Genomic DNA, 103,139 nt, shown 5'->3' with positions numbered 1-103,139 from the left:
GATGCGGGTCTCCCTTGCGATATCTAGTGGATGAAAAATCGTCTAAGCACTGAACCACAGGAGTTTTTTTTCTTTCTTTTTTCTGTTATGCTACCATACATAAATGACATGCTTTTAAAGGCAAAACAAAAGAATATAATAAAAATACTTCACAGCCATTGGCTCATTTAGCACACTTTAGGATATAAATAAACAACACACCACACAATCTATAACATTTTGTGCACAATTACAGGCCAATACTAAGCTTAACTTTGTTTGAGCAAATTATCCAGGCGCGGACTGGCCATCGGGTGTACAGGGAGAATTCCCGATGGCCTGTTTTTATTATTATTATTATTATTATTATTATATAATTGCCTGAATGTACTAAAGCGATTATTTCTGAATTCGCCATTCGATAAATCTCTAATAAATCATGAATTGGTTAGTCATGACAATGCTAAGCTTCGGCTCCGCTCCTCCGCCAAACGGGTTTCGAACAGAGCAGGGATGGGCAACTTTGACAATGACATGGGCCAGAAATTTTGGTCCTTTATACCAAGGGGCCAGATTACTAATTCACACTCACACATTTTACTTAGTCTTCCTCAATATCTTCTTTGTGTGTGTGTGTTTTTAAGAGATTTTAACTATAAAACTAGAGCAATTAGCAATTATGTTAATTCAAATGGTCAAATTCATTGACAAGCAAATGTAAATGTAAATCTCAATTGCACTGAATGTACAACAAACAAATGTACAAAGGTCCAAGCCAGAACATTTTCAACATAACTTGAAATAAACTGCTTAAAAAAACATGTTATTACCAAAATCCACATATTACTATTAAAGATATCCCTTACTGAATATAAGAATATAACCATTCAGTGCTAAATAATCATAGCATGCTACCCCCAAACACATGCATTTACCTTTCAGTTCAGAGAAAATTCACAGTTCACTCTATCAAATAGATCTCTCAGTGAGAAACGTGTGGCCTCTCCTGTTGGAGTGTTGGTGCACAATTGATTCAATATCAATCCCAAAGTTTGTACCGCCAATTTGCAGTAGCTGAAATAGAGAGTCATCTGTCAGCCTGTTTCTTTCTTTTCGATCTGATGTGCTTCATTGTTGAGAAACTACTTCCACATAGTGTTGCCAAACACTCACTAAGCATTGAAATGCATCAGATCATCCTCAAAATGATGATAAAGGGCTTATAATCAAATGCCATTTCATTACAACTCTATATCATGTCTGAAACCCAAATATGTTGAACATATGCTTTGATCATGATAATTTGTTCAGTATTACTAACTTTTGAATGGTTTATCACAAATGACTGAGTGAATCTCTTTCTCTTCCTTCCATTTCTTTAATTATGATGTCGATCAAACCTGTGTAAAATGCATCACGTTCACATTATAAAATAAAAAAATAAATGTTAAAATTGTACCCTGTTAAGAAAGTTGAAGCTCACATGACTAAACGATAACATGCTGATCTACGGTGATGGGAGGAGAAGTAGTCACACCCTGAACCAAAGACAATACCTAATTGGTCCAAACTCTACAAGGGACCAGAATAATCTGTTGAGTTAAAACCCAACACTCAAACTATGAAGCCAAGACTCTCAGACTCAAGCAGTCTTTTCCAGGTTAAGACCGGACAATATCAAACTATCCCATCTCACTCTATTTTCCTTTCTTCTTCTTAGTTTCTTTCTTTTCTTTTTATCGAAACTCCCGTTTAAGTTAAGTTTCGCCATGAAGATTCATACTGAACTGGTGCATAGACATGAATTCAATTACCCTGTCTAAGAAATGATAGAAAGGTTAAATTAATGATTGATGGTTCACTCAGTTAGATCTTACAAAACTTGGGATTTTCATCATTTCACTCTCAAACTCTTCCTTTCATCACTGTCTTACTTTCTGCAACTGTGAATGTGTGTGTGTGTGTGAGTGTGTGTGTGTGAGAGAGAGTGAGTGTGAGAGTGAGTGTGTGAGTGTGTGTGTGTGTGTGTGTGTGTGAGAGAGAGAGAGTGAGTGTGAGAGTGAGTGAGTGTGTGTGTGTGTGTGTGTGTGTGTGAGAGAGAGAGAGTGAGTGTGAGAGTGAGTGAGTGAGTGTGTGTGTGTGTGTGTGTGTGTGTGTGTGTGTGTGTGAGAGAGAGAGAGAGAGAGAGAGTGAGTGTGAGAGTGAGTGTGTGTGAGTGAGTGTGTGTGTGTGTGTGTGTGAGAGAGAGAGAGTGAGTGTGAGAGTGAGTGAGTGTGTGTGTGTGTGTGTGTGTGTGTGTGAGAGAGAGAGAGTGCGTGTGAGAGTGTGTGTGTGTGTGTGTGTGTTAGGTGTTAGTTTAGCCTGTGTTACAGGCTTTCCTGTAGCTCAAATAGTAGAGCATGGCGCTAGCAACGCCAAGATCGTGGGTTTGATTCCCAGGGAAAGCAAGAGCTGATAAAAAAATGGAAAAACTGTAACCTGAATGCAATGTAAGTCGCTTTGGATAAAAGCATCTGCTAAATGCGTAAATGTAGTTTCTCTGTTAGAATAGCGAAAAAGTCTCATTTGTATAAAAAAAAAAAAAAAAGTGGTCTATGTATATTTATCTATTTACTGCACTAAACTAGATCTTGTTACCTTGTTTAATATTGAGTGTTTCACAATATTTTGGATATTAATAAAGACAATTACTGCCCGTTCAATTGAGCACAGGACGATTCATTTGTTCAGTTGTAAAGAGTCGATTCTTTCAAAATTCCACTTAAAATTAATTAATAATTCCCTTTGAGCTACATTGAAGGGTTACCTCTACAGGGTAATCCTTTAATTTAGAAATTCGGATGCAGTCAGTCTAAATAGCCTTGTCATTAGTGAATTCATTGTACCAAGTATTCAGACAATAATGATAATACAGAATTACAGAGATGCTAGAGAAAACATTCCTTTGGTAAATTTGTACCATAGTCAGTGAAGCAGTAGTCTTCATTCCCCCGACAACTCACTGTGTGTCCTCCTCATCACAAGGGAAACATCTCTTTCCATTGTCATAAGAGTACAAATCTGAGAAGAAAATAAATCTTTCGTTTTTATTTTGCAAGTTTAAACTTGTAGTTAAATACTTGTAGTTAAGTGCATTGAAAGAAGTGACCCAATTTTAGTACAAAAACAGCCCACTTCGAGAATGTCCCAAAGAGCATCTTGTTTTAATGGAAGCAAGCAAATCTAGATGCCATACGCAGATGAAAACAATGCTGTGAGGGACAGACTTACAGTCTTTACAATGGCACACATTATATAAAGGTCCTAGTTTTTTTTCCTCCGGAATGATGTTTCGTGAGCCGAACAATCAGTTTGTTGTTAAACAACAGCTCAATCCACTGAATACACTGTACTTCAGTCCCTCAGCCTCGATTTCATTCCTGTCAGAAGTTAAATATGGTTAGCTCGTACAAAGTCAATTCATTAATGCCTAAACATCATTTTGAAATCTTTTCATGCTGTTGTCCTATATACATTACATTATGATAATCATGGTATATACTAGTCTAGTGATGCACAACAACATCTAAAGCAAGCACACACTATAGCATATTGTTTTAGTTCATGGTCAAATACAGGTAATACAGGACGATACCTGGAGCAGCTTGTTCATTGCACAAGTGTGTGTCGCAGCACTGCACAGAAACTGATTTGCTCCAGATGTCTGTTCTAAAGGACCAAGATTCATAGTCATCTGGCATTGCCCAACTTGTTGTCTCCTTGTTCCAGATACCTTAACACAAAAATATGAATCATTGAGCAGTGCATAAAATACACAATATACTGACAGTTAATGACAAATTAAATATATTTAATTCCTTTTCTTTGCTTTTTAATTTCCTTTTTCAATCTGACATATTTGTAACAGGATTGGTCTTATGCAATTCATTTAGAGATGCTAGATAAAAGCAACCTTACATCAAGATCAGGTCTCCTCAACACAAAAACAGCTTGATATTATGAAACAGCTGGGATGTTTCATATTTTGTTGTTCAAAATTATTATTATTGAATATGTAATGAGCCATAAATGCAGTCATCACTTACACAAGAATATTAGTATACTTCTGAAACCAAAGCAGTGTTGGATGAAGCAGCTCTTCCGTATCTCTTATATGAGTCAAAAGTTGTGAACTGGTTTGAGGAAGTCAGAGTTGTTTGTTACATCATGCCATTCCTTCAACAATGTCCATTGATATGCATCTACTACCAAAATTATACCTAGTTTTCCAATAAATTTATCTAAATTCTGCCAAGAAAAAAAGGCAACAATATCACTTGGTAAAAAAAAAATAAGAAAACGGTAAGATGCTTTGTGTCATGTGATAAGTTTTACTCTAGCTTTTACTTGCACACTTTCAACTATTCTTTTACTTGCACACTTGCTGTGTTCACTGTCACATGTCATCTGTTCTTCACAAGGACCTCCTAGTTGATTCTTGCAATTATAGCAGACCAGAGAGAATCTGACAAAGACACATTCAGTTATGTCTGTATTTACATCACAAAATATATTAAATATGCTGTATGTTTTCTGTACCTCCAGTGAGAAGAATGAAAAGAAGAATAATGGCGTCTCGCAGATGCATCTTGTGATGGAAAAAGAATGAACAGACAATGCTTCTTTTGCCTGTCTGCTCAAAAGTGGGAGGGTTTTGCACTCTTTACAACAAGTAGATCCTTGCATTTCAGCCCGAGCACCACGGGGCCCGACTTATTTACGCCCCTATAAGGCTGGGCTTTTGGCCAATTTTCACATCATCGATCACATGCGGGCCAAGCATTGGGCCTATTTTAGGCTTCTCCTTTTCTTTATATTTTAGACATTATTCAGTTAAGGTGATGGAATAGACACATTTTCATTGTGTTTTAGACCCCACTGTATTTTGTTCTTATATCATGGATTAAAAGATAGCCAAATGATCTCAGAAAAGGAAATCTTAAATTTTTTTTAATGCACAGAAATGTATTAAATTGTGGCTGATGTGGAGGGGCTTGACTGCTGGATTCAGTGCAGCAGGATGAAGGAGAGCCGAGAACAGCAGAGGGTTTTCACCAGGTAATAACCATATGGTGCATCATCACAGATGTGTTTAGAGGCACATCCTTTTACAGTCTGTGGTTGATATTGTTGTTCTAGTGAAAAGAAAGGAAACAAAAGTCATAAATAAAAACAAGCAGAGGTCTATACTCTAAATAGCCTTGTCATAAGTAAATTCATAAGTGAAGAACAGAGATGCACTGACAAGGAAAAATGTTGACTAAACTAAATATGCCATTAGTAAATTCTTACTATGCAGTGAAACAATAGTCTTCATTTCCCCAACGATTCACTGTGTGAGCATCCTCGTCACAAGTGAAACATCTCTTTCCATTGTCATAAGAGTACAAATCTGAGAAGAAAAAAATCTCCTAATAATTGCCCCCAATGTTGCAGCCATGATAAAATGTCATCTTCTAGCTAGCCACACTTATATTAGCATTGGTTGTTCATATATTGTTCATACAATTTTTTTTATTTTTTTTTTAATCAATAACCTAGAGATAAAATGTATGCAAGTTTAAATTTGCCGTCATTAAAAATTTATGACAGCAGAAGAAAAATACTGTGCATCCAAAAAGTAACTTCCATACCTCAAAATCAGCATTTTGTTAAAAACTTCTGCTGAGGTAAAATGATCATGCTTCCACAGGCAGAGAGAGAATCCTACTGAACATGTGCAGATTAAGGCCTGGTTTCATATAGTTCAATTAGGACATTTAAGTAATTTTTTATAAATGTGCCTTAGAAAACATTACTGGTGTGCATCTTGAGACAAAACAAAGGCACTGACATATTTGTTAGTCAGTACAAGTTTCTTTCAGTTGAAACAGCTCAGACTTACATTTTAGTCTGGGACTAGGCTTAAACCTTGTCTATGAAACCAGGGGTTAGTGTCATCACTCTAGCTTGTTACTGATCGGCGGAATTGAGTGTGTTACAATTGCCCCCGTTCTCCCCTACAGTATCAAAAGTGCTTCAACAGAAGCTTTTTCTTGTTTACATAAAAACATTTAAAAATTAAAAATGAACATTTAAATAGCAGAACATTTCAGAAGAATGAAAAATTACTTCAAGTAAAAAAGTGAAGCTAATCTCATATCAACAGTCATATGTTATACAATAGAGTGATGGAAAGCGTTTAAACAGCTTTTACTGACTGAGTAAGGGTTTCTGCAGGCAGTTTGAGAAGCTGCAGTCTTTACGTTCAGCAATTAGACAGCGGCAAGCAAAAGTCTAAATGCCAATGCTTATAAAAAATAAATAAACATAAATTAAATGCTAAAAAATGGTACTAAATAATAATTCTTCATGAAAAAAAAAAAGGTTTGGTTTCTTTGAAGTCAGTGGAAAGTCCCACTGTGGAAAAACAAACACCAGTGTATTTAAAAGCCAATATGGTTGTGTGAAAATTGCGCTGATCTGACCTACTTGTGCAGTCAAAAATGGCCTTTATTGTAGGTGTGTTTGCTACATTATGACGACAGCTGATTACTAAATCAAAATGTTTTGCATCTTTACATTTTTAGTAAAACTTGGTTTAGTATGTTTGTTTAGTCATTTGAATTAGGGGGCAGCTCTATACATAGGCAGTATATACTGAAGTGTGCCTATGTAAAGTTCTCACAATGTTAATGTGTGTCAGTGGTTTTGTGGGTTTCACTGAGTAAGAAAAACACACTTGGTTTCTTGTAAGTTCCTGCATAAGAGCATCTGCTAAACGTCTTAAATTACAGGATTATAGTCACGTTGTATTTCAAACATTTGAACAAATCACATATTTTTATTTAAAAACTACAAATTAAATATCTTCTTCACTCCAATAACTGTAATGTTTAATAGTGTCGCACAATCAATGTACAGTGACACATTAAACAAGTCTACCCCCCCAAGATTACTGTTATAAACATGAGCCGCATCCAAAAGGTAAAGGGGGAGGTGTTGCTACAGTTTATAGCAATATTTTCAGTATTTCTCAGAGGACGGGCTTCAAGTATAACTTGTTTGAAGTAATGGTGCTTCATAAAACATTATCCTGAGAAACAAGTTTTAATGATAAATCCCCTGTGATGTTTGTACCGGCTACTGTATACAGGCCACCAGGTCCCCATACAGACTTTATTAAAGAATTTGCTGATTTTCTATCCGAGTTAGTGCTGGCTGCAGATAAAGTCTTAATTGTTGGTGATTTTAATGTCTACGTTGATAATGAAAAAGATGCATTGGGATCAGTATTTATAGACTTTCTGAACTTTATCGGGGTTAAACAACATGTGTCAGGACCTACTCATTGTCAAAATCATACTCTAGATTTAATACTCTCACAGGGAATTGATGTTAATGGCGTTGAAATTCTGCAGCAAAGCGATGATATCTCAGATCATTATCTAGTCTTGTGTAAACTCTATATAGCTAAATCTGTAAATTCTACTCTTTGTTACAATTATGGTAGAACCATCACTTCTACCACTAAAGACTGCTTTGTAAGTAATCTTCTTGATTTATCTCAATTACTCAGCATATCCAATAGCTCAGAAACAATTTATGATGTAATAGAAACTATGGAACCTCTCTTTTCTAGTATTTTAGATATGGTTGCTCTTTCAAACTTAAGGAAGATTAAGAAAAACAGTCTGACACCGTGGTATAATGAGCCCTAAAGAGAGCAGCCTGGAAAATGGAGTAGCTGGAAGAAAACAAAACTAGAGGTATTTCGTATTGCATGGTGGGAAAGTACCCTATCCTACAGAAAAACATTAAAAACTGCTAGATCTGAAGAAAACAAACATAACCCCAGGTAATTATTCAATACAGTGGCTAAATTAACAAAAAATAAAGCATCAACAGGCATTGACATTTACCAACAGCACAGCAGTAATGACTTTTTAAACTACTTTACTTCCAAAATCGATATTATTAGAGATAAAGTTGTAACCATGCAGCCATCAGCTACAGTATCACATCAGATCTCCTGCGCTATAGATCTCCTGAGGAACAATTCCACTCATTCTCTACTATAGGAGAGGAAGAATTGTGTAAGCTTGTTAAATCATCTATACCAACAACATGTATGTTAGACCCTATTCCATCTAAGCTACTAAAAGAGGTGCTTCCAGAAGTCATAGATCCTCTTCTGACTATTATTAATTCATCATTGTCATTAGGATATATCCCCAAAACCTTCAAACTGGCTGTTAACTAGCCTCTCATTAAAAAAACACAACTTGACCCCAAAGATCTAGTTAATTACAGACAGATCTCGAAACACCCTTTTCAGTCAAAGATACTAGAAGAGGTAGTATCCTCACAATTATGTTCCTTCTTAGAAAAAAATGGTATCTGTGAGGATTTCCAGTCAGGATCATAGTACTGAGACTGCTCTTATTAGAGTTACAAATGACTTGCTTCTATCATCTAATCATGGTTGTATCTCCATGAGTGATACTGGATCTTAGCGCTGCGTTCGACACTATCAACCACAACATTATTTTTAATAGACTAGAAAACTTTGTTGGCATTAGTGGAAGTGCATTGGCATGGGTCAAATCGTACTTATCAGACCACCATCAATTCGTATCAGTGAAAGAAGAGGTATCATATCGATCACAAATGCAGTATGGAGTACCTCAGGGCTCAGAACTAGGGCCATTACTTTACATGCTTTACATGTTACCCTTGGGAGATATCATCAGGAAACACAGTGTTAGCTTTCACTGTTAAGCTGATGATACTCAGCTCTATATTTCTTTGCGGCCCAGCGAAACATACCCATTTGAAAAACTAACGGAATGCATAGTCAATATAAAAAACTGGATGACGAGTAATTTCTTACTGGTAAATTCTGGAAAAAACAGAGGTGTTAATTATTGGACCTAAAACCTCCACATGTAATCTCTGCTCTGTCAATTCTTCGTCATCAGTTAGGAACCTAGGTGTGCTATTTAATAGCAATCTTTCCTTTGAAAGACACATTTTTAGCATTTGTAAAACTGCATTTTTCCATCTCAAAAATATATCTAAATTAAGACCTATGCTCTCAATGTCAAATGCAGAAACGTTCATTTATGTGTTCATGACCTCAAGGTTAGATTATTGTAATGCTTTATTGGGTGGTTGTTCTGCACACTTAATAAACAAACTACAGATGGTCCAAAATGCAGCAGCTAGAGTTCTTACTAGAACCAGGAAGTATGACCACATTAGCCCCGGTTCTGTCAACATTGCACTGGCTCCCTGTTAAACATTGCATAGATTTTAAAATCTTGCTTATTACTTATAAAGCCCTGAATAGTTTTGCACCTCAGTACTTGAGTAAGCTCTTATTGCATTATAGTCCTTCACGTCTGATGTGTTCTCAAAACTCTGGCAATTTGATAATACTTAGATTAACAAAATCAACTGCGGGAGGCAGATCCTTTTCCTATTTAGCGCCCAAACGTTGGAATAATCTAACACTGTTCAGGAGGCAGACACACTCTGTCAGTTTAAATCTAGATTAAAGACCCATCTCTTTAACCTGGTTTACACATAACACACATACACATTTCTAATATTCAAATATGTTAAAGGATTGTTAGGCTGCATTAATTAGGTCAACTGGAACCAGAAACACTTCCCATAACACACAATGTACTTGATACATCGTAACAAGAATGGCATCTATGCTAATGTTAGTCTGTTTTATTATTATTCCGAGCCACCAGATCAAGTCTGTATCCAAATCAGATGGTCACTGCAGTCACCTGGATACAGTCTGTATTCAGACCAGACGGTGTATAGATGACCTCTACAGCCCTGAATCTCAGCGGAGATCAGATCAGCAGAAGCTGATTTATGGTCATGTATGACTGGTTTTTGTTCTTTCTTTGCATAATTATCATACCTAATAATTATTAAATATTTTGTTGTATATGTTTATTATTATATCAGTATGCATAGTGGGGTTCAAAATTTCATTTTCAAACTTGTTCAAAATATTTCAATAAAAAATGATCCTAATCTTCAATGTGTTTAGACCCAGTGTATTTTTCAGGTTTTTATTTCATGGCTTCAAAGATAACCAAATTATCTATTTTTTAATACACGGTTTTATTTTGGCTGATGTGGAGGGGTTTTGCGGCTGGATTCAGTGCAGCAGGATGAAGGAGAGCAGAGACCAGCAGAGGAACAGGAAGCTCTGAGTGACGCTCTCAGCACCGTTACACAGGTTCCCTGAACAACATGAGAGACTAAACCAATTTAGCGGATCATCACACATGTGTTTAGAGGCACATCCTTTTACAGTCTCTGACTGATATTGATTTCCTAGAGAAAAAAAAGAAAACAAAGTCATAAAAAAAAACTGTCTAAACTGACCTTGTCTTTAGGGAATTCATTGTATTCGGAAAGTAATAAATAAATTTACATCATGACTTTATGGTAATACAAAAGTGCATTGACATTTCTTTAATCTTCTTCTATTGCTGTTCTCACCCTTTGCAGTAAAGCAGTAGTCATCCCACCGACAATTCACTGTGTGTGAGCAGTCCTCCTCGTCACATTTGAAACATCTCATCTGATCACCATCATTTGTATATGTATAATCAACAGAATAATAGTACACACCTGAAAAGGGAACAATCTTTTATTTTTCTATTATAAAATGTAACATGTAATCAAAAAACATTTCTTCAGCTATTGTATTTAACAAAGTGCATCTGATTAAATTCAGAGATTTAAAGAATGTTCCAAAAAGCCTCTAGTTTTAATGAAAGCAAGAAAATCTGACCTATAAGCTATGTATAATCAATACAAAGATTATTTAAACAACACTTATTTGACTGATTACCTAGAAAGAGTGCCAAATCATCCCACCTCTCCCGAAAGGTCCAGGAGTCCCCCACATATTTAAAGCAGCTCCCTGACACCTAATAATATTCTGTACAATATCCCGAAATCGCACACTTCTTTTCCAAGATATTAAAGTTGATTTTTGGTGATTCAAACATTTGTTAGCCGAAATGCATTTACTTTTTCCGTCTGGTATATTCATGCATTTTGAATGGGTTTCATTCTTTATCACTTGATTCAGTTGTGTAGCCAGGAAAAAGAAACACAGATTTACTGCAATTTAATGAAACCATTACCATTCAAAATGGTCAATGAATGGAAGGATCGACTGCTAAATAGTGGTTTGACCGACCAGTCTTCATAAAAGAGCTTAATGAAACATTATGAAAAAAGCTTAGTTCATAAAAAAAGAATCTTGACAGAATTTTTGCCAAATTTTGGAGAATTCCTAATAGTCTAAGCGTAATTTTTAGCACGCGCTGTAGAATATACCTGGGGTTGGGTTTAAACCCGAGTCATCTTGTTCGTTGCACAAGTCAGTGTCACAGCACTGGACAGAAACTGATTTGTTAAAGTCGTCCGTGAAGGACCATGATTCACATTCATCTGGCATGGCACAACCTGTGGCAGTAGTCACTTCACCTTAATGATACAAAAATATGAATCAATGAGTAGCTAGTACATAATACACTGAGGTCCGTTAATGAAAAAAATGAAATCTATTTCAATAGCAACTTTCGTTTCTTTATTTAACCCAGTTAAAAATTAAAATCTCTTTTGCAAGAGTGACCTGGCCAAGAAAGCAGCAAAAAATAACATAGCATATACAAATTTACATCATAACACAAAACACAAAATCAAAGATCACAACAACAATTTACCAAAGGATAAAACACACAGCTTGTTAAAAGTAGCTTAAATTCATGTAATGATGGAAGCACGGTCAGCTTTAGAATGCTTTGTAAATTATTCCAAGCCAAAGATGCATTATATCCAAAACCCATTTTTCCTAGCTAGCATACCTTTGATTTAGAAAAGCTCAGAGACAAAAATGATGGAGTTAGACCACAAATAGGCTTATAAATAAAACAATACCAATTAAAACTTCTTCGAGTATACAACAATGATAACTCAGCCTTCTCATATAAAGTACAATGATGTGTTTGATAACTACAACCAGTAATAAAACGTAAGGCGCTATGAAAAACAGAATCAAGTTTTTTTAGATAATATCCTGGGGCATTCATATACAGCAGATCACCATAATCCAAGAGTGGTAAGAAGGTAGCAGATACCAAATATTTCCTTGTTTTTAAAGAAAATAAAGTTCTATTTCTGTAGTAAAACCGCAATTTGAGCTTAAGTTTTGAGAGTGATTTATCAATATGTAACTTAAAAGTTAACTGATTATCAAATAGGATGCCCAGGTACTTATAACTTACAACATATACTATTTTTGTTCCCTGGAAGGATATAATGTCAGGAAGATTACTTGAAACAAAAAAAATCATTAAACTAGTTTTATCTGTGTTTAAAACCAGCTTAAGTTGACATAAACGGAACTGAACAATATCAAACGCTAACTGTAAATAGTGAAGTGCTTGAGAGGCTGATGAAGCACAGCAGTAAATAGCAGTGTCGTCTGCATACAGATGGTACTTAGCATTTGGAATGTTATCGCATTATTTATATACAAGGAAAATAAAATAGGTTCCAGAACAGACGCCTGAGGGACACCTTTGGAAAGTGACAAAATAGATGAAGTACAATCTTTTAAACGCACACATTGTGTTCTCTCTGAAAGATAGTTGGCAAACCATTTAATGGCATTTTCTGAGAGACCAACAACGGAGAATCTATTTAAGAGTATGCCATGATCAACTGTGTCAAAAGCTTTTGATAAGTCAAGAAAAAGAACATTTGTTTTTTACAATCTAAGGCATCAATAATGTCACTAAACACTTTCATAGCGGCAGTGACAGCACTATGCTGTTCTCTGAATCCGGATTGAAAAGGCGAAAGAATATTATTTATTTCCAGGAAAGTTTTTCATTATTAATTTAATAATTTCTACAAAAGCTTGGATAAAACACATAGTTTAGATATTGGTCTATAATTGTTCAGCTGCAAAGACCCCCCCCCCCCCCCTTTAAAAAGAGAAACAAAAGCAGATTTCCAAATCTTAGGAATTGCACAGTTGGATATAGAAAGATTAAATAAATAAGTTAATGGTTCAGCAATAAAATCTGCTGCTAACTTTAAATAAAATGGTTCCAGCTTGTCAAGCCCTGCAGGCTTATATGGGTCCAAAAAACTCAAAGCTTTATGGACCTCAGAGACAGAGAGCTGGTTAAAATCAAATTAATTTACATGCAATATCAGTTGAAGGTCCAATAAGAGAATTTAACGTAGAACTATTATGTGACTGAGCTTCAAATAGAGATCCAGAAGATATAAAATGTTCATTTAAACTATCAGATCAAAACTTTCTTTTCAACAATCCTGGGCCTTTAATGCCAATTTTGATCTTGTTATAATACACTTTAGAGATGCTAAATAAAAAGCCAACCTTACATTAAGATCAAGTCTCCTCAACACAGAAATAGTTTGATATTGTGAAACAGTTGAACAAGGATGTTTCCTATTTTGTTGTTCAAACTTATTAATTATTATTTATTATTATGGATGAATGGACTGCAGTCATCACTTACAGAAGTATATTAATATACTTCTGAAATCAAAGCAGTGTTGGCACATTTGCAGATGAAGCTGCTCTTCCGTTTCTTTAAAATAAATCAGATGTGAACTAGTTTGAGGAACTAGTTTGAGGAACTAGTTTGAGGAACTGTTCAGTACATCATGCTACTCCTTCAACAACATCCATTGACATGCATCTAATACCAAAATTCTACCTAGTTTTTCAGGAAATTGGTATAAACTGTGCCAAGAAAAAAGGCAACAATTACTTAGCAAAAAGTAAATAAGAAAACAATAAGATGCTCAAGTGATAAGTTTCACTCTAGCAGTACCAGTAAATGAAACCAGTAAATCTGCACTTACCATATTCGGATCTTCCATATTCTAATATTCTTCTACTTGCACACTTGCTTTCATTGTCACATGTCATCAGTTCTTCACAACGACTTCCTTGTGGATCCTGGCAATTATAACAGACCAGAGAGAATCCTTAAATGACAAAGAGACGGAGAGAGAGATTCAGCGATATCTACATCACAAAATATATTACATATGCTGTATGTTTTCTGTACCTCCAGTGAGAAGAAGGAAAAGAAGAAAGATGGAGACTGACAGATGCATCTTGTGATGGAACAAAAGGAACAGACAATGTTTCATTTGTCTTTTACATCTGCTCAAAAATGGGAGGGATTTGCATACCAGCATCCCACATCAAAAACATTCAAGACACTGATGCTCAACCCCCTTCACACACACTCACCGCTACAAGTCTGACTTCTGCAGTGAGTAAATGCTGCATCGTAACCTTTTTTGAAGGGGACACAAATAATTCAGCCAAAATTGTACTTGGAAGGATAGATACATAGCATTGAGACCGTGTTTAAGTATGAGTTCGGTTCACAGGTTCACCACGGTTTATAGGTTGACCTATAAAGAACGTACGTGTAGGTATACAGGAAGAATATGTTATGTTTAGGTAACAAGGGGGTAACAATCAGATATGCAACCTGCAAAGAACTGCGTAAGTAAACTGAAGTTGCAGCGTAACGTTTTTGTAATTATAGTGTAGGTATAGGGGAATAATATGCAATGTTTGGGGAATAAAGGGGTAACAACCTGTCAAATTACAAATCATTTATACTGTAAGTATTTTCAAACTAAGGGGTACCTATTCTAATATTACGTGGTATGGCCTAAACCAGGGGTGGGGAACGTTAATCCTGGAGGGCCAAGGATTTTGTTTGGCCATCAAACAATTAAATTAAAACTAGTGCAATATTTTTCTCTGTAATTACTGTGCAAATATACACTTGTTCTGTGTTCAAGCCCAACTTGTTCCTCCCTTATTCCATGTAGTTACAGGGTAAATACAACATTTGCGGGCTGTAAATTAAAGTGGTGTTTGTTCCCACCTTATTCCATGTAGTTATAGGGTAAGTAGCTACAACAAATTGCTCTAAAATGATTGTTTATTCAGTAGGTCATACATTACATATCAGGTAATATATCAATAAACATGGTGACTTTTTTATTTTATATTATATTATATAATATTATTTGAAATTTGGCCTTTTAAATTTAAATCACACACAATATGACAACAGTAACAACACAGGCAACAGATAATAAAATATAAAAATGTATTACACCAGTTCAGAAAAAGCAAAGCAACTCCATACAGCTAAACCAAATTCTTTTGAAAAGTTTGTTTAAGAACAAAATTAAGATTTTGTTCAATTTGTTCATGTTTTTCACCCACTGACGAAGTTAAACTATTATGGCCAAACCATCACGTCAATAAACACAGTGATAAACACTGAAAGTCAATATTAAACTATGTATTATAACGAACTGACAGGATTTTACCGTCTTTGATTTTACTGTTGTGGTCCACGTCCTCAAGCACCACTTTGACTACTTCAGTTCCCGGCTTTACTGCTCAATGTTGTGAGAACATACTCGGACAAAACTCTCCAGTTTAAAAAAAAACACATTCCAGTCAGTTTAAAAAATCTCTCTCCTCTCCTCTCTCCGTGCTTAGATTATTTTTGTCCTATTTTCCACACGTTTCCATCTTCAGCACTGCACAATCAATGTATTGTGACACATTATTGCACAAGCAGAAGTTGATTCATGGTCATGTCTGGATATATACATATGTCTGATTTTCTGTTCTTTCTTTGCATAATTATCATACCTAATAATTATGGAATATTTTCGGCCAATTTCTGTCTTACCTTTCATTTCAAAGGTTTTGGAGAAAATTGTGCTGAATCAACTTCAATGTTTTCTGTCAAGTAATTGTATTTATGAGGTTTTTCAATCTGGTTTTAAGCCTGCTCACACACTGAGTCCGCCCTGTTGAGAGTGTTAAATGATATTTACCTCTCTACTGATTCCAGAGACTCTGTGGTTCTTATTCTTCTAGATTTATCGGCCGCTTTTGATACCGTAGACCACTCCTCACTATTATCTAGATTGGAGTCTTGGGTAGGTCTAAAAGCTAACGTCCTGAAATGGTTTCAGTCATACCTGTCTGACAGAAAGTTTTTAGTGAAGCTGGGTAATTTTACCTCTTCCCCTGCACCTCTGACCTGTGGCCTCCCACAAGGCTCTATTTTAGCTCCCTCTCTATTTTCTCTCTACATGCTACCTCTGGGCTCTATTCTGCGTAAACATGGCGTGTCTTTTCATTTCTACACAGATGATACTCAGTTCTATTTACCAATCAAAAGAAACAATTCCACTGCGATTACTTCTCTTCTGCAATGTCTAGAGGAGGTTAAATCATGGCTAGCCCAAAATTTCCTCTTCCTAAACGAAGACAAGACCGAAGTAATTGTTTTCGGTCCCAATGAGAACTCTCAGTGTATTAGCCCTGAGTTAGAAAGTTGATCTGTTTTTAGATCCTCACGGGTTCGGAACCTAGGAGTTGACCAGCATTTAAAATTTGATAAACATATCTCTTCTGTTATCGGATCCAGTTTTTATCAGCTTCGCTTACTGTCTAAAATGAAATATTTTCTCATTCCTAAAACTCTAGAAATGGCTGTTCACGCTTTTGTAACGTCTCGTCTAGATTACTGCAATTCTTTATACTGCGGTATATCGAAGTGTCAAATTGCACATCTTCAGCTTGTTCAAAATGCTGCGGCCAGACTTCTTTTAAAGTGTCGTAAACATGAACACATCACCCCAGTTCTTAAATCCTTACACTGGTTGCCGGTTTGTCAGAGAATAGACTTTAAAATTCTTCTCTTTGTATATAAATCCCTATACAACCTGTCTACCTCTCTGAACGTCTTCATCTCTACACTCCGTCCAGAAGCCTACGATCATCCCACCTCTCCCGGAAGGGCATGGAGTTATTACTCCAACTATAAGATTGCTGTAAATTATGAAGTGACTTTTCGGAGGCATTGCTTTCTACTTTTTCAGTAATTGGTCAATGTCTGGTCAATCCACGGATGTCTTTTTTTCTGGCATGTTCATGAGCATTGAGCTTTTAAATAAGAGAAATGTTTAAAAACAAATCAAACATTAAAAAAGTGCCTTTACAGCTCCTAAATTAGTAGGGTGTATGAATATTAATAAGGTCATCCAAACCTTGCATGGTAACCTTAGCATGTAACTTAAATATTTGTGTGACTAGATCATGACATTCAGACTTTAAATTAGTTGTCATGCCATAACACTTCATTAAAACATCACTTAATGTAATTAATATTGATTAGCAAATTCCCTTTGTGTATTTCAGTTTTTGTGTAAATTAAAATATGAACTTGAAAGTGCCAATCACATTAAATCACATTATCAACAAACTCTATATTACTATTTATCAAAATCAATTTACATTGGTATTACAATTGCATAAATAATGTTATGAAATGAAATTATTTTCTTATGTGAAACTAAAACCGGAAGCGATATATCTCAAGCAGAATAGAAACTTTCCTTCATTCCACTCGTTCAAACCAACTGATTCATATTTTTTATTTCTATTTTGGCCAGATTGTTAAAATTACACCACAAGCAAGACATCATTTTGGTTGTATAATTTATTAAATTTCAGTGTTCTTCTTTAAAATAAATATATGGTAAATAATAACAATAATAGGCTAATAAAGAAAAGTTAAAGCAAAGTTTTGTACAATCCAAACATATACAACAGAAAGCCCTGCTCACAGGAGTCCCTGGAGTGCATACATTCTTTACTAAACACACACACACACACACACACACACACACTCACACACACACACACACACTCAGTGGCAATGTGCTTCTATGACAATCTGATTCTTTAGTGAAGAATTAGGAAAGTACATTAATACTGTCAGCAGCCAGCGTGAATACATGAAGAAAAGGAAAGATGGATAATACAGAAGCATTTCATGATGAACCATGAAGAGGTCAATATCCACACACACACACACACACACACACACACACACTCAGATCTCATGTCACGTGTCCATTGCATTGCACTGCTAAAGTGAGTGTCATGTATAAACAGCAGCATATGGAGAGGTATGAGAAATGCAAAGAACCGGACATGCTCGTATACACATTCGCACGTGCCCGTGTAACGATAGCAACCATAATTCATAGTTCAAGTAGTGGGAGTGTCATTTTGTTCCCCGTATAAATTAATACTATGGTAAAATCAAACGGAAAAGTGTCACATGCAGATTCCTGCCTAAAAAAAACAACACTGAACGATGACGTAATCCTAAAACACATTCATTAACTCTGTCAATCAAACATCAAGCTCCACCCACTTCTGACTTCCTCAGCTCTGCTTGGGTAGCAGCGCAGTGGCCAATAGGAGCGCGGCAGCTGGTGAGCCAAAAGGAAAGCCAATAGAATATTAGGAGGCCTGCTCATTAGCAAAACGGCAGTTTAAGAGACTGGAATATAACCCAGTAGCCAATCAGAAAGCAGCGGTTGGATCCGATGAGCCAGTGGGAAGCGGGATCATTTTCTCTTTGACGTGCTCGGCCGCTTGGCCTGCCACAGGTAGCTGTGGATGGTGAGAGCGTCTACGCTGACCGACACGGACTTGGCAGGGATGACAGTGAACTGCTTGCGGTCGGAGCTGTATTTGTAGAGTCTGTCGATCATTTTGCGGCTGATGGCGCGTGGTCCCGTGCCTTTGAGCTTGACGATCTCCTCTGTTTCAGGGGAATATACGTACAGCGCCCTGAACTGACATCCACCGTCACGGAAAAGGATTATCAGGTGGTTGGATTCACACCGCTCGATTTCCTGTGGAATTATGGCAATGAGTTATTACATGCTCAAACATATACAGCTGTATATACAGATAAATATAAATGGAAGTAGGTGCTCAACAAATTTGTACATTTTTTACTTTGTTTGATATGCAATACTGCCTTGATAGTAAATTATCTATCTATCTATCTATCTATCTATCTATCTATCTATCTATCTATCTGTCTATCTATCTATCTATCTATCTATCTATCTATCTATCTATGCCAATAATACATTACATAGTAATGGTTAATACTGTATACAATTTTTTTCATCTAACAACATATTACATAGCAATGGTTCAGTGTATACTGCTTAAAAGTATGTAAAACATAAAAACAAAACAAATAATGCTATATAATAACAAATCGTGCAAATATACTATGCACAGTATACATAAAATGTATTGCATAAGTAGGGTCGTATGGTAGCATACAGGTTTGAACATCCTGAAAGTGTGCGGTCATAGAAACTGCACTCACCTCCAGAATAGCGTTCTTCTGGGCTTCATTGACTTTTCCCGCGAGACAGCAGTGAGCGATGGCATTCTGGATGATCGGTTTGTTGGACTTTGCACTAGGCTCCTTAAATAATCTGGGGCCTGTGGACAGAAAGGAAAAACACAAAGTGAGCTTGTTATTTTGGCTGAATAAATGCATAACAATTCAGTATTTACACATTCAAGAAGAGCTGTAAAATGTGTCTCACCACTGTATTCTGCTACAGATGTGACGGATGATGCCGTTGAGCCGTTGTCCCAGTCTCGTTCCATGTTCCTGCTCGCATTTCGGCTCAATATGGGAAAAGATTCCACAGATTCCCCCCTACAACACACACATTCATTAATTATGTGTTATTATAATCTGGTAAATGTAGATATGAGTTATGAGTTGCAGACAAATACATTAAAAAAAAATTAAACAAATATTATGAATTACAATACATTCAACAAAATACAGTATTTCATAAAAAAAAATTAAAAAATTAAAAAAACCTAAGTAAATTTAAAATTAACTAAGAAAAATACATAAAAAATAAATACACTAAAAATACATTAAAAATAAAATAATTTATAATAAATTGTTTTTAAAAAATAAATTAAAATACATAAAGTAGCTCTAAAGTAGCTAGTGTGTATCAGTCAACTCAAAGTGTGATGTGCTAAAATATAGAAATAATTGAAAAAAAGATTAAAAAAAATACAGTAAATATATTAATAAATAATTTAAAATTAAATAAAACAATGCATTAAATATCAATTAAAATAACGTACAAAATCAACATTTTGGCATAGACCTGTCCTGTTCCCACTCACCTGTGTGAACTGGCCCCTCCTGACGCCACACTGTCACCTTCAGTAGCAACAGAGGCCAATGAGAGAGAGGATCCAGAGGGAGCAGAACAGAGACTAACCGCTGGAGAGAGGAAGAGTGATGTTAAAATCAAATGCAGCATGTATAGCTGCACAAATTCAGGCTGGTCGAGTCAGAAATATGGCACATTAAAAGTAAAGCTTTCTCACGAGCAGAACAGGAAGATTCAGCACGATGCAGCGATTTAGGGCGGGCCCTCCTGTTACGTGGGCGTGGTTTGGTCCCACCCTGTTCCTCCAGAAGTTCTTGCTGCTTCCTGCGCAGGTACTCCTGTTTGATCAGCTCCCTACGAGACTTTTCTTCCTCTTTACGCACACGCTCTTCCTCAGCTTTTCGTCTGACACAAACACAAATGACATCAAATGTATCTGCAGCAGCCCTTCTACGGTATTTACTCACACAAAGACACACTGGATCCACAGTGACTGATACCTGGCTTCATCTCGCTTGAGCTCTGACTCCGCCTCCAGCTGCTGCTTACGTATTCGTGCCTCTTCGGCCTTACGCTGCTGTTTGAGGAGGAACGCCGCCCTCTTCTTAGCCAGCTCATCCTCTGCTTTCTGATCATCCTGCATACAGAAATGGAAAATTGAGACATTGGTTTTAATTTCAAATCATTAAAAAAAAAAACACAGCCAGGCAAGATGTGACAAGTAATAAGAGAAAATCATTTGCAATTCTGAAAAAAATCATTTACATTCACAGTTTTATACTGCAGTTTTTTTAATTAAAAAATTTATTTTACTATTGATGGTGCCTTTTAACATTATTATGGCAATAGCAAAATGGTAAAAGACATCAATATTCAATAAATAGTGTTTTATTTCTTAATAAAAATCAACAACCAAAAAAAACAGCAACAACTAAATAACCATAAATAACCCAAAAAAGAATAGAAATAAATCACATTAAACAACATTTCTAAGTATAATTAGAATACATTTCATAATGCAACACAATAACAAATAAATCATATTATAATAACAGATTTAAAAACTTTTGGTAACACTTTATTTTAGGGTTTCTTAACTAGTTGCTTATTAGCATGCATATTACTAGCATATTAGCCATTTATTAGTAGTAATTAAGCACATATTAATGCCTTATTCTACATCCCTAATCCTACCCAACACCTAAACTTAACAACTACCGCACTAACTATTAATAAGCAGCAAATTAGGAATTTATTGAGGGAAAAGTCGTAGTTAATAGTGAATAAGTGTTCCCTATTCTAAAGTGTTACCAAACTTTTAAATAATAATAGTAATAATAATAATAAAAATATATAATATTAACCCACTCTTCTTAGATATAATAATAATAATAATACATATAATAAAAATAAATCACATTAAAACATCTCTTCTTGGGGCTGAAACGCAATATATTAGAATAAATGTTTTTTTTACAATGCAATAAAAAACACACAGATATAATCATATTATAATATTAGATTTAAAAATATACAATAATAATAATAATAAATAATAATCATCATCTTTTGCGAAAATGCTCTGGTACCTTAAAGAAGAAGCCCAGTCCAGATTTCTGTTCCCCATCAGGTTCTGTGCTAGTTTCAGACGGTTCAGCCAGGTCAGATAGGTCCACTTCAATCAGCGGTGCTTTCGTTCTGTTTTCCTCGGACGAAACCGTAACATTTTCCTTTCCAGAGCCGCTGGACTCACTCCGCTCCCGGGTCGGATCGACAGGCGACGGTTCCACCAGGGGGAGTTCGGTTTGGGGCGAGTCGAGGCTGTCAGCGCGTCGGATTGCAGTGTCCTGCAGTTTGAACGTAGTATTGCGAATAATTCCTTTTGAGCCACGCCCACCCTCTTTAGCTCCGCCCTCTTCTTCATTCTCAGCCCGGGGGGCCCTGCCTCCCGGTGTCGGAGTGCTTGCTTTCGCTGCTGGGCGACTGTTTGCATCTTTGCTCAGTTTGAGGTCACTAGGTTTCGTCCGAGGCGTACGACTCGAGCTGAGCCTGGGAGGACGTTTGGTCATGGTGGAAAGGGTTTCCGTGAACTGCACAAAGAGGCCAGAATTAGTCTCAGGTTGCTCTGGCGGGTGTTCGTTTAAGGGCGGCACAGTGCTCGGTTTGGTTTCCTGCGGAGACTGGATGGTCTGTTTCATGAGCAAGTCCTGCTGGAGAGACAGTTGCATCATTTGCTGCTGTATCGCTCCTATTGCTTCGTTCAGGAGCTCAATGGAACGGCTACATTCGCCGAGATCTGGTTCTCCGCCCACATCATCCGAAGCCCTGCCCCCTCCTGTTACACTCAAACGATTGTCCTTATCCTCCTCTACCGGCGTTTCTTTACACTCCACGTCTTTTCCTTGGGCTTTCAGAACCTCAACGCATGAGTCATCCTTCGCAAGTGGTTTCTCTTTAAATGCTATTTCCGTTTTGAGTGGGTGTGGCAGTGTGTCGCTCCTCCCCTTTTTAACGACATGCAAGAACGCCGCTTTTCCCAGCTGCAGCCGTTGCCGAGCCGAAAGGTTCTCCATCTTCTTTTTGTGCATCTCAATAGTGCGCCGTTTCTCCTCCAGCTGCATGCGAAGGTGTACGAGTTCGGTAGCGAGACCAGGCCGGCCACCTGGCGTTCCCGGACTTGCATCCGAAGGGAATTGCACGCTTTCAGATCCATCAGGAGTGGTTGTCTGCGAGCTCCCGGTGCTGTAGCAACCATCGGGGAATCTGACTCTATGTCTACGGCGTTCTGCGAAACTCGTCATGCGGCCAGTGCCAGTCGACGTACTGCTGGCCTGCGACAACATGCTGGGGCAAGGACTCGCCCTTCCACTCGTGCCTTCCTTATCGTCCCGTTCGTGCAAGCAAACGTCCTCACGCAATTTCGCAGACTCCTCTTCCTCTCCGAGTCCCATGCATTTCCTCCCAGCATGCATCAGAACTGCTTTGGAAAGCTCTTGCTCTTGGACCTCTATATCATCATCTTCCTCAAACTCCGAATCCGAGGCGATGTCCTCCCAGGCTCCGAGCGGACTGTCCCGCACACACTCTGCGTCGTCGTGCAGGAAGAAGCTTCCGGGAGATTGTGATCGAGAGCTTGCTTGCTCTATGCTACCAATTGGTGTAAACGTCCGGTTAAGAGTGCATTCTGTGGGCGTATACACCCCCCGGCATCCCTGACTCCGCCCCTCTCCACTCTCCTCCCACTTACTAACCCCTGTTTTCTCCTTATTTGGTCGTAGAACCGCAGGTTGCAACGGTTCCATGAAGAAACTCTCGGGTCGGGTGTCTCTGGATGCAGATGCGCCCTCTGGGTTAACCATAGCCAGTAGCTCCTCCTCTTCCTCCTGGTTGTCATAGTGACGTGTCTGGGGGAGGGGCTGGCCGTTGATGCGGTGTCGTGGAGTGATGGAGATGACGTTGGAAGCTAAACTGTCCTTGCTTATGGATCGAGCCAAGCTGATATTATCGCCACATACACGTTCCCAATCCATCTCCATCTGAGAGATGGGCCTGAGAAAACAGAGATTTGAATGGGTTAGTTATTCATTCAAGGACAGGGCTATATAAATCGTAAACCTATAGGGATTTCACTATTTCCAAATAAAAGAAGAAAATTATATGAAATAAAGTAGCTTTTATTTGTATTTAATTTCCTACATTTACAAAAATAGACATTAAATAATTAAATAATTTTCATAGGATTTTATTTATATACTATTACACTATTTATTTTGAATGAGCAATTATTTTCATTTTAATTTCAGTTTAAGTTTTAGTAATTTTTGTATTGTGCTTTTTGTCATTTTTATTAGTTTTTTTCTATTTGGCTTCAATTTCAATTTCAAGGTTTAGATGGTATTTTTTTCTTTTCATCTTTCCTCTGTATAATGCATATTAAAGTTCATAAGTGCAGCTCTGCTTTGTTTACAGCGGAAACCAAGGAAACGTTTAAAGCGCCACCTGCTGGCAGAGAGTGAATCTGCGTCTCACTCAGCAGATATTTTTTATGTATACAGTAGTTTCACAAAACTGAAGTCAGACCATTCTGTTTTTGCTTAAAATTTTGAAATGATACAATCTAATTTAGATTAAAAACTGCTCATGTTGCATGTATGCAGAATCTTTGTTTGGATAATGATTAAAATGCAGTGGTTGCCTCTAATTTTAAATGGAAAGAACACAGACAAAGCCTTATTTTGTTTATATGAAGAGATTTATTTTATTTGTGTTACTTATTTTATTTGGAGCTTATTTTAAAATTTCAATTTAGTTTTGTTATTTACATTTACATTATATTTACATTTTGTTATTTGCCAGAGGCTTTTATCCAAAGCGACTTACAAATTAGGAGAATAGAAGCAATCAAAACCAACAAAAGAATATATTATTAGTATATTATTATAGTGTTATATTTCAATATTCACAAAGAAACGTGCTGCATTTTGACTTGAAAAGGACACATTTAATTTATAATTGGTCTTAAATCTCATTTTGTAAAAAATAAATAAATCGTGAATCGAATCGTGAGTGAATCGCTACATCCCTAGTTAAACTATAATTTTTTTTTTTAAAAGACGATTTTAATAGATTTAGTTAAAACATTTGACCTGACCCTAACCTTAGTTTCCGGTCTGTCCAGGCATACTGTGATCCAAGCATGAGTCCATCCATACGGGACAAAGAGTTTGACCTGTTCCTGAGCTCTGCTCACACAATGATAGAGAAAGATGAAAAATAGAGTGGCAACTGTTCAATTTAATAAATTTTATTGATTTAAATGCAATATGTGAATATTGCTGAAAGTTTGATTAGAAGATGTAGTGACCTGCATCCTCCTCCCCCTGAATGGGTTTCTGCGGTCTCTGCCGCAGTGGGAGGAGCGGGTGGGAGGGGCTTCTGTTTGTTCTGAAATGAAAAATCGTGTTTATAAAACGATCAATGTAATGCAAAATATGTACTGCAATGTGCAACAGATCATTAGGTACTTCAAACAGATTTACACAGACAAGGACTCCTCAGGGTGGAAGTAATACCGCATACAGCCATCAGGAGTGGCAGCTGTCGCCAGTGAGTCGGCTGAAGGAGAGGGAGTTAAGAAGCTTTGCTTGGTGGCATTGGATATGGGCACATGGGGGCGGGAACTCTTTGGCTGAAGAGACGCTCTCACTGTCAGATTGGAGCAATGGGTTGTCAATCACAACATTTTTAGATCGAAACAAAGTGTTCATCAGAAAAGCAGTGCGCTTTAAAGACTGGATTCTTACCATCTTTAATCTCTTGAAGGTCTCTTGGCTTTACGAAGTCCGGCTTCACTACTTCAAACCACCAAAAGAGCTCAGCAATGAAAACCATCACGTTATGCTGGAGGAACAAGAACAAGTCAAAGACTGTAATGCACAGAGATGTTTTAATTGTCCACTTTTTTGTAATTTCTATTATTCTCAAAGGTAATTAAATTTTTTTTTTACTATAATACAGTAAATATATACTGTACTAAAATAGAATTACTGTATTATTTAATTAAATTCTATTTTATTTGTTTTATCTGGGTAAATTAAAGACAGTACAACAAATATGACCATGATGTACAAATACTTTACAATTTAATTTGATTAATTAGATTAACAATCCATTTTATTTCATTTATTTATATACTATAACAGTATTGATATTTTGAATAAGCATTTATTTTATTTTCAGTTTTTGTTTTAGTTTAAATTTGAGTAAGTTTGGTATGTGCTTTTGCCCTTTTTTATTGTTTTATATTTCTATTTGGCTTTAATATGTTTTTATTTCAGTAATTTTAGTTTTACTTTTGGTTTATATGCAGAAAATATATACTAAAATAGAATCATTTTATTATTTAATTAAATGTTTATTTATTTTTATATCTTATTTATATTTGGCTTTAATTTATTAGTATTTCAGTTTTAGTACTTCAAATTCAATATTTATATTTGATTTTTTTTCAGCTTTGTTTCAATTAAAAAAAACAATTATTAATACTTTGTTTTAGATTATATACAGTAAATATATACTACAATACAATTCATTTATTTTTTAATGAAATCTTTCTTATTCTATTTTAATTAAAATATGCATATATTAAAGGCAGTACTACAAATATGATCATGATGTACAAATACTTTACATGGCAATTAGATTAATTGGATAAACAATTAAAAATATAAGTAATTTGTTTTTACTAAGCTTGGAGCAATGTATTATGGGACTGTTTTAGCTGAAGAATGCATGCAGTGCATTTGGTTTCTTAGAAGATAGCTATTTTATCTATACTTTTGTATTACTGGATGAAATATATTTCAGTACGAACCTTCAGCACAGGTGGGCCGTAGAGCAGATCTTCAGTATGCAGGTAAAAACACCTGTTCAGGTATTCGTTAGAAAACTCCCGGAGCAGATGGATGTTATACACACTGTCCGTCATAGACGGCACCTCCTTCAGACAAATATCTAACAGAAAAGACATTTATAATGTTACAAAGCATTTCTATTTCAAATGCATGCTACAAGAATCCTGATTTAAACTGTTGAGTTGAATTGATTGCAACATTTACATAAGAATGAATTGACATGTTTATTCTGCTCATTTGTGGCCCATTGTGTCTATATACCATCTAGCCTCATGTATTCAGGGCAGTAGAAGTGAATGACTGCTAGCAGAGCCACTCCATCACAAGCATCCTTCATCAGATCCTCCATCACAGCCAGGTGTGGGAACGGCCGGCCGGACAGGTGTTCTCTACGGTACCGTACCTGAGAGAGAGCAGGCAGGGACTTATAAAGAGTCTAACACAGATCAGACACACTCACACAGTCTCTCACATACTAAATCATACGCTCACTTTAAATATGACAGCTCACTCAAAAATGAAAATCCTGTCATCAATTAATCACCCTCATGTCACTCCACTTTTTGTTCATACTGTTCAAATAAAAAGACAAATCTTTTCCATACAATAAATGTGGATAGAATTTAAGACTACTGAGCTCCAAAAATGACAAAGAAGCATCGCAAAATAAGTCTATACAACTTAATAATAATAAACATTACTTAATCTTAAAGCACAATATTCCAAGTCTTCGGATGCCATATGATAAATGTGTGGAACAGACTGAAATGAAATTTGTTTTTGTGATTATTTACTGAACAATCTGCCCAAGCTCTTAATCATTTTTGCATGCTTACAATACATACAGATGACAGGACTTTCATTTCCAGAGGAACAAATGAAAATTAGTTTCATGCAAAATTACCTCCATATGTGTTCTTATGTGGCAAAGAATTTCTCTCAAAGTATGGTTAACATTTTGTGTGTGTGTGTGTATATATATATATATATATATATATATATATATATATATATATATATATATATATATATATATATATATCTATCTATCTACAGTGGATATAAAAAATCTACACACCCCTATTAAAATGCCAGGTTTCTGTGGTGTAAAAAAAATGAGACCAAGATAAATAATTTCAGAACATTTTCAACCTTTAATGTAAACTATAACCTATACAACTAAATTAAAAAACAAACTGAAATCTTTTAGGAAAGTTGGAGTAAAAATAAAAAACTAAAATAATGTGGTTGCATAAGTGTGCAAACCCTTAAACTAAAACTTTGTTGAAGCACCTTTTGATTTTATTACACTACTCAGTCTTTTTGGGTATGAGTCTATCAGCATGGCACATCTTGATTTTTAGCAATATTTGCCCACTCTTCTTTGCAAAAATGCTCCAAATCTGTCAGACTGCGAGGGCATCTCCTGTGTACAGCCCTCTTCAGATCACCCCACAGATTTTCAATCGGATTCAGATCTGGGCTCTGGCTGGGCCATTCCAAAACTTTATAATCTTCTGGTGAAGCCATTCTTTTGTTGATTTGGATGTATGCTTTGGGTTGTTATCGTGCTGAAAGATTAAGTTCCTCTTCATCTTCAGCTTTCTAGCAGAAGCCTGAAAGTTTTGTGCCAGTATTGACTGGTATTTGAAACTGTTCATAACTCCCTCCACCTTGACTAAGTCCCCAGTTCCAGCTGAAGACAAACAGCCCCAAAGCGTGATGCTGCCACCACCATGCTTCACTGTGGGTATGGTGATGTGCAGTGTTGTTTTTGTTCAACCTTGGTTTCATCAGACCATAACACATTTTCCCACATGCTTTTGGGAGACTTATAATGTGTTTTTGCAAAATCTTGGATGTTTTCTTGCCACCCTACCCCATAGCCTTCCTGTAGCTCAAATAGTAGAGCATGGCACTAGCAACGCCAAGGTCATGGGTTCGATTCCCAGGGAAAAGCAAGAGCTAATTTAAAAAAAAAAAAAACTGTAACTTGAGTGCAATGTAAGTCGCTTTGGATAAAAGCGTCTGCTAAATGCATAAATGTAAATGTAAATAGCCCACACACATGAAGAATATGGGAGATTGTTGTCATATGTACTACACAGCCAGTACTTGCCGGAAATTCCTGCAGCTCCTTTAATGTTGCTGTAGGCCTCTTGGCAGCCTCCCTGACCAGTTTTCTTCTCATCTTGTCATCAATTTTGGAGGGACATCCGGTGCTTGGAAATGTCACTGTTGCGCCATATTTTCTCCACTTGATGATGACTGTCTTCACTGTGTTCCACTGTATATCTGATGCCTTGGAAATTCTTTTGTACACTTCTCCTGACTGATACCTTTTAACAATGAGATCCCTCTGATGCTTTGGAAGCTCTCTGCGGACCATGGCTTTTGCTGTAAGATGCAAGTTGCAACTAAGAAAATGTCAGGAAAAACCCACTAGAACAGCTACATTTTATTTGGGTTTAATCAGAGGAACTTTGTTTAAATGATGGCAGGGCAAGTGTGAACCGCCTCTTATTTAACATGAGTTTGAATGTGATTGCATAATTCTGAACACAGCCACATCCTTAGTTATAAGAGGGTGTGCACACTTATGCAACCACATTATTTTATTTTTACTCCACCTTTCCTAAAAGATTTCAGTTTGTTTTTTAATTTAGTTTTACAGGTTATAGTTTACATTAAAGGTGGAAAAAGTTCTGAAATTATTTATCTTGGTCTCATTTCTTTTTTCAGCACAGAAACCTGGCATTTTAACAGGGGTGTGTAGACTTTTTTATATCCACTGTATGTATGTATGCATGTACACTGAACAAAATTATAAACGCAACACTTTAGTTTTTGCCCCCATATTTCATGAGCTGAACTCAAAGATCTAAGACATTTTCTATGTACACAAAAGGTCTATTTCTCTCAAATATTGTTCACAAATCTGTCTAAAGCACGATTCGGACAGTAATTGTTTCTCAGGGGGACGCAAGTGATTTTCACCATATACTGGGGGTAGTTGGTGATTTAATTGCCATCCGAATCCAGGACGTCTGTGTTTTTCTCTCACCACCCCCGTAAAAATCCCTGGCCGAATTACCTACTGTTTTTTGACAAACACCAAAGTCGTGTGGTAATTTAATTGCCGTCCGAATCCACATATCTGAGTTTACGAGAAGAAATCGACTCAAAATTCAGCGTTTAAATCCTTTTTGAACGCTCCCAAACACCGTATGGTAACTGTTGTACTTCTGTGTAATTTGCATAGCTATATATTTATTTTTTAAATGCTGGAAAGTATTTAAAAGAACAATACTTCATAACTGCTCCACCACAACGAGAGAGCAGAAAGAGAAGAAAAGCACGTAAAGACTTGAAGTGGGTCTTTATTATGGCAGCAGCAGCATTTTGCAGCAATTGTATGCAATACAATTTTAAATACAACTATAGCGCGTATTTTCCTATTTTTAAACAGGAAATTTAAATAAATCAAATAATAAATAGGATTATACATTATTAAATATGCTTGGAATAATAGGAATACATTTTACATAAGTATTTTTAAAATACATTTTACACAATAATAAGAATAAATTTGTAAATAAAATTTTATTTACAGCACACAATCATGTGACTGGCCACGTGAGCAGCACGTTCTCTGGTTCGCAGGATCACAGAACTCGCTCCTCCACTGTGAATAAATCGCCATCCGAATCCATGAGTTTTATCACTGAGGTGATATGTAAATTAATTTTTACAGACGTCCATATGAGAAACAATTACCGCCTGAATCGGGCTTAAATCTGTGTTAGTGAGCACTTCTCCTTTGCCGAGATAATCCATCCACCTCACAGGTGTGGCATATCAAGATGCTGATTAGACAGCATGATTATTGTACAGGTGTGCCTTAGACTGGCCACAATAAAAGGCCACTCTAAAATGTGCAGTTTTACTGTATTGGGGGGGGGTCGGAAAACCAGTCAGTATCTGGTGTGACCACTATTTTCCTCACGCAGTGCAACACATCTCCTTCTCATAGAGTTGATCAGGTTGTCCACTCCTCTTCAATGGCTGTGCGAAGTTGCTGGATATTGGCAGGAACTGGAACACGATGTCGTATACGCCAATCCAGAGCATCCCAAACATGCTCAATGGGTGACATGTCCAGTGAGTATGCTGGCCATGCAAGAACTGGGATGTTTTCAGCTTCCAGGAATTGTGTACAGATCCTTACAACATGGGGCTGTGCATTATCATGCTGCAACATGAGGTGATGGTCGTGGATGAATGGCACAACATTGGGCCTCAGGATCTCGTCACGGTATCTCTGTGCATTCAAAATGCCATCAATAAAATGCACGTGTGTTCGTTGTCCATAACATACGCCTGCCATAACCCCACCGCCATCATGGGCCACTCGATCCGCAACGTTGACATCAGCAAACCGCTCACCCACACGACGCCATACACGCTGTCTGCCATCTGCCCTGTACAGTGAAAACCGGGATTCATCCGTGAAGAGAACACCTCTCCAAAGTGCCAGGCACCATCGAATGTGAGCATTTGCCCATTCAAGTCGGTTACGACGACGAACTGCAGTCGAGACCCCGATGAGGACGAAGAGCATGTAGATGAGCTTCCCTGAGACGGTTTCTGACAGTTTGTGCAGAAATTCTTTGGTTATGCAAACCAATTGTTGCAGCAGCTGTCCGGGTGGCTGGTCTCAGGTGAACTTGGAGGTGAAGATGCTGGATGTGGAGGTCCTGGGCTGGTGTGGTTACATGTGGTCTGCGGTTGTGAGGCCGGTTGGATGTACTGCCAAATTCTCTGAAACGCCTTTGGAGATGGCTTATGGTAGAGAAATGAACATTCAATTCACGGGCAACAGCTCTGGTGGACATTCCTGCAGTCAGCAGGCCAATTGCACGCTCCCTCAAAACTTGCGACATCTGTGGTATTGTGCTGTGTGTGATAAAACTACACATTTTAGAGTGGCCTTTTATTGTGGCCAGCCTAAGGCACACCTGTGCAATAACCATGCTGTCTAATCAGCATCTTGATATGCCACACTTGTGAGGTGGATGGATTATTTCGGCAAAGGAGAAGTGCTCACTAACACAGATTTAGACAGATTTGTGAACAATATTTGAGAGAAATAGGCCTTTTGTGTACATAGAAAAAGTCTTAGATCTTTGGGTTCAGCTCATGAAAAATGGGGGCAAAAACAAAAGTGTTGCGTTTATTATTTTGTTCAGTGTATATTATATATATAAAAAATGACACACAAAAAATGTTAACCATTCACACACATATATACACACAAAACAGTTTTAGTTTAACTTCAGTTATACAGGTGCATCTCAAAAAATTATAATATCGTGAAAAAGTTCTTTTTTTTATTGTAACATTTCAAAAAGTGAAACTTTCATATATTCTAGATTCATTACATGTAAAGTAAAACATTTCAAAAGTTTTTTTGTTTTAATTTTGACGATTAGAGCTTACAGCTCATGAAAGTAAAAAATCTAGTATCTCAAAATATTCGATTATTTCCTAAGGTCAATCAAAAAAAAGGATTTGCAAAATAGAAAAGTTCAAGTTCTTTAAAGTATGTTCATTTATGCACTCAATGTGGCTCTGCTGAGGCACTATTGAGCCTTCAGCTCGTCTGTATTGTTGGATCAACTGTTTCTCATCTTTCTCTTGAAAATATCCCATAGATTCCATACGGGGTTCAGGTCAGGCATGACTGGCCAGTCAAGCACAGTAATATCACGGTCAACAAACCACTTGGAAGTGGTTTTGGCTCTGTGTGCAGGTGCTAAAGTCCTGCTGGAAAAGGAAATCAGCATCTCCATAAAGCTTGTTAGCAGATGGAAGCATAAAGTGCTCCAAAATCCCCTGGTAGACGGCTCAATTGACTTTGGACTTGATAAAACACAATGGGCCAACACCAGCAGACGTCACGGCAGCCCAAATCATCACTGACTTCGGAAACTTCACACTGGACTTCAAGCAGCTTGGATTCTGTGCCTCTCCAGTCTTCCTCCAGACTCCAGATCTTGATTTCCAAATGAAATGCAAAATGTACTTTTATCTGAAAAGAGGACATTGGACCAACTGAGCAACAGTCCAGTTCATTTTCTCCTTAGCCCAGGTAAGACGCTTCTGACGTTGTTTCTGGTTCAGAAGTGGCTTGGTAGCCCTTTTCCTGAAGACGTCTGAGCGTGGTGACTCTTGATGCACTGACTCCAGCTTAAGTCCACTCCTTGTGAAGCTCTCCCAAGTGTTTGAATCAGCTTTGCTTGACAGTATTCTCAAGCTTGCGGTCATCACTGTTGCTTGTGCACCTTTTCCTACCCAAATTCTTCCTTCCAGTCAACTTTGCATTTAATATGCTTTGATACAGCACTCTGTGAACTACCACCCCTTTCAGTAATGACCCTCTGTGACTTACCCTCTTTGTGGAGGGCGTCAATGTTCGTCTTCTGGATCATTGCCAAGTCAGCAGTGTTCCCCATTATTGTGGTTTCAAAGAACAAGAGATACCCAGAATTTATACTGTAGAGATGGTCATTAACTGAAACTCAAATGTAAATATTCTAATATTTTGAGATACTAGATTTTTGACTTTCATCAGCTGTAAGCTCTAATCATCAAAATTAAAAAAAAAAACTTTTGAAATTTTTTACTTTACATGTAATGAATCTAGAATATATGAAAGTTTCACTTTTTGAAACAAGTTACAATAAAAAAAAACTCACAATATTCAAATTTTTTGAGATGCAGCTGTATGTATATAAACTAAAACTGAAGTTAAACTAAAACCATGCCAAAAAAACTTTGTTTAAACATTAAAGGAAATAAAAAACACTTTAACTTGAAATAAAAATAACTACAACTAAAATAAAAACAGTAAAAACTACTTGCAGTACATATATAAAACAAATAAAAACTGCTATAAAATGACAACAAAATTGCTAAAATTTAAAAGAAAATATAAAAATAAAAACTGAATAATCATAAGTTATAACAGTATCTCACTTAACACAAATAATAATACAAATTTGTAAATTTAAATTAAATTTTTATAATCTACCATAATAAATTATATATAATTATATAAAAATTGAGTAAATATAAATTAGTTGATTTTATATTATAAAAATGTGAGTTCAAACATATACTGTATATGTCATTAAAATTAGTACTGTTAAAATGTGTATAATTATTACATATAAATGAAATCTTATAAATAAAATAAGGTAAATATATAAAATTGTATATAATAATATAGAATTTTAGAATGATTGGATGTGGGGATGCATGAAAAGACAGATGGATGCATGGAAGAGTGAAGTATTGAAGAGTGTGTGTTAGATGTCTGCTAGTCGATTTGAGACCTGAAAGGACTCCGATCTGCATCAGGTTTTTGTTTGTAATTACTAAAAAAAAAAAAAATAAAACACAGGGTTTGGGTCCGTATGCTTATGTGAGAGAGCACGAGTACTGTACCACACGAGAGAATTCCGCCGGCTCCAGCATGCAATGGGCCAAAGCGTTCATGAGATCAGGCTGAGACAGACAGAGACAAAACGAGAGAGAGAGAGAGAGAGAGAGAGAGAGAGAGAGATGGACAGACGGGTGAACGCATGAGATGCACAATGACACACTCACACAACATCTAATCACGCTTTTCCCGCAGCGTGACGTGACGGACGCAGGGGGCGCTGTGGCACTTACAGGCACGAGCTTCCAGTACCATTTTGAGGGAGACTATCCGACAGGAAGGGGCGGGATGAGAGAGACAAACAGGAAGATCATAAAGGTTAAACGTCGAGCAGAGAAAGAGGTGGAGGGAGAAGAGAACGATCAGATCTAAATGAATCCAATCTGATCAAGAACAGGGTTAAACCGTGTAGTAAAATACACAGCGAGTGATTCAGCCAATCGACAAGGAGAACACAGGCCTGCATGCTAACACTCTGGGTGCTGCTCTACTATCAGACGGTTTCGAGACTCGTGATTGGTCAGACCTTCTGATGGCACGGCGAATCCATCAGCGGCTGTTTCATCTTGAGTTCCTTCTCGGAGAGTTCTCTCGTCTTCAGAATCACCTGCAGCACACACACACACACACACACACACACACACACACACACACACACACACACACACACACAGAGAGATCAGCGTACTTTCAAACTCTAATAAAATTTGATATACTATGAAAAAACACTCAAAACACTGGAACTTTTGTTCAAACTGAACAGCAAAAATGATGATGATATGACGTGACCTATTAGATGTCTTACCAAAACAGTCCACTTTATTTGTGAGGATGAATCATTAAAAGATTAATTTTTGTCTTGTGACATAATTCAGAAGTTTTGGTTCAATTGATACTCTTATATAGTTAAACGTCCAATCTTTTAGTTTAAAGATATTAGTTGCTACTTACTGACACTTCCAATAAGTTTAAGGAATATATCTTCATTTTTTTATTTTATTTAGTTTGGTCATTTTTATCCACAAACAAATGTTTTTGGACTCACTTCCTACTCTTTCACATCTTTTGATTGAGGTAGGCCACTTCTCAAATCTCAAACAAATGTGAAACAATATTCAATACAACAATATAAATTATTTTTTACTCCTACAGAGTTTTTTTTATATCATTGAGATACTATTATAGTTTTTATTCATATTTTGAATCAGTTTTTTTTTTGTTTCATTTTAATTTTAGTTAAAATTTTAATAAATTCTTTTGTGTTTTTGACATGTTTTGTAGTTTCTGTTTTTTTATGTCTATTTCTTATACATTGTTATTTCTGTTAGGGGACATTAAATACATTTATAATGCTACAGATTTTTTATTTTGAATAAACTGTTCATTTGGACTTTCTATCCATCAAAATAATCATAATGCTTTTCACACCATTTTAACATTGAAACTTAAAAACACCTTTATAAATAATTTCTAAATCTTTAGTAGATGATCTTCACAAAGAGTTTGTACAGCATAATTTCTGTTTCTTTAATCTCTTAAAGGTACAGTAGCAAAATAACATTTATTTCTAAGGCTCAGAGAGAGGATGAAAATGACAGTGAAAAACAAAATTATAACATGCTCGGTGCAAGAAACCTTGACTAACATTATATTTGAATTTAAATGTCCTGATTAAAGGAATGAAACCTTGCTGACCTTGTTAATCCAGAACAGCATGGCGTCCTCTATGTCGAAGGGAAGCTCTTTAGAGGCGCAGAAGGTGGAGAAGCGCTTGACACTCGCCACGACTCTCTCTATAGCCATCATCTCCACCGTATACGCCATCATCAGAGCGTCTATCAGCGGGATATGCGAACTCTACACACACACAAACAATACAACTGAACACAGGATTCTGCATATGAATAACTATATTCACAATAATACCATACATCACAGTACATACTGTACACTGCCTACTATTAAACATAGTATGTGAAACAAGGCAGAATGCAATCATTTCAAACAGTAGCATGCTGGGAAGCAGTGTTGTTATATTGTTAACTAAAACTTTTATTAGTAATTGAAACAAAGCTAAAATAAGCTAAAATAAAAATATTAGATGTATAAAAATGTAAACCAAAAATTTAAATGGTGCCTTGGGAAATGACTAAAATAAATGTTTAATTTAAAGTATTAAAATTACTTAAAACTAAAACATAAATAAAAATGAAATTAGAAACAAATTATAAAAATAACAAAAGCACAAAATTATGAAAACAAACAAAAATAAAAAATATAACATATTATATAACAAATTTAACATATTAATAAATAATAGTATATAAATAATACTAAAATAATACTGCTGGGAAGTTACAAATCTGGAAGTCATAACTGTGTTGTAATGTGTGTTTCAGTGATTTTGATCAGAATAAATGTAAATAGAGTAAAATAAAAAATATATGCAATAAAAAAAAATGTAATACTATAACAATACTTATTTACAGTAGTTAATTATAACAGTATATTTTAATATATACATATTTTCTAACAATATTCAATATATTTTTTAAATAATTTATTACATTATATAAAAATATATTAACAATAGTTAATATTGCTAAACATTATAACATTTACCATTCCTGTTACTTTGACATCACATAACCTCACTACGTGTATCTTAAATCAGGGATTGGCATCTCATCAAATTTTTGTCAATCTGATCAAATGATGACACACATGGCTCTGAGTCACGCTGCAGGAACAGTGTGTGTGTCTGTCAGAGAACCAGCTGCTGTACACACAGTAGAAGAAAGGAAAGAAGAACAGAGTGCACTGCCTGCGCTTAATAATGGGAGACGAGTCTGTGTGTCTCATCCAGAAACACACTCTAATCAAGTACATAAACACAGACGGCGCCTCACTGTGGACCAAACAAACCTCCCTGCTCAAGAGGGTCATTTGATTGCTTTTGAGACATGTTTTTACTCAGTTAGCTGCCAACTTTCTCAGCAAAATCTGGAGTTAATAAAATGTCATATTTCTTTCTTAGTCCTAGAACTACAAGAGAGTAAATGATGTGCAGTCATGTGGTGATGTTCATGGCTGCTCATCTGAATGGAAACTAAGAGAGACTGTGTTTGGGTTAGGGATGCTCCAATCAGGATTTTTGCACCCGATACAGAGTACCGATTTCTTGTCATGGTGATTGGCTGATACAATGCCGATTCTGATGAAACCCAAGGCAGAGATGGGCAGACTTGACTTGACCTGAAATTACTCCAGACTTGACTCGAGGAAAAGGACTTGTGAATATTTTAAAAGCAACTTGAGTCTTTTATCCTTAAATACTTCTATAAGTGCATCCGCACCCCGGCATCCATACGGACCGCGAGTCGTAACAGCAGCACCATTTTAAGGGAGCACTTAAGTGAGTGGATCACATAACAAGCGCTCAGTGTCGTTTATGGTATATATATATATAGAGGCTAGGTTGGAATTTAAACTTTGAAACTTATCTTTCTTTTCTGCTCAAGATGAGAACGTTTTGATCAACCAATGTTAGAGAGAGGACTAAATAAATAGAAACATTTAAACTCCAATATGGAGAAGTCTGGTGTAACTCATAAGGTTTAATGCGGTCCAGTTTAAGACTGAAGAGGAAAAAAGAAATTGAAACATTTAAACTACTGAAAGAACAAAACGGTGTAGTTTGATCCCGGTTATTCACGGGCGCTGCGGATAATCTGCGGGTCGGGTAATAAAAAAATGCATTCTGATTATTTGCGGGTGGATAAAATAAATCATAAATTATGCAATATTAACTACATTTTTTTTTTTTCATTAGGCAGACGGATTTCATTTGTGTGTGTGTGCGCTCGCCTGATCGTTGCAGTGACAGAAACGGTGACATTCCAGATAAAGTTTAAAAGGAGTAAAGCCTCTGTTAATGCTATTGAGCAGGCTAATATGGCCAAAGATATTTTGTTTTACAAATAAATATTCATAGAGTGGCGCGATCAGCTCCTGTGCCCGTGGAGCCGTAAAGCCTGGGCTCCGCAGACGTGTGCAGTGATGCGCAGATCAGCTCTAAGGTCACTGTTAAAAAATTAACCATCCATTCATCATATCATCATGCAAAACATACACGACATATAACAAATTTTTCATTGTTTCTCGAAACATCATATCATTTCCACACCGGCGATGACTGCAGCATATGTCCCCACACATCATATACGTCGTCAAGCATTGACGTCATCAAATTGCGATCGGTTCTTGAGATCGGCCAAATGTATGAGTACCGATTGAGTCATAAAGTGTGATTATCGGCCGATATCAATCTCTGGCCGATCAATCGGAGCATCCCTAGTTTGGGTGCATGTTGGCCCATTAGAGAAACACTATGGATGTTTCCACTGGCCTACAAACACACACACACACACACACTTGTCTGGCTGCAGCGCCCCATCACCCCAGCAGGTTTTGAACAGATGGTCCTACAGTGCCTGAGTTCTGTCCTCAGATACACCTCTCCAAATCTCTCTCTCTCACACACACAAAACAGAGCGCAACAGTGACTGCTCACTTTCAGCAGCCTTGGTTTAGGAAGTATCTTTCTCATCAATTTTCTCTACAGAAATTGTTTTCTTAGTTTTAGGGTTTCTTTAAGCATGTCTATATAGCCTTTTTTAATATAAAATGTAATTTTAGTTAGACACACTGTAAGCTCGGCACGGTCTTCAGGTAAGAAGTCAAAGGTGGAAATCGCACCATCTTAATGGGGGTGGATGAGAGGTCGTCGTGGGAGACGGGCGTGTCGTCTGCTTCTTTGACATATATCCCACGGCGTACGAGCGTCTGGATGACGGCCTGATGGGAGCTGAGCGCAGACGCCTGGTCACCCTTCAGCAGCAGCCCGCACACCCTGCAGTACAGCTCCGAGGTCAGCAGCAGCGACAGCACCGGAGGCTTGATGTGCTCCACGCAGTACTGATCTGTGTAGAACGGGTCACGCAGGTCCACCGGGATGTGCTCTGACACACACAGAAAGAGAGAGTTATAAAAAACACAAAAACTACACACAAATACAGAATTAAAGTACAACAGCCTGATACAACTAGTATAACTCTACTGATTTGTTATACATGTATGTGTGTTTTTATATATATATATATATATATATATATATATATATATATATATATATATATATATATATATATATATATATATACACTCTGTCACGACACAGGCTGGGAGACACAAAGGTATGTGGTCAAACAAGGGAATTTATTTGAAAGAGACTGAGGAGTAACCAGGAGGAATGAGAGGTGAGTGAAGCACAACGTGACAAGGTCCTCATGGCTTAGCTTGCAGTGACTGACTGTGATCTCTTGCAGGAGTCCGGGGAGCGGTGGAGAACAGGAACGGTGGAGGTAAGGAAACACACAGGTAAGTACAAAGGGGTCAGGCTTGGTTCAGGTATATGAACGGTAGACCGGACTAGGAAGGAGTGTGGAGAGTGTGCATATATAGTGGAGCTTGATTAGCTGCAGCAGGTGCGGGGAATCAGAACGCAGGTGATTGTGATCTTGTAAACGTGGGTGCTGATGACTGTGGTGAATGAAACTCTCTGACATTACCCCCTCTCCCAGGGGCAGCTCCCGATGCCCTCACACGACGACGGGGACGGCCACGGCCTCTGGGTGCGGGACGATTGGGGTGGTTTCGATGGAACTCCTCCAGGAGTAAGGGGTCCAGGATATCGTCCCGGGCCACCCAGGAACTTTCCTCCGGTCCGTATCCCTCCCAGTCCACCAGGTACTCGAGCCGGGCACCCCGTCACCGTGAGTCCAGAATGTCACGGACCTGATAGACTGCGGCCTCTTCCAACACCTCTGGGGGAGGAGGTGTGTCCGGTACGGTGTGTCCTGTGGTGGAAGGGGAAAAGGGTTTCAGGAGTGACACATGGAAAGTGGGATGGATTCTGTACCTTGATGGGAGTTGGAGCTGGTACGTGACTTCGTTGACCTGCCCCTGTATTGGAAAGGGACCCATGTAGTGGGGACTCAGCTTCTTGCATGGCAGGCGGAGGCAGAGGTCCCGGGTCGATAGCCAGACCCAATCGCCTGGCTGGTATTAAGGGGGGTCTGACCGACGGACGTCTGCGAAGAACTTGTGCCTCCGCACTGCACGCTGGAGGTGGATGTGCGCCGAGTCCCATACCCTCTCGCTCTCTCGGAACCAGTAGTCCACAGCTGGAACCTCAGAGGGCTCTTCCATCCAGGGGAAGAGCGGGGGCTGGTAACCGAGTATGCATTGAAATGGAGTAAGGCCGGTGGTGGATTATTGGAGGGAGTTCTGGGCATACTCGGCCCAGGGGAGGAATCGGCTGACAGAAAGGTAACGACCGAGCTCCTGGATCTTACGCTCAGTCTGGCCATTTGTCTGGGGATGGTATCCGGAACATAAGCTGACTGTCACACCTAGGAGCTGAAAGAAGGCCTTCCATACCCGTGAAATGAACTGGGGACCCCGGTCTGACACAATGTCCTCGGGCAGACCGTAATTCCAGAACACATGGTGAAAGAGACTCTCTGCTGTCTCGAGTGCCGTGGGTAGGCCTTTTAGGGGGATTCATTAGCAGGCCTTGGAGAAACGGTCCACTACCACAAGCACGCATGTGTGTCCCTCATAATTGGGAAGGTCTGTGACAAAGTCTACCCCGATGTGTGACCAGGGTCTTTGGGGACCAGGCAGGGGAACCAGATTGCCAGCTGGAAGATGGCGGGGGGACTTAGATATGGCACAGACTGAGCAGCTGCGGACATACCTGATGACATCCTCGGCCATACTGGGCCACCAGTACCGAGCTTGTAGGAGCGAGAGGGTTCGCTGGCTGCCTGGATGGCCAGAGCCCGGTACTTCGTGAACTGAGCCCAGAAGGGTTACTCGCTGGGAAGATGGAACATAGGTCCTCCCTTCTGGGCCTCCCTGCGGAGCTGGCTCGGTGCGGGTGGCGTCACGAATGCGTTCGGTGACTTCCCATTGGATGGGGCTGACAATGAGGGCTGGAGGGAGAATGGGTTCAGATTCTAGGGGCTGATAGGGAGCATGAAATCGGGAGAGTGCATCGGCCTTAGGGTTTTGGCTTCTGGGACGGTAGGTGATGGAAAAAGGGAAACGTGTGAAGAACAGAGCCCAGTGGGCTTGACGGGGATTGAGGCGTTTTGCATCTCTGAAGAACTGAAGATTCTTGTGGTCGGTTATGACGGTGAACGAAGATGACTCTCCCTCCAGCCAGTGACGCCACTCCTGCAGAGCTAACTTGATGGCCAACAGTTCCCGGTTTCCGATGTCGTAGTTTTACTCCGCAGGGGTCAGTTTCCAAGAGAACAAAGCGCAAGGATGGAGGCGGGGAGGCTCACCATGGTACTGAGACAGCACGGCCCCGACGCCCATGGTCGAGGCATCCACCTCGACGACAAAGGGACCTGAGGATCAGGGTGATGAAGGATGAGATGCTGGAAGGCTTCGTGGGCCTCGGGGCTCCAGGACAGAGACTTGGGCTTGCCACGCAGCATGGAGGTGAGGGGCGCTGTGAGCTGACTGAATAGGTGGATGAACCGTCTATAGAAGTTGGCAAATCCTAGGAATCTCTGCAGTTCCTTCACTGACTGTGGAAGAGGCCACTCCTGGATGGCATTAACCTTCCCCTGGTCCATCTGGATCCCGTCGGGGCTGATGTTGTATCCGAGGAACTGCACTGTGGAGCGATGGAACTCACATTTCTCCAACTTCAGATATAGATGGTGAACTCTGAGCCGCTGAGGGACCTGCGTCACGTGGTGGCGATGTTCGGCCAAGTTCCGGGAGTATATAAGGATGTCGTCAATGTAGACAATCACAAACTGATGGAGGAACTCCCGGAACACCTCGTTCATGAAGCACTGGAAGACGGACGGGGAGTTGGAAAGGCCATACGGCAATGGCTTCCACTCATCGCCCGCCTGGATACGCACGAGGTTATACGCGCTCCGCAGGTCCAGCTTGGAGAAAATGCGGGCTCCACGGAGCTTCTCGAGGGCGGCTGACACCAGGGGAAGTGGATACGGCAGCTTCACTGTCTGTGAGTTCAGGGCTCGGTAATCAATACATGGCCTCAAGCCTCCGTCCTTTTTGTCCACAAAGACGAAGCTTGAGGCGGCGGGCGATGTAAACCCTGAATGGTTTCGACTTGGAGCTCCCGGGGCTGCCGCTTACGAGGTAGGTTGAGCCTGATTAGGAGGGCTTGAGATATGAAGTTCCCCGAGGAGCCTGAGTTGATGAGGGCGGAGACTGAAACAGAGGATTCTGGGGTGAGTAGTTGCACTGGCATTAAGGATAATGTGGAAACATCGGGTTCAAGTTGAAGTGTACTCACCGCTGGGCGTGGAGGTCTCACGGGGCACTTCCTGATGAAATGGAAGCATAGTACAGACACAGTCCGGCCGCGAGGTGGCGAGCACGCTCAGTGCGGGAAAGACGAGCGGAGTCCACTTGCATGGGTTCTGGTACTGGAAGCCCGCAGGCGGGTGAGGCTAGCTGGTGTGCGGCTGCGTCCTCGTCACAGGCAGTGAGGTGTTGCGAAATGCGGGAGGCGCGTTGCATGAAGCTTTCCAAGCCCACGTTGTCGTCGTAGATTGCCATCTGGGAGCGAAGATGGGAATTCAACCCCAGACGATATGCACTCAGCAGCGCGGCCTCATTCCATCCGCTGGTGCGAGCATGCGGAACTCCAGAGTGTAGACATCAATGGAGGACTCCTCTTGACGTAAATCGCAGGAGTCGGTCTTGCATGGATAGTCGTCCCGCAGCGACCCCAAAGACCTCCTTGAAATGGTTGGAGAAGGCTTCATAGGAATTAATAATAACACTCTGGGCATCCCAGATCGCCTTTGCCCACAGCAACGCCTTGCCATCTAGCAGGGAGATGAGAAAAGCTACCTTCGATCGCTCGGTGGTGAACTTCTGTGGCTGCATCTCAAAGCAGAAAGCCACCACACCCAGCTGCTTCACGCGTGTAGGAAGCGGGGATAGCCATGGGACTTACAGAGGCAGGTGCCGGAGCCGGAGCCGGCAGGAGTAAGGCTCGGAGGGTATTGACCAGCTAAGCGACGAGACAATGTTTATTTCACTTGTTGGTGTGTTTGACCTCGTGTGTTTGATTCAGACGTGAGAAGAGAGCGTGGTCAAGATGATAAGCAGCTTTAGGTAATGCTGACAGCACTGCAGGTGGAAAACAGTCAACGTTTATTATCAGTGCAAGTACAAAATGCCACTTTTTACTTTAAATTGTTTATTTCTCTTTCTTACAGGTAATTTTTTTTGCATTTTGGTATATTTGTCCACTCTGCCAAGGGTCAGTCTGAGGTTTCGTTAAATTAGGAGGTCAAAGCTCAACCAGTCCGATTAAAGCCTGAGGAAGATTAACAGTGTCCGACTGTCTAATAACCCCTGATGAGATATGTGTGTGTTTGTGCACGTATGCAAGTGTGCATTTGCCAAATCCTACATTTGACAACACTAAATAAATATAGCTCTGACATTTGAAAAATGGGAAATTGGTAATGTATGGGATTTATTTTGAGGTGGAAAGAGACAAATCTGTTTAAAATCAAGCTGGAAAATTAGACTTGTCACTCTGAAACTGTATCTGGTCAACAGATGCCTATATTCAACTACATTGCAGCAAAAGTTAAAATGTTAAATTCAGCTGTATGACAGAGCGTCACTTTCTTTGTGATTTCCCCTGTTTTTTTTTACTCTTTGCAAAACACTCTTCATGTTGAAATCAGTGAATTTGCACAGAGTGAACTCTAGTATCTCTAAATGTCTCAAATGTCCCATTCAGATTACCATGGTACCACTTTCTTTTAAGATACACGCTTAACCACAAACTTTTCATCTTTTTCCAATGAAGACATTTGCAGTGAAGATAACCCTTAAATATCCCAGAATATTTTTAAAAATATAATGTGTGACCCTGGACCACAAAACCAATCTTAAATCGCTGAGGAATATTTGAAGAAATAGCCAAAAATACATTGTATGGGTCAAAATGATTGATTTTTCTTTTATGCCAAAAATCATTAGGATATTAAGTAAAGATCAAGTTCCATGAAGATATTTTGTAAATTACCTACTGTAAATATATCAAAACTGAATTTTTGATAAGTAATTTGCATTGCAAAGAACTTAATTTGGCCAATTTTAAAAGCGATTTTCTAATTTTTTTTATTTTTTTTGCACCCTCAGATTCCAGAGTTTCAAATAGTTGTATTGCAACTAAATAATAGCTTTTAATCTTTTATATCTGCCTTATGTGTGTGTGCATACTACTTCTCATTAATAAATAAAGGCTGACAGTCAGAAATGGGTCACACACACAAGGGTTTCCCCTCACTATGACATCTGACCACACCTTCAACACTGCACAAAGAGCTTCAGAGCAAAACTCCACATAAACCCACAATATCACATCAAATAATCTTTATCTCTGCTCTAGCTGAGGAGGCAGCTTCAGGTTTCAGACCCTGAAAATCTCTGGGAAAGGACAGTCAAATACTATAACTCAACAATACTCTGAAAGTGCATGCATACAGCTGAGCATTACCTTCAGATGTGTTGATTTAAAAGGTAATTTACATAATGTAAAATGTTTTAGCAAGTGTGACAGTGTGCATGGGATTTCCAACATAGACAATGCATTGCACATATATTATGAATATAAAACATTATGCAAATGAGGGTGCTTAAATTAGATCCTGTTCCCTCATTCATATGCAAGGTCAAAGAAATCTTACAGATCAATATGGATCTATAAGAAATCATGACAAGGCTCATTTCAAATGATAATCAAAAATTCTAATTTCAAAGTTATCATAATCATCTATAAACAATCAGACAAACATTAAATATTTCCTGAAATATTACATTAGCGTCACAAAAATGTAAACTGTATTAACACACAGCTCTATAAAATAGGATTAATAATATATATCACAATTCATTTGCATGCATACAGTAAACTCACTTAGAAATGATATACTAAATCTCAACTGCTTGATTTTATTTTAATTGCAAAATGTAACAATATTATTGCTCAGCTCTTAAATTGCATTGCACATATATTATAAATATAAACCATTAGGTAAATGAGGATACTTCATTTCTTTCCAGTTGGATTAATATTAGACAGGCGATAGATGCTATTTACAAGAAGTGAAAATAGTATCTTTTCTTAGCGATAGCGGTTATTTACACTAAGTGCAAATAGCAATAGATTATATATACACTATGTTAAAATAGCAGGATTTTCTGCCATTTATAGTACTTTTTGCAAATAGTGGCAATTATCTGCACTTCAGTATTGTGTTACATTATAAAACAGTATCCACTGCTCCGGGTGTGTGTTCACGGTGTGTGTGTGTTCACTGCTGTGTGTGTGCACGTTGGATGGGTTAAATGCAGAGCACGAATTCCGAGTATGGGTCACCATACTTGGCTGAATGTCACTTCACTATCACTATCACAATAATAACCTATTGAGTGTAAATTATAATTTTTATTCAAATTATTAAATGGATGCCACCTTATTGGGACAATAAAGCCCTCCCTACATCTACCCTAACCCTACCCAATACTTTATTTTCAACTTTTTGTTATTTCCTTAATTTTTTTTTTTAATAAATGCCTTCACTATGTGATATTAAATTTGAAAAGGGAGAGAAAAAAAAAAAAAGTTCAAATCCGGGTCAATCGTGTCAAAAAGACCACAATACTTGATTTACCATCTGCGCCACTGGAGCTGATGAATCATAGGCGGTTTTTATAATGTTGACCATCCCAATCACACGTTGGTGGTGGAGTATAGCCTCTGCCAACAAGGCGGGCTATTTGCACTAAGTGTTACTAAGTTTCAGTTTAGTGCATCCCTATCCTTTAATATTATATCAAAATTTATTTGCATATATAGAGTAAACAAATGTAAAGCAATATGAATTAGCAAACTGTATAAAAAGATATTTACTGTATAGCAAATCTCAACCTCATGTCCCCCCCCCATCACAAAATGTAACTATTTTCGCTCCGCTCTTTATATAAAGTTGAATATGTTTATATATTACTGCCCAACTGTAATCTGCTAAATGCAACTAAAAGGTATGAAGATATTATAAACATCAACATTCTGTAAAGCTGCTTTGATGTATGTAAAATACATACTATATTTTAAAAAATTTATTATCACATAGGACTTTTCTATTTCAATACATCCATTAATTTTACCTTTCGTCTAAATGAGTTTTGTTCTGAAGAAATCACCTACAAAATTAATTTAGCCCTATTCAGGGTTACAAACATGACGTATGTTAGCAGAGGGCACTGCACGTTCACACACCGGTGCTTTCCCACAATCACACACAGATATTTCAGTCTGCAGGCTTTGTGATGTAACAGACGCTGTTATTTCTGTCCCCTGATTAGACTCAAGACGCTCTGTTAGAGGAAAACACACATGCACACCACCACCACCGCCTATCAAACACACATCCAGTAAGTTTCACTGGCACAAATGTTCATGCATCGATCACAATCATTTATTCCAATGGCTCTGCTCAACTCAAGAGCACTGAGAGAACGTCAGGTCCATTCCAAACCTCTCTTGTGGTCAGTATTGAGCTGTGGTCACTGTGGACTGTGAGAACTGCTGACTAAGAAGCTACACACACACAACTTCTGCCACTTCAGAACTATTTCTCCATGCAAGTCAACACATCTTACTGCCAGCATCCAAAGCAAGCAGTTCAACAGATGTCATAGACCATACAAGAGTGCATTCTGCACGGAACACAGTGTCCAGCAATAAGAAATAATAATACAAAAATAACATGTTTTATACAAATAAAATATATATATATATATATATATATATATATATATATATATATATATATATGACTGTACAGGAAGACTATGAGAACTTGTGACTATAATTTAATATTTTACTTATATTAATATAATATTTGTATATTATAATATTAAATATTATTATTTGTATAATTTGCCATATGGTGTTTTTTAAATAAAAATTGTGGCAATAATTAATGTTTTTCTGTAATAATATTCATATAAATTGCTGTATGGTGTTTTTTTCATCAAAATTGCATCTACAATTTGTTTGTTTTTTTATAATATTTGTATAAATTGCTATATAAATTATATAAATTGTTGTTTTTTAAATTGTAATTGATGTCCCAACTATTGATTTAATCTTTAAAATCATATATAGTATATAGATGAATGCATATTAAAAACATGAGACTACTAATTTTTCAATCTGAAAAGATATTAGTTACTAACACAAATTAAGAAATAAATACCAAAAGGTGTTGTTTTTTTTGTGGACATGGTACTTCTATGGTTTTGGGGAACCTTGGAGGAAATATCATGATACTGTAATTCAAAGGATGTCACTGTTTGCAAGAGAGGGATTGCAGAAAAGAGATGCACTTACCTTCCCCGTACGCTTTGGCAAACAACCAGCGGAGGTTTGCTTCTATCTTGGCTCTGGCCGAGTCGTACATCTCCAGCGGCACGATTTCAAGCCCACCTTCAACCAAATCCTCTCTTCTCGGGACACCGTCCCCACCTGCAAGCGCACCTACATCCATCCTAAACACACACAGATGTTCAAGAGTTACTGAAAACATCTTAAACAGTTAATCAAAAAGTAATTAATTTTGTAAACCTATCACATAGCTTCAGATGATTTTGAATACATATGGTCGACTTTTATGGTCCTTTTGGGTCCATTTGGAAACTTGACAGTCATCGCTAAGCAAAGTATTACACAAGTTTTGAATGACACGAGTCAACTATACCTTTAATAACCTGTTAAATCAAAACTGGAGTTTTGTTCCTTATAAAGATGCTTTGAAGTCATCATATGCTAAAATAAAAATAAATCTTTTTGAAATCACACATTTCAAATATCTCTACTAGGAAAACACACCCAAATATTGACAACTCATCAACTCACAAGCGTAAAAATCATTTTTATCCAATAAAATGCTTTCTAGAATGAAATATTAAAAATCTATACTATTCTGCCAGTGATAATTAAATATGAAGAACAATTTATGTTGACATGAATTGCTAAAAAGTAAGCTGGAAAAGTGAAAAACGGTCCTATGATGAGATGAAGAATAAAAATGATGCTTTTAAAGAGTTGAAATATTGACACGCCCTAACAATACGCCTAGATCATGACTAGAAGATATCAAAAATGATAGGAAGAAACAAATTTTTTAGATTTTCAATAGAATAGTCAGCTTCTACAAAAGACAACAAGCACTCTACTGCTACAGATTTGACAGATGAAACTTCTTTGACTGTGATGTACCATGGTAAATAGCATCAGTGTACCATGGTACCACCTCAGGATTCAGCACACCCTTCTAATAAAGACAGTTTGCAGTCATTGTAAAACCCAAACAGGCCCACACAGACAAACTGATCCAGAACAGACCAAACAATGAATGATCTTAATGATGAACACACAACAACAATCACATTAACCCAAGATAAGACAGCACAAAACAATTAAATATGATGTATATCAGCGAGAAATCCTCACTGCAGGGTCAGCAGACGAGAGATTATGAATGAATGGAGCCGCTTTACTATCACTATCACAGAAATATAATCTGTGTGCACCTGTCAGCGGCCAAAACCGAGCCAGAATTTACCTCAATCCACGCGTCAGATCCACAATCCAGCTTTAAACATGCGTGAATATTCCCGACGCGTTTAACGAACGCTCCCGCGGGCGTCTGTTCGTTCGCCTCTCCGCCCAGCGCGGCCTCCGCTACATGACGCGCCGCCAGATATTCAGCAGTTATCACGTAAACGGAGAACAGAACGCGTTTGGAAACCGTCCCGGTTCAAAACGACATCTTTGCTCGTGTCTCTTCTGCCATCCGGGCGCTCGTTCATTGTCTGGCTGCCGTTGTCATGGGAGACGCCGCTGTTATTGTCACTATGGATATATATGCAAGCTCATGGAAGCACAGTGCGCATGCGCGTCCTGCAATGATATGGACCACATGATCAGTAGATTTGACCTGTACTCTATGGCTTTACAAGAGGAACAGTTTTGGAATTAATTAATTTACTTGTACTGTTGATCAAATTTCACATTCATAAGTGTAAGTTTACTAATAAGAAACCCATTTTTATGGTTTTGTTGACTGAAATATATATATATATATAGCCTGGAAAACCAAAGACACATGCACCTGTTATTATTTCATATTTAATAGTGTAGTTTTAATTTTAGATGTATATTCTCAAGTGCACTTTCCCAGGCTGTTAATGGAGGGTCGCAGGTGAATCATGAGCCTCGTTCAGTCTTTAAATAGCAAAGGTGAAGAAGTGAAAAATTAATTCAGTGAATGTCATGAGTTCCTCTTGAATCTGGGAAAAGCATTTACACTCATCTATCCAGAGATGCTTTTTGGGTCAAATGCCTTTTTTTTAAATAACCACAAAAAATGCAACCTGTGAGTGAGTTGAAACATACTATGGCTATTTAATATATTAATACTGTATTTACTTAAAAATGCTTTATCGTTATTTCATATGTATTTTGACTGGAGTTTTTTTTTTGTTTTGTTGCGTGTTGTATGTGAAGCTTTTGAAATAAGAGGGGGAATATCAACTTGTATTGAGTGTTTTTTTACAATTAAATAATGCAAAAAAAAAAAAAACATAACTGTATAGAAAATGAGAAATGTTGTCTATAATTGCCTAAGGCCTAAATGTATTTTAATTTATACCCTGACTATTGATTTAATCTATAAATTTATACACTACTATTTACTTTTCATGTTTCTTGAGCAGCAAATCAGTATATTAGACTGATTTCTGAAGGATCATGTGACACTGAAGACTGGAGTAATGATGCTGAAAATACAGCTTTGATCACAGGAGTAAATTACATTTTAATATATATCACAATAGAAAACTTTATTAAATTTAATGATCATGATATTATTGTTTTTAATCAAATTAATAGACTTATTTCAAAAACATTTTAAACAATAGTTTAAGAAATAATAATAGTGATCCTTTTTTCCGTTCACATGAATATTTTGAAGGCAAATCAAGTTTGGCAACACAGAGTAAAAGTAATGTCACCAAACGGTGTCCTTTATTGTGTCATGAAAAGTTAATTTACAAAATCATTGAACAAAATATTTTTTTTTCAAACTACAAGTCAGTCTTTTCCATGTCACCATAAAAAACATTGATCTGCATTTATAAAAAATGTCTGGAAAGCAACAATCACACCTCATGTGCACCGATGATGTCATCACACTGTGACACACACACCTGTCTCCTCACACACACACACACACAAACTCATCTACATGTCATAATATATCCTACATGTCTACAGCAGGCAATAAATAACAGTCAATGCTATGCTACATACAAAAAGCTCCCAAAAACACCTGAAGCAAGGTACCATGGGAAAAAGATTTGAGTTTAAAATTAACTCAGAACAGTGTCTACAGACGATACTCAGTAACAGCATAAATCAGCCATAAACGACTCTCTTTTGTGTAAAAACAGAAACAAACATGTGCAGAGGCATGTCAGAGTGTATGTGTGCACATGTGTTATACATTAAATTCACAATATTAAGACTCTTTTCTACATTTTTGTTCACAGAAAACTAATCGTTTGGTAAAAAAGGACCATATAAAATCTAATTAATACTGAAATTTTAATTAAAAACAAAAAATTCTGGCAGCGTCACGTTTTTCAAAATTATTTTCAGAACAGTTAATGTTCAAAATAAAAATAAAATACAGTATAAATAAAAACAAAATCTTATATCTGTAGTCCAAAACGCATATAAATAAATACAAAAATTAATAAAAATGGTTCTTAGCATACAAAAATCATAAAAAGAGTTTTTATCATTAATATAATATTGTCTATTCAGTTTAGCTTCTCGATGCCAAAGCCCCGCCTACTTGAAGGCCTCTGGGATATGGTTCATGTGCATACTGGTGGGCGGGCTCGAGATGCCCTCTGACCAATCAGACAAGTTGGAATGTGGAGACGAGCTTGACCATTGGTCAGGAGATCCAGGGGAGGGCGTGAGAAACGGGTGGTCGGGAACCTGCGGCTGGTGACTGGGAGTGTTGTCCATAGGGTTGGAATAGCCATGTTGAGAAGGCGGAGTCAGAAACTGTGTGCTAGAAATGGGCGGGGCCATGCGCTGGCTCTCCTGCGGTAGGATGGTCTGGATGGTGGCGTGTCCTGAGCCGGACTGGAGATCCAGCCCGGTTAGGTCGCCTAGGAAGTGATGAGAGAGGGCGTGGCCAGAGGCGGCGCTGTTTTGGTGCTGCATAGGTGCCATATTCTGATGGGCGTGGTTGGGAATCATGTGTGACGGCACGCCGAGGTGGCTGCTTTGCATTGTGGGATAGCCCATGACCTGTGGCATATTGGTGGCAGAGAGCATTGTGGGTATCAGGGTTGTGAAGCCTGCCTGCTGTTGCTGCACCCTTTGCAGCCAATCACACGCCGCCGTTTGAGCTCCGCCTCCATTGTTAGCCACTGGCATATGGGATAAGCGAGGAGGGGCGGAGTCAAACTGCTTCCCTAAGCTCTGAAGAGCTCCGCCCATGTGGGTGTTGGCCAATCCTTGGAGCTGATTCAAAGTAATGGGCGGAGACTGTTGAAACGGTGAGGTCATTGTGGGCGGGGACGAGACATCTGATAGGTAACCGTGGGGCGACTCCAGTGAATCGACAGGCGAGAGGACGCCCACTTCCATAATGCCTCCGTTTTTGCCCTCTCCACCCTTTTTCTTTTTCATTCTTATGTCTTTTCCGCCATCCTTCCCTCCTACACCTTTACTGCCCGGTTTCCGCGCTTTCTTGGCCGTGTTGTTGTTGTTGGCGCCGCCCGGGCTGGGCTTGATGCCCAGGTAGGTGTTTGGAGAGCAGAGAGGGGGTGATAAGGGCAGCGCGGGACTCTGGACCAGGTTGTATTCCTCTAACAGACGGACGATGTCGTGGTGCATGCGCTCCTGCGCGATGTCGCGTGGAAGCTGGTCTAGGTGATCCGCGATCTCACGGTTCGCCAGGTGATCAAGCAGGACTTTAGCGGTTTCGTAACTTCCCTCACGAGCGGCCAGGAAAAGTGGCGTCTCCTCCTGCAAACCAAGGGTATTATGGTTAATATTTTTGTTACTTGAAAGCTGAAATAAAATAATTAGTAGATGAAAGTACTAAAATTACTAACAGCAAATAAATAAAATTAAATAAATAAAACAAATGAATCCTAAATATCATTACATTTGATTATTAAATTATATTATTATTATTACTACTACTGAGATAAAAATAGCTCAAAATTAAACAAAAGTTAAAAAGAAAATCTAAAAATGTAAACAAAAGCCAATTCAAAATATGAATAAAAACTATTAGAAGTAAATAAATAGTACTAAAATAACACGGCTACAAAAACACACAAGTTGTTGCTTTTTTAATGTGCATTGATAAATCATGCTTAATAGAGTTTTAATGCTTTAATATTTACTTTACTTTACTTTTGTCATTTAGCAGACGCTTTTGTCCAAAGCGACTTACAAATAAGAAAAAGTAACTAAAACTAAAAAGTTACAACTCTATAAATACTATCTACCCACATATTTAAGAAAATAAAGAAATTAAATAAAATTGACACATGCATATTTAATGTAATATATTAGATGAAAAACAAACTAAAACGAAAATCTGAATTTTTTGCCATGGCAACTAAATGAAAACCAAAATAAAATGAAAAAAATTTTAATAAAAAAAAATACAAAAATTAAAATAACTAACAAAAAATGGTATATAAAATAAATAAAAGCACATAAAATAACAAAAAGTTAAATTGAAAACTTAAAATAAGTTTAAGATGAAGCACTAAAATTACTAACTGGAAATAAATAAAAATTAAAACCGAAATTAAACAAATGTTGGTTAAAAAAAATGGGGGAGAAAAACTAATAAAAACACACAAGACAACTACAAAAATAAGTTCAAATGAAAACGTAAAAATAAAAGCAAATTCAAAATATTAATAAAAACTATACGGAATATATAAATAATACTAAAATAACACCGATACAAAAACACATTTTTTATTTGGAATGGTAAAAAATAACAGTTATCATTTTCAAGTATAAATTTATTGACACCGATGCACAAACTCACCTTGTTATTCTGTAGGTCTTTATTCGCTCCATTCTTCAGAAGAACGACAGCAGCGCACACATTATTAACTGCAGCCGCCCAGTGAAGAGCAGATTTACCTACAGAAACATAAAAACAGAGTAAGTTCTCTCAAAATAACAGCTAAGAAAGGTGTTTTGAGAGATTTGGTTGCACATATAATGCTTGCTTGTGTTCATACCAGAATCATCAACAGCATTGGGTTCTGCATGGCAGTTAATGAGCTCCTCCACCATTCCCTCGACAGCCAATCGGGTAGCCAGGATCAGCGGAGTCGTTCCGTCATGCATGCGGGCGTCCAGATCCGTCGCTCGGTTCCGAATAAGAATCTGTGGCAAAACACAAGGCAATGTTTTAACAATACTCAACAGCCAACAGCAGATAAAAACATCATGCATTATTAACATATACCACTACTACTATTACTAATAATATTAATAACATCTTTTATCACGTAGCTGTTGTTGCATTCACACAAATTAATTTAGACTCTCTTATTAATCTCTATAATCTCCATGTATTTTTGTCATTTACCTGGAAGACTCCCTGTGCGTCAGCAGCAACGGCGGCGTGGAGAGGCGTGCGGCCCATGTTGTCTTGAACGTTAGCGTCGGCACACGACTCCAGCAGGCGTTTGGCAGCATCCGAGCGGGCGTAGCGGGCAGCCAGGTGCAGTGCGGTCTCACCGGTCCGGTCCGTCTGATTGTGCAGGTTGGCGCCGTGGTAGATAAAGTCGGTGATGACGTCAGCGGAGGGATCGTCTTCTGCCTCACCGTTTTCGTTCTCCAGACCTCCGCCGCTGCATGACGCAATCATCAGCGGAGTGAAACCGTCTACAAGAGAAACCCGAGGACAGTTTTAAAGTGCCCCTAATTTTTTTTAAATTACCTTTCATGCAGTGTGCAACACAGCTCTAAGTGAATGAAAACATCCTGCAAAGTTTTAAATCTGAAAGTGCACTGTGTGTAAAGTTATTGTCTCTCCAAAAAAAAAAACAGTCAACTCTGAATCACTAAAAAGAGTTGTTTTTAAAATGAATCCCAAGCCGTTTCATGTTGACGTCCACATGAAACATTAGCATATTGCCCTCCCACTTGTTGCGCGTGCAGACCTGGGAAAACTTGGTCTGAATGAAAATGCAAATTCATTCTCTGCCACTAGGTGTTGCTTTTGGAACATAATATAGCGGTTTCCACGGTAACGGCTGTACATAAAGCAGCACTGAGCTCAGAAAGGCTGCTTTATCAGGCATTGCAGGCAAGATGAAATGAAAATGAGTCCAATCTGACCAATCACCACAGATTAGAGTCACGCAAAGGAGGGGTTTGGAAAAATGAATCGTTGAGCGAATCGTTTGGGAGTCGTTGAGCAAATAAAGGAAAAATAAATGCAAATTATAAAAAAATAAAGTGTTTTTTGAACTAGCATGCATGTCAACCTGTTGTTGGGGACTCCCAACACCAGAATATGAACCTTTCATAACCCATAATAGGGGCACTTTAAAGAAAACTCCAGAGCTGTCATCAGTAAGTGATGGTAAAGGTGCAAGCGCTCACCAGGGCCGCGGACGTTGACATCCATGCAGTCATTCTCGATCTCGCCCTGCGGTGGAGTCGGAGCCATAGAGTTCAGCCGCAGGTCGGCAGCGTCCAGGTGCTGCTGCGTCCACTGCCGGTGATCTAGCTGACCGCTCATGTCCAGAATGGACTGCTCCTCAAACTGCACATAAATACACACTGTTACACATCCATCCGGAGTCATGGAGTAGCTCTAACACACAGCGGACAAGGTTTCATCACTCACCCGGAATCGTTTAGCTGTGTCGTCTTCTGCCCATTCACTCAGTTGTTCATCCATCAGAGAGCTGTCTGAGTTTCTCAGAGGCCTGATGGGATGGGAAGTGGAATGTTATTATTAATGTGAGTGATAAAAGTGGAAAACAGTTACGTGCAACTACATGATGTCTGTTATTGTGAACCTTAGGAACAAAAATGCATTTTTATATGTTATTAAATATGTTACTTACACTAATATAAAATACATTCATTAGCAGATATTTCGATAACAAAAAAAGGAGAAAGAAAGAAAAAAAGCACAAAGGAAATGTACCAAAACATAAAAAAAAAATTAAAGAAAATATAAAAATTAAGTCAATTGAAAATAATATTATATGCTGTAAATATTACAAAAATAACACTGCACATAAGTTAAGGTGCAAAATATACAATTCTACAAAAATATCACTTGATCCATTTGTTATAAATTTTTATACATTTAATATATTACTAAATTGCATTATAAAACTCACACTTAGGTGAAAGACATTCATTAGCGAACAGATGTATTACATTATATTAGAGGATTTTATATTACATTATCTTTCACATGATCTTTTTATTATATAACACAATTTGTTTTATGAATTATGTGTGGCATTATTGTAGTATTATTTATATACTTTTATATTATTTATTAAAATTTTGAAGTAGCTTTTATTTTTGTATTTTCAGTTTTCATTTTAATTTAGTAATTTTGTAATGTGCTTTTGTCAAGTTTTTATTTTCTTAAAATATTTTAATTTAGCTTAAATTAAAAAAAAATTAATAGTAATTTTAGTACTTAAACTTATTTCATTTAGTTGCCAAGGCAACATTTTTAAATTTTCATTTAAGTTTTTTTAAATCTAATATTTATATATGACACTGTCTCTTTAAATCACACACTCACTTGAGTCCGACAGAATCCTCTCCAACCGGTTCCCTTCGTTTCTTTTTGGGTTCTGTGACTTTAAATCCCTCGGGGAACCAAAGCTGCCCATGTTCCCTCTTCCGCTTCCTGGAGACCACGACGCCCACAGCCGCCAGCGCCAGAACCGCCAGAGCCAGCAGCACCAGGAACATGGGGTACATCTCTCCTGTTGGAGGGGGGTCCTCACCTGCGCACAGACACAGTTAATAATGCAGGAGTGTGTGTTATAGTTAACCAAATCTAAATGTATAAATCATTTTTGTTAATTAAAATAAAGCAGAAATACAACACAATATAAATATTAGATGAAAAACATTCAAAAATGAGAAATGCTGCTTGGCAACTAACAGAAATAAAATTTGTTTAGTTTAAGTACAAAAATGAGAAACTAAAACTGAAATAATTTGAAGCTATACATAATTAAAAAACTAATCAAAAGAGCATAAAGTTACAAAAATTAAAACTGAAAATTAAAGCTAAAGCTAAATTATGAATATTAAATGAAGAACTTAAATGACAATTAGAAATGTTGCTTGGCAACTTACGGAAATAAAATGAGTTTAAAAAGTACTAAAATTACTAAAAGAAAAATAATTTAAAGCCATATACTGTACAATATATAAAAACTAATAAAAAGAACAAAAGCACATTACCAAATGATAAAAACAAAAATTAAAACGAAAACTGAAAATTAAAGCTAAAATAAAATGAATATTAGATTAAAAAAAATAATAATACAAAAAATACAAAAAAACAAATGTTGCTGGGCAACTGGAATAAAGTAAGTACTAAAATTACAAAAGTTTTAGCTGAAATAAAATAAAAAATATAAATATTAAATGAAAAACTAAATTTAGAAAATTTGAAACAAAAATATTAAAACTGAAAATAAAAACTGAAATAAAAATTATTTATTCCTAAATATAAATGTTTAAAAACCACTAACAAAATAAGTGCATAACAAAATGACTAAATCTTGAACTAAAATGTATTTTTTTTTTTATTATAATCTAATTTAAAATATTAATAAGTACCATAATAGTACATAAAAAAAAAACTAAAATACAAACAGTGATTTTGGCATAAATGTGGCACTCACTTGTGACGGCCTCGATGATGTAAGGAACATTGAGATTCCCGCTAGAGGCCAGCGCTCCGAGGAAAGCCGCCACATCCGTCGCGCTCTGGAAACACTCGTCAGACTGCTGGTAACACTGACGGTTGTCAATCTCTAGATAGACGATAGACCTGTAACACATAAACATGTAAATATCACAAATATAAAGCACCATTATATGATTACTTGCAAATAAATATTCAGATTTAACAGTGGTTTGCCTTCACTCACCCTTTGATCTCCATCTGATCGAGTTCTCGTCGTAGGCGGGGCTTCATGAAGGCTGTCAGGCTCCTCCTGGCGCGCTGCAGCAGCTGGGCCGGGTCCGTCCAATCAGAGCGCTTGTGCTTGCTCAGCTCATGCTCGTTTCCGTAGTACGGGAAAATGAGCAGCTCTCCGTTAATGTCGCGGCGGAACACCACATTAGTATGCAGCAGTCCGCTCAGCTCGCGGAGGAAAGACGAGGAGCGGTTGCGAAGCTCGTCCGGTGAGATGTGGACCACTAGAACCAGACTCCCCACGGCCAGTTTCTGAGGAACATCATCGGCGCAGTCCAGACCGTCCCATTCGCACTCGGCGTTATTACAGCCCTGATCGCAGTGACCGTCTGCATAGTGATCCCTACAGTACTGATCGTACAGCGGACTGAAGAGAGAGATTGAAGGAGAGGTTAAAAACTAAATTATTGGCCAATTTTCCACTGGTTTCTCTATTTGTAATTTTAGAACAATTTTATTATATGTAAATATTATTGTTATTAACAATATTCACTTGGATTTTTCCATTAGGATGCATTTTCTAAAGGTAATAAAAAGCTGCAAAATTTTAATTAAAACTAGTCCTTAATTATAAAATAAAAAAATGAATAACAAAATAAAACCAAACCATAAAATTACCAAAATCAAAACTGGAATGAAAATAAATATAACCTTATTGAAAATCTAAACACAATAAATAAAATAAAATAAAATTGACAAGTGTGCATAACAAGATGACTAAAACAAACTGAAATTATAGTGAAAATTGAAAAATATACTAATAAATAATATAGTAGTACATAAATAATACTAAAATAAAACTTGTGACAGCCTTGATGTTTCATTTCATTATTATGATTTTGTCCCCGGATTTTTCTTTATATATTTTTAAATTATTTTCCAAATTTATTAAAAGATTGTAAAAATTAAACGAAAATTAAAATCCTTAGTGATAAAGTGTATATATATATATATATATATATATATATATATATATATTTAATTACTTAATTTTATATTTTTATTTATCTGTATTCTTTATTTGTGTTACTGTTTTATTTTTTTATAAAAAAAAAATAATTTTTTTTTATTAACTTGTTTTAGTTTTGCTTATATATATATATAAGCAAAACTAAAACAAGTTAATAAAAAAAAAATATTTTTTTTTTATAAAAAAATAAAACAGTAACACAAATAAAGAATACAGATAAATAAAAATATAAAATTAAGTAATTAAATTGAATGAAAAATAAATACATTTCACTCACTTGCATTGCCCCTCCAGTCTTTGGCAGTCGAATCCGTCATACAGGCAGCCAGAGTTGGCGCACTGCTCATCGCATTTGCCATCGTTGAAGTACCTCCAGCACTGCAAGGCAGTGCTACAGTTCTGCCACGGGTCGTCGAAATTCAGAGAGCAGTCGCCTCCGTCCCATCCGCACTCGTGATTGTTACACTGGGTATCGCAGATGGCGTTTCCACCCCTGCCTTCGCACTGAGCGATTTCACATCGGATCTCCACCCCCGGCGGCGGGGCGATGTCTCGGCCCTGTCCTCCTTTGAAGGAGTAGTCAAGGATGTGGCAGAGGAGTCCGTTGAAGTTGGCTGGACAGGAGCAGCGGAAGAACGGAGCGTCATTGATGGGTTGGCAGGTGCCGCCGTTGTAGCAGGGGTTGTTGAGGCAGGGCGAGTCCATGCGTGTTTGGCACTCGTGTCCGCTGAAGCCTGGCGGGCAGAGACAGCGGGGACTCAGGTGTCCCGAGACGCAGGTAGCGCCGTTACGACAGCGGAGGGAGCCGCAGGACTGGGCGTCATATTCGCAGGAGGAGCCAGAGTAACCCTGAGAGAGAGCCAAAGGTTAGCAAATGCATTTAAAGGGATCTGATCCATGAGTTTATGTGATGTTCAAATCATAGCATCAGCTGTAAAGATGTGTTTTTACTCACCGGCTGACACTTGCAGATGTATCCGTGTTTGGTGTTGCTCGCTACAGCACACGTTCCTCCATTTCTGCATGGTGTGTCCTTGCAACCGTTGAACACAGTTTCACAGCGCTTGCCTATAAATATATAAAAAACATTTAAACAAAATTTTCACAATAAAACAAACAAACAAACAGATTTTTTAAATTATAAATGACATCCATCAAGTACTGTATACTTCATATACTTTGTACTAAATTTATAAACAAGTCAAGAAATTAAGGAAACGTTTAAATTGTAAATTATATCTGAATCACAAAACTTCACAAAAATCTGTTTTTGTTAATTTTTGCTAATAAGATAAATCAAATGTATTTAAATTGAAAATTATATTGGAAGTATACTTAGAAATATGTTTCTCAGATATAATCAATTAATCAAATAATTAAATAAAAATGTTTACATTTTAAATTATACCTGTGAAGTATAAATACATAATGAATTGTTATATAGTGAAATATAATTGTTATATAGTTATAATGTATCATAGGAAGCATACTTCAGACTAAATCAATCAGTCAATAAATCAATAAATACAGTTTTACAAAAATAAGAAATGTATTGTCTGCATTAAAGTAATAAGAATTTGCAAGGGAAATAAGCCTGAAAAAAGGTAAATTATCCTTAAAAGTTCATTTTTAAGCAAAATATAGCCTTAGCATTAAAAATTATTTTTTTCAAATTCACTAACACTAAATTATCTAGTGTTCACTGCAATCGTATTGGTTATATTCAACATTTATTTTCACTGCAAATGTGATCATTTGTGCTCATTCATGCACTGTCAGATGTGTGTTTGTACCGGTGTATCCTGTACGGCATTCGCAGTGGAAGTCGTTGATAAGCTGTACGCAGTTGTAGGATCCGTTGGGGTCACAGGGGTCAGACAGGCACTCGTTGACATCACCCTCGCAGCGCTCACCAACAAACCCAGCCAGACACATGCAGCCGTAACCTCCCACGCGGTCAACACAGTGGCCGCCGTTAAAACAGCGTGGCTCGCCGGTTAACGGATCCACGGCCGGGGAACAGTCATCGACGTCAATCTCACAGTGAACACCTGCAAACACAGCCAGAGAAAACAATTGATACAATTCACCTACTGAAGTATGAAGCGATGAATCCAGCATTTGTGAGCGTGTGAATGTGTCCGTACCTTGCGTTCCCCGCGGACAGGAGCATTTGTATGTGTTGATGAGGTCGATGCAGGTTCCTCCGTTCTGACAGGGTTGAGACAGACACTCGTTTATCTCTTTGCTGCAGTTGACTCCGTGATATCCAGGAACACACTGAAGGAGAGAAACAGACACTGATGATGTGCAGTGCTGGATAGTAACTGATTGCATGTAATCTGGATTATGTAATCAGATTCAAAAATTAAGTACTCTATGTTAGATTATATTACATTTTAATTATATTATCAATGTGATAACTGAGTTAGGTCACAAGTAATCCGATTATATTACCTAAAACGTGTCATTTTTGTCATGGAATCAGTAATGGACTATTTGTAAATAATCTGCTCAACACTGATAATGTACAGGTGTGTGTGTGTGTGTGTTCATACCTCACAGCTGTATCCTCCCAGGTAATCAGTGCAGGTGGCTCCGTTCTGGCAGGGGTTCGGCATGCACTCGTCCACCTGCTCCTGACAGTAGCTGCCCGTGTATCCGGCCTGACATCTGCACAGGTGTGTGTTACCCACATCAACACACTGACCCACGTTACGGCACAGAACCGCCACAGACACTCCTGAGAAAAAGTGCAGATTATACATCAACTTTTAATATGACATTTTAATGTGGCAAACATTTTGAAAAGACATTTCCAGTAGTAATTTATAGCTCCTTTGCGCAGGAGAAATATAGACTTTAACAGAAATGATAAATATTGCCAAAATTGATATATATCTCACCAAAAGTGTAATGATTTAAAATGTATTAAATAAATTAATACTAATCTTTAAAACGTTTTTTTTTATCTGTCATCTAAAACTTAATCCAATTCAAACCTTGCTGTCACTGAACCCCTATGACTTTAAATATTTTGATTGAAGAATCCCTCAAATTTAAAATTAATATTTCAGTAATTTAACACATTCGCATGTCCACAGTTTTCTGATGTTGGTTTTACATTTAGTTGTTTACAGTTATATATTTTGTTTTAAATTAATATTTTTATTTCCATTTATGTAATTTTTTTTTATTCATTTATTCATGGTCAGAAATTACAAATATTGCAAAAAAAAAAAAAAAAAAAAAGATTTAATAGTTTTGATAATATATTTAAATTTGGTAAATAAAATGTATTATATTTTAAAACTTAAATTTAATAATACAGTTGGTTAATGGTCAGATGACATGCAGGTAAACAAATAAAATATTGTTTTCCATTAATTTCCATTATATTACATTATTTAAATTTACAAATAAAAACTTCTTATGTTTATTTATTTGTTCATTTATGCGTATTAATTGCTTTTATTTTACAATTATTTAACCATTTTAATTTGACATTATTAGTTTTCCATCAACCTCCTGCAGTTTCTTCATGCAAAATATTTTGGGCCTAGTAAGATATAGGGAAAGGGAAGTGGTGTGTGGTGAAATATGGTGACCCATACTCGGAATTTGTGCTCTGCATTTAACCCATCTGGGTTGTATTGTGTGTACAACCCTGTGTACACACAGTAGTGAACATACACCCGGAGCAGTGGGCAGCCAATGCTGCGGCGCCCGGGGAGCAGTTGGGACCTGAGACCTGCCGGACCGGAGACTCGAACCCACGACCTTCAGGTTACAAGTCCAACTCTCTATCCATAAGGCCACGACTGCCCCATGGTTTGTTAGAAAAGTACTAGTCTATTTAGTAGTGATTGTTACCTTGCTGCTTGGCAGCGACCTCACAGCTGACACTGGGGACGTCACAGTAGATGCCCGTCCAGCCGCTGGCACACTGGCAGGTGAAAGACGCCCCCTGCTGCCAACAAGAGCCACCGTTCTTACAGGGGGAAGAGTCACACCAGCGTACCAGACTCTGAAACATACAAACATCAGGAAATAAAACATACACCAAATATATCTATATCATGAAAAAAAATAACAAAATAAAATATATTGTTTATAAAATAAAAAAATAAAAATATACACCACTTTATATATATATATATATAAAATAAGTAAAAATAAATAAAATATAAAAATATCAATATAACTATAGAAACTATTGAAATATATTTCTATAAATATATAAATTCATATATATTCCTGTAGACTCGTTTACAGATTTATGTTGTTTAGAGAGCAAAAATAGCGCATGTTTGTGTACCTGGCAGTTGAGTCCGGTGTATCCGTGTGAGCAGGTGCATTTATAGGTGCCATATCCATCCTGACAGGTGCCTCCGTTTTGACACGGCCGCGAGTCACACTCGTTAACGTCATGCTGGCAGTAATTCCCGGTGAATCCCGGCAAACACACGCATGAGAAAGAGTTTATACCGTCCACACAGGTTCCACCATTAAAACAAGAGCTGGAGAGGAGAAATAACACAGATTGAGATTGCAAGCGAAAAAGAAATCAAAGCATTTAAATTTTAAAATGCATTTTTTAATTTTAAATGCAAGTAAAAATAACAAATTTAAAATGCATTTGAAAACGTGGCATGTGCATACCTCTCAGTGCAGTCTGGTGTGTTGACCTCACAGTTGATGCCGCTGAATCCTACAGGACAGCTGCAGGTGTGGCTGTTGACGCAGTCAGTGCAGTTACCTCCGTTTCGGCAGGGGGCGCTCACACACTCGTCTATGTCCTCTGCACAGCGCTCACCACGGAAACCAGCCAAACACACACACACAAAGCCGTTCACACGGTCCTGACACACACCGCCGTTACTGCACGGATCTGAGAGACAGAAGAATTACCATCATTGCCATATTCAGTCTTTACTACTAACAAATCTTGTTTGTGGCCACAATCTTTTCTTTGTTAAATATTTGTTACATACTTTATTTAAAAAATTAAACTACATTATTTAATTATCTTTTTTTTATGTTTATTTATTTAAATTCATTTAATTTAATTTTTATTTTGCTTTATTGTACTTTAGTATTACTAGGTCCATCCAGAAAGCATTTACATTAATTTTACATTTTTAATCTAATTTTTACAATAATTGTATTTTTCCATTTGCACTTGTTATTTTGCTTTTTGCACATTTGTATTATTAAAACAGTGCAAATAAAGCACATTAAATACTACATTTTTAAATAACGATTTAATTTTAAGTTTTTTCATTCATTTATTCTTTCATTTTTTCATTTAATTTTCTATAAATTATTATAATTTTATTTTGTCATTTGCACTTATTTTGCTTTATTTGCACTACTTTAGTAACAAATGCACCATAAAACACATTAATTATAATTAACAATATTATTTAAAATTAAAAGCAACATTTTATTGAATTTTCTGTTTTATTTTTTTATTTAATTTGATTGACCTTTTTTACCTTATTTTATTTTACCATTTGCGCTCGTTATTTTGCTTCATTTGTACTGCTTTAGTAATACAAATGTACAATAAAGCACATTAAACTGAGAAAAACTAATTACAGAAGACAGCATAAAACATCACAGGGTGACTATAACATTTTCAAATTAGACAGCATTATAGGGATAACGAGCACCATCTAATGTTCTATGATGCCCAGAAATGCTGTCTAGGTTTGTGTGTGTTCTGCGTGTCTTACTTGGCGCGCAGTCGTCAATGTCGTTCTGACACAGATCTCCGCTGAATCCGGGGTTGCAGCGGCACTTAAATCCTCCACGCTGGTTCTCACACACTCCTCCGTTAGTGCAAGGATTCCACACACACTCGTTAATATCCACCTCACACGTCTGACCTGTAGTGAGACGACAGCGGTTATGATGAAGATCGCGACATGTAGAGAACATAAAAAGCACAAACTCAAACACACTCTTACCTTGCCATCCAGCAGGACAAGCGCAAGAGAAGCTCTGAAAATCCTCAGACTCGCGACAAACACCTCCGTTCTTACAAGGACGCAGAGCACAAGGAGCCAAAACGCTCTCACACACCTCGCCTGAAACACACATTGAGAACGTGTCAAAACTGATGCAAAAGTTACATATACAGTAGGCCAGGATTATTATCGTTAACAAAACCTAAATCCAACTAAAAAACATTTTTGTAGCTTGAAATAAAAATAAACATTCATAAAATAAAATAAAAAACTTATTTTATTACTAAATAATTATTAAATGTATTACTTATTACAGTGAAATTAAATAACGTTTATAAAACAAACACAAAATTATAAAATATAATTACTATAATTGAATATAATTGCTATAAGCATAAAATGAATATGCACAAAAAATTATATTAAAATAACTTTTTAATTATAAAATATAATTACTATAATTGAATATAATTGCTATAAGCATAAAATGAATAAAAACCACAAACAACTTTGTGTTATCATTTTAATTATTTTTTTATTTGTTTGTTAATGTTATTTTAGAATTAAATAGCATTTAATAATTGAATTCGTTTTTATTTTTATGGTTTTTATTCATTTTATGCTTATAGCAATTATATTCAATTATAGTAATTATATTTTATAATTAAAAAGTTATTTTAATATAATTTGAATTTTATTTGTACTATTTAAATTCAAATTATATTAAAATAACTTTTTTAAATTATTAAATGTTTAAAACAATACACGACAAAATTGTTAAAACTTTAAAAATAAAATTAAATATAAAAATAATGAAAAACTGAAAATATAACTAAAATATATAAATATACAAATATAAAAGTAAAATTCAAAAGATACTAAAATCATTTTTTTAAATAAATAAACTGAACAAAAATTAACTATAATAGTATATGCATGATACTAAAATAACACTGATACAGGGAGGAAAACACTACATAAGCATACTGTACATCCCCTGAGTGTTTATTAAATATTTCGGCTAATTTGAATATGTTTTCTGCTATTTTGACCATGTTTAAATCCACGCAGAATTCTGCAGGTTTTTCCTCAAAATCAATGCAGAAAATAAGCAAAAAGCCTGTCAAATCTTTCTTTATTTCTCTCGCTCTTCTATTGCCTCGTTTTTCCAGCTCGGTTCCTGCAGGCACTTCCTTATCTGTTTCCATGGTGACCAGATGAAGCAGGAAGTCACTTGGCGTTTCCTTCTATTGTCAATTCTTTGCCTCAACAGGAAACAAGAAGAGCCAAACAGGAAATGGACCTATTTGAGTAGCCACTCTCGACACAGTACTGTTATTTCACGTCCACTGACATTCTTACACACACCTCTGCCAAACCTGCCATTTCAAAACAAGAACCAGCTGTACAATAGCTGTTACGTGTGTGTTTGTACCTGTGTAAGGCAGCATGCAGTTGCACTTGAATCCGGCCACGTCGTCGATGCAGGTGCCCTGGTTTAGGCAGGGGTTGGACGCACACTCATTAATATTTGTCTGGCAGTTGGGACCTAAATGCAAATAAACACATACCATCAGATCACACAAAATGCAGAAATAAACAAAAGGGGAAATGCATGCTTTTGCAGTACCACAGCATTGTGACATACTATGTTTACTCTGTTGCACAATATAATTAGCTTACAATTACTATAATTTAGGTTTATGTTACATAGTCTTACAGTAAGAATTATTTTATTTTAATAATGCATTGAAAAAAATATTGCTGTAATATATTTTATTTTAGAATATTTTAGCCCAGGGATCCTCAAATCTGGCCCACGAGATCCACTTTCCTGCAGAGTTTAGCTGTAATCCTAATCAGTCGTCAGACTCGAACCCACGACCTTCAGGTTACAAGTCCACCAGGAAAATTAGTTAACCCTGGCAAAACTGTCGTACTATTTATCAAAGTCAAATCACTTTATATGCAAAATATATACATATACAGCAGCAAAAATACTTTTTCAAAAAAATAAGACTTATTTTATTCAATAATAAAGTATATTACTTTATTGTAATTTGTTATTTTTTTATTATTTTTTACCTTTTTAATATATTATATATTATTATATTATATATTTATTCCTTTATTTTGACTTTATTTTGAGTAAAGTTAAAAAATACTAACATTAACATTATACTAGCATTAAAAAGAAATGCATAAAATGTCATATAGCCTGTCGCTGTTTGCATGCGTATCTATATTAATCATCTTTAAAAAATGTATTGCTTAACTTTTTAAGTTCAAATTCATAAAACAGCTGTTTCGAGTTTGCATTTAATGCATTACTATTAGAAAAATTCATACAATTTAAGATGGTTGAATGTGAACCATCACAAACTCCTCCTCTTTATGTACTGCAAAGGATTGTGGACCAGAAAGCATGCATACTATGAAAAGCCATTAGGACTAATCTTCCGCACTATTTAGAAAGAATTGGGACGCAGCATCTTACCGCTGAAGCCAGCTCTGCATGTGCAAACGTAGCCACTGGTCATGTCCTTACAGGTGCCTCCGTTCACGCACGGGTTGGACAGACACTCGTTGATGTTGATGTCGCAGTTGCGTCCCGTCCAGCCGGCCTCACACATGCATCTGTAGCTGTTGATCTGGTCCAGGCAGTTGCCGTGGATACAGGGGTTGCTGGAGCACTCGTTGTGTTTGGAGAGGCAGGTGGCGTCACGGAAACCCTCCGGACAGAGGCAGGTGAAGCTGTTGACACCGTCGATACAGGTGCCGCCGTTGTGACACGGGTTTAACGCACAGTCGTCAATGTTGATGTTACACATCGAGCCTGTGAGGAAATACAATACGTGGAAAAATGTGTGGAAAAGACCAGTGAGAAATGCAACATATTTCTGTGTGCAACTGAATAATCAGTGGAAAATATTATAGGATGAACTTGATTTGATTCTAAAAGATGCTTTAAAAGTGTTTAATGCTCACCAAGGCTGCATTTATTTGATAAAAAATACAGTAAAACAGTAATATTGTCAAATATTATTAGAATTTAAAATAACTGTTTATTATGTGAATATATTTTCAAATATAATTTATTTCTGTGATCAAAGCTGAATTTTCAGCATCATTACTCGTCTTCAGTGTCACATGATCCTTCAGAAATCAGTTTAATATCCTGATTTGCTGCTCATGAAACATTTATTATTATCAGTGTTGAAAATAGTTGTGCTGCTTATTATTTTTGTAGAAACAGTGATACATTAAATTTTGATTTGGATTTTTTAATGAAAAGAAAGTTTAAAAGAATGTATTATTTCAAATAAATGGCAATAATACCATTTGGAATAATACATTTAAAAAAAAAGTAAATATAACATAATGTATAATATATATATTGCGATTAATCCCACCTAACAATAACGTTTTTAAATGTACAATGTACAAACAACAAAGACAGTATATATTTTATATTTCTTTTTATGACTGAAGGCCAGTATCACTGATATCAATACTACTGATGCCTCTATAAAATATTTTTTCCCCCTGAATATTTAACCATTGACTGTAGCCATTCAGCATTACAGTATAATTGAGAGCTATCAATTTTAACATTTATTAGACTTAACTTCTAATTTAAGTGAACTTAAAACAACCTTCACACGGACCCATTATAATAAATGACATATTTAACTACATGTGCCCTTCAGCAGAAATATACATAAAAGGAAGTTACCAAACACTAAATCCAATATAGATGAACCCCTTAAAGCCATAAAAGTTATTGAATTCCTCTTTTTTCTTTTATTCTTGATGAACAGACATCACAGCGGCTGGTTATTAGCTTATTTGCCTGCTATTGCTTTAAAAGCTGCTGCTGCTGAACGTGACGCGGATCTGACATGCATCTTATTATTTAACTCTCTTTACCTTTTCTGACCCACTTCAGGTCTAAAGTCTCTACTAATGAGCGGACGAGTTGAATCAGGTGTGTTAGATGAGGGAGATAGTGCTGGGGTGCCTCAGGACAGTTTTTAAAGCCATTTCAGAGACATGTCCTTAAATGTGAAGCATATAACATATTGCATACATGCACACAGTTTTAAGGAAGTTTTAATCGCCTTTTTGGTAACTTCATGCCTTAACTGACGGCATAACTAAGACATTGCATGCACGTAGTTTCTTTCGCTGTTTGATATGAAATGATACAGGCTACAGCGCGAGCCGGCACCTTTGTGCATGTGTTTGAAGAGCGCTCTTTTTGCAGTATCTTTTCCGCACTCGTTTGACTCGCGCCTGGTACGGAGGCGACGTTAGAGCGCGCGTCTGAAAAAATTAATCGCCTGCGTTAACGCGCTAATTTTGACACCACTAATATATATATATTTATATTAGGTACACCTTGCTAGTACTGGGTTGGACCCCCTTTTGCCTTCAGAACTGCCTTAATTCTTCATGGCATAGATTCAACAAGGTGTTGGAAACATTCCTCAGAGATTTTGGTCCATATTGACATGATAGCATCACACAGTTGATGCAGATTTGTCGGCTGCACATCCATGATGCAAATCTCCCGTTCCACCACATCCTAAAGGTGCTCTATTGGATTGAGATCTGGTCACTGTGGAGGCCATTTGAGTAAATTGAACTCATTGTCATGTTCAAGAAACCAGTCTGAGATGATTTGAGCTTTGTGACATGGTGCATTATCCTGCTGGAAGTAGCCATCAGAAGATGGGTACACTGTAGTCATAAAGGGATGGACATGGACAGCAACAATAATCAGGTAGGCAGTGGCGTTTAAACGATGCTCAATTGGTACTAAGGGGCCCAAAGTGTGCCAAGAAAATATCCCCCACACCATTACACCACCACCACCAGCCTGAACCGTTGAGACAAGGCAGGATGGATCCATGCTTTCATGTTCTTTATGCCAAATTCTGACTCTACCATCTGAATGCTGCAGCAGAAATCGAGACTCATCAGACCAGGCAACATTTTTCCAATCTTTTATTGTCCTATTTTGGTGAGCCTGTGCGAATTGTAGCCTCTGTTTCCTGTTCTTAGCTGACAGGAGCGGCACCCGGTGTGGTCTTCTGCTGCTGTAGCCCATCTGCTTCAGGGTTCGACGTGTTCAGAGATGGTATTCTGCATACCTTGGTTGTATCGAGTGGTTATTTGAGTTACTGTTGCCTTTCTATCATCTCTAACCAGTCTGCCCATTCTCCTCTGACATCAGCAAGGCATTTTCGTCCACACAATTGCCGCTCACTGGATATTTTCTCTTTTTCGGACCATTCTCTGTAAACCCTAGAGATGGTTGTGTGTGAAAATCCCAGTAGATTAGCAGTTTTTGAAATACTCAGACCAGCCCGTCTGGCACCAACAACCAGTCCACGTTCAAAGTCACTTAAATCCCCTTTCTTCCCCATTCTGATGCTCGGTTTGAACTTCAGCAAGTCGTCTTCACCACATCTAGATGCCTAAATGCATTGAGTTGCTGCCATGTGATTGGCTGATTAGCTATTTGTGTTACCAAGCAATTGAACAGGTGTACCTAATAAAGTGGCCGGTGAGTGTGTGTATATATATATATTATATAATTATAATAATATATAACAAAGTATAATCATTTTTAAGTGTTTTCATTTTTACATTTTAATAACTTTTATTTTTTACTTAAATTTCTTACATTTTAAAAGTTATATAATAATATTATATATATATATATATATATATATATATACACACACACACACACACGGAAAAGACAGATCAATGAATTGAGGAAACTTGAACAATATGACCAATTTTGACCTATTTAAGACAGTAAAGGAGGTTAAACAACTCAATATATTTATATCCATATATTTGATTCAGCCTGTCAATCATTTTCCTCACTGACCATCTGTAATTGTCATATATGATGCTTTCCAAAGTCTTACAGTGATCTAACCCGAAGTTTGAAACGTATAACTGTCAATAAGTGAAAATGCACAGTAAAGGAATGTTCCTTGGGACTCAGATGTGTGTTGACCTCTTGTTCTTTGTCTGCCTTTGTGTGTGTGTGTTTGTGTGTGGGCCCCATCCCAAATCTCCAGCCCTGCTCCGAATGCACAAAGGATTTCCTCCACTCTCTTGTGCTCTTTCATTCGTCCTTTCTCTCTGTCTTTCAGACCCACTCACACACCCCTCACACACTCGCCGGGGGGAGGGCAGGCCCTACAGAGGGCTGTTTGCAGATACAAAAGGACAGACCCTATTTCACACACCGCCGAACAACAATTACCTCCTCGACACACACACACACACACACATCCCTCCTCTGTAGGGTAATGGGTAACTGTTTGATTCTCTTACAACAATGGGACTTTATTGCATTTTCTCTCTCTCATACTACAATACCTATAGTACCACTCAAAAAGTGTTCAGGTCATGCTAACAAAAAAACACCTGTTCACTTGCAGCACCCATAGACTGTTTAACTATTATATACATTTTAGATACAGTTTTTTTAAATATCAAAAATGAAATTAAATAAAAAAATATTATAAAAAAAAAAATATATATATATATTATTTTTATTTTTTATTATATAGCAAACAAAAAAGGCATTTGAGGCCGTGCTAAATAATTTAAATGCAGCGAAAAAGCATGCTGGACTAGAATAAAATTGATGTTCAAAAATAATTTTCCTTCTCTTATGCGCACAAAGGATTGTGGGCAATATAAGCCCTTAATAAAATAAAGTTGCAATGACAATTTCTGTACTTGAAGATCAGGACATACTAGGCTAAGAAATAGTGGGGTTTTTTTTCATCTGCATGTTATTTGAATGCAAATATTAGTATCTAGTCAATTTAATTAGCTCAAAACATTTTATTACTTAACTCTTAAGTTAAAAAAGGCTGTTTCAACTTTGCATTCAGTGTTATTGTAGTAGAAAATGTTGTAAAATTGAGGCTGAAAAAGTAAACAGTCCTCCCCTTCTTACATAGCGCAAAGGATTATGGGCAACATCAGTCCTTAAAGCTGTATATAGCAAAAGTTACAAATAAGGCACTTGCATGACAAAAATACTCGATATACACAAAAAACATAAAAATTTTTAAAATAAATAGTGTTTTATGTTGTTTATGCTTGCCGTCTCCATGCAAGCATTAGCTAAATTAGTTAAAGTTCTTAAAATACTTGTGTGTTTAGGCATATAAAAACTACTTGTTCTGCTTTGTATTGAGCGCTATTTGAGTAGACATTTATGTTGAAAACGAAATAGGCAATATCAGCCCTAAGTAAAATAAAGTTTTGCTTTAAATTGTGTTCTTCTGTGTTTATTACAGTTATAAGAACAATCAGGCAGGCTGTGCTAAATTGTGAAAATCCTTCTGCTGCTGTCCTATTCACAGTACAACAGGGCTTATTGTACCTTTTCCTTAAATGCAACATACAAAGGGTCAGTCTTGTGATCATTCGTGCCGTAGCATTAATGTAAAGCACACCTGTGTGAGAGTGTGTCCCAGTTGGGAAAGGCAGTCTCTGTCCTAAGTCATATCTGTTATCTGATACACCAGCTCTGCACTTCGCTGGTCACCTGTTCTCACACACACACACACAGATGCTGCTCTGACTCACCTGTGTATCCGGGTTCACACAAACACTCGTAGCCGTTGATCTTGTCGATGCACTTTCCGTAGTCACATGGTTTACTTTTGCAGTCGTCAATGTTTATCTCGCAGTTCATTCCTGCAGACACAATCATGACATGATTAAGTCATCGTAAACACCATTATATTTTGCACAAGTTTTTTTATGAGCGTGCATGTGTTACCTGTGGTTCCTTTAGGACAGGTACAGGTGTATGCGTTCTCTCTGTCCTGGCAGGTGCCTCCGTTTCGGCAGGGTTGGCTCAAGCACTCGTTTATATTGGTCTCACACAGCCGGCCCGTGTATCCGGGGCGACAATCACAGGTGAAAGCGGCCTCGCCATCCCGACACACGCCGTAATGACAGGGGCTCGATGCGCACTCATTGATGTCCAGCTCACAGTGAGCACCAGCAAATCCTGCAGAAATACATTTCAAAAGCCATATTTAGAATGTTGGAAGTGACACTCATTTCATAGCCTTTCATATCATTATAGCAGGAATTTACATATGGATTTATTTATTGAGTGTGTCTCATTTCTGCATAGTTTTATTGGTTCAGTTTTTGGTGTGGAAAATAAATAAATAAAATTAAAAATAAGATGAAATAAAAAAAGGTTAAATAAAAAATAAAATACAACAAAAACAAGATAAAATAGATTGATTAAAAAAAGATAAAATAACAGAAAAAAGAATAGAATAACAATAAAATCATATGTTTTTATATGAAATAATATAAAATAAAATAAATGCTAGATCAAAAACCTAAACTGAAATCTTAAATCAAACTTAAATGAAAATTTTGCCTTGCCAACTAAGTGAAATAAAATAACTTGGAGTATTAAAATTACTATAAAATAAATTATTCTTAAATAAAAAATGTTGATAAAAAATTAATTTAATAATAATAATAAAGAAATACTTGAAACAAAATCTAATAAAGCACAAAAGCACATAAAATAAACCTAAAATGAAAACTGCAAAATATAAAAATAAAATTTAATACAAAATATTATTGAATATACTGCAAAAGTGCAGAATATGACTTAAAGATGTGTACCTGGAGTGCATTCGCAGGTGTATTTGTTGGGTCCATCTGTGCATTTAGCACCATTTTTACACGGTGTGCTGGCGCACTCGTCCACATCCACCTGACACAGATTCCCAGAGAACCCTGCAGGGAAAAATGCATGCCACATTTATTTTGATTGCTCACCCACAATGCATCCTCATTGCTAGTTTTTATGATCAGATCTCTAAAAATAATAATGCTGCCGTCACCTTCGGGACATTCGCAGTGGAAAGAATTGATCTTGTCGATGCATTTTCCATTGTTGAGGCAAGGTTGTGATGCACAGTCATCTGTGTTTATTTGACAAAACACACCCTCGTAGCCTGCACACCAAAGAAATCCATCAGAATAACAGTAATGATGTGCTTTTGATGCAGGTCAATGGTCAAAGACTCATACCTGGCATGCAGATGCAGTGGAATCCACCGATCTGGTCGAGGCAGGTGGCGTCGTTCTGGCAGGGGTTCGACTTGCACTCGTTGACGTCCATCTCACAGCGTGGACCTTCATAACCTTGGAGACACTTGCACTGGAAAGAGCCTTTAGTGTTGAGACACCGTCCGCCATGCTCACATGGGTTCGCACCTGAAATGCAAACAGTATTGTAATGTAAAATTGTATTGTGTTTAATGTTCTTTCTAATCGATCATGTGCTACTCTTACCGAGCGAGCACTCATCGATGTCTTGGTTGCAGGCTGATCCCGTGTACCCAGGCGGACAGGTGCAGATGGCTTTTCCACTCACCGGGTTCGTGTCGCAGTTTGAGCCCTTCTGACACGGATTACTGATGCAGGCATCGTCAAGATGACACAGAAGACCTGTGGGTATCAGTTTTGTTATTGTTAACGAAAATTAAAACTTAAAAATAGGTGTTGGTTACAGACATTAAGATGGAATAAAAATTTATATATAAAAGATATGGTTTTCATAGACAGAAATGAATTAAAATGCAATTTTAGTATAAATAATGGCTATAAAATTAAATAAACTGAATTATAATAAAATATTAACATATGCTAAGACAAAAACTATTGTTTTGTAGGTAGAATAAACATAAAACAAATTGAAATATAAACTGTGTCCACAAAATTGTCTAAAACAAAATCAAATAAAATGTAAAAAATATAAAAAATAAAAGCCTTAAATAAAAATGTATTTTGGTTATATAAACAGAAAGGAAACAACTGAAATATAAATAGTGCTCATAAAATAACCTAAACTGAACTAAAATAAAATAAAAAATAAAAAATATAATACAGGCATAAGAGAAAAACTAAAAATGAACTCAAATAAAATTAAAATAAAAGACACATTTAAATAAAATCTTGAAAAACTTAAACTCAGAAAATTTGAGAAATGTAGAAATGTTGCCTTGGCAAGTAAAATAAAATAAGAATAAGTTGAAATGAAAATGAAATAAAATAAGTACAGGTATGAAAATGACTCAAACTTAAACTGAAGTATAAAAAAAAGACGAAAGCCTATAATAACTTTACAAAAACTTGATATAAATAATACTACAATAACACTGGTGTATAAACAGTTTAAATTAGTAAGACAATGATGATGAAACTGCACAAACAGACGTGCCTGTGCGTCCGTGTGGACACTCGCAGAAGAAAGACGCGACTCTGTCGTGGCAGGTGGCACCCTGTGAACAGGCGGCGCTGGCACAGTCGTCGATGTTCTCGCTGCAGTCGTCGCCCGTCCAGCCGTTCACGCACACGCAGTGAAATCCGCCGATGGTGTTGTGACACGTCCCTCCGTTCTGACAAGCGTTAGGAGAGAGCTCGCACTCGTCCACGTCCTCCGTGCAGTACTGACCTGAAGGAGGAAGGGGTCAGAGGTCACATGTGAGGTGCATGCAAAATAGGTATTGCATTGTATGGTTATTATTATTAATGTGGAGTATAAAATGTAGTACCAGTCCAGTGTTTGTCGCAGTGGCAGTTGTAGGTGTTGACGCCGTCGATACACCTGCCTCCATTCTCACAGGCATGCTGGGTGCAGTCGTCAACGTTATGCTCACATGTCTGACCCGTGAACCCTGCGAGAGACAAATGATTCACGTTCAATACACATCAAAGAGTCTTGAGGCCGTACACAGATTATGTTTATGTGCTCGAGTGAGTAACTGAGACATCTAGGTCATTCATTGGGATTAAATATAAACTAAGACAAAAAAGCACCGCATCCAGACAAACTGCTAATGAATAACATGCAGAGTTATTAACGTATGCAAAGGCAAAAACTGTTGTTTCTGCAGGCAGGACTGAAATAAAACCAGTTTGAAGTATAAATAATGGTAATAAAACAAACTAAACTGAAATGTTTATTAAATTTGAAAATGTTACATTTTTATTGGTTCATTTATTATTATTTATTCATTCACTTATTTATGAAATGGATTCATTTATAAAGATTATTCATTACTTTATTAAAATGGTTAATTCTTTCATTTATATAATTGATTAATTCATTGATTCAATCAAATCAATCAATCATAAAAATTATTTATTAATTTATATAAATATTAGTTCAGTCATTTATAAAAAATTATACATTTATTCATGCATTTATATAAATCATTTATTAATTCATACATTCATTTACAAAAATAATTCATTCATTCAAAGTGTATAAAATGTACTCCTTCATTTATATATTCACTTATAAAATGTATTCTTTCATTCATAAAAATATTGATTTATTTTTATTTGATTTATTAATTATTTATAAAATGCATTGATTCATTTATTCATTCATAAAATGTATTTGCTTTTTTATAAAAAATCATTATTTATAAAATTGATTGATTCATTCATAAAATACTTTACTCATTTTATAAAATGTATTCATTCACAAAAGTATTTATTCATTCATAAAATATTATTTTTTTAAAAATGTATTCATTTATTTATTCATTCATTCATAAAATGTATTCATTTATAAATATTTTTAAAATATTTATAAAATTCTTTCATTTATTCATTTAGATTAAAAAATATTTATAATATATTTATCTATAAAACTCATTATTTTTATATTATTTTCAAGTTTTTTTGTATTTTTTATTATTATTCCTATTCAATAAAAAAATGTGTTTAATCAAATTTGAACTTAAACAGAAATACAAATAACACACTGACCTGGCAGACAAGTGCAGGCATAGGTGGTGTCACTGGTCTGTAAGCAGGTGCCTCCGTTCCTGCAGGGCGAGGGGTGGCACGGGTGGTAGAGGCGCTCGCAGTGTGTGCCAGCGTACTCAGGTGGGCAGCGGCACAGGTATGATCCCACCTCGTTTATACAGGTGCCTCCGTTCCGGCAGGGGGAGGGCGAGAGGGCGCACTCGTTCACGTCCTGCCGACACGTCTGTCCGTGGAAGTTAGGAGGGCAGGTGCAGATGTAGTGCGACTCGAACGCTGAACACTGCCCGCCGTTGGCACAGGGGTTCGATGCACACGGGTCGGCCTGTTGGCATGTTTTACCTGCAAAAAGACAGAGGTTAACTTATCATGCAACTAGGGGTGCAACAGATGATGCGTCCGGACCAGGCCCCACGGTTCGGCATGCATGTGATTCATGGATTAACTGATTATGATTAACCATCAGAGAGTGAAAGCTAATCATTTGCATGTTTTTGTCTTGCCAATTTACTCATTCAAGCAATCTTAAAACATTCATGTGAAAGAGAATTTGAATCTGGACTCTTGCGCTGTTTGTGCAATAGATTGATTCCTCTTTCAAATACACTCAAAGTTACATTAAAATACCCGTTTTGGCAAGTATTCTGGTAAACACAGTCGGTTATGTCTTAAAGTGCCCCTATTATGCCTTTTCGAATATTACCTTTCATGCAGTGTGTGAACATAAACTTTCTGCAAAGTTGTGAAGCCGAAAGTGCACGATATATAAAGTTATTGTCTATAAAAAAAAAAGAGTCGGCTCGCAATCGCCTAAACGAGATGTTAAAAATTCGAATCTTAATCTGTTACGGCTGTGCATCATGAAAAGTAACACATTTGCATAATGTCTGCCCATGGGCTGTCATTCGCGCTGTACGCGGTAGACCAATCACAAAGGACTGCGCCATCTGACCAATCACAGCAGCAAGGGCTCACGGAAAGGAGGGGTTTAGAGAGACTGATTCTTTGAACTGCTTCGCACGAGTCGTTTAGGAATCATTTAGAAATTAGGTCAAATTAACGCTATTTTTTTAGAAAACTAAAGTGTTTTTTGACCTTGGATGCATGTAAACCTGTTTTAGGAGACTCATAAAACAATGTTAGCAACCTTAAAAATGGCATAATAGGGGCACTTTAAATGAACATAACAGCTGAGAAAAAAACGGAGGTGTGTCAGCATTTGGTCTTAAAGAGACAGTAAATACCTGTCTGGTCGGCTAATCAAATAACACCACAACTGTATTTAAGATTAATCTGTATTTAACTTTTGCAGTGAGCAATATTGTGTTATTTTACACTTAATTATTACATTTCTGCACCTGCATACTACTGTTACTGACTGTATTTGTAACGGTGTTATGTTGTATATTCATCTATGCTTGTAATTTGTGTAGATGTTCTTGTTTTATTACTGACTTTATTAGTTAAGCTAGTAGTTTCTGCTGTGGTGTAGACGTAAGTTTTCAGTAATTTAAAATTTTATTGCTGATCCGAAAAATGATCCCATTTATAAACTCAAAATCCGTAATATGATCCGAACCGTGAGTTTTGTGATCTGTTGCACCACTACATGCAACCCATGAGGACGAGCATCAAGCACCAAGGGTGATTTATGCACATGCGTACCTGACCATCCAGGTGGGCAGCGGCAGGTAAAGGTCTCGAGCGTGAGCAGAGAGCACGTCCCACCGTTTCGGCACGGGGAGCCCATGCAGGCGTGATTGACGGGCGTCAGACAGAGCGGGCCGCTGTAGCCCAACACGCAGTCGCAGACTGGCTCCACGTCATTGCCCTTCATCCGTGTGCGACACACGCCTCCGTTACGACACTGTGACGGGCTGCAGGGGTTCGAGAACTGACACTGGGGGCCGACGAAGTCTGTGGGACACCTGAAGAAGCACAAAACATTGAACAATAATGTTATTATTATTTAACAATAGTTTAGAACAAAATGATCTCAGAAAGTAGATAAACATAACAAAACAGTCAAGTGAAAAATTTGGAAAAAATTTATTTTAAGGGTTATGGGCATGCTAATTATATTAATATATATTTGTTTATTTATATTTATTCACTAACTCATATGCATTTACAAAGTCTGCAAGAAAACTAAAGAAACACAAAAAACAGATTAATTAATTATATTAATATTATAATATTATATACACACAGATTATAATGTAATTACTTAATAGTTTGAGAACAAAATAGTTTCAAGAGAGTTAATCCAAGTAAAAAATTTGTTTTTTTTTTGTGTTTTTTTACACACATTATATAAAATATAATAAATATATATAAAGCATATATTTATATATAAAATTATATTTTTAGGACACCCTAAAAAACTGAGTATATTGTATTATAATACAATATAATAATAATAATATAATATATAGTTATATTTTACTTATATATAATAATTCAAATATAATAATATATTATACTTTTGTTAAGGGTTATAGTCATGGTAATTGGTTTTGTACATTTTATTTATATTTGCACACATTCATTAATTCATATTTATAAGTTTTTACTAAGTCTGCAGGACACCTCAAGAAACACAAAACACACAGAGATTATAATATAAATAATTAACAACAGGTTGACAACAAATTTGTCTTAAAATGAGCTAAATGAGACAAATATTGACTCAAATGTTTCTTTTAGGCTTGCGGTCATATTTAGACATTAATTAGTCATGAAATTAGTCATCAGTTGAAAACCTTCAAGTAAAAAAACATAACTTATTTTTTACATTTTAGAAATGCACGTTTCTTTTAGAGTTTTTATATAACAGAAGAAGTCTATGGTATGTTCTCACTCAGATGGCCAAGTAAACATATGTGTGGGTGTACATATAAAACAGTGTGTGAAAGAAAGACACTATTCAAACTCATCTAAATTCCTCAGGGCGATCAGGAGCCCACAGTGTCACATGCTCTCTCTCTCTCTCTCTCTCTCATGAACACATCAAATGACACAACTGAACACTTTCTTCAACAGCCACTAAAGATCATTTGAAAAAGTGAAGTTGACAGTAAGATATAGTAAATGCAGTGTGTTTTATTCATGCGAGTGTGTTTGTGAGCTGCAGCAGGTGTGTGCATAAATAAGAGCAGCTGTGCTTCAGGCCCCTCCCACTGCACTCTGCCCCTCCCCCAAAGCCTGTTGCCATGGCGAGTGGCATAAGGTCACTAAGGCAGCTCCCAAGAGACTCCGCCCCTCCCAAACTCCTGCTGCTGATATCTCACTTTTATCAGCACAGAATCTCCAATGGTATTTGATCTCATCCATATTCATCATTTTCATTTATTCGATCTTCTATGTGCTTATCGTAAGTCTGTATTAAACATATCACAACCTGGGCTGAACATATCAAAATCCTAGTGCTTAAAGTTTCTTTCTCAAATTTTAAATGTGAAATGAATTTCAAATGTTTAAATTGCAGAAGCTTGGATCTTAATATATATAATTTATTTACAAAATGTTGTGCATTGTGCTTTTATGAATTAATTGTTCTTAAAAAGTAAAGAAAACTTGAAAAACATTTTTACATTTTTGTATATTTATATAAAAATACAATTAAAACATTAAACAAAAATATATGTTTATTATATGCATAAGCACATACATTTATAAATCAATATAACAGGTTTTAAAGCGCAATACTGTATGTAGTTCAGTGCATTTTAATAAATTCAGTTGCTCTTTAAAAGGAAACAAAACAATATATATATATATATATATATATATATATATATATATATATATTAAAAAAATTATAATCAAATTATATTTAATGAAAAAATTATATATACAAAAAAAATATATATATAATAAAAAATAAATGTACAAAAATAAGTTTCACTCTTAATATATAGATTTTTTACAAACTGTAGTGCATTGTTTAAAATAATTTGTTCTTTAAAAGAAAAAGTAAATAATAAAATGTACTGTAAACAATATATATAAATTTATAAAATATATATTTTTTAAAGATATCAATATTGAGTGTGTGTGTAAACCTTAGCACAATACATTTGATTTGCTAATTGACATGCAGTAGTTTAATAATAAAGACATCTCATGGCAAACACCTGCACGCGCAGATGCGTGTGTGTGAGTTTACTTGAGGCATTAACACAGTCTCTCTCTCTCTCTTTGTCCCCAGAGAAAGAAGCAGAAGTCTTCTGCAGCCCGTCGTGGCAACAGGTCCGAGAGCAGGAGTGCGTGTGAGATTCGACTCTGAACAGATGCTGCAGTGACCCCTGAGCACATTTGTGACTGCAGGCTACAGACCCCCCATTCCAGTGGGCCGGTCTACCATCTGCTGCTGCCTTCTGTGTGTGTGTGTGTGTGTGTGTGTGTGTGTGTTCGTTCACACCACAGACTTCCTGCCCTCAGTGTGAATCAAAACAACAAACTTTCGTTTTCTGCGTCTAGCCCTCAGAGCCAGATTCTTATGCTTGACACCTTTACAAACACGAGACTTTGGGGCCAATTTGAATCAGGTGATGTTCTGATGATACAAATAAGGAACTGATTAAATATTAGGCTATGTATTTGTTCCTCATATTTGTTTAGATGGTTTCTGGCATTATAACAAACCACTTTTCTTCCATTTTAAAGAATAAATAAATTGATCTCATCAATGACTCGTTGATCTTGTCTTAGATTTGAGTCGCTCACTTCACTTATATAAAAAAAAATGTGCTTTTGCAATTTGAGTAATTTTATTACTTCAACTTAAACGTATTTTATTTCAGTTGTTGCCAAAGCAATATTTCTCTTTAAGTTCAGTTTTAAGTTTTTAAATGTAAAACCTTTCCATTTTTTAAAAGTTTCAGTTTTAATATTATTTATATTGCATTCACTAATATTTTTTTTATTTTAGTTTAGGTTTTAGTCATTTTATGTTGTACATTTATCTAACATTTCACTTTATTTCAATTAACAGAAAAATACAGTGCTTACATTGTGATTTTGAACTCTATTTATTGGTTTAGCTTCACACGCATATTTTCAGTTCTTGGGACGAGGACAAGCAGGACAGCACGTCGCTAACCATAAACTGTGCATGCCAAAACCACACTTTAAACTAAATGCATGACATGGAAGTTTATGAGAAATTCTTGAATGTGGAAGTTATGCAATAAACGTCATGCAACCGTTTCACACAGTTGTGGAGGAAAGACAAATTTAGAAACACATGGTCTGCACGTCTTTCTGGCTCACAAACATTGCGATTCATTCTACAAATAGCTCTCATAATGCACATCATCACCCCAAAATAAAACACATGCTTTTAGTATGTCGATGCATTCAAAATACACAAATATATTAGATTAGTCTCAAAATTATGACACCCATCCAAAAGCTGTCACCAGTCCAATCACAGCCAGTGATAGAAGATCATAAAACATTCCAGGATTCAAATGACAACTCTGGAATTCTGATTCCACCCTCCAACATTCCAGAAGTGATGTCAGGTGCCTTTAGAATGATCAGGAGTTATAGAACACTCAATCATGTTTGTAAATCTAAAACTAACTTTTATAAATTGCATTGTAACACATTTTGTAATTGCATTCACATACAACACTAAAACACCAAGCTCAAGAAAAATGGAGCCTAAAAATGTAGAAAATCAACTGTTTGGAGCTGTTGACTTTCTCCAGTCAGGAACATCTGGCATCTAGAATGACAAAGTGCACTAAATGATTTCAGAATTCTTGCCTTTAGAAGTTGTTGATTAATACAGGATTGAATTCAATAAACAAATGTTTTCCTCCAATAAGCACTGAACTACCATTACAGACATTACTACCATTAAGAACATGCCAAATGGATGTTTTACAAGACTGCACATCAGTGTTATTTTAGTATTTATCCAGTATTCATTAATATCTTGAATTAGCTTTTATTTTTATTTTAAGCTTTCAGTATTTTTTGTGCTTTTGTGATTGTTTTTATTATTTATTATTTCATTTTATATAATAAAATGTCATATTTTTTCAATAAATTATTTATTTTAATGAACTAAAGTGATCTGTGCAGCAGTGTTGTTATTGTTAACTAAAACTGCTATAAACAACCAACATGACATGGCTTAGCTTGTACATGACACCACCATAACTCTGACCACACCTAAAAATACTTGAATTGAGTGGTTTTAATATGGCATCACCCAAAAAGGTCACGTTTCTGAGTCTGGAATTAGTATGTAATCTAGTACGACTACAATCGGAGACAGTCAGTGCCAGAGTTTCACCCCTGCACATTATCTGCTAAACAAGTAAACCTCATCGGTGTCATCAACGATCATCACAGGCATCTTTAACTTCACATAAAGTAGGACATCCTCTCATGAAATGTCAGAAGTTCATGTGAAGACCTGACTTACATTTCACTGCTGGTTATACTCTGTATAATTGTGTATGTGACAAATAAAAATACTTGAAGTTTACCAATGTCGAGCAGCGCCGACGCAACAAGTCAGAAATCCCCACATGCTCACACACACAAACACCAGCCATTTACAATTTCCAAGGTTGAGAATTGGACCACACAGGAAAGGCATCAAAGTTCACATGAGATATTTTGGGGAGAAAAAAAGGCATCAAAAATATCTCTGCTCTTCCTGTTTATCATTGGGGTCATCACAACAGGATGTTCAGGGTCTGTCCCCCAGTGAATGTGTCGGCGAACTACTCAACAATGAGAGATATGATCTCTCTCATCTTTTCTAGACTGATTCATTCATTAATTAGTGCCATTTGATAATGCAGTCATAAATTATTATTGCTCATAATCAGCATTACAGATATGAACAAACCCCAGAACATGGCTACATAGGTGAATGACGGCTCGAATTAACATCCCGTGTTAACTAGGAATTACAGAAGCTTCAGTCTGGATCCAACCCTTAAATGATCTGAGATGACCGAACACCTGAGAAAAGATAATGCCAACCCCTCAGAGGATGCCAACGCTCAGACAACATACAGAATTACCAAATTTTGCCATAAGTTAAATATATTAAGGTTCTGAAATATATAAATATATTGTGGAAACTTAATTTCCTGTAGAGCTGTTTTCCAACGATTTGTATCGTAAAAAGAGCTATACAAATAAACTTGAACTTGAATGGAGCGGCTCGTTGTAGGCAAGTCCTTCAAAAATTCCACTGATTTGCACTGAACAAAAGACTAGAATAACAGATCAGTAAGAAACCATATAGAATGACCTAGCAACAGAACACCCTAGCAAAAAACATAGAAATAGTGTCAAAAAAACAGAATTAATGCCGTCAAAAAACACACAAATCACCCAGAACACCCTAGCAACCAATCAGAACACTCTAGAATAATACCGCCAACTTTTTCACAGCCATGCACTCGCATTCTCATCAAAAGAGGGAAGAAATGGTTGTGCTTTTATTTAAATTTTAAGCAATGCAAGTATAAAGCAAAGCATCTTCTAGATTGGAAAATGCAAGCGTGGCTAACAGTCTAACACACTTGTTTTCTTTTAAATTTCCCCCCTTTAAAGCGTCACACACACACTGAGGCCTTTCTCATGAGTTCCTGCAATCTTATTACCCCCTCCGCCATCTGCCCTCCAAAAAAGACACCATTCACACACACACACACACAAACAGCCTCCCGGGTGTAAGAAAACACGCAACAAAAGCGACAAAGATCAAGAAACAAACAATTTCAAACAAACATTCTGATTTTGATGGCCAAATCGTAGTGGATCTCGCTATATGCCTCCTGTGAGAATAATTGCGAGTTTTATTCCATGCTAAGTGTGTGTGTGCGAGACAATAGGAGGTGAGGGCCAGCTGTTGGGCTGAATGGCATGAATAGACATTGACAGAAGCAGCGTCCCACTGCAGCAGGGCACCAACGGACTACTGGGGGGTTGGTAGGGGGGTCTTTTATCTAAGTTTGAAACAGAATGACTATGGGCGCGTGCATGTTCGCACATGCGCACACACACTCGCAAGATACTTAGAGCTTTGTCTGGTTGCTAAGATGGGGTTTGGGCCTAAAGATGGAATCTCAGTGGTTGATTAGAGCTTACAAATAAATACACAGGTATACATACACTTTTCTTCACTACACTGAGTTTGCATAGTGTTTAATGCTGTTTTATTAGACTGTGTGCAACACTTTTTAAAATTAATGTTCTTTAGTGGTCATCAAAGAACCACTGAGTTGCTATATGGTTGTTTGGAGATTCAGAAAGTTCTTGATTCGTTAGCTTTTTAGATTTCTGTTATGGATTTTATAGGACTAGAACACAGAACTTGAGAGGAAAAGTAGTTTTTTTGAACATGAAATGGTTCTCCTACCTACACTCTTTAGAAATACAGGTTCCAATTGGGGTTTTTTACAGCAATCCCATTAAAGAACTATTCTTGGCTCCTCAAAGAACTTTTCAGTAAACTTAAAAGAACTATTTTTTCTTAGTGCAAAGAACATTTTAATGCTCTAAAGAAGCTTTTGTAGAGTGGAAAAGTTCCATGGGTGATACAAGTTCTTCATGGAACCATCAATTCCAATAAAGAACCTCTATTTTTGAGAGTGTAGAAGAACCATTTTTGGTTCCTCAAAGTACCTTTCAGTGAAGAGTTCTTAAAAGAATCACTTTTTCTTAGTATGAAGAACACTTTAATAATCTAAAGAACTCTTTCCACTCTGAAGACCTTTTGTAGAATTGAAAGGTTCTATGCATGTTACAGGTTCTTAATGGAACCATGCATCAAAACCAATAAAGAACCTCTGTTTTCAAGAGTGCAGAACTATTTTTGATTCATCAAAGAACTTTTCAGTGAACAGTTCTTAAAAGAATCAATTTTTCTTAACGTGAAGAACATTTTAATGTTCTAAAGAACCTTTTGTACGATGGAAAGGTTCCATGGATGGTAAAAGTTCTTCAAGGAATCAGATGCCAATTAAGGATTACTTTATTTTTGAGCATGCGCTATTAAAAATAAAGCTTACAAATGCCATAGAAGAACCATTTTTGGTTCCTCAAAGAACCCTTCACTGAATAGTTTTTAAAAGAACCATTTAGTCTTACAGTGAAGAACATTTAATAATCTAAAAAACTCTTTCCACTTAAAAGAGCATTTTGTCGAACTGAAAGGTTCCATGGATGTTAAAGGTTCTTCATGGAACCATCAATGCTAGTAAAGAACCTAAGAGTAGAAGAACCATTTTTGGGTTCCCCAAAGAACCTTTCAGTAAACAGTTCTTAAAAGAACCTTTATTTTTAGTGTGATTTTTTTTTTTAATGCTCTAAAGATGCTTTTGTACAATTTTTTGAAAGGGTCCATGGCTCCACGAAGAACTTTTTACCATTCATCAATGCCACTAAAGAACCTTTATTTTTAAGTGTGTACAACATCAGGCTAAACTATAACCAACCCTTTATATTTTTCAGAGTATGTTTTTGTAACGTACCTGCATGATGCTTCTCCGCTTGGCTTGAGCTCACATATTCCTCCATTCTGACAGTATTCTGAGCATCTTTGCCCTAAACACAAAGACAAACATCTGTCAGTGCATCCCAACAATCAGCTGAACCACACAAATCACCTGCAGAGAACCAGGTCGAACATGCACCCACCCACCTGTGCATCCCATAGCACACCTGTCAATGCAAACGCACATGCTAACTCCTCACAAAAGAACCTCACCACCTATAGACTTGAATAAAGGACCCCGAGCCCTTTGTTTTGTGGCCCCGATGGAGGGCCACTGGCCTTTTGTTGAGTTCTGAATAACTGACTTTGATGGAGGAGTAGAGGGGGGGGGGGCTCTTGACTATTCATCCTGAAAAATCCAGTTATCCAACACTGAGCCTGGAAATAGCTCCACATCCTCAACAATTCCCTCTCCATGTGGCAGTCAGCCTTTAACAAGGGTTTAGACTCAAAATACAGTCTTCCTGTTTCAGTATTAATATATCAGCTTCACACTAGTTTAAGTTTAGCTGACAGGACTAGGACGTGCACATCTTGACTTTCTGCAGTCTGGGTGGGCATTCAAGTGTTTTAATAAGCCAAATGTGTCCACTTATGGAAGGAAGTATATTTATTTTGCAGAAGCGTGCATCATCACACTTTAAGGATTAACAGTGCATCTAGGCCAGTCGCTCTAGACTGCAGTTGTGCACTTGTTGAATGAAACCAGCTGCCTGCAGGCCGTCTTTAATTGGTAACGACCGTCTATAGACAAAGCTCTTAGTCAAAACTCTCAGACTAGTCCTTATTACGGATTAAACCACCAGTACTAATTCTCTTTTTGTTTCTTCAAAACAATGAACATCAATGCACAGACTAGGCCTCACAATAAATTTCACACACATTTTGACTACTAAACTTACAAAGTAAATTTTTGACTGAATAAATTTACATGACTTTTCCAGTCATTCATAATTAAAGAGATTTCACTTCATTTTTTTTTTAACGAATAAAATATTTTAAAGTTAAAAGTTTTTTTTATTTCATACATTTTATAATTTAATTCTATTATTATTTAATATTTCTATTAGACAATAGATTTATTATTCATGTTATAAAATGTAACAAAATTAAATAAAATTTAATATTTTTTTGTGTGTATGTATATATATATATATATAGTATTTTATTAATTTCAATGACTTTTCAAAATATTTTAACCTAAAATATATTATAAAATTTATAAATTGTATTGTTATATTATAAAATTGTATTATATTTAAATATAGATATATAATTAATTTTATTAACTTTGATGACTTTAACCCCAAAAATTGCCTGAAATTTCTCAGTGACTATTGGCACTTTTTTTTTAAAGGAATACTATGGTATATGAATGTATTTCAAGTATACCAGTGCTTTATATATTTCAAAGTACCATAGTGTTACCAACAGATACCATTAAGAGTACTTGTTGTTAGGATATTTGGCTAACTTGTTTACCTAAGGTTTAAATTGTGCAGAATTTCACTTTTTAAGCGTTTGTTTCACTTCCTGTCTCTTCTGTTTAGTTTAGTCATTTCCCTGTCTATCAGGCTCTCGATTCCTCCACGGGTGTGTGTGTGTGTGTGTGGAGGGGGAGCGCGCGCGACAGCTGCGGAGCCCACGCCGCGCGGACAAAAGAAATCAGAATCCAGCACGAGCCCATAAAACACTGTCTCGAGCCATTGTTTACCAGCGCACGAGAATAAAAGCACAGCCCCTTACTCCTCCTCCTCCCTTCATTCACGCACAGATCGCTTTCCTCCAGACTCCACACACAATGCAACTCAATCAACATCACAGCGCACTGAAAACTACCGCAATAACTTCAGAAATCAAGTCATAAAGAGATACTTCTGATGTTACTCAACTTTAACGTGAAGATATTAATCTGTGATCTTTACGGTTATACGTATGATAACAAGAACAGAGTTACATAAGTGAGTGAAAGAGACATTCAGATGATTAGGGAAAACTTAGTTAACCTTGTATAAACTTGCACTGAATTACACTTTTAATTATAACAATATCGATCACCAATCAATATCATAAAGACCATAAAGCCGCGCGAGCGAGATTTGATATATTGATATCCTTCCAAAATGTCTGTTATTCAATTCAATATTGATTTAAAGTTATATTTTCAGAGCTGACATCTTATGCATTTCTCATTGTGTAGATTGAATCATGCAAAACTCATAAAAAATGCAAAGAAATGAATGGAACTGTAAGAAAGAGAAAGCTGTGGAGAAAATATTATGTTTATCCCAATATCTGTGCAACAAGTGACGCTCAAATCACAAGTTGCGCAGAAATATCACTACAAGTAGAGAAAAAACAAACTCAGAAGTGTGCAAATGAATCAACTTAGACTCACACGACTATATAATGTATAATGTTATTAGAGTTACACTGATGTTTGGTACCTTGCGTCGCGAGCGATGCTGCCGTCAGTAGCGTTAATTTCACCAAGAAACGGTTCATAACTCGGCCTCGGCGTTACAACTTCTTTAAAATCCTTCTTGAAGCTCTCATAGATCCCCAGAAGTCTTCTTTAAATCTCCAGAAAGTGTAAAAGAGTTAGAATAAATATCCGTGTTAATTAATAAATAAATCCCGGCGTCTCTCAGGAGCGCTCGTGGGAAACTCTGCTCGGTTCTCCGAGCGCGCTCTTCTGAGTGATTCTCACGCGCTCCTGATATTATCCCTCCGCGCAGGCACTGAGGGGGAGATTTCCTTCAAATTAATGTGGATCTGAAAAAAAAAATAAAAGGAGCAGAACACTCCCTCCACAGTTTAGTTTCGCCGCAAGGGAAGAAAAAAAAACACTTTCTCACACTCTCTTGCCAGGGTGAATGTGGGATATGCAGGTTTATTCCTGTCCCATGTGGAGGATGGAGGAGGGACTATAGGGCGGATCACTGCTTTCTGCTGGCGCCAGCTCGGATCCAGAGCAGGGGGGGCTGATTAACAAATCAACACCCAATGCTGAAAGTGTGCATCATTTGTCCCTAAATTCTAAAGGAGGGAAAAGTTTTAGTAGCCTATCACCAATGGGAAAAGTCCCATATATTTTGTCGGACAAGGTACCATGGTAATGCCATGAAAGGTTAATAGGCTGCTGTTTTTTTGACACTGTACCATGGTAAAACATTGGCTTTTTTGGCATAATGGTAATACCGTGTTGTTTTTGAACATAATAATTATAAAATTACTTTTTAGGGTTTTTTTATTCTTGTAAGTATAAAACAAAGCTTGAGGTTTATGCTTTAAGCAAGAAAAAAATATTTGCAATTATTTTTACTTTGAAAAAGAATATATATATATATACAGTATATGTGTATGTATATATTTTTTTTCACTCAATAATTGCTGTTAAATCATAAAAGTTTCTGTTTACATAAAATATGTGTGTGTACTGTATATTTATTATGAATATATAAATGCACACAGATGCATAGAAAAATATGTTAAGTTTATACTTGTAGTACCATTGTATATATATATATAAATGCGTTGGGCAAGCATCACCATATTAATGTTTTTAGCACACATAAATACAAATATCATTACCATTTCTCGAATACAATTACTGTACCATGGTACCACCACAGGACTTTTTTTGTACATGAGAGCACATCGCTTAGTCATACTCTCTTTTTGTCTCTTTACTTCACTTGGGCAGTTCAATAGTCATCTCTAAAATGATCAATAAGTGGTAAAGATCAACAATGCCAGAGGAATTCCCCTTTCTATGACCTATAACTGCATTGATTGCTTTCATTTCTATTTTAATGTTTCAATTTGTGATCTGTGTAAAGGCACTAACTCAAATATCGTTCAAATATTGTTTTTGTTCACGTAAAAGTTTTGTTTGCTTTTCCCCATCTTTTTTGGCATGAAAATGTATGTGTGGTTTCATCGCCCCAGGAATTATAGTAATGACACATCATGATTGACAGCACGCACGAAATGTGTGCAGGTCTGTGTGTGTCGGCCCGTGGGAACCGTCTCATTGTGGAATCTGCAACCGCAAGGCATAAAAAAATAAAGAGTTGAATGAGAGGGCGAAAGAGAGTGTGTGCCAGTACTGTAACTGACGAATGTTAGAAATCAGTTGATGAGCTCAAGAGACAAATAACGTCTCATCGTGCCACTGAGGTTTCATTTTGATTCTTAAATGCAAATCTGCAAGTGACTGCAGAAAGGTTAGGGTTGAACAAATCGCATGCACTCAGCCTACTTTGATTTGAGAACAGCGGCACTTCCTTTTTCCTCTGTTCCTAAAACTCCCTTCCTTCCCATTTGAACACACACACTATTTTCACAGGTTTAGGGTTTGGTTTTGTATGCATGAGGGTTTGTGCATTAAAGGTTTACATGTTCAAAAGTTAACCTTTTGTCTAAGCAAAAAAGAAATTTGAAAAAAATTACACTGCATTGTTTGCTTTTTTTTTTTTTTACTAATTATCAGAACATTATCGGCAGCTTTTTCGGCAAAAGAAAAACAAGTCCAGTTGACTAGAAGAACTCTTTTAGTCAGGTTAACTTGCACAGAGGTCCATCATGATCAAAGAGCAGTGGAGTTTAAACGGTCTTTGTCACCTACAAGGTCCTGAATGAGTGAAGTACTGTAATCACCTGACGAATCTCACACATACACACTGACAACGAGTCCTCGCATGCCGTCCCTCCCTCCCCTGCCAGAGTTTGAATAATAAAGCTTTATTTGCATTTCTAAAGCTGATGACAGACACAACCCCCATTGGAGAAATCTCAAATCTGAGCTGAGCATGCCTGTACTCTTTACCCTACAGCGTGTGTGTGTGTGTGTGTGTGTGTGTGTTTGTGTGTGTAAACACACATTCAGAGACAGAACATCAGGATTCAGGAAAGGCTGCAGTCTTTCCACACACACACACACACAAACACTGTGTGCTGGTGAGAAAGGAGACACTTCAAGTTTCATGGCAGGAAACGAGTCCAATTCACACAGAACAGACAGAACAGAGATCTGAACCACTGTAAAATCCTGAATGTGTTTATAGTCCTCAATGTTATAATGAAGAGTAGAATGATGCCCTCAATTATCATTTTAACAATAAATTAAAAATGATTGAGAATTGTTTCTTCATGGGAAAAGATTTGGAGAAATGTAGCATTACAGCATCACTTGCTCAGCAACGGATTCTCTGCAGTGAATGGGTGCCGTCAGAATGAGAGTCCAAACAGCTGATAAAAACATTGCAATAATCCACACCACTCCATCAATTAACCTCTTAAGACCCAGAAAAAAATAAATGGGAAAAATTTTGTATTTTTTTCATGTCATTACATTGTTTTAGAGCATTAGAAAAAAATGTAAAAAAAATTATATTTCATTCATATGTTATGCTATGTGTTTGGTAGAGGAGACCGGGACTCAATTTAAAAAATGAATGAACATGCATAGGCAAAAACAATTATTTTTTTTTAATCACTAATACATTTTTAGGTTTCAGGATTTTTTATACCAAACTTTGTATAAAGATGATTCTCAATTGTTATACGATTTGATAGACCATTTTTCTTTATGCAAAAAGTGTGTAAAATGGCCATAAATGGGTTTTCCCATTATATACAATGCACAGTGCCCTCCACTAATATTGGCACCCTTGATAAATACTAGCAAAGGCGGCTGTGAAAATAAACCTGCATTGTTTATCCTTTTGATCTTTCACTCAAAACATTCCAACCTATCCAACCTAATGTGGGGAGAAAAAAATTAAAAATCTGCCTGGAAGAGGACGTGTGTCTATATCGTCCTGATGCACGGTGAGGAGGAGAATTTGAGTGCCCAAAGACTCTCCAAGGATCACAGCTGGAGAATTGCAGAGATTAGTTGAGTCTTGGAGTCAGAAAGCCTAAAAAAAATATACATCAAACAGCTCCTACATCACCACATGTTGTTTGGGAGGGTTTCAAGGAAAATTCTCCTCACTCATCAAACAAACTCCAGCATATTCAGTTGTCAGACACGACTGGAACTTCAAATGGGACTGGCTTCTATGGTCAGATGAAACAAAAAAAGAGCTTTTTGGCAGCAAACCCACCGGATGAGTTCAGTACAAACATGTATAAAAAGTACCCCATGTGTACAATGAAATATACTGCTGTATTTTTGATGTTGAGGGCCTATATTTCTGCTGGAGGTCCTGGACATCTTTAGACACATGGCATCATGGATTCGATCAAATACCAACAGATAAAAAATCAACAAGTGACTGACTCTGTTAGAAATCTTATAATGGACCATGTTTGGATCTTCCACCAGGACAACAATCCAAAACAAACATCAAAATAAACACAAAAATGAGTCACTGAGCACAAAATGAATCTTTTACCATTTACCACTTTCAATTGTTTTACTTCAATGATAGGCTGTAATATTGTGAATTTTTTCAATGAAAGATAAAAAGGATAAACAATGCAGATTTATTTTTCACTTTGCTCATATTTACCAAGGGTGCCAATATTAGTGGAGGGCACTGTATCTAATTTGCATAGTAATGTGTTTTTGGGGCAACATGTAATGAAAAAAGAAGTGTAATAATAGACAAGATTTTCATAATAATATATCAGGAATATTGAAATAAATTTTCTTTCCCTATTCATTTGTTGTGTCTCCCAAAATGCATAATAAACATGCTTTTACTTCTGGTGTCCTCAACTGAGGACATGTATGAAATCAACGTCCTGTTTCATAACAGAAGGTCATATTTTAATTTGAAACCCCATAACATTTTCCTGAGATGTTGATTTATGACAGTTTCAAAATTAGTCAGATTTAAATGATAATTACAAAATATTATCTTATTTCCATAAGAGTGTTGAGTGTTGATCACTAAATTAATGTCAGCCAGATTTGAAGACCAAGGAGAGGTGTGGTCATGGTGAAACATGCAAATATCTCTGAAAAGCCCTGAATGTGCTCTGTACAGGACATCCAGGCTTAAAACTGTGACATATACGTCATGTAGGCTATTGTCTCAGAGAAATTCATTAAACTATAATGTCCTCCTATGAGGACGTAGGGTATCAGGAGGTTAGTGTCTTGTGAAGCAAGAAGGTGCATGTTTGTAAGAAACAAACCCATCATTAAGACATTTTAAGGGTTGTTTCATAATTCATAATAACGCTTCTTCCAGTGAAAAAGTCCATCTACTGTTGTCCTCTCACATCAAAATCCACCCTGTTTTGGCTTGTAAACTTGGCTTGAATGATCTGTACATATTTCTCTCCTGATTCAGACAAGATGACTTTTTAAATGGAGAAAGCAATATTGTCACGAATCCGGTCCACGAACTTCTGTTCACTCGCTCACCGCATGGACTCTTGCACTACACCACTGTTGCACTTCACCATTGGACTACAATTCCCATCATCCATTGCACTGACGACACACAGCTGTCACCAATCTCACATTGCTCTGATTACAAGTTTGAAGTTAAAAGGTCTTGATGGATTTGTTTCTTATGGATTATTCTGATGTTTTTATCAGCTGTTTGGACTCTCATTCTGACGGCACCCATTCACTGCAGAGCATCCATTGGGGAGCAATTTCTCTAAATCTGATGAAGAAACAAACATCTTGGATGGCCTGAGGGTCAGAAAATGTTCAGCAATTTTTCATTTTTGGGCAAACTTTGTTCTTTTTAAAGTCACATTTAAGTAAAGACAAACATGAAAAATACAGAAACATTTTTGAGATGTTATTTTAAGTGCGTGCACGTGTATTTATCAAGGCTGAAATCATCTGATAATCTCCTCAGACAGGAGAATGTGTGTATTTATGAGAATTCGTATGTTTGTGTGTGTCTAAAGATCTCAGATTTCAGTAGCTTCAGCGCTGCTGTCGATCTCTACCGAAACGCCAAGAACAACATCTCCCAGATCTGTTTCTCATTTCAGTGTCAAAAGATTCACATCTTTTCAGGTCTAGTCTGGTCTGGTCTCTTGTCTCTCAATATACTTTTAGAAGTAGTTTTATAAGATGACATTTTGACTGTTGAAATATATTTTGGGTGCAGCAAAGTTAAAATAAAATTAAAAAAAATTAATTACTGTATGTACATTGAGAACAGAACATTTCAACAGAATTATTGATAAAGAAAGGATATATATATATATATATATATATATATATATATATATATATGCATGCTGCTCTTATTACATATGGATTATGTAGTAAAATGTATGAATTTGTTTCTTGCAAATGCAATTTGTCACCTCACAAGAAGTTAATTGATGGACTGGAGTGCGAATTATTGTTATATATTTTTATTTTTATCAACTGTTTAGACTCTCATTCTGACGGCACCCATTCACTGCAGAGAATCCATTGGTGAACACATGATGCAATGCTACATTTTCCAAATCTCTTCTCACGAAGAAGTGAATTCCTTCCTTCCTTCATTCATTCTTTTGAAAACATGGTATTTTGCTCACCAAGTCTGCATTTATTAGATCAAAAATATAGTAAATACAGTAATATTGGGAAATATTATTACAATTTAAAATAAGTGTTCAATTTTAATATAATTTATTCCTGTGATGCAAAGCTGAATTTTCAGCATTTTATTTTTATCAATGATGAAAATAGCTGTGCAAGTAATATTTCTTTACATTTTTTTCTACTAGAATTATTTGATGGATAGAAAGTTTAAAAACAGCATATGCGATATAAACTGTATATGTATATGTGTGTGTTCTTATATAAATAAATGCTGTATATTTCATCCCATCTGATTTTCTTCTTATTGTCTCACTTTTTCTGTCTCTTCTTTCATCTCTCATTCATCTTCAGTTCTAGTCTAACCATCTGTTCTCACTGCATCATCTCATCTGTATTTTTTTGGCAGTAGTTCTTATTTTGTTTATTCTTATCTGGTTGCTTCTCTTCTCATCTGGTATGTTTGTCTCTTGCCAGTGTGTGTGTGTGTGTGTTGAAGGTTTGTTTCTCAGCTGTTCACTGTATCATTTTCTCTAAGTCTCCGACAACTGCTGTCCAGACCTCGCCCTGGGTTTGGTCCTCTCACTTTCCAAAAACAGACTCCTTATACACTCGTGGGGCTTTCGGTGACTTATCGAGCGCGTGTTCTGTGCTCCTGCCAGCATCTTGTGGACGTTGTAGAACATTTGTCGTAAGCCGTCTCTGTCTGTGCTCTTGTTGAAGGTTTGAAGCCGGTCACCGTTTAGACAGAGTCCTTGAGACGAACTCCTGCGCTCAGCGTCCTCCAAAATATCTCACAGCATTCTGCTCATAGCTGACCGCGTGTCTCTTGTCTCCTTGACCTCTCTCTCACTCGATCCTCTGGCATCTATAGTTACTCTCTCTTTCTTAATATCTGAGTGGATGTGTGTCTCTGCCAGGATTGTGTCCATCATATAACATTTCACTTTGAGCCCATCAGTGAGAAGAGGGTTACACTACACACTTTCACTCACTCAGATAGAAGTGTTTCATTTCAATGCATCATGCAAGTATTTGTGTGTCTATATATATATTTATATATAGGGCTGCTGCACGATTAATCGAAAAAAAATCACGATCTCGATTCTAAATGACGGCTTTCACTTCTAAATGCTAATAAATGCTAACATTTATTCTTGCATGTAAGGTCCAAAATTAACACTTTATACAGTATCTCTCAGAAGTGAGTACACCCCTTACATTTTTGTAAATATTTTATTATTTTATTATATTACTGGAGTCCTCCTCCATGCCGACATCACGGAGCTGGTGGAAGTTAGAGACCTTGCGCTCCTCCACCTTCCGTTTGAGGATGCCCCACAGATGCTCAATAGGGTTTAGGTCCGGAGACATTGCTTGGCCAGTCCATCACCTTTACCCTCAGCTTCTTTAACAAGGCAGTGGTCATCTTGGAGGTGTGTTTGGGGTCGTTATCATGTTGGAATACTTCCCTGCGGCCCAGTCTCTGCTTCAGTATGTCACAGTACATGTTGGCATTCATGGTTCCCTCAATGAACTGTAGCTCCCCAGTGCCGGCAGCACTCATGCAGCCACAGACCATGACACTCCCACCACCATGCTTCAGTATCAGGGTCTTGGCAATCTTCTTATAGCCTACGCCATCTTTATGTAGAGCAACAATTATTTTTTTTCAGATCCTCAGAGAGTTCTTTGTCACGAGATGCCATGTTGAACTTGTATGTGACCAGTATGAGACGATGAGAGCGATAACACCAAATTTAACACACCTGCTCCCTATTCACACCTGAGACCTTGTAACATTTACATTTATGCATTTAGCAGACGCTTTTATCCAAAGCGACTTACATTGCATTCAAGTTACAGTTTTACATTTTATCATATTATCTTGCTTTCCCTGGGAATCGAACCCATGATCTTGGCGTTGCTAGCGCCATGCTCTACCATTTGAGCTATAGGAAAGCCTAACACTAATGAGTCCCATGACACCGGGGAGAGAAAATGGCTAATTGGGCCCAATTTGGACATTTTCACTTAGGGGTGTACTCACTTAGGGGTGTACAAATTACAGCAAAGTGTAATTTCTTCATTGTTGTCACATGAAAAGATATAATAAAATATTTACAAAAATGTGAGGGGTGTACTCACTTCTGTGAGTTTCTTTTTTTTTTTTTTTGATTACATGAATACTTTTATTCAGCAAGGACGCATTAAACAGATCAAAAGTAACAGTACAACATTCATAATGTTACAAATGATCTCGATTTCAAATAAATGCTGTTCTTTTCAACTTTCTGTTGATCAAAGAATCCTGAAAATACATGTTTCCACAAAAATATGAAGCAGCACAACTGTTTTCAACATTGAAAATAATCAGAAATGTTTTTTAAGCAGAAAATCAGCATATTATACTGATTTCTGAAGGATCATGTGACACTGAAGACTGGAGTAATGATACCGAAAATTCAGCTTTGAGCACACATGAATAAATTACATTTAGCAATTTCTTAAAATGGAAAACACTTATTTTAAATTGCAATAATATATTTCACAATTTTACTGATTTTACTGTAATTTTGATCAAATAAATGCAGCTTTTGTTGAGCAGAAGAAACATTGAAGAAACATTAAAAATCAACCCCAAACTTTTCAATCTTACTACTTATGTGAAAATGTGAGTATAAATAGGTTTGTGCGTGAATACATTTATTCTTGCGCGTGTGTGTGTGTGTGTGTGAGAGATATTTATGTGTGTATTTATATGCTAGTGTGTGTGACCTGCTTTAGGGCCACTTGTAGCAGACAGCTGTTGTAGTGAAATGCTAACCACGCTAAATGCTAATGTGTTTAATGGTTAAAGGCCATGCAAGCTGACTGTCCTCTGAACCTGACATGACAACACACACACCCTGTTAGACCCTCACTGGAATCCTGATGTGAAACACGACCCCAGACACACACTTGAGTTGAGAAGCGAGAAATTCAACCACTTCACAAGAATTTGAGCTAAAGTACATAAACATGGATTTGACTGAACTAGTTGAGAAGACTGATGTGTACTTATAGATTATGTAGAAGTCTCTTCTGCTCACCAAGGCTGCATTTATACAGTATACAAAATACAAATAAAAACACTAATGTGAAATAGTATTGTAATTCAAAATATGTTTTTAATTTCAATATATTTTAAAGTTTAATTTATTCCTGTGATGAAAAGCTGAATTTTCAGCATCATTACTCCAGTCTTCAGTGTCACTGATTGTCATATTTAAATATAATTATAATAGATTTTCATCATAAATATTTAAATACATATATTTAAAAATATTGTGAATAAATTTAAACAAAGATATAGATGGACGGACTGACAGGGATGGATGGATAGATGGACAAATACAGCAAAATTGAAATTGCAGTATCTACTTATAGCAACAAAGTCCAAAATAAATATTTTCATTAAAATGTTAGTCATTTTGAGAAATAAAAAAGACTTAAAACTAGCAGTTAATCAGTTGCCTGATCAGTTTAGAGGCCACTAAAAATGTTTGATCGCAGACTGCCACCATTGACCAATCAGAATCAAGTATTACACCCATGTATCTCTGAGTGTGTGTGTGTCTGAGTAGTGCTCTGAGTGTGTGTGTGTTTGTTTGTGTTTAAGGCCAAAATTGTGACACTGACCTTTTGCTCTTTGAAGGAGGAGTTTGTGTGTGTGAGTGTGTGCTTGGAGAGTTTGGTTCTCATGGTCTGATGTCCCTTGAGACACTGCGACAGATGTGGCGTCTGTCCACCCTCCCTCTCTCTCTCTCTCACACACACACAGCAATCCTAAACTGTGCGTGCTCATGTGCGCATCCTGTGCATGTGTATTTTCACAAGCGTTTGCATGCACCTGCATGCGTGTGCGCACATGTCTGCGTTGCATGTGTACAGTATGTCAGGCTGTGTGAAACGCAGTGGGTGTGTTTGTGGGCGTGAGTGGCGATGCTAAAGAGCACAGCCTCAGGTGATCTCTCATAACGGGTGCAGGTTTGGGCCTGAGGCCGTCACACTCCAGCTAATGACACGCTACGATCACAAAACACCTCCACAGGATGGAGAGATTAGCATCGGAGAGCTTCTCACAGAAGAACAATGAAACATGACATAAACCGCTCCTCTGATACCGCGTGCTTTGTGTCTGGTTCACTATTAATCACTGTTTGTTGTTTAATTAGGGAATTAAGAGTTTATAGAACTGTTCGTAGCTTAAGGAGATCTTTTTCTGCACCATTTACTTGGAAGATTGGCGATAACAAAAAAGCACTTTCCTAAACAGCGTTTATTTAACGCAGCTTGATTTTCCTCCATTTGGAAACACTTTTGACTACTTTAAACATAAAAAATGAAACAAATGCGAGTTAGGTTTTATGTTTAAGTTTGTTTGATTAAAATATTGTTCCTATGTCCTGTTATAATTCTAGTCATAGAGTTTGGCATACTTTTTATTTTATTATATAAAGTACAGAATTTACTTTTAATATAGAAAAATAAAAAGTAAATTTGTTTTCTGAATTAAAATGCCAAATACTGATGATTTGGTAAAGTTCCTCCACCTCAAATAAATAAAGTAGAAAAAACGCAATAAATAATTAAACAAATAATTTAAACCAACACATACACTAAAATACATTTAAATACATAAACGCATATATATATATATATATATATATATATATATATGTGTGTGTGTGTATATGTGTGTGTGTGTGTGTGTATATATATATGTATATAAATACACACACACACACACACACAGTATATATACTGTGTGTGTGTATATATATACACTCACCGGCCACTTTATTAGGTACACCTGTTCAATTGCTTGGTAACACAAATTGCTAATCAGCCAATCACATGGCAGCAACTCAATGCATTTAGGCATCTAGATGTGGTGAAGACGCCTTGCTGAAGTTCAAACCGAGCATCAGAATGGGGAAGAAAGGGGATTTAAGTGACTTTGAACGTGGAATGGTTGTTGGTGCCAGACGGGTTGGTCTGAGTATTTCAAAAACTGCTGATCTACTGGGATTTTCACACACAACCATCTCTAGGGTCTACAGAGAATTGTCAGAAAAAGAGAAAATATCCAGTGAGCAGCAGTTGTGTGGACGAAAATGCCTTGTTGATGTCAGAGGAGAATGGGCAGACTGGTTAGAGATGATAGAAAGGCAACAGTAACTCAAATAACCACTCGTTACAACCAAGGTATGCAGAAGACCATCTCTGAATGCACAACACGTCGAACCCTGAAGCAGATGGGCTACAGCAGCAGAAGACCACACCGGGTGCCGCTCCTGTCAGCTAAGAACAGGAAACGGAGGCTACAATTCACACAGGCTCACCAAAATTGGACAATAGAAGATTGGAAAAACGTTGCCTGGTCTGATGAGTCTCAATTTCTGCTGCAGCATTCAGATGGTAGGGTCAGAATTTGGCATAAAGAACATGAAAGCATGGATCCATCCTGCCTTGTCTCAACGGTTCAGGCTGCTGGTGGTGGTGTAATGGTGTGGGGGATATTTTCTTGGCACACTTTGGGCCCCTTAGTACCAGTTGAGCATCGTTTAAACGCCACAGCCTGAGTACCTGAGTATTGTTGCTGACCATGTCCATTCCTTTATGACTACAGTGTACCCATCTTCTGATGGCTACTTCCAGCAGGATAATGCACCATGTCACAAAGCTCAAATCATCTCAGACTGGTTTCTTGAACATGACAATGAGTTCACTTTACTCAAATGACCTCCACAGTCACCAGATCTCAATCCAATAGAGCACCTTTGGGATGTGGTGGAACAGGAGATTCGCATCTTTAGGAAGATTCACATCATTTATGGACTTTAGGAAGAGACAGCAGCAGCCCTACACTCTCAGGATCAGTGGGACCCCTGTGGAGAGGGTGAGTAGCTTCAAGTACCTTGGTGTAAACATCTCCGAGAACCTGACTTGGACTACACACATCCAAACACAGGTTAAGAAAGCCAGGCAAAGACCGTACCATCTGCGACAGCTGAGGAAATTCAGGGTCTCACCAGCAATCCTGAAAACTTTCTATTCAGGGACCATAGAAAGTGTATTGACTCAGTGCATCTCAGTGTGGTATGGAAACAGCTCCAATCAGGACTGCAAAGCACTACAGAGAGTTGTGTGCTTAGCTGAGCGCATCTCAGGGTCTGCTCTCCCCTCTCTGCAGGACATCTACCTCAAACGCTGCAAAAATAGAGCTGTCAAAATCATCAAGGACTCAAATCACCCTGGTAACCGTCTATTCACTTTGCTTCCATCTGGTAAGCGCTTCCGTAGCCTGATGGCAAAAACTGAGACTTAGGAGGAGCTTCTTCCCCCAGGCCATCAGGCTCCTAAACTCTAACTCTGTGTCATAACATCACTTGACTCCATGTAAATATCACTATATCAATAAGCTATTCATAATTTTTCTCTACCTCATATTGCTGCTATTTAAATACCCTGTACAACTTTTTGCACATTCCTCTTATTACTATTTAAGTCAACAACATACTGACCTGCACATTTATATTTATATTTTTTTATATTTTTATTTAATTTTTTCTACTTTTCTTTTTCTTAATATTTGTATACTTTATAATTGCACTGTCCTTGGAGCGGACCTGACCTACATTTCACTGCTGGTTATACTCTGTATAATTGTGTATGTGACGACTGCGTGATGCTATCATGTCAATATGGACCAAAATCTCTGAGGAATGTTTCTAAAACCTTGTTGAATCTATGCCACAAAGAATTAAGGCAGTTCTGAAGGCAAAAGGGGGTCCAACCCGGTACTAGCCAGGTGTACCTAATAAAGTGGCCAGTGAGTGTATTTAAATTTGAAAATGAATTAAATTAAAATTTGTATTTAATTTGTTTATAAAAGTATATTGTACAAAAACTAAATATAAAAATCAAAAAAAGATACTAAAAATGTATGTAGGCCATATTAAAATAAACAAAACCTGTTCCAATCTTCTATTATCTATTCTTTAAAATGAAAATAATTTATTTACTTATTTTTTTTTTTTTACTTACACTAGGGACCTGTAAATTTCCCCTAACAGAAGAATCACCCGTATATCATAGAGACAGAGAGAGAGAGAGAGAAAGAGAGGGAGAGTAATAGGTTGATAATGTTCCCTCTTAAGTCCAACAATTCATCACTCTTAAAAAAACAAGCACACACACTTTTCCATGAATTTTTCCTCATATACACCTTGCCGTTCACACGCCTCCCAGTCTCGCCCTCTTGCTCAGACCTGTCGACCGAAACTGCCTCTCTCAGCAGTGTGTGTGTGTGTACCCCACACTGCTGGCACTCGCTCTTTTTCCCACTCTCACATGATCATGAGTTGTACTTCCAAATGGACACACCTCACCGCACTATTAAATCTTCTCTCTCACACACACACAATCTTAAATAACATATGCATTAAACACTTTAATTTCAAAAGGCACCAAAATCACAAAAATATCTGACGTACAAATTACGTTCTATGTAAATACATTGTACATTATAATTACAATATCAACACGTTGCACATTTCATTATTACTGGTATGTGGACAACTTAGTCTAAATGAAAAATAACCTAATGTGCACAGCAATAATAATAATGACTAGAATGGAGGTAATATGCAATATAGGGACCCCAAAAAATGGACCCTTAAAGGAATAGTTCACCCAAAAATTAAGCTTGGCTGAAAATGTGATCACCCTCAGGCCATCCAAAATGTAGATGAGTTTGTTTCTTCATCAGATTTGGAGAAATGTAGCATTGCATCACTTGCTCAGCAATGGATGCTCAGAGGTGAATGGGTGCCGTCAGAATGAGAGTCCAAACAGCTGATAAAAACATCACAATAATCCACACCACTCCAGTTCATCAGTTAACATCTTGAGAAGCCAAAAGCTGCGTGTTTGTAAGAAACAAATGCATCATTAAAGCATTTTAACTTCAAAACTCTGCTTGTGGCCAAAATGTGAGGCCATAATCCATAATAATGCTTCCTCCAGGGAAAAGTTCCTACATCAAAATCCACCCACATATTCGTTTAGAATAGTTTTGGACTGTTTCCACTTGTAAACGGTGCTTGATCTGTGCAGATTTCTCTCCTGATTCAGACGAGACGACTTTTTAACGGGAAAACACATTATAGATAGAGGACTCATATTTTAGTTGGAAGAAATGGTTTAAAGTTAAAACCATCTTAATGATGGATTTGTTTCTTACAAATATGCAGCGTTTCACATGATGTTAAGTGATGAACTGGAGTGGTGTGGATCACTTGTGATGTTTTTATCAGCTGTTTGGACTCTCATTTTGACGGCACCCATTCACTGCAGAGGATCCATTGGTAAGGAAGTGATGTGATGTTACATTTCTCCAAATCTGATGAAAAAACAAACTCGCCTGTAATTTGTATGGTTTCAAAATGAGTAAATGTTCAGCCAATTTTTATTTTTAGGTGAACTACTCCTTTAAGTAATCCTGTCTTTGAATCAACTGGTGCATCTTTTGTAAAAATAAATGCACTTGGTTTGATAGTTTTGCCTAATGCAATGACATTCAGACATTTTTAAATAATTTTTGTAGCCACTGTACAGAATTAATAAGTCTTTTTGTGATCTTCCTTAATGCAAAACACTGTAAGGCAATAAACAAACATGAAAA

At 36.9% G+C, this 103,139-nt stretch overlaps 3 protein-coding genes across 4 annotated transcripts; all 3 read right to left on the bottom strand.

Annotated features, from left to right (window-relative positions):
- Positions 1-9,144: 9,144 nt before the first annotated feature.
- LOC306855504 (uncharacterized protein) lies at positions 9,145-14,263 on the bottom strand. 2 transcript variants are annotated; one of them, XM_079394261.1, is made up of 5 exons: positions 14,157-14,263; positions 13,948-14,073; positions 11,380-11,529; positions 10,531-10,662; positions 9,145-10,362 (listed from the first exon to the last, which is right to left on the bottom strand). In XM_079394261.1, exons 1-5 carry the CDS (start codon positions 14,239-14,241, stop codon positions 10,184-10,186), a joined length of 672 nt encoding a protein of 223 aa, XP_079250387.1. In that variant the 5' UTR covers positions 14,242-14,263; the 3' UTR covers positions 9,145-10,183. The 2 variants fall into 2 exon arrangements, with proteins under 2 accessions (XP_079250387.1, XP_079250388.1); XM_079394262.1 differs by having other exon boundaries at positions 13,948-14,044; positions 14,157-14,256.
- A 3,368-nt stretch (positions 14,264-17,631) lies between these two features.
- On the bottom strand, positions 17,632-49,200 carry LOC306856283 (calmodulin-regulated spectrin-associated protein 1-B-like). The gene is made up of 19 exons (XM_079395460.1): positions 48,861-49,200; positions 47,627-47,784; positions 38,842-39,104; positions 35,779-35,940; positions 34,610-34,690; positions 34,089-34,148; positions 26,841-26,982; positions 26,540-26,679; positions 25,470-25,566; positions 25,206-25,371; positions 25,031-25,110; positions 24,824-24,908; positions 21,756-23,715; positions 20,667-20,803; positions 20,384-20,571; positions 20,177-20,276; positions 19,570-19,685; positions 19,344-19,462; positions 17,632-18,852 (listed from the first exon to the last, which is right to left on the bottom strand). Exons 2-19 carry the CDS (start codon positions 47,781-47,783, stop codon positions 18,562-18,564), a joined length of 4,344 nt encoding a protein of 1,447 aa, XP_079251586.1. The 5' UTR covers position 47,784; positions 48,861-49,200; the 3' UTR covers positions 17,632-18,561.
- Positions 49,201-50,291: 1,091 nt separating this feature from the next.
- LOC306855623 (neurogenic locus notch homolog protein 1) lies at positions 50,292-88,447 on the bottom strand. The gene is made up of 33 exons (XM_079394392.1): positions 88,341-88,447; positions 85,871-85,943; positions 78,024-78,286; positions 76,362-76,700; positions 75,137-75,259; positions 74,791-75,036; positions 73,875-74,030; positions 73,611-73,796; positions 73,421-73,534; positions 73,200-73,313; positions 72,325-72,558; positions 72,129-72,239; positions 66,994-67,332; positions 65,932-66,045; positions 64,497-64,616; positions 64,263-64,415; positions 63,187-63,415; positions 62,843-63,044; positions 62,398-62,551; positions 61,083-61,267; positions 60,672-60,804; positions 60,318-60,575; positions 59,480-59,592; positions 58,802-59,373; positions 57,508-57,921; positions 57,259-57,407; positions 56,139-56,346; positions 55,215-55,296; positions 54,968-55,130; positions 53,946-54,244; positions 53,593-53,740; positions 53,394-53,491; positions 50,292-52,345 (listed from the first exon to the last, which is right to left on the bottom strand). The coding sequence occupies exons 1-33, from the start codon at positions 88,396-88,398 to the stop codon at positions 51,152-51,154; spliced, it is 7,344 nt and encodes a 2,447-aa protein (XP_079250518.1). The 5' UTR covers positions 88,399-88,447; the 3' UTR covers positions 50,292-51,151.
- Positions 88,448-103,139: the final 14,692 nt, after the last annotated feature.

This window comes from Barbus barbus, assembly GCF_936440315.1.
Source record: "Barbus barbus genome assembly, chromosome: 36".
Taxonomy (NCBI): Eukaryota; Metazoa; Chordata; class Actinopteri; order Cypriniformes; family Cyprinidae; genus Barbus; species Barbus barbus.
The sequence above is the reverse complement of the archived record's forward strand: the minus strand, read 5'-3'. Positions and strand labels throughout refer to the sequence as shown.

Bases quoted from the DNA above. Each gene is read 5' to 3' on its own strand.
- LOC306855504 (XM_079394261.1), bottom strand. From the start codon at position 14,241: ATGAAACATTGTCTGTTCCTTTTGTTCCATCACAAGATGCATCTGTCA. The intron at 11,530-13,947 runs GTAAGTGCAGAT...TGTATCATTAAG, and splicing joins ATATGGAAGATCCGAATATG to GTGAAGTGACTACTGCCACA. The intron at 10,363-10,530 runs GTGAGAACAGCA...TTTTTTCTCTAG, and splicing joins CTACTGCTTTACTGCAAAGG to GAAATCAATATCAGTCAGAG.
- LOC306856283 (XM_079395460.1), bottom strand. From the start codon at position 47,783: ATGGATGTAGGTGCGCTTGCAGGTGGGGACGGTGTCCCGAGAAGAGAG. The intron at 34,691-35,778 runs GTCAGCAAGGTT...TGTGTGCTGCAG, and splicing joins TGCTGTTCTGGATTAACAAG to GTGATTCTGAAGACGAGAGA. The intron at 20,572-20,666 runs GTATCAGTCACT...TGTTTGTGTCAG, and splicing joins CTCAAGCGAGATGAAGCCAG to ACGAAAAGCTGAGGAAGAGC.
- LOC306855623 (XM_079394392.1), bottom strand. From the start codon at position 88,398: ATGAACCGTTTCTTGGTGAAATTAACGCTACTGACGGCAGCATCGCTC. The intron at 60,576-60,671 runs GTACGGACACAT...CTGTGTTTGCAG, and splicing joins CTGTCCGCGGGGAACGCAAG to GTGTTCACTGTGAGATTGAC. The intron at 56,347-57,258 runs GTGAGTGCCACA...GTCTGTGCGCAG, and splicing joins CATCATCGAGGCCGTCACAA to GTGAGGACCCCCCTCCAACA.